The sequence below is a fragment of the Polypterus senegalus genome, chromosome 1 (genome assembly GCF_016835505.1).
Source record: "Polypterus senegalus isolate Bchr_013 chromosome 1, ASM1683550v1, whole genome shotgun sequence".
Classification (NCBI taxonomy): Eukaryota; Metazoa; Chordata; class Cladistia; order Polypteriformes; family Polypteridae; genus Polypterus; species Polypterus senegalus.
The window spans coordinates 156,870,237-157,014,415 of NC_053154.1; the positions used below are offsets into that span (position 1 = coordinate 156,870,237).

The 144,179-nt window shown below is 38.4% G+C and overlaps 4 protein-coding genes across 11 annotated transcripts; 2 read left to right on the top strand and 2 right to left on the bottom strand.

Moving 5' to 3' along the window:
* The first annotated feature begins 1,537 nt into the window (after positions 1-1,537).
* Positions 1,538-10,850, top strand: LOC120537453 (receptor-type tyrosine-protein phosphatase eta-like). Its single transcript, XM_039766440.1, has 4 exons — positions 1,538-1,793; positions 4,174-4,431; positions 7,840-8,097; positions 10,579-10,850. Exons 1-4 carry the CDS (start codon positions 1,658-1,660, stop codon positions 10,848-10,850), a joined length of 924 nt encoding a protein of 307 aa, XP_039622374.1. The 5' UTR covers positions 1,538-1,657.
* Positions 10,851-14,100: 3,250 nt separating this feature from the next.
* On the top strand, positions 14,101-65,287 carry LOC120533822 (receptor-type tyrosine-protein phosphatase eta-like). Of its 6 annotated transcripts, XR_005634632.1 has the most exons (8): positions 14,101-14,255; positions 17,659-17,916; positions 20,398-20,655; positions 39,232-39,314; positions 45,757-45,850; positions 46,435-46,482; positions 64,577-64,682; positions 64,873-64,985. XR_005634632.1 is itself a non-coding variant. In XM_039760855.1 (6 exons), the coding sequence occupies exons 1-5, from the start codon at positions 14,120-14,122 to the stop codon at positions 45,817-45,819; spliced, it is 798 nt and encodes a 265-aa protein (XP_039616789.1). In that variant the 5' UTR covers positions 14,101-14,119; the 3' UTR covers positions 45,820-45,850; positions 46,435-46,906. The 6 variants fall into 6 exon arrangements, 2 of the variants coding, with proteins under 2 accessions (XP_039616789.1, XP_039616773.1); XR_005634630.1 differs by having other exon boundaries at positions 45,757-46,482; positions 64,873-65,287; XR_005634633.1 differs by lacking the exons at positions 64,577-64,682; positions 64,873-64,985 and adding an exon at positions 47,155-47,227.
* On the bottom strand, positions 56,738-74,203 carry LOC120533810 (galactose-3-O-sulfotransferase 2-like). 3 transcript variants are annotated; one of them, XM_039760818.1, is made up of 4 exons: positions 73,966-74,203; positions 66,939-67,049; positions 64,083-64,626; positions 56,738-57,949 (listed from the first exon to the last, which is right to left on the bottom strand). In XM_039760818.1, the coding sequence occupies exons 1-4, from the start codon at positions 74,010-74,012 to the stop codon at positions 57,047-57,049; spliced, it is 1,605 nt and encodes a 534-aa protein (XP_039616752.1). In that variant the 5' UTR covers positions 74,013-74,203; the 3' UTR covers positions 56,738-57,046. The 3 variants fall into 3 exon arrangements, with proteins under 3 accessions (XP_039616752.1, XP_039616761.1, XP_039616743.1); XM_039760827.1 differs by lacking the exon at positions 66,939-67,049 and having other exon boundaries at positions 73,966-74,202; XM_039760809.1 differs by lacking the exon at positions 73,966-74,203 and having other exon boundaries at positions 66,939-67,109.
* Positions 74,204-86,447: 12,244 nt separating this feature from the next.
* On the bottom strand, positions 86,448-136,775 carry klhl6 (kelch-like family member 6). Its single transcript, XM_039760877.1, has 7 exons — positions 136,422-136,775; positions 127,969-128,134; positions 113,556-114,005; positions 109,326-109,563; positions 104,123-104,325; positions 103,502-103,715; positions 86,448-86,936 (listed from the first exon to the last, which is right to left on the bottom strand). Exons 1-7 carry the CDS (start codon positions 136,679-136,681, stop codon positions 86,635-86,637), a joined length of 1,833 nt encoding a protein of 610 aa, XP_039616811.1. The 5' UTR covers positions 136,682-136,775; the 3' UTR covers positions 86,448-86,634.
* Positions 136,776-144,179: the final 7,404 nt, after the last annotated feature.

The window sequence follows — 144,179 nt, forward strand, 5'->3', positions numbered from 1 at the left end:
GAGGTTTAGTCTTAATTTTTTTGAAATGCTTTACCTTTTGTTCCTAATATTTTTTCTTGTTTTACTTTTAATTTGCTGTCATTATATATCTACCATATGGGAGTATCACAAAATTAGATTTTGATTATTGGTGAAAAGTTATCAGGTATCTGTGAAATCAGTGACCCCTTATGATGCCTAAATGTGTAATTTCATTACTTTTTTGACAAAGAAATTTATCAAGAGCAATTATTAACTTTGACAAGCATTCCAGCCAGGAATCGTGTCAGCTCTAGCAGTTAAAAAGTGATCTACGTATGACATTAACAATTTTAAACTGCAATAACAAAGGTCTTAACCAGAGTATATTGCATGTAACAGTTACATTCGTATAAAGAGGAGAAATAGAATATAAGATCAGAGGAGTCATTGGTGAAACCAGTCAGTCATTCATTTCCCATCCTGGTATATCCTAAAACAGGGTCAGAGCCAATCCCAGCCAGTACAGGACATTAGGCAGGAACGAATTCCATGCAGGTTGCCAGCCCACCACAGGACACACACACACCATCGACAATGTAGGATTCCCAATGCACCTAACCTGCACGTCTTTCGACTGTGGGAGGAATCCCGAGCGCCCGGAGGAAACCCATACAGACATGGGGGGTACATGCAAACTCCATGCAGGGAGGACCCGGGAAGCAAACCCAGGTCTCCTTACTGCGAGGCAGTAGCACTACCACTGTGCCACCGTGCCATGGGTAAAATCTGAATTTCTGAAATTGTTGAAATAATTAAATGCGTTAGCCATGGCACATCTGAAGCACAACTTTATGTGTTCAATCATTTGTAGGTTCAGAGTTTTCAGTGTTTTTCAGAGAAGCTATAGAATGATTTTTCAACCAGGAAATACAGTATATTGACGAGAACAATTCAAGGACGTTGATGCCTGGGACATTGTTGAAGTAGAACGGGAAACATGAAGAGATAGTTATCAATTGTTTATTTGCTTGCAGACAGTCGAGACCAGTTTACTAGTGACGTCGAAAAACGATTTAAAAATAAAAATTCAGTGTAAAAAAATATCAGAATCAATAAGCAATATGATATCACTAAAATGTTGAAGTTCAATCAATTTTAGCTTCAGATTTTGCATTGTTTTTCAGATAACCTATAGGATGGCTTTTCATCCTGGCAGGACAGTAGATTGTTGTGAAAAAGTCAAGGACATTGATACCTGGGATATTTGTGAAGTATAACGGAAAAGGGGAAGAGCTAGTTATCAATTTTTTTTTTTCTTGCAGAGACTCAACATCAGTTTACTTGTGAACGAGGAAAACCAATTTTAAACATAACAATTCAGTGTAAAAAATGAATGAATAAACAACATGATTTCACCAAAATGTTGAAGTTTCCCATCCTATGAATATTTAACTTCTACTTCAGAAATTTACATTTTGCAGTTCATAGTATACTGTAACAAGTTTTATCTGTGTTCTGTACTGCAACCGGTATTGTTTATTTTAACTCATATTTTAATTTCTTTCTTGCAACAGAGCCTGGTGCAGTTAAGAATTTAAGGATTAGTAATGTCAGCACTAGCTTACTTTCTCTCAGCTGGTTACCACCAGCTGGAAACGTTGGAAGTTACAGAATTGATGTTACTGGATCCACAGTGATGAATGTGACCACAAGTTTGACATTTGCTAATCTAACTGGACTAACACCTGGAAGCATGTATACCCTCCAAGTTGTGGCCTTGGCTGAGGACAATGTGACTGAAGGAGATGGAGTGGCAATCACGGGTTTCACAAGTGAGCACACCTATCATCTGCTACCTGTAGATTTTTTGGTTAAATCTGCATTTTCCATAAAATGGTGATAATTTTCCAAATTGCTTTTTAAAATCAAACCTTTCAATTAGAAAATGGGTTAGTTCTCCTGTCCCATTGTTTTTACTGATATACAATCCTGCAGCTCCTAATGACTCTAAAACCATGCAAGCATGATGGAACTCTGATGAAAAATTACTACACTTAATGGAAGTTTTTTTCCATTTTTTGTGTAGATTTTAAGCTAAATTTAAATATAGTAGAATTTTGAAATACACACTTTAAAAAAGAAATCAAACCTTTAATGTCATTTCTTTTCACTTAGTAGGGCCTTTGTGTTTCAATCTACGTAAAATAGATAACGTCACATTTTCAGTTATTTCCAGGAAAAGGTAGAGGTTTAATAGGTAAGCCTGGTGCGACATTACATCACTTTTGCTTACTTTTGTAGCCATATTCTTATTTTACCTAATATTTAGACATCCATCCATTTTCTAGAATGTCGTAGTACTTCCTCATTACCTTTAAATTATACATTTTAGAAGAGTAAGCAGTTACTCAGTCATTCTTATATATCTTCTAGAACTTCATTTAACTATGGACAAAAAAACCACATTAGATTCCTTTTCATTTAGTGAATTAGATTCACTTTCCTCTAGTGATTCGGTGTTTGAAGAAGTGGGCTCTTGTGATGTAATGCACAAGTATCCCTCTCACAGGTGTATAATGCTTAAAACTTGAGAGAGAGAAGGGTATTGGTGAGAATACAGAAGAAAAGAAAGGGAGGGAGGCTCATCAAACATTAGACCTACTTTTGATATGTGTTGGAACTTTTGTATTGATTTTTGTGAAGTGGTTAATTTTTTATGTTTATTTATTTATTTATTTTTTATTAGCTCACACTATATGTCTATCTTACGGGAGTATTACGATACTATATTCTGAATTTTGATGAAAAGTCATGAGGTAACTGTGTAATTAGTGATCCCCTTTGAGGTACCTTGGCCGTGAAGTACAATGTACAAAAACAAATTGGAAACACAAACGTAAATTAGAAAACCCAAAAACAAATCGAATATGCAAGAGCAAATCAGAAAATGCAAAAAGAAATTGACTATACAGTAGCAAATTGGAAATGCGGAAGCAAATGAGAAAATGCAAAAACAAATTGAATGCGCAAAACCAAATCAGAAAACGCAAAGTCAGTGAGGCCTAAATGTGTAATTTCACTGCTTTAGTGACAGTTAGATTCCTCAACAGCAGTTATTAAAGCTGACAAGCATTCCAGCTATCAATATTGTCAGTTCCTGCAGTAAAAAAGTGATCTATGTATGACATTTAAATTTGTTAAACAGCAAAAAGAAAGGTCTCAAGCAGAAAATATTGCACAAAATAGTTATATTCATATAAAGAGGAGAAACAATATAGGATCAGAAGAATCATGGGTGAAATCAGTGACTGCAAAGAGTCAGGATGTCTGAAATTGTTGAAATAATTACATTTGTTAAAAATGGAACATCTGAAGCACAATTTTACATGTTTAATTATTTGTAGGTTCAGATTTTAAAGTGGTTTTCAGAAAACCTGTAGGAAGATTTTTTAACCAAGAAGGACAGTATATTGACAAGAAATATTCAAAGACATTGATGCCTGGAACATTATTGAAGTATAGCGGGAAACGGGATAACATTAAAATTTATTAAATAGCAGAAAGAATTGTCTCAAGCAGAGACAATCACAAGTAACTGTTATATTCATATAAAATGGTGAAACTGAATTTAGGATCAGAGGAATCATGGGTGAAATCAGTGAGTACTAAAAGCTAGGGTGTTTTATATAATTGAAATAGTTAAATATGGCACACCTGAAGCACAGTTTTATGAGTTTAGTCATTCTGAGGTTCAGTTTTTGCAATGTTTTTCAGACAACCAGTAGCAAGATTCTTCATCCAGGGGGAGCAGTACATTGACATGCGGATTCAAAGACATTAATGCCTTGTACATTATTTAAGTATTATAGGAAACAGAAAGAGCTAGTTGTCCATACTTTATGTGTTTGAAGACAGTTGAGAGTTTGCTAAATGAAGGAAGAAAACAAAAAAAAAAAAATAGCTCAAAACACACGTGAGAATCATTAAACAACATGATAACAGTGCAATGTTTAAGTGTTCCATCCCATTAATGTTTGACTTCTATTTCAGAAATTTATATTGAGCAATTCATAGTATTTTGTAAAAGAGAAGTTTTATCTGTGTTTTCTACATACTGTAGTTTATAGTATAATGTGACTAAATGTTTTATCTGTGTTCTCTATTGCAATCTGTATTGTTTATGTTAACCCATTTTTTATTTTTTTGTAACAGAGCCTGATGTGGTTAACAATTTGGTGATCATTAATATCACCACTAGCTCCCTTTCTCTCAGCTGGACACCATCAAATGGCAACATTGGAAGCTACATAGTTAATGTTACTGGATCCACAGTGATGAATGTGACCACAACTTCGGCATTTGCTAATCTAACTGGACTAATACCCGGAAGCATGTATACCCTCCAAGTTGTGGCCTTGGCTCAGGACAATATGACTAAAGGAGATGCAGTGGTAATCGCAGCATTCACAAGTAAGCATAGCTATCATCTAAGTACCTGTAGATTTTTAGCCATAGTGATTCCTAATCCTGAAATTTTACTCTTACAGTGTCAACAATATTTTTTGAGAGTAAACGTTAAATTTGACAAGCATTTCAGTCAGAGTTAATGTTCGTTTCAGCAATTTAATAGTACGCTAAGTATGACAATGAAAGCTTTTGCAACAGTAGAAAGAAATTTTCTGATCAGATAATCACACACATACAATTGCTATGCTCCTGAAAAGAGCATATTCAAATTCTGAGATCAAAGCAATCATAGGTGAAATTAGTGAATTCCGGAAACTTAGGTGCCTTTAAAAAGTAAAGAACAATAATTCTAGTTCAGTTATTTTTTAAATTCAGATTTTGAACTGTTGTTCTGGCAACCTGTACCAAGATTTTTCAGTATATAATATCTCTCCTTAAGTAATAACAAAGTTTCTCAACTGTACTTGTTCATTTTGACTAGCACACCATTTAGAAGGAGTGTTAAACTGCGGTTTGACTTCGGCTTAAGTATGAAATGGAGTACTTATTAAAAAGCACAAAAAGGGTCTTAAACAAAATATCACACTTATACAGTAATTGTTATTTTCATTGAAAGAGCACAAAGAGAATGTAGGAACAGGGTAGCCAAGGATAAAATCAGTGACAGAAGAAAGTCAGGGTGTCTTAAATAGGTGAAACATCTTAGAATATACAGCTTCAGCTTAATATTTTGAGTCCAATCATTTTTAACATTCAGCCTTTGAAATATCTTGCTGTCCACAAGAACCAATAGCGATCATCATGAAATAGCACCAGGTTAATAGGAAGGTTTTAAAAAACCTAAGGCCTTAGCAATTAAATAACTGCTGCGCCTAACAGGAAAAGGTAGATATTGATGGTTTGTGGGATGGCAGGCTATGCTGACGAACTGTACATAAATCTGACAGATTCTAACCACATATAAGTAAGAAATGAATGGATAAGGCACAATAAATTAAATATAAATAATAAATTATAATAAATTAAAAAGGCAACTAATAATGGGTAAAAATTAGATTTACAGTGGAATAAATAATAAACAACAAAAATCAAGCAGTAAATGAAACATAAAATCAAGTAATATAGATGACCACTGCTGTTGACATTATCAGTAGAATAAGTAAGATAAAATAAACCTAACATTGTGGGAAATTCAGCAGTGTTAATTATATTTCTATAAGGGAAGCTAACAGATTTCTAAAAGAATACCTTCTTCAGGGCAAAACATTAAAATTGAAGTGGCTAGTCTGAATGAACCAAGAAGCTTTTTGGGAAACGAGAAATTAATAATCAGTACCAGGAGTATTATTAACATAACAGAATAACCAACAGAGATTTGCATGCATAAATAAATGTACATGAATGTAAGCTCCACAGACAAGGAATTAAGTGGTTTTGTTTTCTTTGTGGACAATTTTGGTGATTGAGTTAGTAACATAATGACACTACAGGAACCATTATGTGTTACCCTTACACCATGCATTGTACATGGCCTTCATATGCTTGTATTCATAACATCACTGTCATGATCTGATTTTTGTTTTTAAGTTTTCACAGCCATTCCTTAAACATTGTTTTTTGTGTGTGCTTTAGAGACTAAGGCATATTTTTAGTTTCAGTACGTTTTTACTTATACTATAAATTAATTATGATCTCCAGCTGTGCCATTTTGTTTTTGTGCAGACACTTCCATTTTGAGGCATGATGTGTGAATTGTTGCTGTTTAATTCTGATTTTTAACTATGACTTACCTACTAGATTCATGAACTATTTCTTGAGCCACAATTTTTGTTGTACATCTTAGGCCATATTTATGAAATTCTTGTTCACCCACTTATGACCTAGACCTTTTATTATACTTTTAATCTTCTAATTTTTTGTTTCTATGAAAAGTGGCTACCACTCTGCCTAGGCAGTATAAGTACAGGAGCCCATTCATGTAGTCATTGTAGTCATCTTTAAAAGAGCATGTCTGCACTTTGTTTTTTATTTAAAATAAAAAACCTTTTTTAGGACACATAGATTACCTCTTGAGCTAATAAATATGTTTCAAGTTTTTTTTTATCTACTTAAAGACTTTGCGCTTTCTGCTTAAAAGCCTTTTGATTTTGGTCATTGTTTACTGACCATGTGAGATTTTTCATGACTTCTCTTTAGATTCAACCTTTAAAAGTGTAAAAGACTCTAAAAATAATTAAATATTTGGTACTCACTATTGTTGCACAGGTACTGGTAGAAAGGCCGAAACATGTTTAAAAAAAATACAACTAACTGGGATAAAACAGCCCCAGGAAATAGCTAAGCAATTACAATTGTCAACCAACAGTAAAGATGCAGCAGAGCAGTAAGATTGTTAGACATTGTGTTATAGCAGCAACTCCTAGTATGGTAAGCTTCTAATTTTTGATCCAATAATAATAATCATGTTGCACTATAAGCAGGTGATTGTATGCAGATTATCTAGAGAGAGCTGGGAAAGTATAGGTTAGTATGACACCATCTACACATTATTAAAATCTAAATGAACAACATGTTAATACATACACAATTGCTGTAATAAGTACTCAAGTACAAGCTTCCATTTTATATTTAAGTGTATTAGTGCTCCGAAAATGACACTGCTAGTCTCACATTCATTGACTGTAGCAAGTGAATGTTACGTATCTTTATTCAATATAAAAAACTTGCTTTTTGTATCACACTTTACAAGTAATTTGACTTTGTAAAAATGTGCTAGTCAGGGTCACAGTGGCAGTTTGCTAAGCTGGATAGACTAGGATAGATGAACGTTTTCATACCAATAAAATCTCATGAAAAGTGAAATGCTCCTACAGAAATACATTAAGCACTATTCCTCATTTTTTTAATAACTGTATTATCTTAATGAAGTTTGAGTCCAACTGTCAAAAGTGTTTTGATTTCATTTTTTTAATGCTGATACATGTCACATTTGAATAAGAATACAGGGCACTGAAATATGTGGCAGGAAGCTTGTAAGAATAACAATAAACATTAAACATAACAAAACAATAAACATAGTGGGACAAAACTAAAGGGATGAGGCAAAATGTGTAAGTCAGAAGATCAGCAAAGCAAATGAAAACCCGAAAAACAAATTCAATTGCTCAGGAAGCTAATGATCTTGTGCCCACAAGTCTTCTTTAAAAAAACAAAGTGCATAACCTAAAAATCCTTGTGTCTTGGGCTTTTTATGGCCACTGTGAAGTCACGTTTGTGTGTGCATAAACAAGTGTAATGCACATGCACGTGCAAATACATTTTAATAACATGAAATGTCCAATTCAGAGAGGCACAAAACACCAGGAGAGAAAGGGGGCACATTAACTTTAACTTTTTTGTATTTCTTTACAGAACCCAGCACAGTTAGCAATTTAAATATTGGTAACAGCAACACTACCTCCATTTTTCTTAGCTGGTCACCACCCAGTGGAAGTGCAGCCAGCTACAGAGTGGAAGTCACTGGAGTGTCTGTCACTAACATGACCACTAACTCAGCCTTTGCTACTGTGACTGGATTGACACCAGGGAGCATGTATACACTGAATGTTTTGGCCTTGGCTGGGGACAGTGTGACGCAAGGAGATCCAGTAACAATTACAACTTATACAAGTGAGTTCATCTGCTGTATTAAGTGCTACTACATCTTTGATTGTGCTATTTCACAAATACAAGGTGTAGCAGAAAAGTAATGAGACTGGCAACACTGCAAGCGATCTGGCAACGCGCGCTGTTGTCCTTGATAGAGCACGTGTATCAGTACCCTCCCATAGCTCAGTGCGAGTTTCAACTCCTTCCGTTAACTACGTGATTTTTGTGACTGCTATTGGCGAAGTTGTGTTTTTGGTTGTGCGTCACGCAAAATGGAACAGCGGAATTTGGAGCAACGTTGTGCCATTAAATTTTGTGTTAAGCTTGGAGAATCAGCAAGTGTGACGTTTGAAAAGTTAAAACAGGCCTATGGGGAACATTCTTTATCCCGAGCTCAAGTTTTTCGCTGGCACAAATCATTTTTGGAAGGCAGAAAACACGTTGAAGATGAACACCGTTCAGGGAGGCCTTCAACTTCGAAAACCAATGAAAACATCGAACGTGTGAACACTCTTGTGAGATCAGACCATCGTTTAACATTAAGAATGTTGAGTGAACAATTAAATTTGAACAGATTTACCGTTCATCAAATTTTGACTGAACATTTGCACATGCGAAGGTCTGTGCCCAAATGGTGCCGAAAAACCTCACAATTGAGCAGAAGGACAATCGAAAAAACAAGTGTCTTGATCTTCTTGACAGAATCGCTAATGAGCAAGATTTCTTTAGTCGTGTGATCACCGGTGATGAATCATGGATTTTTGAATACGATCCTGAGACCAAGAGGCAAAGTCAAGAGTGGCACACTGCAAACTCTCCTCGATCAAAGAAAGCTCAAATGAGCAAATCAAAGATCAAATCAATGCTGATATGTTTTTTTGACAAAAGGGGAACCATCCACAAAGAATTTGTTCCTCCAGGACAAACTGTCAACCAACTTTTTTATAAAGACGTCCTTGAAAGGCTCAGAAAAAGGGTCATTCGCATGAGACCAGACATTGCAGACAAATGGATGCTCCATCATGACAACACCCAATGTCACACTGCCCTCTCCATAACAGAATTTTTGACCTCAAAAGGCATTCCTGTGGTTCCCCAGCCCCCTTATTCACCTGACCTCAGTCCGTGTGACTTTTTCCTAAACTGAAAAATGTCCTCAAAGGACGTCATTTCGGGACTTTAGAAAACATCCAAAAGAGTGTAACGGACATGCTGAAGACCATACCGGTTGAAGACTTCCAGCGCTGCTACCAACAGTGGGAACAACGTACTTTGAAGGGGATAACATTGATGTTTGAAAAAAATAAAAACTTTGGTAAATAAAAAATCAGTCTCATTACTTTTCTGCCACACCTCGCAAATATACTACTTGCAAATATACCACTTGCTGCTGGTAACATTGTGTAGACTAGTGCATTTGTCTCATAGTCTGAAATAAATGGAAAGAAACTGAGGTAATATTACACATACATTTAATAATGTTATTTAGTAAAGATGTTCTTAATGTTTGGGGTGTGGTTGCACAGAGCAAGGACTCCTAGTTGGTCAGTATCTTCATTGAGTTTACATGTTTTCCTCAAGTTTCAGTGGATCAATTGTTATGAATAAGCATGACAAGCTCCATTGCACTGCACCACACACTTTTAAGAGTATTTATGCTAAACAACATGGTTAAACGTAGAAAATGTAATATAGGATTTAATATATTAAACAGTAATGTTTACTTCCAATTTAACTTGCCTGTCGTTTTTGCTGTTTTTGTATTTGATCAATCTGATATAAATGCAAATATAGTATATATAATTCTATGCATAATTGTTGTGATAAATGCTCTAGTGACTGCTTCCAAATTTTTGAACAGTTTATTCATACTTTGAAAACAAGACTTTTGATCTCAAATATGTTGGCCTGACTAAGTAAAATGTATGGTTGCTTGTTTAATTTTCTCCACTGATTTATTGTGTGACTATGGGCAAGTCACTAGGACAGTATTCACCTTGAATGTTTAACATCACTTTATGTCTTCTCAAGCAGGTTAAGGTCATAGTGACAGCCCATCTAAAGTGGACAGTCTGGTTTACTCCAAATAACTGAATACATATTTCACACCAACAAAATATTATCGTGAATGACTGATTTAACACTATTGAAATATAATGCAATATCAAAAAATATATTTTTCTATTTTTTTGATAATGTTATATTTTGTCTATGACTCCAGCTCTGCTTATAAAGATTGTTTGATTTCATGATATTGATTCTGATGCCGGCTTGATTTTATAAGACACGTAATGTAGGCAAGATACTTTGAATATCTGACAGATGGCCAACAAATGGTGTGTGAAGTTGGTTCTTATGCAGCTAAAAAATGGGCCACACTAACTTTGTTAATTTGCAATTATAAAATGCTGGAACTAAGACATTTTTGTACTGTATAGACTTTACTTTCACTGTAATCTATTTTGGTTGCCTTAACTTTAATTTCTTTATATTTTTCAACAGAACCCGGTACAGTTAGCAATTTATATGTCTCTGACATCAAAAGTACCTCCATTTCTCTCAGCTGGTCTCCCCCAGGTGGAAATGTGGCCAGCTACAAAGTGGTAGTTACTGGAGCAACAGCCACCAATGTAACAACAGCCTCAAACTTTGCTATTGTAACTGGACTAACACAAGGGAGCATGTATACACTGAAGGTTTTGGCCTTGGCTGGGGACAATGTGACACAAGGAGATGCAGTGACAATAACGGCTTATACAAGTAAGTTCTGCTAGTTATAATTACTACCCTTTTCTGACATTCAGTCTAACAAAGTGTTTCTCATTGGTTTTCCTTCTCAATCTATTTTGGTAGCAGTTGCCAGCTTGATCAGACTATATATTGTTATTGTTTGAAGGTTTAGTGGATTTTCTTTCCTAATGACAGAATTAGTGCCATCAATTTGCTGACTTTTGTCAGAACTGATGATTTTGCTTGCAATGTGGTGCATTATGGTATGATCTTAGAAGGCACATGTGTCAAGCTGGCCAAAACGTATTGAATATTGGGACCAGAATAGATTTTTCTTTGCTAAATTTGCTCATTTTACATCCACTTTGTTGAGGAAATACATTTATATTCTTATATCAGATGGTGTTTTTGCATTCTACACTTTTTACTTTTTAGTTTATGTTTAATTATATTATACTAGCAAAATACCTGCGCTTCGCAGCCGCAAAGTACTGCTTTTCAATTTTTATTAAGAAGAAAAGAAAACCTTTTTAAACTGAGGGAAAATATACCAATAATCATTTGTTAAGGATTTCTTTGTATACCAAGTTGTCAGTTTGGCACTCGGTTGTAATATGACCAAGCTGTGCGAGCTTACTCTTGAGCATGCAACGTATAGTTGGCCATGTGAAAAGCAATCTTGCCTCAAATCAATGCCAACCTTTTGTAGGGTCTGTCCCTGAGACTTATTAACTGTCATTGCGAAGTAGAGCCTTACTGGAAATTGGAGGCATTTGAATTGAAATGGGAGATCATAGGGTATAACCGGGATGCGAGGAATAAAAACTCTCTCCCCTGAGCAACTGCCAGTAAAAATAGTTGCCTCAATTAGGTTCTTTTGCAGACACGTGACCTTAAGTCTTGTGCTGTTACAAAGTTTTGGTGGCTGTAAGTTTTTCAGTAACATTATTGGTGCCCCAACCTTCAAAATTAGATTATGCTCAGGAGTGTCTGGAGGATTCAGAGTGTGGAGAATCTCTAGCGACAGCGTGTCTATTAACTTGTGGATTTTTCTGTGAGCATTTGGCGGCAGCGTCACGAAGTTGTTTCCAAGACCGCGTTAGCGGAGCTCAGTTCGAGCTAAATGAAGTGAATGAAATGAAGTGAATGGGAGGGGAGATGATGATGTGACTCCCCGACCCGCCTTAACTCTCAATCCCTCCACAAACATACAAACAGTCTCTCGGATCTCAACTCTACTTTATATAAATCAGTAAAGGAGAGGACTAAACACTAAGGAAAAAGAACGGCAAGACTGCGTCAGCTGCGGAGTTCAGCTTGGAGCGAAATGAAGTGAATGAAATGAGGTAAATGGGAGGGGAGATGATCACGTGACTCCCCCACCCGCCTTAACTTTTCATCACTCCACAAAAACAGTCTCTCGGATCCCAACTCTCCTTTATATAAATCAGGAAAGGAGAGAGGACTAAACACTAATGAAATAAGAATGTCAAGACAGCGTCAGCTGCGGAGCTCAGCTTGGAGCGAAATGAAGTGAATGAAATGGCGTCAATGGGAGGAGAGATGATCATGTGACACCCCCACCCACCTTAACTCTCCATCCCTCCACAAACACAGTTTCTTGGATGCCAATTCTCCTTTATATATATATAGATATAGTTGCAATATATGTTAAGTACATGTGAATATATTTGCACCGTTTATAAATAAGATATTCTTTCTGTTTCTTTACCTTGCTTTCTTTCTTTCCTGCTTTCTTGCATTCTTTTGTTGAACCAGCACCATCATGACTATTTTTTTTTTTCTAAGTCTGAAGTAATGTTTGAAATCATTTCAGTGCAATGAACATTGTCCAGACTATTTCCCTTTGCAACAATCCTTTCCTTTGCTATGTAATATGCCAAGTTTATTTTAACTTAGTGTTCAGACCTTTTTGAATCATTATTCGTGTCTTGAAACCTTTTACTACCACAGATTCTTTGGCACATTTGCTTGCAGCCAATACACTGTCACAGCTTGCTGCATGTCATTTGCTGTCGGTAGTGTGCTGTTAGATTTTCACATTTGAAACTCTGTGATCCTGCCATAAAATCTGTTTCATGGGCTAAATGAGGCTTGCTGCAGCAGTACTTGCATATTATCATGTCTTACTCCTTCTTCATCTTTTGGCTGCTCCCATCAGGGGTTGTCACAGCAGATCATCTTTTTCCATATCTTCCTGTCCTCTGAATCTTGCTCTGTCACACCCATCACTTACATGTCCTCTCTCACCACATCCATAAACCTTCTCTTAGGCCTTCCTCTTTTCCTATAGCCTGGCAGCTCTATCCTTAACATCCTTCTCCCAATATACCCATCATCTCTCCTCTGCACATGTCCAAACCAACCAAAAATTCGCCTCTCTGACATTGACTCCAAACTGTCCAACCTGAGCTGACCCTCTAATACAGTAATCCCTCCTCGATCGGGTTTGCTCCAAACCCCCATGATGGGTGAAACCATATGTTTGTATGGTTATTTTTATATATTTTAAGCCCTTATAAACTCTCCCACACTGTTTATAAATATTCCCTGCACAGTTATACAGCATAATCCCTTTGTATTCTCTTAGATATTAGGTAAGATTCATTGAAATTATGTATGTAAACACACTGTTTATATACAGTAAAACCTAAATATTATTTTAAAGATATAGAGTGTCTCCAATATCACATATGTTACAGCCATTATGACAGACAGGCCACTAGCAATAAATACGTACAATGTAAGAACAATTGTATACAGTAAATGTGTGTACAGTGACACTAAACGTGCGCACATGTACTAAGTACTGTAAGTAGAAAATTAATTATGGTTACTCACCAACAATGACACGATGACTTGTCCGATAACGATGATTTTAATTTTACTGCACAACAAAGGAGAGAGTTACAGCCCTTCTAAAGAAGCCTCTTCAGGCGATTGTGTAGCACCACTGTTGTTTTTAATCCGGCAGTCTTGAATCCAAATCCCTAAAGCAGATTCCATCCAGACTACTGCCTTATTACATCCACTTACAACTCGTTTTGCACCCTGGTTAAAAGGACACTGCGGCAGTAGATCTTATATTCCTTTCCTACTTTTTAAATAAAAAGAATTGTAGCCTCATTGATGGTGTAATGGCGTCCTACAGCGGTGTAGCTTTTCCCTTCCTTCAACAAATCCAAAACGTTTACCTTTTCGGCAATCATTGACGCCTTCCGTTGGCTTGGGCACGCCCAAACCGTGGGACTTCGGCAGCAATGGCTAAGTTAATGTTACTGGATCCACAGTGATGAATGTGACCACAACTTCGGCATTTGCTAATCTAACTGGACTAATACCCGGAAGCATGTATACCCTCCAAGTTGTGGCCTTGGCTCAGGACAATATGACTAAAGGAGATGCAGTGGTAATCGCAGCATTCACAAGTAAGCATAGCTATCATCTAAGTACCTGTAGATTTTTAGCCATAGTGATTCCTAATCCTGAAATTTTACTCTTACAGTGTCAACAATATTTTTGAGAGTAAGCGTTAAATTTGACAAGCATTTCAGTCAGAGTTAATGTTCGTTTCAGCAATTTAATAGTACGCTAAGTATGACAATGAAAGCTTTTGCAACAGTAGAAAGAAATTTTCTGATCAGATAATCACACACATACAATTGCTATGCTCCTGAAAAGAGCATATTCAAATTCTGAGATCAAAGCAATCATAGGTGAAATTAGTGAATTCCGGAAACTTAGGTGCCTTTAAAAAGTAAAGAACAATAATTCTAGTTCAGTTATTTTTTAAATTCAGATTTTGAACTGTTGTTCTGGCAACCTGTACCAAGATTTTTCAGTATATAATATCTCTCCTTAAGTAATAACAAAGTTTCTCAACTGTACTTGTTCATTTTGACTAGCACACCATTTAGAAGGAGTGTTAAACTGCGGTTTGACTTCGGCTTAAGTATGAAATGGAGTACTTATTAAAAAGCACAAAAAGGGTCTTAAACAAAATATCACACTTATACAGTAATTGTTATTTTCATTGAAAGAGCACAAAGAGAATGTAGGAACAGGGTAGCCAAGGATAAAATCAGTGACAGAAGAAAGTCAGGGTGTCTTAAATAGGTGAAACATCTTAGAATATACAGCTTCAGCTTAATATTTTGAGTTCAATCATTTTAACATTCAGCCTTTGAAATATCTTGCTGTCCACAAGAACCAATAGCGATCATCATGAAATAGCACCAGGTTAATAGGAAGGTTTTAAAAAACCTAAGGCCTTAGCAATTAAATAACTGCTGCGCCTAACAGGAAAAGGTAGATATTGATGGTTTGTGGGATGGCAGGCTATGCTGACGAACTGTACATAAATCTGACAGATTCTAACCACATATAAGTAAGAAATGAATGGATAAGGCACAATAAATTAAATATAAATAATAAATTATAATAAATTAAAAAGGCAACTAATAATGGGTAAAAATTAGATTTACAGTGGAATAAATAATAAACAACAAAAATCAAGCAGTAAATGAAACATAAAATCAAGTAATATAGATGACCACTGCTGTTGACATTATCAGTAGAATAAGTAAGATAAAATAAACCTAACATTGTGGGAAATTCAGCAGTGTTAATTATATTTCTATAAGGGAAGCTAACAGATTTCTAAAAGAATACCTTCTTCAGGGCAAAACATTAAAATTGAAGTGGCTAGTCTGAATGAACCAAGAAGCTTTTTGGGAAACGAGAAATTAATAATCAGTACCAGGAGTATTATTAACATAACAGAATAACCAACAGAGATTTGCATGCATAAATAAATGTACATGAATGTAAGCTCCACAGACAAGGAATTAAGTGGTTTTGTTTTCTTTGTGGACAATTTTGGTGATTGAGTTAGTAACATAATGACACTACAGGAACCATTATGTGTTACCCTTACACCATGCATTGTACATGGCCTTCATATGCTTGTATTCATAACATCACTGTCATGATCTGATTTTTGTTTTTAAGTTTTCACAGCCATTCCTTAAACATTGTTTTTTGTGTGTGCTTTAGAGACTAAGGCATATTTTTAGTTTCAGTACGTTTTACTTATACTATAAATTAATTATGATCTCCAGCTGTGCCATTTTGTTTTTGTGCAGACACTTCCATTTTGAGGCATGATGTGTGAATTGTTGCTGTTTAATTCTGATTTTTAACTATGACTTACCTACTAGATTCATGAACTATTTCTTGAGCCACAATTTTTGTTGTACATCTTAGGCCATATTTATGAAATTCTTGTTCACCCACTTATGACCTAGACCTTTTATTATACTTTTAATCTTCTAATTTTTTGTTTCTATGAAAAGTGGCTACCACTCTGCCTAGGCAGTATAAGTACAGGAGCCCATTCATGTAGTCATTGTAGTCATCTTTAAAAGAGCATGTCTGCACTTTGTTTTTTATTTAAAATAAAAAACCTTTTTTAGGACACATAGATTACCTCTTGAGCTAATAAATATGTTTCAAGTTTTTTTTTATCTACTTAAAGACTTTGCGCTTTCTGCTTAAAAGCCTTTTGATTTTGGTCATTGTTTACTGACCATGTGAGATTTTTCATGACTTCTCTTTAGATTCAACCTTTAAAAGTGTAAAAGACTCTAAAAATAATTAAATATTTGGTACTCACTATTGTTGCACAGGTACTGGTAGAAAGGCCGAAACATGTTTAAAAAAAATACAACTAACTGGGATAAAACAGCCCCAGGAAATAGCTAAGCAATTACAATTGTCAACCAACAGTAAAGATGCAGCAGAGCAGTAAGATTGTTAGACATTGTGTTATAGCAGCAACTCCTAGTATGGTAAGCTTCTAATTTTTGATCCAATAATAATAATCATGTTGCACTATAAGCAGGTGATTGTATGCAGATTATCTAGAGAGAGCTGGGAAAGTATAGGTTAGTATGACACCATCTACACATTATTAAAATCTAAATGAACAACATGTTAATACATACACAATTGCTGTAATAAGTACTCAAGTACAAGCTTCCATTTTATATTTAAGTGTATTAGTGCTCCGAAAATGACACTGCTAGTCTCACATTCATTGACTGTAGCAAGTGAATGTTACGTATCTTTATTCAATATAAAAAACTTGCTTTTTGTATCACACTTTACAAGTAATTTGACTTTGTAAAAATGTGCTAGTCAGGGTCACAGTGGCAGTTTGCTAAGCTGGATAGACTAGGATAGATGAACGTTTTCATACCAATAAAATCTCATGAAAAGTGAAATGCTCCTACAGAAATACATTAAGCACTATTCCTCATTTTTAATAACTGTATTATCTTAATGAAGTTTGAGTCCAACTGTCAAAAGTGTTTTGATTTCATTTTTTTAATGCTGATACATGTCACATTTGAATAAGAATACAGGGCACTGAAATATGTGGCAGGAAGCTTGTAAGAATAACAATAAACATTAAACATAACAAAACAATAAACATAGTGGGACAAAACTAAAGGGATGAGGCAAAATGTGTAAGTCAGAAGATCAGCAAAGCAAATGAAAACCCGAAAAACAAATTCAATTGCTCAGGAAGCTAATGATCTTGTGCCCACAAGTCTTCTTTAAAAAAACAAAGTGCATAACCTAAAAATCCTTGTGTCTTGGGCTTTTTATGGCCACTGTGAAGTCACGTTTGTGTGTGCATAAACAAGTGTAATGCACATGCACGTGCAAATACATTTTAATAACATGAAATGTCCAATTCAGAGAGGCACAAAACACCAGGAGAGAAAGGGGGCACATTAACTTTAACTTTTTTGTATTTCTTTACAGAACCCAGCACAGTTAGCAATTTAAATATTGGTAACAGCAACACTACCTCCATTTTTCTTAGCTGGTCACCACCCAGTGGAAGTGCAGCCAGCTACAGAGTGGAAGTCACTGGAGTGTCTGTCACTAACATGACCACTAACTCAGCCTTTGCTACTGTGACTGGATTGACACCAGGGAGCATGTATACACTGAATGTTTTGGCCTTGGCTGGGGACAGTGTGACGCAAGGAGATCCAGTAACAATTACAACTTATACAAGTGAGTTCATCTGCTGTATTAAGTGCTACTACATCTTTGATTGTGCTATTTCACAAATACAAGGTGTAGCAGAAAAGTAATGAGACTGGCAACACTGCAAGCGATCTGGCAACGCTGCGCTGTTGTCCTTGATAGAGCACGTGTATCAGTACCCTCCCATAGCTCAGTGCGAGTTTCAACTCCTTCCGTTAACTACGTGATTTTTGTGACTGCTATTGGCGAAGTTGTGTTTTTGGTTGTGCGTCACGCAAAATGGAACAGCGGAATTTGGAGCAACGTTGTGCCATTAAATTTTGTGTTAAGCTTGGAGAATCAGCAAGTGTGACATTTGAAAAGTTAAAACAGGCCTATGGGGAACATTCTTTATCCCGAGCTCAAGTTTTCGCTGGCACAAATCATTTTGGAAGGCAGAAAACACGTTGAAGATGAACACCGTTCAGGGAGGCCTTCAACTTCGAAAACCAATGAAAACATCGAACGTGTGAACACTCTTGTGAGATCAGACCATCGTTTAACATTAAGAATGTTGAGTGAACAATTAAATTTGAACAGATTTACCGTTCATCAAATTTTGACTGAACATTTGCACATGCGAAAGGTCTGTGCCCAAATGGTGCAGAAAAACCTCACAATTGAGCAGAAGGACAATCGAAAAAACAAGTGTCTTGATCTTCTTGACAGAATCGCTAATGAGCAAGATTTCTTTAGTCGTGTGATCACCGGTGATGAATCATGGATTTTTGAATACGATCCTGAGACCAAGAGGCAAAGTCAAGAGTGGCACACTGCAAACTCTCCTCGATCAAAGAAAGCTCAAATGAGCAAATCAAAGATCAAATCAATGCTGATATGTTTTTTTGACAAAAGGGGAACCATCCACAAAGAATTTGTTCCTCCAGGACAAACTGTCAACCAACTTTTTTATAAAGACGTCCTTGAAAGGCTCAGAAAAAGGGTCATTCGCATGAGACCAGACATTGCAGACAAATGGATGCTCCATCATGACAACACCCAATGTCACACTGCCCTCTCCATAACAGAATTTTTGACCTCAAAAGGCATTCCTGTGGTTCCCCAGCCCCCTTATTCACCTGACCTCAGTCCGTGTGACTTTTTCCTAAACTGAAAAATGTCCTCAAAGGACGTCATTTCGGGACTTTAGAAAACATCCAAAAGAGTGTAACGGACATGCTGAAGACCATACCGGTTGAAGACTTCCAGCGCTGCTACCAACAGTGGGAACAACGTACTTTGAAGGGGATAACATTGATGTTTGAAAAAAATAAAAACTTTGGTAAATAAAAAATCAGTCTCATTACTTTTCTGCCACACCTCGCAAATATACTACTTGCAAATATACCACTTGCTGCTGGTAACATTGTGTAGACTAGTGCATTTGTCTCATAGTCTGAAATAAATGGAAAGAAACTGAGGTAATATTACACATACATTTAATAATGTTATTTAGTAAAGATGTTCTTAATGTTTGGGGTGTGGTTGCACAGAGTAAGGACTCAAGTTGGTCAGTATCTTCATTGAGTTTACATGTTTTCCTCAAGTTTCAGTGGATCAATTGTTATGAATAAGCATGACAAGCTCCATTGCACTGCACCACACACTTTTAAGAGTATTTATGCTAAACAACATGGTTAAACGTAGAAAAATGTAATATAGGATTTAATATATTAAACAGTAATGTTTACTTCCAATTTAACTTGCCTGTCGTTTTTGCTGTTTTTGTATTTGATCAATCTGATATAAATGCAAATATAGTATATATAATTCTATGCATAATTGTTGTGATAAATGCTCTAGTGACTGCTTCCAAATTTTTGAACAGTTTATTCATACTTTGAAAACAAGACTTTTGATCTCAAATATGTTGGCCTGACTAAGTAAAATGTATGGTTGCTTGTTTAATTTTCTCCACTGATTTATTGTGTGACTATGGGCAAGTCACTAGGACAGTATTCACCTTGAATGTTTAACATCACTTTATGTCTTCTCAAGCAGGTTAAGGTCATAGTGACAGCCCATCTAAAGTGGACAGTCTGGTTTACTCCAAATAACTGAATACATATTTCACACCAACAAAATATTATCGTGAATGACTGATTTAACACTATTGAAATATAATGCAATATCAAAAAATATATTTTTCTATTTTTTTGATAATGTTATATTTTGTCTATGACTCCAGCTCTGCTTATAAAGATTGTTTGATTTCATGATATTGATTCTGATGCCGGCTTGATTTTATAAGACACGTAATGTAGGCAAGATACTTTGAATATCTGACAGATGGCCAACAAATGGTGTGTGAAGTTGGTTCTTATGCAGCTAAAAAATGGGCCACACTAACTTTGTTAATTTGCAATTATAAAATGCTGGAACTAAGACATTTTTGTACTGTATAGACTTTACTTTCACTGTAATCTATTTTGGTTGCCTTAACTTTAATTTCTTTATATTTTTCAACAGAACCCGGTACAGTTAGCAATTTATATGTCTCTGACATCAAAAGTACCTCCATTTCTCTCAGCTGGTCTCCCCCAGGTGGAAATGTGGCCAGCTACAAAGTGGTAGTTACTGGAGCAACAGCCACCAATGTAACAACAGCCTCAAACTTTGCTATTGTAACTGGACTAACACAAGGGAGCATGTATACACTGAAGGTTTTGGCCTTGGCTGGGGACAATGTGACACAAGGAGATGCAGTGACAATAACGGCTTATACAAGTAAGTTCTGCTAGTTATAATTACTACCCTTTTCTGACATTCAGTCTAACAAAGTGTTTCTCATTGGTTTTCCTTCTCAATCTATTTTGGTAGCAGTTGCCAGCTTGATCAGACTATATATTGTTATTGTTTGAAGGTTTAGTGGATTTTCTTTCCTAATGACAGAATTAGTGCCATCAATTTGCTGACTTTTGTCAGAACTGATGATTTTGCTTGCAATGTGGTGCATTATGGTATGATCTTAGAAGGCACATGTGTCAAGCTGGCCAAAACGTATTGAATATTGGGACCAGAATAGATTTTTCTTTGCTAAATTTGCTCATTTTACATCCACTTTGTTGAGGAAATACATTTATATTCTTATATCAGATGGTGTTTTTGCATTCTACACTTTTTACTTTTTAGTTTATGTTTAATTATATTATACTAGCAAAATACCTGCCGCAGCAAAGTACTGCTTTTCAATTTTTATTAAGAAGAAAAGAAAACCTTTTTAAACTGAGGGAAAATATACCAATAATCATTTGTTAAGGATTTCTTTGTATACCAAGTTGTCAGTTTGGCACTCCGGTTGTAATATGGCCAAGCTGTGCGAGCTTACTCTTGAGCATGCAACGTATAGTTGGCCATGTGAAGAGCAATCTTGCCTCAAATCAATGCCAACCTTTTGTAGGGTCTGTCCCTGAGACTTATTAACTGTCATTGCGAAGTAGAGCCTTACTGGAAATTGGAGGCATTTGAATTGAAATGGGAGATCATAGGGTATAACCGGGATGCGAGGAATAAAAACTCTCTCCCCTGAGCAACTGCCAGTAAAAATAGTTGCCTCAATTAGGTTCTTTTGCAGACACGTGACCTTAAGTCTTGTGCTGTTACAAAGTTTTGGTGGCTGTAAGTTTTTCAGTAACATTATTGGTGCCCCAACCTTCAAAATTAGATTATGCTCAGGAGTGTCTGGAGGATTCAGAGTGTGGAGAATCTCTAGCGACAGCGTGTCTATTAACTTGTGGATTTTTCTGTGAGCATTTGGCGGCAGCGTCACGAAGTTGTTTCCGCAAGACCACGTTAGCTGCGGAGCTCAGTTCGAGCTAAATGAAGTGAATGAAATGAAGTGAATGGGAGGGGAGATGATGATGTGACTCCCCGACCCGCCTTAACTCTCAATCCCTCCACAAACATACAAACAGTCTCTCGGATCTCAACTCTACTTTATATAAATCAGTAAAGGAGAGAGGACTAAACACTAAGGAAAAAGAACGGCAAGACTGCGTCAGCTGCGGAGTTCAGCTTGGAGCGAAATGAAGTGAATGAAATGAGGTAAATGGGAGGGGAGATGATCACGTGACTCCCCCACCCGCCTTAACTTTTCATCACTCCACAAAAACAGTCTCTCGGATCCCAACTCTCCTTTATATAAATCAGGAAAGGAGAGAGGACTAAACACTAATGAAATAAGAATGTCAAGACAGCGTCAGCTGCGGAGCTCAGCTTGGAGCGAAATGAAGTGAATGAAATGGCGTCAATGGGAGGAGAGATGATCATGTGACACCCCCACCCACCTTAACTCTCCATCCCTCCACAAACACAGTTTCTTGGATGCCAATTCTCCTTTATATATATATAGATATAGTTGCAATATATGTTAAGTACATGTGAATATATTTGCACCGTTTATAAATAAGATATTCTTTCTGTTTCTTTACCTTGCTTTCTTTCTTTCCTGCTTTCTTGCATTCTTTTGTTGAACCAGCACCATCATGACTATTTTTTTTTTTCTAAGTCTGAAGTAATGTTTGAAATCATTTCAGTGCAATGAACATTGTCCAGACTATTTCCCTTTTGCAACAATCCTTTCCTTTGCTATGTAATATGCCAAGTTTATTTTAACTTAGTGTTCAGACCTTTTTGAATCATTATTCGTGTCTTGAAACCTTTTACTACCACAGATTCTTTGGCACATTTGCTTGCAGCCAATACACTGTCACAGCTTGCTGCATGTCATTTGCTGTCGGTAGTGTGCTGTTAGATTTTCACATTTGAAACTCTGTGATCCTGCCATAAAATCTGTTTCATGGGCTAAATGAGGCTTGCTGCAGCAGTACTTGCATATTATCATGTCTTACTCCTTCTTCATCTTTTGGCTGCTCCCATCAGGGGTTGTCACAGCAGATCATCTTTTTCCATATCTTCCTGTCCTCTGAATCTTGCTCTGTCACACCCATCACTTACATGTCCTCTCTCACCACATCCATAAACCTTCTCTTAGGCCTTCCTCTTTTCCTATAGCCTGGCAGCTCTATCCTTAACATCCTTCTCCCAATATACCCATCATCTCTCCTCTGCACATGTCCAAACCAACCAAAAATTCGCCTCTCTGACATTGACTCCAAACTGTCCAACCTGAGCTGACCCTCTAATACAGTAATCCCTCCTCGATCGCGGGGGTTGCGTTCCAAACCCCCCCGCGATGGGTGAAACCATATGTTTGTATGGTTATTTTTATATATTTTAAGCCCTTATAAACTCTCCCACACTGTTTATAAATATTCCCTGCACAGTTATACAGCATAATCCCTTTGTATTCTCTTAGATATTAGGTAAGATTCATTGAAATTATGTATGTAAACACACTGTTTATATACAGTAAAACCTAAATATTATTTTAAAGATATAGAGTGTCTCCAATATCACATATGTTACAGCCATTATGACAGACAGGCCACTAGCAATAAATACGTACAATGTAAGAACAATTGTATACAGTAAATGTGTGTACAGTGACACTAAATGTACGTACATATACTAAGTACTGTAAGTAGAAAATTAATTATGGTTACTCACCAACAATGACACGATGACTTGTCCGATAACGATGATTTTAATTTTACTGCACAACAAAGGAGAGAGTTACAGCCCTTCTAAAGAAGCCTCTTCAGGCGATTGTGTAGCACCACTGTTGTTTTTAATCCGGCAGTCTTGAATCCAAATCCCTAAAGCAGATTCCATCCAGACTACTGCCTTATTACATCCACTTACAACTCGTTTTGCACCCTGGTTAAAAGGACACTGCGGCAGTAGATCTTATATTCCTTTCCTACTTTTTAAATAAAAAGAATTGTAGCCTCATTGATGGTGTAATGGCGTCCTACAGCGGTGTAGCTTTTCCCTTCCTTCAACAAATCCAAAACGTTTACCTTTTCGGCAATCATTGACGTCTTCCGTTGGCGCTTGGGCACGGCCCCTGAAGCAATAGCAGGAGCAGATCGTTTTGGAGCCATAATGAAGGACTTGACTATGCACAAAGATAAACACAAAAGAGCACAAAAGTTAACTCTTTACACAGTGAAACATGTTGATGCTGAATGTGCGAGACAAGACTTCCTGGTTAACACTGCATTCAGCACACAGAAACTTAACTGCGTGCTCTGATTGGTTAGCTTCTCAGTCATCCGCCAATAGCGTCCCTTGTATGAAATCAATTGGGCAAACCAACTGAGGAAGCATGTACAGGAAGTAAAAAGAGCCATTGTCCACAGAACCCGCGAAGCAGCGGAAAATCTGCTTTATATATTTAGTTATGCTTACATATAAAATCCGCAATAGAGTTAAGCCGCAAAAGTCGAAGCGTGATATAGCGAGGGATTACTGTATACTCATTCCTAATCCTATCCATCCTCATCATATCCAATGCAAATTGTTGCATCTTTAACTCTGCCACCGCCAGCTCTGTCTCCTGTTTTTTGGTCAGTGCCACAGTCTCTAACCCATATAACATAGCTGGTTTCACTACTGTCCTGTAGACCTTCCCTTTCATTCTTGCTGAAACCTGTCTCTCACAAATTACCCTTGATACTCTTCTCCATCCATTCTACCCTGCCTGCACTCTCTTTTTCACCAGTCTTTCACAATCCCCTTTACTCTGTGCTGTTTATCCCAAGTATTTAAACTCATTCACATTTGCCAACTCTACTCCCTGCATCCTCACTATTCCACTGACCTCCCTCTCACTTACACACTCACTTACATATATTCTGTCTTGTTCCTACTGAACTTCATTCCTCTCCTCTCTAGAACATATCTGCACCATGCCAGGGTCTCCTCAACCTGCTTCCTACTCTCGCTACAGATCACAGCATCATCAACAAACATCATAGTCCATGAGAACTCCTGTCTAATCTCATCTGTCAACTTGTCCATTACCACTGCAAATAAGAAAGGGCTCAGAGCTGATCCCTGATGTAATACCACCCCTCATTGAATGAATCTGCACTCCTACCACAGACCTCACCACTGTCACACTTCCCTCATACATATCCTATACCACTCTTACATATTTCTCTGCCACTCCCAACTTCCTTATACAATATCACATGCTTTCTAAAGGTTCGCAAGTGCAACTCCTTCTGGCCTTCTCTATACTTCTCCATCAACATCCATACTGTTGCTCATTAATCATCACCTCCCTTCTTAACCTAGCTTCCACTACTCTTTTCCATAACTTCATACTGTGTCTCATCAATTAGATCACCCTTTAGTTACTACAGTTCTCCCCATCCCCCTTATTCTTAAAAATCTGTACCAGTACACTTCTTCGCCACTTCTCAGGCATCCTCTCACTTTCCAAGATTCCATTAAACAATCTTCTTAAAAACTCCACCACCATCTCTCCTAAACACCTCCATGTTTCACAGGTATGTCATCTGGACCAACGCCCTTCCATTCCTCATCCTCTTCAAAGCTGTCCTTACTTCCTCCTTGCTAATCCATTGTACTTCCTGATTCACTATTGTCACATCATCGAGCCTTCTCCCTCTCTCATTCCCTTCATTAATCAGCCTCTCAAAGTACTCTTTCCACCTGTTCAACACACCCTCCTCGCTTGTACAGTATGTACATTTCCATCTTGACCATATCTATCACCATAACCTGCCGCACATTTTTTCCAGGTCACTCCCACTGTCTAGCTACTCTGTACAGGTCCTTTTCTCCCTCCTTAGTGTCCAACCTGTCATACAACTCATCATGCACCTTTTCTTTAGCCTTCGCCACCTCTCTCTTAACCTTATGCCTTATCTCCTTGTACTCTTGTTTACTTTTTTCATCTTCTGACTATCCCACTTCTTCTTCACCAACCTCTTCCTCTGTATAATCTCCTGTACTTCCCCTTCCACCACCAAGTTTCCTTTTCCTCCTTCCTCTGTCCAGATGTAACGCCAAGCAGCCTTCTTGCTGTCATCCTTACTACTTCTGCTGTAGTTTCCCAGCTGCCTGGTAACTCTTCACTGCCACCCAGTGCCTGGCTTACCTTCTCCCTAAAACTCAACCTTGCAGTCTTCCTTTTTCAACTTCCACTATTTGATCTTTGGCTCTGCACTCACTTTCCTCATCTTCTTGATCTCCAATGTCATCCTACAGACCACCATACTATGCTGCCTAATTACACTTTCCCGTAATCTGGATATATGAATGGATATCACACTGGTTTCACTAAAATATTGTGTAAATGTTGAGTTCGTGAGCTGGTGGTTGGACACACAAACACAGAATTCAATGGATGTTCTTCTGAGCAGGCTTTCTTTATTACAGGAGTGCTGCCTCTGTCAAACTCAACATACCCCTTGTTCCTATCCTTCCTTTATTTTTTTTCACATAACCAATCACCACACGATAAACATCTTTGTGATAGTAAAACTAGCCATAAACTTAGGAGTGTTCAAAACTTTAAAGGAACTTTGAAAATTTTTCATTATACATGTTTAATTATGCCATCCACTCAGGGTTGCACCCATCCCAGCAAGCATCATGCGCAAGGCAGGAACAATTCCTGAATGGGGCGCCAGCTCATCGAAGGGTGAAAGCAAGCACACACATACACTAGGGTCGATTTAGCATAACAAAACCCCACATCCTACATGATTTTGAAAGGAAACTGAAGCATGCTGAGTAAACCCACCAGAAAAACATACAAACTCGAGGCAGGGAGCACATGGGACCACCTTGCTGCGAGGCAGAAGTGCAACCTCCATGCCACCGCTTCTAGTTTAAGAAGCACATAGCAATTAACATGGCTCAGGGAACACTTTAATATGAAGCATTTAATGTGCTACATTAGTTATGATGGGGTTTGAGAAGTAAATTCAACATGGATTTTAAGATGAAGTTTATGACATTCTGCTTTAATGACAAAATAAACTATAAGAATAAAGTCAACATGTCAACTTTAATCATGACATAAGTATTGAGATTAAATTGGAAATGTCGAGAATAAAGTCGACATGTAGACTTTTTTTCTTCACTGTGTCCATATTTTATTTTTCTTTCTCAGTGGCCCTAATACGCTTCCATAGAATAAACAGTTCATACTTTACTCAGATTTGTATTCTGATTAAATACTCAAAATGTGTCACTTTATTTGAATATGAATACTTTTTGAATATTTTCAGGTATTGATATTGTGGAAGTTCAGCCCAGACACAGAAAGGCAAACACCAATGGTTCAAACACACACGTTTATTTATACTATTTTCAGTCTCAAATAGTCTCACCCAACACACAGTGCCCTTGTACCACACCCTTCTTCCTGGGCCTTCCAATGGTCCTTTACTGCCTCCGTCTTCCTTCCCAAGCTTTGTCTTCCCCCCGACTCCAGCCTATGACTGGAGGGAGGCGGCCTCTTTTATACCCACCTGGATGTGTTCCAGGTGCCCTCTGATGAACTTCCACCGCTCCACAATCGTCCGGGCGACCCCTGGCGGTGGCCACGGGCCCCTATAGGGTTCAGCTTCCATACTGAATTCCCATGGCCCCCATACAAGCCAGGACGGCTGCACTCTCATGGTCTGGGGTAGGCATAGTCCCTCTCTTGGTCCTTCTAGGTGTCCCGGCTGGGCACAGACCCCAGCCACCCACCACAATATATAGCCTAGTTCGCTGCCAGCAAGCGAGATGCCTGGCATTCTCTTCAGGGAACCACTGCCTGTTGCATGTAAAGATCCCATTTTCCTATGGGCAGGTGGGCTGTCATAAGATTGCCTAAGGATAAAATCATGGACTTGGGCCAGCAAACCAGATGATGGAGTATGATTCAGTACTTGCAAGAAGCGGGCTGGCCTAGTTCATAGAAATGGTATAACAGTCAGTTTCTAAGCCACTTAATCCTGATCAGGGTCATGGAGGTCTGCTGGAGGCTAACCTAGCTAACATAGGGTGCAGTAGGGGTAGGATACAGTACACACAAACACACATACCAACGACTCACTAATGCCAATTTAGGATCATCAATTTACCTAACCTATATAATAGGCCATACCTATTTGGAGATGTACTGACGTGCTGAAGTCATCTTTGCAAATGAGAGAGAAGGAGCTGAGAGGAGTTGTTTTTTTCTGTGGTGTGATAGTTACAATCTGCTCCTCTAAACTTGTGTTTAGAAGGGTTTTTTTCTTTTTTTTGCCCACACAGGAGCAAAAGCAGCTGGGTGTTTAAAGGTGCCTTCAGAAAAGTTACTTGTTATGTGTCCTTGTTCTTGTTGTTTGTATTCGAAACAGTATCGGCAAAACTGGGCAGTAAACAGCATCTGTAAATAAATAACTGCCGTGCTAGTGACTAACAGTTAATAATTAACAGAAACCGATTTCTTAGTGGGGGAAAAAAAAGACCATGGCTGACTTCAAAGCAGCAAAGGGGAATGCTTAGTTGTACGTTGGTAGGCTGCCAGTATTAAGATGCCAATCAGGCACAAGCAGCTGTAGGAGTAGACAAGACGGTTAGAAATGAACTAGCAGCAGATATTCTCTAAGCAAGTCTTTCTAGATTGAACACTTCTTAGAGACCAAAAAGTAGAGCAGTTAAGAGGGCAACAGCGTTAGAGTTCATTAATATGAAGGAGTACAAACAGTGAGTGTAGAGCTTTTATGTAAGAAAAAACAGGAATACAAAGTTAGGAGAGCAGACAGAGCAAAGTAAAGCTTCATAGAAGGCCAAACAGCAGGTAGTCGAGGGTGAGCTTAAGGGGCCAAAAGGTGTAAAATAACTGTAGCAGTTTTTTAATCTATTTTCTTTGAGTTAATTATTTTTTACTTTTATCATTTAAGTTAAAATATTTAATTTTACATTTAATTAAAAAAACTGTTAAGGCAGTTCTAGTAATCCTAACTCAAATTTTAATAATGAGGCCAGTGCAATACAAGTCCTGCTGGATGTTGAACTTTTTAGATATTGGCTTGGAGAAGCCAGTCTTCCATGAAGGCTACATCTGCAGGAGATGCCAGCTGATCCAGCACCTTGAGGTTAGGGTTGCTGAACTGGAGGTGGAGTTGGCTGGCCTGCTTTGTAGTAGAGATTGACGGTCCTGGCCTAGGTGTCCTTTAAAGAGATAATGCGCAACCCAAAGGTGGCGCAGGAAGAGATTCTAGACCAGACAAATAGAGACAGGTGGGTCACGGTTACAAAGCATAAGGTAAAGGGTGCATACTGTCTGGGGGCATCAACCTCAAAACTGAAAGTGTGAAACAATTTTCAGGTCCTTGGTGTCTCTGAAGATTCTTAGGTGATAGACAGGGATGAGGAGCCCAAACAGGCCTCCTCAAAACCAGTTCCCAGAAAAAGACAGGTAGTGATAGTTTTTTTACAGTACAGTTTTCCATGGGGACTCAGTCATTTCAGGGATTGAAGCATATGTTTTCTCCAGAGACAGAAAATCTCTCACACGGTTTGTTGCCTTCTGGGTGCACGGGTGGGAGACCTTCCTGGAAGGGTGGATAGACTCTTGGCCAGAGTGGGGAGAGGTCCAGTTGTTACTGTCCACATTGGAAAAAATTACATATCTAAGGGTATGTAGCTGTATGTATCGATATGTATCTGTATGTATCTGCAATCCAAATTTAAAGAGTTAGGTGACAGGTTGAGAGGCAAAACTGATAAGGTAGTCTTCTCTGAAGTTCTGCCTGTGCCACGCATGAGTAAGACTAAAAAGATTAGAAGGCTTAAAATGTGGCTAAAATCTTGATGCAGGGTAGAAGGATATAGGTTTATGGGGCACTGGGACTCCTTTTGGAACAGATGGAACATGTTCCACCACAATGGGTTACATCTGAACCAGATGAACACCAGTGTGTTGGGGAGGCATATGAGTAGGTCAGTCAAGGAGTGCTTAAACTAGAGAATGGGGTGGGGGGTAGTTCAGGACGGTCCAGGTTAGTAACTGTACATGGAGAAAGAAACAATAATGTAAAAATAAAAATGCATAGTAATATAAATTCTTCAGATTTTGCAAAAGTGTTTCTTCGATATTTGGGCTTTGCCATCCTGCACTTCACATCAAAATTATGTTGTTATTATTAAAACATTTTCTGTTTCAGCTGTGTGTTCAGCATTTCTTGCCTTGCATTTCCTCTGTCATTCTACATTTACACAGATTGCTGTAGACGCGAAATACACATCAATTGTATGTATTTCAAATCATATTTCAGATAAACACTTCACTGACTTCAGCTGTAAGGATTTCAGTAGGGCAATGCCTTCATCTGACTGAATGAAGGGTGGGGGGTATAGCAGGCTGGGTTCTGCTAATCCTCACATTTGCAAAACAAAAGCAAGCTAACAGCACAGTGATAAAGAGCAGCAAGCTTCTTGGTGTATATCAGGAAAATTTAGGATCAACAAAAAAAACTGTAAACTTCAGGAATTCTAGTATTAAGAAGGATACTAGAGAGTCTAAATGATGGTTAGATGGGAATATTGCTGATAAGTTGAAAGACAACCCAAACACAGTCTTTCAATATTTTAGCAGTAAAAAAACAGTCAAGGAGGAGGTGAAGTAAAGGAGAATTAAAAAATGCAGGCAGTGAAATTGTGAATACTCTAAACTCGTATTTTTCTGAGGTCTTCCAGCAGTAAAAGTGACTACTAAGGTGGTACTGAGGTGGCATTGGAAGCTATCTTTGCCTCCATTTGGGAGACAGGCATCACCCTAACTGACTGGAAAACAGGACTTGTTGTCCCTGTCTGGAAAGGGAAGGATGATCGCCTGGATTACGGCAACTACAGGGAGTTAACACTGTTCTCTGTGCCAGGTAAGGTCCTTGCTAGGTTCATCCTCAATAGGATCCTTAATTATCTGCTCACCTACCAGCGACCGGAGCAGTCTGTGTTTTCACCTAAGTCTGCTATCAACCACATCCTGGCACTTAGGGTTCTCATCAAGCGCAAATGAGAATATCAGAAGAGTTTCTTTGCAGTCTTTGTTGATTTTCATAAAGCACATTTGATCGAGCTGCCAAGCAGGACATCCTGAGACTTTGACTGGGTGTTGGGCAGATCATGGGGTTCAGCAGCTGTGAGGCATCTGTTGATGAAGAGAGATTCACTGATCTTGACTTTGCTAATGATGTTGGGATCTTTGTGGAGGCAGTGGAGGCTTTCAGGAGACTGAGCAAGAAGTCTGGGCTTACAAGTGTCCTGGATAAAAACCAAGATCCAGGCCTTTAATGACCTCTTGGATATAGCCACGAATAATGTCCATGGAGGGAATGTTGATCTTGTCAGGAGGTTTACTGAACTTTGTGGTGACATTCATGTCTCTGGTGATTCTTCCTATGCAGTCAGTGGAAGGATTGGGAGAGAGTGGAGGGTCATGAGGTCACTGGAAAGCGGTGTATGGCACTCCTGATATATCTGCAAAGGGACAAAGGTCCATGTCTTTAGAGTCCTGGTTCTTCGTGTTTTGCAGTATGATTGTGAGACATGGATGCTATTCAGTGACCTGAGACGAAGACTGGACTCTTTCGGTACTGCGTATTTTTGGAGAATCCTTGGGTACTGCTGGCTTGACTGTGTGTCGAACGAGCGGTTGCTCATTTAGCCCCAAATGAGGCACATTACCTGAATTGTGAGTAAGCATCAATTATAGCACTATAGCCATGTTGCAAAATTCCTTCAGGGTGATCCAGCTCGAAGGACCCTCATTGATGAGGACCTGAGTGACTGGACCATGGCCAAGGGAATGCCCACATAACACCTGGCTGCAGCAGATAGATGGTGGGACTTTACTGACTGTGTGCCTAAGGGAATTGCCAACCAGGATTTGGAGGTGTTTTGTTATGTGGTGGGTGTGGCAATGGACTGTACCGGTGAATGTTCCACAACCTGACCTGACTTATTTGTGGACTGGGGAAATTCTGAAGGACTGGAAATGGGCAAGTATTATTCCATTATATGAAAAATGTGCCATTAAGCTTTATGTGCATCACAGGAAAATTAATGCAAGGAATTATTAAGGATAAGATTGAGCAACACATGGCAAGTATGCTTTTTTTCTAAACAGCATGGGTTCAGAAGACAGAGGAAATGTTTTATTAACATTCTGGAATTCTATGAGGAAGCAACAAAAGGGTATGATCAAAGTGGATCATTAGATATTATTTACCTTGACTTTCAGAAAGCATTTGATAAAATGCCATATGAGAGGTTGGGCATCAAACTAAAAGAAGTAGGAGTTCAAGGTCATTTTTGTAGATGGGTGCAAAATTGGCTCAGACACAGGAAGCAGTGGATTATGGTGCATGGAACCTTATCAGAATTGGCCGATGTTAAGAGTGGTGTTCCAAAGGGGTCAGTGCCAGGGCTGCTGCTATTTTAAATATATAAATGATCTGGATAGGTGTACAAGTAGCAAGCTGGTTAAATTTGCAGATGATACCAAGATAGGTGGTTTGGCAGGTAATCTAGCATCCATTGAAACACTGCAGAAGGACTTGGACAGCATAGAGGCTTTGGCAGATTTGTGGCAGATGAAATTTCATGTCAGTAAATGTAAAGTATCGCACATATGAAGTAAAAATGTTAGGCTTAATAACACAATGGGAGGTCTAAAAATCAAGAGTACACCTTATGCAAAGGATTTAGGAGTCAGAGTTGTATTTTGCACAAACATTAGGAAGTTTTTCTTTACACAGAGAACCATTGACATTTGGAATAAGTTACCAAGTAGTGTGGTTATTGGGCGGCACTGTGGTGTGGTGGGCAGCGATGTTGCCTCGCAGTTAGGAGACTCAGGTTTGCTTCCCGGGTCCTCCCTGCGTGGAGTTTGCATGTTCTCCCCGTGTCTGCATGGGTTTCCTCCAGATGCTCCGGTTTCCTCCCATAGTCCAAAGACATGCAGGTTAGGTGCATTGGCGATCCTAAATTGTCCCTAGTGTGTGTGAGTGTGTGCCCTGTGGTAGGCTGGCTCCCTGCCTGGGGTTTGTTCATACCTTACGCCCTGTGTTGGCTGAGATTGGCTCCAGCAGACCCCCGTGAGACACTGTAGTTAGGATATAGCGGGTTGGATAATGGATGGATGGATAGTGTGGTTTATAAGTAGAATTTTAGAGACTTTCAAAACTAGACTTGATTTTTTTTTTTTTTTTTGAAGAATTAAGTGGATAGAACTGGTGTGATTTTTTGGGCTGAATAGCCTGTTCTCGTCTAGATTGTTCTAATGTTCTAAACTGCATGTTTTTGAACTGAGGGAGGAAACCAGATCACCTGGAGGAAGACGCAGGGTGAACACGCAAACTTCATGCCGGGAAGACCCATGACCCCAAAGGCAGCCACACTACCACTGCGCCACTCTAAAACGGTTTAACAAGTTAAACATATTTAAATTAAATTGTGACCTGGAAATGCACAGTCTCACATACAAATGAAGCTGTTTTCACTGTTCATCAAATACAAGGGAAAACAATATTTTTAGTAAACTTTTCTTAATAAAAGATTAATTTTAGAAAAAAAGACTGCAGCTCAGAGTGTGTTTTAGCCATTTCACATTCTTAAGTTGTTCTCCTTTTAAGAAACAAACTTAAATAAATTGTCATTAAAAAAAGCAAAGTTAGGTTGTGCATATTTCATGTGGCATACTTTAATTAAACTAACGTGCCAACTAAAAACATCACTAAAATATAAGTATTTACATATAACCTACGCATATCCTCAGGTAGTAAATCAAATCCAAACGACATGCCACTTTTCAAAAGTTATAAGATTTTTATTTTATTTTTGAGAGACCGCATTTTACGCTTCCTTTGAGCCTTTGAAGGGTTGCTTTGACCACATAATTGTCTTTTGAAACCATTTTTTAACAGAAACAAAGGGTGCATATGTAACCCCTTTTTTACATAATTCTTTAATTCTTCGCGTTTGTCGTAATAAGATAAACCCCAGATGGTGTTCTCCCCATTGTGTAACTATACCTTACCTGCTTGAATTAAATCACCGTTAAACTCCTCTTTTAACTTTATTACAAGTGTCAGGCTGCAAGTAGACTCAGGAGGCTAAAAAAGCAAACCATTCTGCATTTCATCCACATTTCATTTGTTTAAAACATCATATAATGACTTAAGTGCTACGCGTTAAAGCACAAACATCTACTGTATAAAAGAACAACAAACACTTTTGGAAAACTGGGTTGCGAGAACAAGATTTTATGAAAGAGTTTAGTGCTTGAGCGTTAAAATGCTCAAACAGTGAATGCTGGACAGAGATCAAGGATATGCAAAATGCCAGGAAGCTACAGCAGGGATGCCATTGCCTACACATCGCTTCATTATTGTGGATTTAGCGTAGTGATCGGCACAGCAAATTCAAGTTTGTTGGTTTTTTTGTAATATTTTCGATCCGCGGGTACGGAAGGGTCGAGTGTACATGCATTTTTTAAGGAGATATTATTTTACAGTATTCATTGTGATATTTAATAAACCAAACCGTATTCTTGGATACATTGAATACATTTTGGAAACGTACGACTGTATTCTGAACACATAACGCTAGTACTTGTATTCCTGTATGGCCAAACCCGTGTTTAAGTATTGTTAATTTAGCGATTCAACTCAGTATTTAAAAAGTTCCCGATCAGACAAAAGTCACTTTTTTTAGTTTGTGCTCAATGCCAAGTACGTGTTTGTTATTGTGTTTGACTTCTCAGCAGCAAATCTTTCCATTAGTTTTTTTTTTCTTTTCTGACTTCAATCGAAACACAGTTTTTCATTTACATTTATTTGCTTAGCAGACACTTTAACCCAAATCGACTTGCAAAACAGATCAACATAACTGAGTAAACTTCAGTCTTGGGGACTCTTTGGGAAACTTTTTTTTCCTCCTATATACTTCTCAGTAAAACACATGCAATGCCCTTCTTTAAAAAAGGATTAATTGGACGATCGCGTTCAGGAAATAGTATATCAATTGCAAAGGGCTGGAACAGTTCTTCATGACCATGTTTATTTTTAAAAGCTTTTCTCCCCAAAGACATTGGTTTTATATTTACTTTGCAGAAAAAGGATACCATGTTGTCTTTCAGAACCGTTCTATTTAGAGGCTTCACTCTGTGGTATAACTAGAAACCTTAAGTAAAACAATGTAATATAGTTCTCAGTCCAGCAATGTTCCTTCTTAAGAAAGGGATGAACTGGACAAACAGGTTCAGGAAATAGAGGGCTAGACAAAAAGCTGGAGTTCCAAACACAGTTCTCCATGAAAAAGTAAATCTATAACTGTAAATGCAGAATGTTTGATTTTTTTTCCATTGCCTTTTAAGCATTCTTCATGGGTGCTAAAATTTTCTGTGTGTAATTTAATGGATCCTGCCATAAAAGTTTCCTTAGTCACTGAAAGGTACTGGGCACATAATGCAAACCATAACATCATGATGGTCATACTATGAAAAATAGCTGCACAAAGGAAACAGTATCTGAGTTTTAAGTAATGAAAGACCACACAAAACACTTGTTCTTGAACAAATGGCTAATTTAAGGAAATTAGTCTGGTTTTACCCTTGACTTTGGTTTTGCCCTTTCCACTTTGCTGAACAATGCAAACAACGTGTGTTTACTGACCTTAGCAAACATCTTCAAGAATCCTTTGAATAAACCCTTAAAGAAAGACTGCCTTCAGCTCTGCCACTCATCATAAACAAACTGTCTGATAGTACACATCATTAGTCATATTCAAACAATAGAGTATCCATATAAAAGATTTTTTTTGATTGCCTGGTCACTTTTTATTTGTTGTATTTTAAATCCTAAACCATATACATGTGTGCCATACAAAGCCTCAACAAAGAATTCAGTCTGTACTTTGACACAAAATGACTCACATGATGTAGTAGTAATAAAGCCATTGTAATATGCAATCTATAATGTACTAGCACCAAAACAAAAAGGGAGCGAAAAAACAAAAAAGAGAAGAAGAATAAAAACTGTATAAAAAAATAAAATTATGCTGAAAAACCCCTTCAAAATGACCACCAAAAACTCAATTGTATTTCATTTGAGAAGTTCTAATCAGGGCAATGCAGTAGTCTGTTACCTGTCGGGCTGTTCCCTTCCTGCCACCCAGTGCTGCTGGGATAAGCTCTGGTATCCACAATTGCTCTAAGTAGGTTTGAGGTAGTATTTTCTGTTATGTTCTGAACAATAGAATAAAAGTAATAAAAACTACATTTATTGCTAGTGTTTTTGAATAGTGCTTTTACTACCAAGCAGTGTTTGCTTAGATAAGTGGCTTCTGCCTCAGAGTTTTCCTCCACTTACAATAAAAGAATAATCTATAATGCAGAGAAATGGAGTGATCTATTTGTCCTTTTTCCTTAACCCCAGCTTATACATTACAGGGTTTTTTAGAACCAGAGACAGTCCCTGCTGGTCCATTGCAAGTCCACTTGCACAACCAATTTAGTTTCCCCTTTGGGATGTGGGAGAACATTTAAGTACTTCGAGAAAACCCACGCAAAAATGGACAGAACAGGCAAATACAACAAAGATGGTGGCCAAACCAGAAATCTAACCTAGATGCCTGGAAATTTCAGATAACAGTAGGAGCTACTAACTACTGCACCACCATGTCTCTCATAGCAGTCTAATGATATTAAAATGAAAGTCTGCTTAGAATATGAATTTGTTTATGGACTTTCAAAAATCTGCACAGGGAGGTCTTAAGGTTGCAAAGATTGACTTAATTTGCCTTCATTAAGTAACAAGGTAGTGTACAATTACTAGCTGAGCTGAAGTGCTAGTGTAAAAGAAAGAAAAAGTGCTCTCTCTGGAGCTGTTCTAAATTATTACTAGCCAGAGCCCGCCATAGCATATGACGGTGTAAGAACAGGAATGGATAACGGTGAGAAAGGAATTCAGTATAACAAATGCTTAGGAAACCACCATTGCAGTATAACGAAAATAGCAAGGAGCGAAACCAATGCCAATGGTCAAGACAGTACCTTCCTGTAGCAGGCTACGGAAAACATAGACATATATAGATAGACGCCACATTCACTGTGTTGCCCAGTCGACACGATAAGTCAGCACATCCGCCCTATTGTGAGTGGTAAAAGTGCCATTTAAACAAAAACAGGTAGACGTGGAAACCGGGTTTTCTGATGAAAAAACAATAACGTTTAAAACAGTATCGTTTACATACAACAGATTTTGGCGAATCGTTTACATGCAATTATTTATATCCATTTATACACTAAATGCGTGCGTCCCCCATAGTCTTAGAGTTGGTGGGCGGGGCTCTCTGTTTTGCTCTCTTGTTTAGTTAGAGTTGGCGGCGGGCTTTGGCGTCTCTGTCTTGCTTGCCCTTAGTTAGAGTTGGTGGGCGGGGCTCTGTGAGTTGGCGATCGTGACTCTCTGTCTTGCGTGTGGTGTAAAGTCAATGTGGCTCAGAGGTGCATGTGGACTTTTGCACAGACGAAAGCGACTGAGGCTGTGTTTGGTGAGTTGTAGCGTGCCTCGAGAGCGACGCTGGACTTGGGAGGATGGTTGCAGTTGGCGTACATGGCTCTGTCGTGCGTATCCCATGACGTGGTAGGAGGGTTGGAGTTGGCGGGCGGGGCTCTGTCGAGTGTATCCCATGGTCTTGGAGTTGGTGGGCAGGGCTCTGTCTTGCTTGCGCTCAGTGTCTTGCGTGCCCTTAGTGAATTATATATATAGATGCTGTACATTTCAGAAAGTGTCCAAGTTTATTTTGAAAACCTTGTCTCTCCAAAGACATCTCTTTTGTTTCTACATTGTGGAAAAAGGATAGCATTTAGTCTTTCAGAAAACTTCTATTTAGATATTTTACTCTGTGTAACTAGAAGTCTAAAGTAAAACAATCTTGTAAACCAGTGTTGCATATTGTAAGACATAATTTAAATACTTCTAATTAGAATGTACCATACTCAGAGTTCCCAAAATAATCAATTCAGAACAATGTACCTTCTCTGTCTCCCCAAGGAGACGTGGTCGCTCTTCCAAAACCCCCTCTTAAATGATGATACAATGGGAAACAAATTAATTTCCTTTTTTACCTCCTCTTTGCTCGATCAGCTGCTGGCTTGCTGCTACTGCCGTGCCGTGTGATCTGCATCTTGCACTGCTCACTTCTCTCATATCACCTATGTCCATATATTTGATCTCTTTTCACTTTTACCTTTTCATCAATATCGCACTGAATTTTGATTCCTTTGTAATTTGTAATTATATTGTGACAACACAACGTATAACTGCCCGTGAGTGAATATCGTTTCTTCCTCTCTACAAGAAATGTGTCTGACAATAGCTTTCACACAAACGAGAAATGATTTCTCTCGCTAGATTTCACTTTCACCAAACAACAAATCTTTAAATTCTCGTGGATAATTCTTCATTGGGAAGAAACAGTACTTTTTTTTTTTCCTGATGGCAACATGAATTAGACGATCTACAAGTCTCCGACTTAAAGTTCAAATCTGAACAATATATTCGATCTCTTTTCAATTATCCGTTATTTCATTGAGCTAATAATTTCCGTTTGTTTGCACTAATGCTATCTTTACTATCCTTTTTTTGAGACTTTCAAATTTTCGCACTTCCATTTCTCTAACCTGCTCTGCATGTGCACCGTGCCAATGTCTTTGAATTCTTTACAATGTTCTACTTTATCATCTACTCTTTGTTTTATGTCTGGCCCCCAGGCATGGTTAAATCTTGGCACAAAGACTTGTCTTGCGGGGCGTGAAAGTGTCTCTCTGAGAAAATCCCAACCTTCCAAGACTTTTTTTATAATAGAGAGACATCACTCATGTGACACGTCTCTGCATGTGTTACCTTGACCTTGATACAATGGCAATAATTCTTCTAATGCCAGAATCTTTCTATAACCTTTCGATGGTATTCTATTGAGTCTTTGTTTTCACTTGTGTAAAAAAAAACAATGATATACCACTAAGAGATAGTCCACAGTTTCTGTTCAAATATTGCTGTGTAACTCATGTGTTTAAAAATTTTGAAGGGGTGAAATGCATGGAGACAATGAAATGCATGGTTAAAATCTAAAATGTAAAAACTAAACTATTCAGCTACAAGTCCGCCTTGGCAAGTGTTGAAGATTTCTGCCATGGCACTTAATGCTGTTACACAAGCTGTTCAAATAGTTATTTTGCAGTGTAGATAACAATCACATTAAGCATGAATGGCTGTAATGTTTACTCACTAATATTCTCATAACCATAAAAGCATGAAAATCTAGGGATGTGTTTATTTAATTTTTTAACACAGTGTTTTCTTTTGTTGTTGCTTCTAGCTTCGGTCACCCTTCGCTATCAGTTGTCTCTTCTTGATTCAGAAGCAGTTAATGATCAAATAAAGACTCTGATACTGAAAAAGGTTGGTAGTTTACACTCTTTACATGTGTGGCAATAATATACAATCTGTTCTGAGAGGAAACATTAATTTGTAAACAAGAATTGTGGTGCACCACATAGAAAAACTGTTCCAAAGTATATATACCAGCTTCAGTTTTTCTTTTGGTGTTTTCATGTTCTAGTTCATTTATATCAGAGAATCAGCACTTAGTGGTACATCAAGTTATGATGGCAATTCACTTTAAAAAATTGAAATCTTTTTAAGCAGAAGTTAGAAATCATGTCCTTAAAAAAATGAAAACGTGCACTTATTTTGTACTGGAAGATAAATAACTGTTTCCTTTGTGCATACATTTGTGTTGTTTTACCTACTTTTCATTTCTTGAAGTTCATGTGTAAGTGCTTCTGTGAATATCAGTTGTCCAAATAAGATTAAGTATTTTATAATATGTCAGTCAGTCAGTCATTTTCCATCCCAGCAAAATACTAACACAGGGGTCTACTGGAACCAATCCCAGTCAACACAGGGTGCAAGGCATAAACAAATTCTTGACAGGGCACCAGCCCACCGCAGGACACACACCAAGCAGACACTAGATACAATTTAGGATTGACAATACACAATCCCTGATTTCTTCAAGGTGCCTGTTGAACCTAGAACTATTGATAATGTACCAGAGGATTAGCCAGGCAAATGTGGACACACACAGTCAGAAAGGGGTTGGTGCAAAGTGTTGGAGTGCTTTTATTTAAAACATCAAATAAACAGTCCAAAGTGCAGTGCAATAGATCTTCAAGTAAATTAATAATCCATAAAATCCTGTGATTGTGGAGGTTAAAATGTCCAGTTAATAAATCCAATAAGAATGAGGCTAAAATCCCAGGCAGAATCTGCTCCAATTCCAAACCCCAGTGCCTCTTTTCTAAAAACTGACAACTCCTCTGCTTGCTCTAGACTTCCTCCAACAGGCACAGTCAATCATGACATGGCTCGGGTCCCCACTGGCAGCTCCTCAGCATTCAGTGGGGCGCCATGCCAAGCCTTGCTCTATCTTCTGTCTACTGGCACAGTATAGCCTTAATGGCCATATCACTCAGCAATAATGACCCCTACCCCTCAAGTGCTGGCCATGCACTCCTGTTGGAGCCACCTTCCCAACTGCCTGTTTCCATTCCACTCACACAAGTACCTCCTCAATTTTGCCTTTTTATTTTTGATTAATCCTCTTTTCCTTCTTACCTCCGGATTCAGCCATGCAGACTTCCTTTATAGAAACAATTCGGTTGCAAGTGTTGCCCTGCACCTGTTCCAAGATGTAAATGAAGCACCTGGCTAACCACATTTGCATGTGAATAAATGATCAACCAAGAACTCAATGAACCTCAGTCACTAATATATTTTCTCCATATTGATTAAAGAATTCAATTTAGCCAAATAAATTTAAGCTTTGAAACAATGGGTTAGAAAGATGCTTCCAAAATAAGACCAAACTTCAAAAGAAATGAAATCTGGACCTGGTGACTTCTCTTTACTCGGAGAAGCTAGGAGATTCTTTTAAGTTCTGACAATAGATAGAGCAGAATGTAGTTTAGAGATCTCTGCTTAGGAGAGCCCAAGAAGGTCCAGACCTTCGAGCAAACAATTAAAATCACAGAGATATGTTGGAATTTTCAGAGAAACGTTGAGAGTAGTACTGTACAAACATTTATTAATTTGAAAGGCTTGGATATATAGTAGTTTAATTTAGGATTCTTTCAAGAAAGCAACACTAACTGTTTTCTTCTGGGGAATGTCACTGAATATATTGATTTTGAGTCTGACACTACTTATGCTCCAAATAATTAACTTTTAAGAGCACCATTGGGAGGATATAGCAGCGGCAAAGAGGGGGTGTGAAAGAAACAAACAATTTGAAAATCAAAGAGCAACAAATGAAATGAGCATGCCACCATGATCACCACCCTACTGCAGCAGCACATGGCATTGCTGACAGGGATCTCCCCCTACAGAATCACCCTAAAAACTGCCTAAACAAAGGAGAAAAAGAAAAAAAGCATGAGCAAATCCCCCAGCACCCCATCCTATATGCCCACCCCTCTGTCTGGAGACAGAACTGAAAAATACCCCAGTCCTCCCCTGTCCTCTCCTACCCTTATACCTAGACATACCAAGTGTGAAATTAGACGCAGTATAGTGCCGAATCCTCAGACAAGGAGGCTAACCCCAAGCATCCCGGGGGAGGTATTGAGCAGTCCATGATTGCTCCCCCGGAACATGTGTAGAAGGGGCATCCCAGCCAGGTATGGGACTCGGCCACCCACCACATTGCCCCTCTCTCAGTTGCGCCCCACGAGGGCCGGTCCTCTCCAGGATAGGGAATCGGCCTCCTTGGATCCACGGGTCCGCCCTGTGGAAATATAAACAGAATGTCTGGGGGTGCTGCCCCGACGTCCCTGCCACTCGGATGTCCTCTCTGGACAACACCTCCAGACGTGGCCACATCGGCCGCAGTTGTAAAGCCGACCCCCTCCATCTCGACCCTTGCAGGAGCATAAACAGGCAGGAAACTCCTTCCCCTTCGCCCACACAGTTGAGGGCTCATGGCATTTCCACCCCTCTGCAGCATAGCCCTCGCGTGCCCTCAGACAGCCTGACGCTGCGCACTGTCAGGAGTTCCCAGTTTCTTCTTCCGGGTCCACCTCTTTCTCTAGGGTGCACTGACAGTCTGAATCCCTCTATGGGAAGAAGAGGGACCCCTCGCTGTCTGCACCCCTTTAGATGGCCGCGAGACCAGTGCTAGCAGTCGGGACAAGTTTGTTTGGCAGCCAACTTCCACCAGCTGCCTCCCTGCATGCTCCCCTGCCATGCTGTCGGTCATCGCAGCAGCGTCTCATGTAGAGGGCAGGGCAGCCTGTCAAGCAGTATTGGTCATGACTGTGGCTGCTGCACACCACCCTCCCCTTTCCTCTATGGAACAGGCTTCACTCACCTGTACCGCTATATATTGCTGGGAGGATGACGTGCTGTGTCTCTGAAGCCACTGTGTGAGGGCTCCCAACAGTGCGCCAAGCTTCTTTTCCAGACCCTCCTTCACCTCCTGCAGGACCTGAAAAACCAGGGACTGCAGAGGTAGGAGGACAGCCTCCACTTCACTTGCAGCCCAGAAGAAGTCAGTTACACTAGTCTGCGGCAGACTTGGACTCATCCCGTCTTGCGGCGACCATGAGTTACCAAGACCCTGTGCTCTCTCCACAGGTGCCTCCAGGATATCTTTGGGAGTGGTGTTGAGGTTCATCGCCAGTGTCTGGACACCAGACACATACCCTTCCCCCCTTTACCTGTCACAGGGAGGGACTCCTGCCCCTCCACCGGGAAAACCGCACCGGGGACGTCATCTGGGCTCTTGCCCCCCGACTGTTGTCCGGAGTTAAAAAGGGGACCCAGGTCAGCATCACTCCATCAGAGCTCGCTCATCTCACCATTACGCCACAGACAGGTGTCTGCAGGCCACCTACAGGGATACAGCTCCTTGGCACCTAGGAGACAGGCAGACGGAACAAAGGCACACCTCACCCAGGGTGGATCATCCCTGGGTCTGTCACCATCCTCCCTGTGGATCCTGTGTCTCTGAACGTTGTGGCTGTGCCTGGCCACCAGTTTACGAGCCTGCCCGGTCTTCTTTTTCCCGATCAAGTGCGGTGTCCCTCAGAGTTGTTGTGGGGTGTCTCTCCTGTGGCTCCCTACCGCTCGTGCAGGCGCGTACCTTGCGGTGCTGTGCTGCCTCGGGAGCACGCTCTGCGCTGTAGTGTTATGCGCGCTCTCCGCCTCGGGAGCTGTGCGTGCTTACTAGTGCTGTTCTGGCGGGCATGTGCCTCGCACTGCTGCGCACTGCTAAGCCAGGTCTTCACACAAATTTTTTATGTAGGTCCTGGCCCAAATGCATGGACTGAAATCCTGCCGACTATGCCAGTGTGAAAGTAGATGCAGTACAGCGCCCGACCTGACACAGACTCACTGCAGAGGCATGTGTAAAATGACAAGACTTTTATTTTCTTCATTTGTGGGGCACGTCTTCCTGTGAATCCCCCAGACAATACACAGCCCCAAAAGCACTTAACTCAATTGATCACAACACTCCCGTCTGGCACCACCACTCCTCCCTAGCAACCTCATCCTCTTCCTCCCGATTCTGGCCCTGAGTGGTGGTTGCCAGCATTTTTTATAGTCCACCCAGAAGTGCTCCAGGTGCTTGATTACCTGCTTCCAATTGCACTTCCGGGCGGGGCTGCAGAGTTGTCCAGGCCGGCTCAGGGACCCATACAGCACCCCCTGGCAGCCACCCGCCACACAAGACAGGAAGAACACAGCAGCCATGTCGAGAAGTCAAGCTAAAAGGAGCAGAAGTTTTAGGAACTCTCCATTACAATATGGGTTATTGAAGAATGCTGCAGCAATATTAAGAACAGAAAATTCCTCTGTAGTATATGACCTCTACAACCTGCATCAGATTGTAAAAGAAAAAACTTCTGAATGCTTGAGATGCGCAAAATTTAAAAGGAATGATTGAATGCCAAGTTCACAAACCTTTTTGACTGCAGGCTCTGTCAGTTTCCTTAATTTCGCAGTCTCAGAAGAGTTGGAAAGAATAAAAATATTGTCTCCAGAATACTATCTAGTTATCCAAGTAGTAAAGGAGCTTCATTATTAACAGTCTTGGTCTTGTGGAACTGATGCCAGCGCACACTATATGGCATTGTTCAAACACTTGTGCAAGCTTCAGGAGAAGAAGAAATATAATTGGCCATAATTATTTAAGAAATGTGAAGGTGACTTCCATTTTTAGCATTTTCCCATAAGCTAACCAAACAGACTTTGCTCCTTCCATTTATGTTATGTACCTCGGTGAATTTGGAGCATATTACAGCAGCTTGGCTCTCCACAGCATTATTCCAATTATTGTGGACAATGACTGAAGCCCGTAGTGAGCTAAATTTCTTTGTAATTTTTTTTGTTCTGCCTTGATGTCAGTAATATGTTAATGAAGCTATTCCAGGCATTCCTGGAACCTTAATCATAAAGTATCTTTTGTGGCAAGAAGCTGTTTGGAGTCATACACATTCAAAATCATGATGGCATTATAGTCAATTACTGGAACTTTTTTCACCACCAACAACAACAACATTCATTTATATAACTATATAGCATATTTTCATGCAAACAATGTAGCTCAAAGGTCTTTACAACATGAAATAAAAAGGAAGTTAATATGAAACATAAAAAACAAAATTAGGCAATAATATTATACAGTATATAACAAAGAAAAAGGTAAGGTCAGATGACCAGGAGAACAGAAAAAAAAAAAAAAACTCCAGTTAGGCTGGAGAAAAAAAATCTGCAGGGGTTCCAAGGCCAAAAGACTGCCTAGTTCCCACTGGGCATTCTACCTAACACAGATGTTCTAAATCATCCACATGGTTTTCAGGCTTCAAATTGAAAAGTTTGATGATGATGGTCATGTAGACATCTGGGACACTCACCATTAAATCCATAAATGTCAGTGGAATCATGGTACCTTGATCATGTGGTGGTGGCTCAGATCACCACCACAGAAGAACCGGAAAAGACAGAAGAGAATGGTACAGATTAGTACAAAATTGCAGAACCCAGGGAAAATGCTAATTCAATGCCCATATAGACTAATAGAGATAGAAACTAAAATGTAGCTACAAAAAGCCATTTTAATGTTTTTTAAATTGTTCTACAGTGTTATTTGGTGAATTTCTATTGGTAAAGTATTCTAAAGAATATCAGACTGATCAACTCTTAGTGGAATCTTCTTATCTAGGGTGCCATCTGGATAATATGCTGTAAGTAAAATGTACTAATATAACTTGAGATGGCAAAGTGGGAGAATAGAATAAAATGGAGCAAAAAGTTTAAAAAAAAAACAAGCAATCCAAGAGAGCAATTCTACCTTGCATCCATCAGTGCCAGAGGTTATGTGATCCCTATAAAAGAAGATTTATAGATTTCAAAATAAGAAAGAATAATTTACCATTTAGGAGAAAAAATGTGTAAATTTAACACAGAATAGCAAAAGAAAATGTGGCATTTAGGGAAACTAAAAGAACTGTGTACATTTTAGTGAAAATAAAAGAAATATAAAAACCTATTGTTTGGTTTCAATATACAGTATACAGTAGTATATAGATCTTTTTGTGATACGACATTTGTTTAGATTTCTTTGTCTGAAGAGACTTTTGAGTTTATAAGACATGTAATCCCTGCCACTCAAGAAATAAAGTACTGCTATAATGGTTGTACGTTTATATTTTATTTCCAGATTACCTGTTCCAAATACCTTGTGCTAAATTGAGCAGAATTCTTTTAGAGCATTTAATTATTTGAAAGTGTATGTATTCATATGTGTGTATAAATATATACAATTCTCTTTTTCTTGCAGTTAAGCAGTCTTCTTCAGAACCAGCTGCCACCAAATTCCTTCTCAATATCTTTTAAAGGATGAAGGGACTGTATATTAAAACAGCATCAACCAAGTGACGTTATTCTTGTTATACAACTTGAAACATATGACACATTATGTATTCAATTTTAAATAACATTGTATAATAGTGTTTATTTTCTTACTTTTTAAAAGAAGTGTATAATTCCATTATTATTGTAAATAATTATATGTAAATGAATGTCTGAGCTTGATTGCAATAGTAAAAAGTTCTTATGGTTCCATAACTGTTTGAATTTGCCTGGCATTGTTCAAAGGCATTTATCTTCTAATAAGGCAAGACACAATACTTAATGATCAGCTTCATTCTACTTTGCAGGATTAATTTTAAGTTAGGAAAAGCACCTTCCAGCATGAAAAAATATCATATCTCAATAGCAAGTGAGGTCAACAAATAATTTGACAAATTTATGCTCTGATTTTCGCAGTGTCCAGATAGAAAATCAGTTACAAAGGCATGAGGCAACAACGAGGCTTGTACCTCACCTGATGAAGTTAGATGTTAGACGTGTGGTGGACACAACACCAAGGCACACTTTTCTGGGTCATTCATGTTTACTTTCTGCATTAGTTCTGTATACAGGATTAACTTTATATCAACTTTTGGTCATTTATCAGGTGAAGATGAAAAAATATCCAGGAAAGGCACTGCAGAAAGTGATCATGGTAGTTATTTTTAATAATTATTTCTACTTGACTTTTTATTTAGTTTTATTAACTAAATATATTGAGGTTTATACAACATTAAACAAAATCATGTTGTTTTAAGTAAGTTTTTTTACTTTAAGCAAAAAAAATGTCAAAGCTTCATCAGGAGGATGTTGTGATTCATCACCATTTTACCTCAGCAATCAAGACTGTGAAGGGCAATGCACTAGAGAAACCTTGCACTTAATATATTATTTTATATAAAATGTTTTTTACCTAAGAAAATGGATGTGTTATTAATTATATTAATATTACAAGAGAGTGACCTTAGCGTTATACTTTTTGTCTTATTTTGTTACAAGTTGGCCAGTCTAAAAATATTGACATTTTGTTAATAGTAAACATGACCTACTTTAATAAAATGGCATTATTTTCAAAGCAATATATTGTCATTATTTCTGTTTTGTGGATCATACTAATTTTGTACTCTTCAAGTACATAGTTGGGTGCCACTACATGAAATGGAATATTTGGATTCATCCAGTTACGAATTGAAATTTTGATATACCTAGAATGTTTAGGTTGCAATTAATCTAAAAATCTAATGATGCATTGTAGTGAAAGTTTGGTTTTCATAAAATGAGATTAGACCAAATTCAAATACTTATTTAGTAAACCTTAATGTTTCAGACTTTTTCAGCTTGGTTATATTACCTGCGGTGGGTTGGCACCCTGCCCAGGATTGGTTCCTGCCTTGTGCCCTGTGTTGGCTGGGATTGGATCCAGCAGACCCCCGTGACCCAGTGTTCGGATTCAGCGGGTTGGAAAATGGTTGGTTGGTTATATTAATTTCAATCAAAAAATGTATTTGACTTGAATGAACCCAGTTAAACTATATGTTTCCAAATGAACTACATTTAAGTTAAACTGACTGTACATTTTTTACAGTGATGGTTCACATTCAAACCTGTTTTGTGTTTAAGTTATATGTTATATATCATTTTGACTATTAATGTTTAAAACTCTCTCATTTGCTATGATCTCCAGGGGGTCTAGAGTGTGTACCATAACTGAGCCTGCCCTTTTAATTAGCTTGTTGATTCGGTGGGCCTCTCTTGAAGTGATGTTACCACCCCAGCATGTCACAATGTAGAAAAATCACATTAATCACCACAGAGTTGTAGAAGATGTAAATGATGTCACTTCCAACATTAAAGGAATGCAGTCTCCTAAAGAAAAAGAGTGAGCTCTTGGCCTTTCTTATATAGGTCTCACTGTGTTCGGAGATCAGCTCAACCTGCCATTAATGAGGACTCCCCATTACTTGTAGAGGTGGACCACTAATACATCCCCTTCATAAATAAAAGATCAGACATAGAGGTTCTTTGGTGTGGCAAAAATTAAGTTCTTTGGGTTTGCTGATGTTAAGATGCAGACAAGTCTCTTTGCATCAATAACCAAAATTCATCAAATGAATCCTGCACTCTGTCCCTCCCTTATTAATGTACCCCATAATTGAATAATCATCTGAGAGTATCTTTAAGTGACATGACTTTGGTGGTATTGAATGCACTGGTGAAATCAAAAAACACAATTCTCACAGTGCTGCCAGCTTTTTCCATTTGAGCATAAGCCTTTTGGAGAAGATAGACAATTGTAACCTCCACTTTAATCTTTGTCTAATAGGCAAACTTCAGTGGGTCTGGGTGGTCTACCACAAGAGGACTCCTATAGTCCAGGACCAGTCTCTCAAAGGTCTTCATGATGTTAAACCTAAGTGCCACTGGTCTGCAGGCATTAGGTGAGTAGACACCGGCCTGCTTTGGAACAGGAACAATGAAGTTTGTTTTCCACAGCACTGCCACTTTCTGAAGCCTTAAGAACAGACTGAACAGGTGACAGCAGACACCACAAAGTTGTTTAGCGCAGGCCTTAAGAACTCGAAGACTGACTCCATCTGGTCCTGCAGCTTTTCCTGTGTGTAACTTCCTCATTGTTTCCTTACTTCAGTTATAAATATTCCGCACTGATAGTCAGAGGTGGACTTGTCATTGGCCATTCCAGTGGTAGTAGTCGTTGATGTAGTAAGAATGATTTGGTGAGACTGGACATTGGAAGAAGGTGGCAGTAGGAGGAAAAATCTATTCAAATCTGGTTCAGAGCCTTAACTTTGTCTATATCCCCTTCTGGCACCTGAGCCCTGGATTGCTTGAGTCCAGTAATTATACCCAGTCCATTCCAGACTTCCTTCATGTTATTCTGGAAGTTTGAACCTGTACTGTAATACCGTTTTCTTACTAAACTGGTTTGTGATGGCACACAATGATTACTAAATGATTACACTTATTACTAACTGATTAGTTACACATCCCAGGTTGTAGTATTCCCAGTTAGAGGTTTACTCATTCAGGGATTGTTTTTGCATGCTTGTTGCTGCCAATGCAGTAAAAGTGCCCATATGTTTGCATTTCCTTTCTAAGGAACCATAGTGTGAGGAGAACACATTTTCTATTTTGATAGGATTTATGCTTCTTCCAACATGACAGTCTTTTGCTCCCTAAATACAGAGCCTGGTCCTTACTTATCACCTATAGACAACTTTTTGTGAACCAGCCAAAGTCGCTACTCTTAGTGACATCCCAGTGAAGGTATGAACTAAGGTCAAGGCTCACTCACAAATGTCAAGTGACCCTGAGCAGTACTTACCTCTGTATCCATATTTTTTTTATTCTGGAAATATTTCCAAGTCTTGAAAATGGTGATTGTGTTATTTATGGATGATTGGTGCGCCGTCACACTTTAAAAATAGAAGTTAGGCACCAGCTTTTCTATGTTCCACTGTTGACCAGTTACAAAATAACCATCAATAGAAACTTATATTATAAGAGATGGCCGGCAGCTCAACCCGGCTGGGACGCCCCTGCGATGGAAGGATGGGGGAAGGCAGATTTTGAAGGACACTGCCTCCCCAAAAACGCTATATGGCAGCTCCCCTGGAGTGTAACGGTTCCCGGATTCTCTCAGGGCATCTTGGGACTTGGAGTTCAGTTGCTCAGCCTATTTCCTTTTTAGGGTGCAATATAGCTCCCTAATTGGAATAAGTTCTTTTATAAATGCGGCGTTTTAAGTAACCGAAAAATATAGAGATGTGATATTAAAAGGTGATATCCCTCCCATAGTGATACGGCGGTAAAAATCACATAAGAGAAAATAATTTAGCTTTCTTTACTGATGATTTACGCGGCATTACAGACGGGAAGCCATAACAGCAAGACAATACCTTCATCATGTCTGACTTCTAGCAGCATGTGTATGGTTACCATGGAATTTGTAACTTGCTTAACAAACACATTTGTAGTTAATACATGTAATCTAGAGAGCTCTTCAGATGTGAAGTTGAACTTGAATTTGGACATTATTGCCAGGTAACAAAGTTGCTTGTGTTTTCTGTTAGTGTTACATCCATACACATAACAAAAGTTACAGCACAATATACAATACATGACACTATCACAGCATTATGTACAGTAAGTAGCATGTGAATAATAGTATATTGTGCAAAAACACACATGTATCAACCAATTTAACAATGCAGAACAATGTAAACCAGTAACATAGAGGAAAATCTATAAATGAAAGATAACTTAGGTCAGAGAGATGCTTGGAAATTAACAGAGTGTAATAACAGACACACAAAACATTCAACCAATGGAATTGCTTATATGTATAAATTTAGACATCAGAAGGTTTGACTTATATTCTTTCTTACAGTTTCTTAATATGAACCCAGCCTGAAGAATCTCTGACCTGTTTATTGTTGAATGTTTGGTTTTCTTACAAGGCAGCACACCGTTTCTCAAATGTTTGGATACAAGGCCCTAACACATCCATTAATTCAAGTGAATTCTGTTGAAACAAACTCAGTATTCTAAGGCTGGTGGCACACTCCATGACTTTTAGTCATAAAGCTTGTCAAAGTTAATGACAGCAGTTGCTGGATCTCATTGCAATTTTCAGCACAGTTTCAAATCTTCAAAGTATCGGAAACTCTCTGAACTTTAATAGTCAATTCATGTGCTTCCTAACAACGCCAGTGCCTGCCCCACACCAGGGGCCTCATGTATAACTCTATGCGTAGAACTCGCACTATAACATGGCGTAAGCACAAAAGCCGAAATGTGCTTACGCACAGAAAAATCCATATGCAGGAATCTGTGTGTACTCCAACTTCCACGTTCTTCCGCTACATAAATCCCGATCAGCGTGAAAAGTAACGCCGCACGCGCATTTTGTAACGCCCCAAATCCTCCCAGAATTACGCCTCTTTGAATATGCAAATCAATATAAATCGCCCTTAAGCTCAGCCTTCTGTGAAAAGACAATGGGAAAAGCACGGGGGGAAACATAAGAATTTCAGCGAATACCAAGTGGAGGCAAAGGAAAAACATACTATTTGTTCAAATAAACCATGGTATAATCAACAAAAGGACATAGCGTGTTAGAGAAACTTGAAAGCTCACGTTCACAAAATCGCACAGTGCCAGAAATAAAAAAGAAGTCACATATCAAAGTCGCCGTGAAAAGGCGAGTTGTAGCTCACTGTCTGAGTGTCATATGAAAGCTTATTACGGTACAGAGAAAAAAAGGCACACAGTGGGGAAAAAGCACGAAATGTCAACTTCAATCTCAACATTTCCACTTTAATCACGTAGTTTATTTTGTCACTAAAGTCATCTTAAAATCGTTTAATTAACCAGTCTCTCAAATGACATCGTAATTAAAGTTGCACGTTAAATGCTTTGTTTTGTATTTGATCATCTACTCGTATGTGCTCTATGTGTGTGAATCACTACTTGCTTCTTAAACCGGCTCTCTTCCTCCAACTGGACACAGAATCCATTACATTCGTGATATTACAGCTCTCTGAATAACTAAAATACTGAGATGTATACGTGATATCATTTTTATGATGATAGGAGTTAAAGCACGTTATTAAACATGTGTTTCACTTCAATGAAATAATTTATTGCAGCAGTACTCCGGGGCGGCTCTAGGCTTGTGGTGGCACTGGGCAGAGGAAGAATCGGTGGCTCCTTCGTCCGTCAGTGTCAGTAAGGTAGCTTATGCACAGTGGATGGCCACGTCCGTTGCAGACACTGCATAGCCGCCTTGTGCTCATGACACAAGCTTTTAAGTTTTGCCTAAATTTGTCGCTGCGTTTTTAGCTGAGTTGTTATTTTCTCTTTCTGTTTTATATTCAATATATATTGGCGTAGCCGCCACTGCAGTCCTTGCTTTTCTTTCCCCAAATACCCAATCAGAATTGGGGAGCGCCGATTCTTCAAAACGTTTAAGGAACATTGAAATATCTTGTAGTACATGTTTAATTATTCTATCCTTCACGACACTCCCAGTGAAGAATATAGATTATTTAAATGAAGTTAAAGTTTTATCTGTATAATTTAATAAACATATTTTGCTGCATTTCACCTTAAAAATGATATCGTCATCATATGTAAATACGCGCTTTATAAAGTGGCTCAGGTTGTGCGATATTATAACTGTGGTGCAAGTTTACAGTGAGATAATTGTACTTATAAGTACAAACAGTTCTACAAGGAGCAATTAATTGAGTGCATTTAAAGTTCTTGGGATGAAACTGTTTCTGAACCGCGAGGTCCGTACAGGAAAGGCTTTGAAACGTTTTGCAGTGGCTGAGACAGCGTGTCCTTGAAGCTGTATACCGATAATTCTCTTTCCGATCAGCTGCTGCTGTGATTCATACTCAGATACAGTGATATAAATACTCCGAGTGGTGCAGTGAGAGTAATATGGAAAAAGGTGATCCGCTGTGGTAACCCTAACGGGTGCAGCTGAAAGAAGAAAAAAAAGGTGCAGTGAGAGTAACAACGCTAAAGCAGTTATGGTATTTGGAATACTATGGCTATTCCCTGGACCATTATATCGTTACAAGTTAATCACAATCAGATGCGTTACACTAATAAACAATATGCGGTTAGTTTCAGTGTATTTATAAAAAAGGAAAATAAGAAGTAACTACACAGGAACAGTAGCACTGCTTTGACGCTGGGTGCTGCCAGTTTGCAAAACCGAGCGGAGAACTTGCATACGACAAGGTATGAGGTACCGTGGAAAAGTGCGTGGCTTTACGCCAAGTGTAGGTTTTATACATCGCGATTTGAACGTGGAAAAGTTCTTACGCAACATTTCTGTACGTACGCACCGTTTATACATGAGGCCCCAGGTATGCTGAGTTCAGCTGCAGCCTCAGCCCTTCTTTTTCCTTTTTCCATTCTGTCATGGTACACATTGGATACATGAGCTTGTCTCATGTATGCATGATTTCAAAGCACCTAGCTTTCTTCTTTCCTTGTGTGCACAATGTAGCAGCCTTATTTATGGCTGACTGTGTATTGGTTGGTATCTCTCGCACACACTGGGGTCCACTAATGTAACTTTTGTTGTGGTGTGTCCCAGACCTCTGACTGACATGAATGGCAGTCAAGTTGTGTAAATGAAGGATACAAGTTAAAAAGTTCTGTAAATGTCACAAGTGTTACTGGCTTAAATGTGCTACAGACCAGAACAGTTCTGACAATATATTCCACATTCACACCTTCATAGAGACCAGCAGGCCTCTCTGCTCACAATTTCATTAAGAAATAAGGTCATTTTAATAAAATGTCATATAACTAAGTTCAGGGGCCTAATGTATAATACTTGCTTACACCTGGAAATATGTGTAAGCCATTTCTTACTCAAAAGATGGGATATATAAAATTTTAACTTAGCATGGAAATTGACTTATAGTTCCAACCATTTGTAAGTCCTACGCAAACTTTTTCGATGCTAGCATTTTCACAACTGTAGGCAGGAGGATAATGAAGTGAACAGAAAATCTAAATTATTTAGACATTTCAGGAATGTGTCAGTCACATTTCACTGTTCTTTAACAAATTATATCAAAGTTAATTAGCAAGTTTGCTCAATGTAGCTGTCTTTGGTGATGATAAAAACCTTTAATTGATATGCTTAATGTCAATGCTTTTGGTGTGTAGCTCTTTTGTCTTTAAAAAGAGTGTGCTGTATATATTGTACAACATAGCTGGCAATAGCAGTGTTAGCTCTTTTGGAGGATATCGCCAATGACTATATAAAGCACATTTTCAGAGATCACAATGTTTTTGGGTTCATGATGACGATGACTGGCTTATAAGCCAAGTCAGGCTTCCTCAATTCATACTCTTGGAGTAGTGTACTGAATCAGAGCCTACATTACAGAGACCATCATGGAGAAATCATGCAAACATTGTTCCCTTACTAGGAACTTAACATGCAGTAGGCTATTTGGCGATGGGTGCTTTTCAGCATGAACTGTCTGATCGGTCAGGAATCTCGCAGTCAGCCTAAGCTGTGTCATGTCATCTGTATGGGATGGCACACTTAAGATGCTCACCAGGCACATCCATTATCCTTACCATCATGATCAAAAACTAATTTGCAACAATTGCTGATATTCCTAATGGAACTGGTGCATTTCACTACACACATTTTGTGATAAAGGCACCATCACAGAATGCATTTACTTTTGTAAACAGAAACCACTTCCATTCAATTAATTAAATTAATATGTAATGCTCAAATATGTCTGAATAACACTGTTGTGAATCTCAGTCCACAATTGCTTTATTTTATCAAACAGCAATGTGTGAAGCAGACTTCAGGGTCATGCTGTGTGCGATGGTTGACTTCATGGTAAGTAGGCCTAATCGATAGGATTGCAATTAAGTTTAGTACATTACAGGCAACTTGCATTATCTTTTTTTCATGTGATAGTTGGTACACCACATGAGAGGAGATGTCATGATAGGCACTCCAGCCCACAATAAGTGACAGAAAAAACCATTGGTTCATTAAAAGGTAGATGGTGGTGTTTGAATATGTCGGATGGCTCACTGCTCTACAGCCCACCAGAGTTTTTCCTCATTGTGATGGCTTGTGAGGTACTGCACAACCTAGTGCTGTAACATGGATAGCCTTAAAACATCAGCACAATGATAATTCAACAATGACATTTGCTTGGAATAATGATTTTATTTTATTACAAGTTCAATAGGAATGTATCTGAATATCAACCTGCGTTCATTCACACAGTGTACTGCCGGTGCTCAGGCCGATTCATGATGGCACATTGCTATTGCTCTCTACAGTCTTGTTTTTTCTTTTGTGACACCTGCAGAGATAGCAGCAAAAAATATTTTTGCAGATCTTTGCTTCAGTGAGTAATACTGTACCTCAAGTTCACATTCACTTAATTTTCATTTTCTACCTTTTTGTCCTTTGTTCTTCCATGGTTAATAATAAAGATGGTTCTTAGAAACATGGGCAAATTGGCATGGTGATCATACATATTCAAAATACGCATTTTTATGGCAGACATTGTTTCTGACAGGCAATGATGAGGAATGGCTAAAAGCATGTGCATGATTTAATATTTTATAAAGGAACGTGGGCTAGCACATAGTGTAGGGCCCTAAAATATTTTAAGATGCAATTTTTTGTTTTTTTTTGGATGACATACAGTAGATAATGTACAGAAATTAAAATTATTCACATTAAGACCAAATTGTGGATTTGTTACAGATTGCAGATTACAGATTGCTGTTTGTGATCCATGGAAAATTGTAAAAAAAAACTGAAAGAAAAAAATTAAATCACACATCAAAATATTCAAGTGGAAAATCTTTACTGAGTAATACTGTATAGTTCGTTGAGAACAAATTGATGTAATAACGGTCAATGGAAACCACAATCATTCATCAATCAAGCCCATTGATGGCTTGATTCAACATCACATTGAAATCAAAGTCAAAAACTGAAATCACAGGCTGACCCAACTTGTGTGAATTTCATCACAGCAACTCAGTATGGCCATCATATGTGTCTTGAGAGCAATGCAGCTTGCAGCAGTTGCCATTGTAACCTTGGCTGATGTTTGTGGTGGTGGGGAGTAGTGTCTGGGTTCATCACCCACTGGTAATTGTACTGTGTTGGGTGGTTAATAGCCACCAACTTTGCCTTGTCTTTTCAGAGCCGTGAATAGAAAACCTTTGCTAAACTTGCTGAGGACATTTCTTGTTTCTGAGTTGATCTCTTTGGTTCTTGACTACTGACCTCAATTTTTCTCTTACTCTTTGGCTTGCTGTTTTGGTATCTCTCTCCTGGTTTGTCCTTTAAAAATCTTCTTGGTTTCCCAGCATTACATTTGATTCAAGAGGGGACGGAAGTATAAAATTGTCTTTAGGGAGTTGCTCTGTGTACCCTAAACTAGAAAGAGAAGAATGGCAGGCAGCACCACATTTAAGAAAAGCAGTCTTCTCCATCTTCATTAGGTTGCTGCAAATGGAGGGAATATAGGGACCCCAGCTGCTCATTTTGGAGGCAAGATAACTTGAGCAATCCATCATGATTCTGGACCTGTAAGTTAATAATGCAACTTCAGGGGGTATAGGTTTAACTGGGAACATTTAGATGAAGCTCTGGGAAAAATTGATCCAGGACATTCAGGTCCCTAAAGTAACATTTGGGTGAGGTTTAAAGATCACTCTATAACATAGTCTAGGCTGGTAGGACTGAAAGAGAAGTTGGGACAAGAGATTGATATTCTTTATGATCTTATATTGTTGATCTTTAATCAAAATGTGGCAATTTTGCGCTACAATTAGACACTTACTGATTTTTAAAGTAAGTCTGGGATTGTAGTAATTCATAGACTTAATGCCGTAAACAACTTTTGTGCGTTTTTTTGAATCCTAGTTTAACTGTGTATTTCATAATGCAAGTACACATAAGCAATCATAATAATATATAGTATAGAATTTTTCCTCTAAATAATATCATGTAGGGCAGCATGGTGGCGCAGTGGGTAGTGCTGCTGCCACGCAGTAAGGAGACCTGAGTTCGCTTTCTGGGTGGGTTTCCTGCGTGGGTTTCCTCCCACAGTCCAAATACATGTAGGTCAGGTGCATTGGCGATCCTAAATTGCCCCTAGTGTGTGTGCCCTGCAGTGGGCTGGTGCCCTGCCCAGGGTTTGTTTCCTGCCTTGCGCCCTGTGTTGGCTGGGATTGGCTCCAGCAGACCCTCGTGACCCTGTAGTTAGGATATAACGGATTGGATAATGAATGGATGGATGGATAATATCATGTTCCTTTAACTATGACATTTGTTTTGAAGGGCCAGACAAACAATAAAATATTGTGTTCAGCATTCTTTATTCATCAAGCCTGCTTGTTTCACCTTAAGGCCACAGAGGCTGGAGCCAGGCCTGCCAACACAATGCGAGAGCCACATCCAGACATGGTGCCATTCGATCACACCCAGAAATTTACAGTCATCTTTGGGATGTGAGTGACATATTGGAACAATCAGAGAAAAGTCCACACAGACAGGCAGTGTCTCAGTATGTTTCAGTCTTGAAGATAACATACAGTATGATGTAACCATCTTGTGTAATTTTATCCTTATAGTTTATATTAATGTCTTCAAAAGCTTTAGCGTAGGCTTATTGTGAAGACCTTGGACTGTCTGGATTCCTGTTTTGCCTCTCAAAAGATCTAAATCCTCTCCATTTCTTGGAATAAGTCTTCCAATTTTCTTTTCGATTTAGAGGTGTGGACTTTTTAATCTGGTTGGGAAACAGCTTGTCATAAAGCAGTTTGGTGTATTGAAGCTCTGGTGTAATAAGTTTTTGACACCACTGTTTTGTCATGTTGTCTAGATGTAAATTAAGATTATATCCTTGAATTACAGAATTCCCATACTGTAAAGGTTTCAGAGACTCATCTTTGATTTTAGATGGATCTACAGAATTCCTTTCTTTAAGGCACATCTTCATGAGCCGGTTTCTTTTGCTTCTAAGCTCTTTAACTTCTTTATTCATCTTTTTTCTACCAACTGTCTTGTCAATTGTCCTCCAAAATGTGCTGTTAAAGTATAAGTAGAGCTTCCAATCCCAAGAATTCCACTCTTTTATTTTCTGTTCAGTCTGCAATGAGACTTTTGTTTTTGTTTTATTGTTTCGACTGTTAAGTTTGAAGGATACTACATCATCCAGGCTCCAACACAGAGCGTTTTTCAACAATATCATTGACTCATCAAAATATTCTGAAATCAGTATTAGATCAAAGGTTCTCTCTATGAATGCAATGGTCTTATTGATACGTGTCTCATTATTCTCATCATTGTTATTGAAGCCAAAGTCAAATGTCAGTAGATTCCTTGCATAGCTGTTTTCCTGTAATGACTCATTATAGTATTTCTGGGGATCCTGGAGAAACTCATCCAGTGTTTCAGCACTGTAAAAAGCTGGGATTTGTTTATAATATGAAAATGTGGATTCCATCATTGTGACAGGATTCCGTAGAATAGAGAAGTAGAAAGAATCTGAAGGTGTTATCCTTTTGACCTGTGAACCCAAAAGAATATTTTAAAGTTCTGGAGTTCATTTTTTTTTAAATAACACTCAATTTATTAAATTCAAATAGAGATAACTAATTTCTATTTTTGATGTTACATACTGTACATCATTACTATGATGTCAGGTTTTATTCCACTAATACTCTAACACAGGGATTTCCAAACTCAGTCATGGGGACCCCCTGTGGGTGCAGGTTTTTGTTCCAACCAGATTCCTAATCAGTGACAACAACTGATAACACTGATCTCATTGAATTAGCTGTTATTTTTTTTCCTCTTGAATTATTCTACAATCAGAAAAGCACCGCAGCATGATTTGTACATTTGTAAGACGTTTAGAAAAATTTCTGCATTTGCTATTGATTTAAATGCTTAACTCTGTTTTGTTGATTTCATTATTTTTTGTCCTTTCTCTGCGCAGTTTGCTCCCTTCATTGTGTCTTAATAATGACAACCAGCACAGCAGACAGCCAGGCAAACAATGCTGAATTAGGAAAGGCTGCAACTACTTTAGTGTCAGCCCCACTAATTAGTAAATAATGAATTAATTAAACAATTAGAACACCTGGAAAAGTAGAATGAAAATCAAGATGAAAATGTTAAAAAGAAAGAAAAACACATTTTTCCCATATAACTGCTGTCACAGGTGGCTGGGGGGGTGCGACCCGGCTGGGACGCCCCTGAGGTCCGGAGGAGGCCTTACGCCTCCCCCAGACCATGTGAGGGTGACCACCCTGGTGGCTATGGGGACCACGGGTACAGAACTTTGAAGCTCAATCCTGTAGGGGCCCATGGTCACCGCCAGGGGGCGCCCCAATGCCTATGGAGCCCTGGACCTCAGAACTTCCACCACACCCGGAAGTGTCGGGAGGTACCTAAGGCACATCTGGGTGGTTATAAAAGGGGCCGCCTCCGTCCGTTCGGGGCTTGAGTCGGGTGAAAGAAGGATGAGGTCTTGGAGGAGAGGAGTGGAGGTGGCCTGAAGAGAAAGAGGCATTGAGTGTGAGGCCTGGACTTTGGGGGAGTTTTGGGGATTGTGTGCTGCACTATATATAATTATGTATAATAAACGTGTGTGGGTGTTTGAACCATTGGTGTCTGCCTGCCTGTGTCCGGGTCACGTTCCATACTGCTTAGTACATTTTAATAATTCTTTTTTTTACTTACCAAACTTAGTTTTCTAATTTCTATATTGTTCCCAGAACACAGAATTTGGGAAATAACACCTCACTTAACTAGCCCTGGAGTCCAATTAAAACCTGAAGCTGGTTGGAATAAAAACCTGCAGCCACAGTGGGTCCCCAGGACCGACTCTGGGAATCCCTGCTCCAACACTCTGTGGCCAGCTACTACAAGAAGCACTACATGTAAAATTGAGAATGGTGAAGCAATGTCTCATGTGGCTCATAGCTTCAAAGTCCTAGGCTCACATCCTAGCTTAGTAAATGTTTGTGTTTAATTTGTATGCTTACTCATTTTGGTGTATTGTGTTCTTTTGTCTGTACTGTTTTCCCTATTTACTCCAACTCTTTTTACTTAGATTTTTCACATTTGTGATATTATTTTAGGAGTTGGTTAATGCCAGGAAAGCAGTAAAAAAATCACCAATATAAATCATTCAGCCCTTCATTTAATGAAGCCACTTAATCCAGCAGGTCAATGTCTTTTATAGCTGGCCATCATGACTTTGAATGTAAAGTAGCATACGACTGATATGCCTTGCAGAACAGAATATTGAAACAACTAACACACAAATCACATCAAATCAAAACACAATCACAAATGAAAACATGCAGAATCATTTCTAGAATCCTGAGAGACAGATAGCTGCTGAAAGATAAGTTTCATTAGTGGTTGGAGATTGATGAACGGGTAAGCCACCCTATCTGGTCTTAATCTTCTGTAGACCCAGGCAGGCTACAGGGTTTGTTCAGTTTTTATTTTTTGTATATCTTACTTTGTGTTTTCCATTTAATCAGCTCTTCTTTGTGTTTTCTTTATTTAACAATCTTCATTTTTTGCATGTGCTGCTCTTATTAGCAATATTCTGGGTGTGTGGGTCACTACAATGACACCCCTTCTTTGTAACATTACCCAGACATCATTCACAGTGACCGTGTGACTGAAGCTTTCTGCAAGAATGGCTTTATAAAGATAAAGCAAGATGTGTTCATTTCATATAAACCTTTTAAAATGTAGTATATACTTTTTTCAAGATGAAAGCCTGGTGGGGGTGTGGAAAATGGGAAGATGGAAAAGCCCATTAGGTCATGAGTGATGTTGTTCAATGCTTGCTTAGCCCAGCTTTTTTAAACCTCACTGCTGGTTCATGAATTTATGGCTTCATATGATTATTTGAAAATTGTGTCACGTATATTTAAAGAGGATGTTCATTCCTCCGTAGCACTATTTAATCATGCAGCAATAACAGGTTCCTATTTAGATTTTAACTTTTCCGAACTGGAGCACTTTAAGTTTGTCTTGTTTTGAATTATTAAAAAAAAGTTGTTTTTTTTTTGTGTAAAATTCATAGCAGAGTTTGAATGTATTAAAACTGTAGATTTTTTAAGAGGGCGGCATGGTGGTGCAGCGGTAGCACTGCTGCCTCACAGTTAGGAGACCCATGTTCACTTCCCAGGTCCTCCCTGCATGGAGTTTGCATGTTCTCCCCATGTTTGCGTGGGTTTCCTCCCTCAGTCCAAAGACATGCAGGTTAGGTGCATTAGAGATTCTAATTTGTCCTTGGTGGGTGTGTGTGTGTGTGCCCTGTGGTGGGCTGGCACCCTGCCTGGGGTTTGTTTCCTGCCTTGTGCCCTGTGTTGGCTGGGATTGGCTCCAGCAGATCCTCGTGAACCTGTAGTTAGGATATAGCGGGTTGGATGATGGATGGATTTTTTAAGATAAAAATATACTAAATATACTGTATAATACAAACTTAAAAATAAGTAATATATAATCTAATAATAAATATAATACAATATAAAAAGTCAATACTGAAACTTGAATTTAAATACTGTATACTACTGTATGGTGACACACCGAAATAAATAATAAATTTCAAAATATTTTACATATTTACATCTTATGTTTTATCATGAAATAAAAAATCTCAACTTTTCAGTGGATTATTAACAATAAGAATATGACTTTTTTAATTTCTATACATTTGCTTAAAACACAAAAAGCACATATTGTCATTGGTATGTCTGTCTGTCTGTGTTTGATGAAAACACTCAGCTGCAAGTGGGCTGCTGATGCTGAAAGTTGGTATGGTTATTCTTCAACACGAATTAATAGGAATATTCCCTTTTTATTTCCATATTTAGAACAAAGCATGTTACACAATTGTTTTAGATTTCTAAAACTCTTGTTGGAAACATACAGATACATTTTCAAAATTGTCTATTATAAACAATAGAAACACAAATGAAAAACTTCCTGTTTGCTCAATGAATTATCCATTCACTTTTTCAAACATACCTTGAGACAAGTTATTTCAGCTTCTACATTTTGTTCTTTTATATGCCTAACAGCCATTCTGATGGCAAACAAATCCATAACACAACAGTTTCAAATGCCAATAGAGTCTTACACAAGGCCAGGAGCTTGTCCATACATGGGCAGATGTCAATACACATTTTTAACTCTACATTGGATGCTTGGATGCTTCTTTGAAAATTTACAAGTTTAAAAAATATGAACTATAATTAACCACTGTGGAAGAATATCTGCTCAATTTATGTTGTATTTATGTGGTTATATATATCTACTAGGGGGTTTGCCCCCTGCTCACCTCGCTTGTCACCACCCATTAGGGCCTGTGCTTAGTGCCAGCCACTTCACATCTCTGCCGCTCACATTGTGAACGCACCCCAAGGAGATGCGGTCACTCCTCTGAAACCCTCTCTTAAACGGTGATACAATGGGAAACAAATACAGTTTTTTTTTTACCTCCTCTTTGTTCGATCAGCTGTTGGCTTGCTGCTGCTGCCATGCCGCATGATCTGCATCTCGTGCGGCGCTTCGAACATTTAAAAGCCTGAACAGCAGCTGTCCTACTCTTTGTCTTTTATTTTTGGCCCCGGGCGTGGTTAAATCTCTTGGCACAAAGTCTCGTCTTGTAGGATGTGAGTTCTTGATATTTTTTAGTTTATAATTTAAAATTAGAATAAGAATCTGAAAATCTAACAACATCACATTAAAGTTTAATAAATTCTGAAAAGAATGATACCAAACATATATATGTAGGTTTTAAAATAAGCCTGATTTAAAGCATGACAAAAACGTGACATAAAAAGTCAAATAAAATCATTGCACTTTTAGGCTTAGGATTTTATATATAGAGAGTAGATCCAGGGTTTCCATTCTGTTCTGTTAACTTTAAATCCTATTACTAAATGTTGTTGTTTAACAATAAGTAGTGAACTGGGTTTCATGTATATTAAATAGTTTCATCCTAGTTATTTTCTTACATTTTAACCAAATCTGTATCTTTACAGTAACAGAATATTTTGGAGTTTCAAGGACAGGTGCTTAGTGACAAAACAATTAATGATTTCTGTAGCAATAAAATATAAGCAATAATAAATGTTTCTTTACTAAGGACCAACAGACATGATCTACAGTAACTCTTGTTGTTATGAAGTAAGTAGGTTGACATTGGTCGATTGAATAGCAAGTGTGTGTGGGATTTCCAAGTTATAAAAAAACTGGAGACTGCTTTAACTGGTATTCAGAATTTTAATATAAAACTAAAGACCTCCTTTTGTTAAATTAAAATATTGTGGCTTATTTTCCTCCATACCACAGTCACTCAATTATCACCTTTTTACAATATTGCTAGATCAGTTATCAATTTTTATATTACTTGAGATGAAATCTGCTCTCTATGAAAGAAATTTCCACCACTACATTTCTATTTGGGGTCAGTTTTTAACCACATGATATTGTAAATGATACTGAAAACATGTAAATAATGTGCTGTGTTAATACATGTAAGGACATTCTATTATCATTCCTACAATATTTATGAAAATCACTCATTAATTTAAATAAACAAAAATGTGATTAAGTAATTAAAGAAAAAATTGTAATGCTAACTTTCAAAACAGTTAACAAAATACCTAAATATTATATAGCATTCATCCATCCATTTTCTAACCCGCTGAATCTGAAAACAGGGTCACGGGGGGTCTGCTGGAGCCAATCCCAGGGCACAAGGCAGGAACCAATCCTGGGCAGGGTGCCAACCCACCGCAGGACACACACAAACACACCAAGCACACACTAGGGCCAATTTAGAATCACCAATCCACCTAACTTGCATGTCTTTGGATTGTGGGAGGAAACCAATGCAGACACGGGGAGAACATGCAAACTCCACGGAGGGAAGACCCGGGAAGCGAACCCAGGTCTCCTAACTGCGAGGCAGCAGTGTTACCACTGCGCCGCCCTCATCCGTTATTCAGCCCGCTATATCCTAACTACAGGGTCACGGGGGTCTGCTGGAGCCAATCCCAGCCAACACAGGGTGCAAGGCAGGAAACAAACCTCAGGCAGGGCACCAGCTCACTGCAGGGCACACACACACAACCCAAGCACAAATTAGAATCACCATTGCACCTAACCTGCATGTATTTAGACTGTGGGAGAAAACTGGAGTATCCGGAGGAAACCCACACAGACACGGGGAGAACATGCAAACTCCAAGCAGGGAGGACTCAGGAAGTGAACCCGCATCTCCTAACTGCGAGGCAGAAGTGCTACCCACTGTGCCACAGTGTTGCCTTCTTTTCTGCCTCTAATGTTATATACTATATATCCATCCATCCATCCATCCATTTTCTAACCCGCTGAATCCGAATACAGGGTCACGGGGGTCTGCTGGAGCCAATTCCAGCCAACACAGGGCACAAGGCAGGAACCAATCCCAGGCAGGGTGCCAACCCACCGCAGTATACTATATATACCTGTATATATTTTTAACATGTTCATTTTTGATGACTCACTATTGTAAAATCTCCAGAATGGTGTCTTCCATTTTGTGTATCAGTTCTCCAGTTTCTAATTTGGCTTGAACTTATTCAAACATAAGGATGACTTCTAATAATATCCTTACTCACCTCTGGCAAATGAAACCTCATATGATTGCATATTATGTCGTACTTTGTAGTGGTATTTGATGTGAATCCTTTAACAAATGAAGCTGTAAAATACAGTGGATAAACAAGCTGGTTATTTTGGTCATATGGAAGAGCAAATGTTAGGTTTCTGGTGTCCCCAAAGCGATACAAAATGTTAAGAAGTGTGCTGCTGGCTGTTTTATGTGTCTTGAGAAACACAATGTGGGTTTTTGGCAAACAGTGGAAGTCTCTTCCTCCAGTTGCTCCAGATGCTGAATGACTTTGGCCAATACCACTTCTACCCACAAAATCATTTTTTTCCACAGAAAGTGAAACTGCCTTCTTGATAAGCACATTAGTTGATTTCTCAGCATTCTGTGGGTTTGTGGTCTGCTGAGGATAATCCAAAAATGTTTTTTGTTTATAAACATTTTGATTCCTGGCCAGTGGCTGATTGAAGTCATGCTTAACATTTTCATTGTTTTCTTTTTCAGAGATTTTCTTATAATCTGCCGATTTTCTAGTATTGAAAGGTTTTGCCACCCTGCATATGCAAAAGGGAAAAAGTAAAAGTTACATTCTTGCTGGAAAAAAAGGAAAGTAAGTTAGTGAAAAAAAAAATATTGGTCTATGTAACATACACCCTGAAACATAATATCTCTATATTTCATACTAGGTTGAGGGCTCCATTTCAGTCTACTGTGATGAAGTAATAGCCCTTCTATGTTCACAGAATTCTTTCATAATTAATGAAATTTCAATGGTGAATCTTTTTTTTTTTTTTTTGCAGGTGGACCCAACTATCAAAAGGGCAATGATAATGGTTTGTTGAAATCATTTACCAAATAAAATGCAATAGAGTAATAATGAATGAAACTTTTATTGCCCCTAAAATTTGTTTTACATGTAATTGCACAACTGTAAAAAGTGAAGCTTAATAAAATTAGGTTGTGAGAGTTTTAGAAGTTTTTTAGGGTGGCAAACAAAGAATATTGCTCCCCAAAGGTTATTCCATAGCCAAACCTGCTATCTCTTTCCTCGGCCTAACTTCATCTGCTGCCCATCCGCGCTATCTTCTACGGCTCCTTCTACGAAGTTCTAGGTCTTCTTATCTGCCTTATATACTGTTCTGACTCACGCTGCAAGTGCTGCCTGACACTGCTTATTTAGGGTCAGAGGTAACAACAGCTGCACTCACTTTTCCAAACTATGTAAACGGATCCAAGTCAGGATCCTTCTGGAGGATTACTGGTGGCCACATACCTATGCCAAGAGATTTTAGTATCAGAGAAGGTCCTCTGAAGTATTTGCAGATTAAGTGCTCTGTAGTCACACCCTGCATTGCACTCTCTACACAAGAATACACTGAGCCATGGTTTTGCACATGGAGAAGAAGTCTGTAAATTAGTTGATAATATACTTGCTAAAACCATGAACACTGCAGGGTTTACTGTGCTTTTAGTTGTATCCATCCCGGAATGCCCTTTCTCCCTTAGGATGTGTTTCTTGAGGCAGAATTTTCTAGAAACAATACTATCCCTTTTGTACCCATAGCTTAAAATAATTACAAAAGAGAAATATGGTACAAAAAGAGAAATATGTATTTAACTTACTTCAAAAGATAACAATTATTCCCAGAATATAATGCATAATCCTATATATATACATATTCGGGCTGGAAGGAAGAAAAGGGACATCTCTGCCAAATGGGATAATGCTGACACACAGATCTCCCATCCAGCAGCAAGGAATGGCAGTGGCATAGTGAGGCACTTCTGATGCCATGCTGGATCCTCTTCATTATAAACACTCACATAATATTCATAGAATTCATGTCAGATATGGGCGACTATAAGAAGAACTGGCTGGTTATTAATACCTTCACAGACTCTGCGTTTTTTAACCATATTGCTCAAGCAGACATCAGCATCTTTAAAATAACCTGCTTGTGTCCTTCACATGATTTCTACCTAACCTGACTTACAGCTGTCATTTGTCAATCTCCCTGGCGGCCTCTCTCTCTCAGCTGCATTGCATGGCTTTTTGAAATAAATGTCATAAATTACGTTTGGCACAAATGAACTTCTTGCTATGGTTAGGCAAAATTCTGGAAATGTTCAGGAACTTTGCCAAACTTGATAAAATGCATTGAAATCAATGGGGAAGGAGGAGCTGAACTGGTTTTGAGTAAATTATAATGGTGATGGTCTTTAAAGTGTCCCTCAGGGCTAAGTAATGATCTGTCAGCTATGTTACAGAGATAATTGTGGATAAAAATATGACCCGAGTTGTTAGGCTAAAATGCTAACCACTACACCATAGTGCCTCAAACAACAAAATACGTACAAACATAACCACAAACAAAATACAATAAATAAACACAAACTAGCAATTAGAAAGTCAGTATCCCAATCTTCAGGGTACAGATTAGCCATGCCCCAAAGTAACAGTGTGAGACTGACTAGTTCCATTGTTTGAAGTTATGGGTCCGCACTGCTTTTGTTTCCAATATTTTTGTGCAGATGCTTTGCACTGTTTACTTCCATTAAGGAAATAGAAACACCTTGTAAAAAGTACTACAACTTTTCTTTTTATCATCATTTTACAGATTCTCATGTGTTTCTTGACTCTGGGAGGGGGAGTGCTTGTTTTGATCAAAGCTGTGCCACATGGCTAATTGCGCATTTAATATACCTATTGAAAGTTTAGTAGAAAATAAGCACAATATAATGTTGTTAAAGTTCATACTTATACAGCATTATATTTTTATTCCTTTTAAATATGCCTAATCAATACCAACACCCATCCCTTCATCCACATATTTTAACATTTATTTGACATAAATGAAAAAGGTACCAGCTGTGTTGGGTTATTCCAACTATTTGAAGAGCTACCCAAAGGACTGTAACTGCTATTGCAATCATCCACAGATGCCACAAGCATCTAGAAAGAGGTGTCTTCAAGCACCTACAAAAAAACAGACAACTTAGTCTATCAAAACTACTTACAAAAGATAATGGCATTTTTAATTACCTGCTTTATATCTAAAACAAAAGGAAAAATGAGGCCCAGGACCACAGCTTGCAGTAGAATCGTTTGGGCTGCCAGGCAGCTATCAATGGTGTCACGAGTTTGTCCTGTGAAAAATGGCAAAGGTTTTTGAGAAACAAGATGCAAAGTGAATATGACCAGCTTGTCAACATTCCAACAGAGGACATGCTTCATCAAGCAAGGAGCCAGCAAAACAAAACATCAACTGGAAGGGGTGGTTTTTCCTGACAACTGAATGTGAGTGGAATGTGAGAGTGGACCTTGATCAACAGCTGAAATTCCAATGTGAGCCACAACTTCTTATGTTCAGATATCATCCTTCACCTCTGCCAGGGCAGTAGTCAAGGTCAACCAGGTTGGAAGGAAGGTATGGAGGCAGCCTTTGAGAGGAAGAAGGAAAAGTATAGTAAGTTGTCCACGGCATATGCAGACACAGGATGGAAGGCATCTACATATCCAGTAGAGGTTGGCCACAGACACTTTGTTGGAAAATCCACCCAACAATTGCTGAAGGCACTTGGAATAACTTGGTCCAGACAGAGGAAGACACTAAAGGAGGCAGAGCATGGGACGGCTGCCCACCACCTGGAGATGTGGGTGTGCTGTTTCATGTTTCTATGTATATACAGTATTTTCACCACAAATATGTGGTTTGTTGACACTCTTTAAGCAGAAGCTTGGTATTAGGATTGCTGCCATCATGCACATGCAGAACATATCTTGAGGCACTAGATAATGACACTGTGATTTCAAAATGAAAGATTATTTGAGGAAATGTAAAATAATAAAGTTAGAATTAAAAACCAAGCAGGTTTTTCCACAAATATGTTTTGTTACCAAAGCTGCCTTTCATCACTAGTTTGGTTAGAGCTATTTTGTCTAGGGAAGTATTGAGTTAAAGAATTATGATTCAGAAGATAAGATGTACTTGAATTTCAAGGTTAAAGCTGAATGTTGTGTGATCAACACTAGAAGCTGTCAAAGTAAAAATCTTAAACTAAATTGTTATTGTTAGTAAACAGGAACAACAAACTATGAAGCAACCCCAGATACAGTAAATTTTCTCCTTTAATTGAATCCAAGTAATAAAAATTAACAACAAGTGGAGTAGACACCAAGGCACAGAAGATTGAATCCTGAATGTGGCTACTTCAGTGTCCCACCCACTAGTGCAGTTACTATTAAATTATAGGAACATCTGGAAAAGTGCAATGTCAATCATAATTATAATGATGAAAACCAAGATAAAAAACACCAAATTATGTATCTTTATGCAACATGCACAAATTACTACATTACAATAGAGTTTCTAAATTCCTGGTATCAAGCCTTTTATCATTCTGTGTCATTCCCCCCCATTCACTATGCTCATTGTTAGTTGCTATTGTTAGGATCCAATCAAGGAAGCAAAGGACACAGAAAAGGGTGAATTAATATAAAAATTACAAAAGAGAGTTAAGATGCTAATACTAAAATACCAATGTTTCTTAATGTTTCATAAAAGTCAATCTCAAACTACTATGCTTTTCTGAATGCAGAATAAGAGAATAAAAAAGACCAGCTAACGAAACAATGAAATCCATTACAGGTAAAAATGATTCACTGATTGTGAATTTGTTTGGAACAGAAACCTGCAGTCAGGTTGGGCCCAAAGGATTGACCTTCAAGACTATTTAAATTTCGTTGTTCCTTTGTAAAAGTGACAGTGACAATAAAGATCTATCTATCTATTGCTCTAGTGCTTTTGTCCCTTTATCAGGAATGTTTTTAGTTTTGCTTTGGAAAATGTGAACATAAGAACCATATTTCTTTCATTGTTATCTAATTTCTCTCAGATCAATGTTTTTCAATCTTTCCAGTGTCATGACCCACTTTTTCCCATGCAAGTGTCTTTGCAACCCACCAATAGGCATTAGAGCGTGGCCTTCAGACCACAATTAATTGAGTGGGATTATCAGAGTGGGAGGATTGTGCACGATCATAGGAGCAGTAAACATCTTTGTGACCTACCGGCGACAGCACACAACTCAACTCAGTGGTTGAGAAACAAATGAAAGAGCAAAATTTTCTGTCTGTGCACCCTCTTTGGCAAATAATACATTAATGGGAAGATCATTAGTTACATTTATAGAATAATCCAGGACCAGCATTGGCCTTTAAAGAAACTTTATGTATGATTTCCATTCATATCAAAATGCAAGCCAACAAATACTCTGATCAATCATCAATGAATGAAGACAGGGAGAATTTTTGTCTTTGGATACAAGATAAGAGGGACTGATAGCATGAGTTTAAGCTTAATTGCTCCCCCACAAGCTGCTCCAATGTAATATACATTCAGATCTCTGGACTTTGAAAGGCGATTCCCACCTTGCCCTCTGAAATCATTTACATTTACATATGCATCTGCTTACTTTGAATGTAGATGCATCACCACCTCCCAGCCAATCTACAAAATTCTTTACATATACATTCACTTCTGTGGACTTCAAATGGGATCCCTAAGTGTTTAAGGGGCCTTCAAAACATCATACCATCAGTTGTTTTCATTTCAGTCACAAGAGAAAACAAAAGTAACACCATTCAGTTCATCACATGGACCTCCTAAATATGCAGTAAGTAAACATTATTGCTGTTTGTAATATGTGTTAGAATATTATTGCCTGCCAAACAACTTAAAATTGTAAACATCTAATAATGACAATCATAATGATATTTGCTTAAATGTAGAATTATTCCTACTGATTATTCAATTCAAAAGAATACACTTTCTTGTAAAATTATGTTTTGCAATGGCGATTAACAAAATCCAAGTCACTAGGAAAAACAAGAACTGATCTACAGCAGGTATGTTTTACTCATGGACAATTGTGGGTAGCATGTTCAAGAGTAAGCAGCTCCAGTGATCTAATAATATTACTAGTTCTTATTATTTGACTGGTGTCTTTTTTTCAAAGTGGCTTAAAACATTTGAGATACAATTGGTTACATTTCTTTTGCTTTTGGAAAACAGGCAGGTGAAGTGACTTGCTCATGGTCACAAAGTGGCAGTAGTAAGATTTGATCTCACAGCCTCAAGGTTTGATGTACATAGCTTCAACCATTATACCACTCTACCTGCCAATAATAATTAGCCTTTGATTAAAAGCCCTACAAATATTGCATACAGAAATGTACTTCATAACCTGGAACATCTAATACATGTCAATAACTCTTGACACTATAACTGAGGCCCATTGTCTTATTAAATTTCCCAGGAAAAGCAGGGTAACACAGCTAGTGGTTTGTAATGTCCTACAAATTTTCAGGCAAGATTCTTTGTATGTCCTTAAATTCAGTGTTCAGGCTTTTGTGCTAAATAGAACAGATAAGCATTATCAAAAATAAACATCCTGGAAAGGAAATATTTCTAACTTTAACTAATAGATTTCAACTAGATCACATTCATTAACATCTGTGCCATTACAAATATTTACATAGGCAAAGAATAAAAAAATCAGAGAGCAGACATACTCCGTGTCTGGCCTGAATTTAACTATTCTGAGGGTTTCTGGAGTTGTGGTTTTTGTAACAAGGAAGGGCATAATCACACCCTCACACTTCACTGTGAGGCACATTCACACACTAATTAAGAGCTAATGTAGTTCACCATTGCTGAAACATGCAACCTGCTGGGAAAAAAATTATTATCAACATTATCATTTTCATTCGTCTGTTCCTGGTAAGGGCTATGGTGGCAACATGCTGAGATGGGCTGATCTGGGGTAACTTCCTGCATCCCTTCTTGGAGAATACCCAGAAGTTTCCAGGATTACTAACAGATACAATACCCACTGTAGGTATCCTAAACACATGCTAAAACCATCTCAATTGGCTCCACTTGACCTAGGAAGCAGCAGATCTATTCCACCTTCCTCCTGTATATGCAGAGTTCTTCATACTGTTATGAACAGTAAGCCTATCAACCCTACACAGGAACTTTATTTCTGATGCTCGTACAAACAATTTTGTTCTTTCATTCTCTACTCAGTGCTACATGAACAGATTTATCCACTGATTCAGTTTTTACTTCACCTAAGAGCAATGATTGTACAAAGAGGAATGGGCAAAACTGACCAAGGATAGGTGTGCCAAGCTTGTGGCATCATATTCAAAAAGACTTGAGGCTGTAATTGCTGCCAAAGGTGCATTGACAAAGTATTGAGCAAAGGCTGTGAATACTTATGTACTTGTGATTTCTCAGTTTTTTTTATTTTAATAAATTTGCAAAAACCTCAAGTAAACTTTTTTCACATTGTCATTATGGGGTGTTGTGTGTAGAATTCTGAGGAAAAAAATGAATTTAATCCATTTTGGAATAAGGCTGTAACATAACAAAGTGTGGAAAAAGTGATGCGCTGTGAATACTTTCCGGATGCACTGTAAGTATAATTGATACCTTTAAGAGCCTATTTTTAAAGAATTTTATTAACCATATATACATTGTCGGAGATGGCTGGGGTGGAGACCCAGCCAGGACGCCTAGGAGGACCGGAGGAGGGCTTGCGCCTTTCCCAGACCATGTGGGGGCAACCGCCCTGTTTGCTTTGGGAGCTTGGAAACTCAACCCTGTAGGGGCCCGTGGTCACTGCCAGGGGGCGCCCCAATGCCTAGAGAGCCCTGGACCTCAGCACTTCCGCCACACAAGGGCATGTCGGCGGAAGGTAACTGGAAAACACCTGGAGCACATCCGGGTGGATATAAAAGGGGCCACCTCCCTCCATACGATGGCTGTAGTCGGGTGGAAGAAGGACGAAGTCTTGAAGGAGAGGAGTGGAGGCGGACCTGAGAGAAAGGCATTGGACTGTGAGGCCTGGACTTAAAGGGGTGATCGGTGCTGCAGCACTGGGTTGTGCTCACTTTATTGTATATAAATAGTGTAATTAAACGTGTGTTGGTGCAAAACATCATGTCTACCTGTCTGTGTCTGGACTGTACCCCACAACATATAAAACATATAATATACTAGGCGACTCCGCCCCCTGCTCGCTTCACTCGCCCACCCCCGGGTTTGGTTTACTGGATGTACAATTTAAAGAGATTGTTATTTTAATGGGAATTGCTGCATATGCATTATTTTCACTTTTACTTTAAAACACTTGTTAAAACAATAGTTGTCCTTTATTTCTGGCCCCGATCATAGTTAAATCTCTTTCTCACAGGACATATAACACTGCTCGCATTGTGGGTATGGCTGAACGCATGCTAAGGAGATGCAGTCGGATCATCTGATGTCTTTCTACGGCTGCTGCTGGTGAGCTGTGTGTTCTGCTTGTCTCTTGTTGTTGTTTTAAGAGCTGGGAGCACATGAATTGTGTCTGCAAAATGCATTCCAACAACTGCTAGGTTAGATGTCCTTGAACTTGTTTTAAATGTTGTCTCAATGTCTTATCTCGCGTGATGTTAAAGTGTCTCTCACGGGATGTCAGATTATCTTCCGAGAAGATCACGTCTTGTCTCCCTCCCAAGATTTTTTTTATAATAGAGTAGAGAGATGTGTGTGCGCATACAGTGTATATATATATATAGTGAGTACCATAATGGATAGACTGCCGACTGCTGTCTGGACGCGAATGGAGGGTGATTTCTCACCCAGCTGGGATGTCATAAGGTCAGAAAATGGATGGCAGGGCAAGGAATTGCCCTCCATTTCAGTCCAGATGCCAGTTCATCCCTTAGGGTACTCACAATATATATACTGTATACAGTATACACACATACACTGTATATATGACTGTAAAAACAGGGCCTTTCACTCTTCTTATTCTGCCCCTCATATCTATGCTTCTTTAAATTAACAGATGTTTGAAGAAATCCAGTCTGAAAGAAGTCTCAGTATTGCACAGTTTGAACATAGTTCATTGTTTCTGACTACTATAAATGTAACAAATGTGGCTGTGCTCAGCAACCCACCTTTACCCCTAGATTAAGTTAAGCCAGCCATCCATTTTGTGGACCTTCATAGGTATGCATCAAAGTGGAAGGCATTCATCAAACCTGAACTTGTCCATTACTGGTTACCTTAACACACAAACCCACTGTCATTCATGCTTGACTGCTTATACATTTGAATAACTTTAATATACACAACTTTATAATGCGGCAGATACTGTGCTGGGAGATCTATTATGATGGGAAACTACAGGGCTAACCTCCTGGCCACCAGGCTTTCCATGTTAGTGAAATGACATAATTAGATAAGAACCCTTTTTAGAAAATGATCTGAGAAGTCAAGTAAGTTGTAAAATAAGACCTTTTATTGCCTGAAGAAGGGGCTGAGCTGCCTAGAAAGCTTGCATATTGTAATCTTTTTAGTTAGCTAACAAAAGGTGTCATTTTATTTGACTTCTCACAACATTCATAATGACTAACACAGTACAACACCCCAGTACTATAGAACATAATCTGTAATATAATAACTATTAATGTTATTTCCAATTTATAAAAGTATATTATTGTTAATACAGCTCTGTAACTAATAAGATAACGTTTTAAAAACATTTCGGGTTACAGGATGCAGAGGCCGCTTTGGCAGCACTGAATCTCAGGCAGATTATGTATCAGTCCTAGAGAGAGTGTTAGTCCATCACAGAACTTCAGAAAATTTCAGATATAATTAAATACCAAATTAATACAATACACTGCCATCCAAAACAAGCATTTTGTTCACATAAAGATAAAAATGAGAAAAAGAAAAAAAAATATACTATAAAAAGTATTGCAATGGCTAAAAACATGCCAAAAATGTGAGATTACAGACTGTATTACAAACTAATCAGTATAATGAACTTACATGGCAACTGATTGAGTACTCCTCCAGAGATGCACATTTTCCTTCATGCCTTTCCTTTATTAAAGACTCTTCTGACTCTTCTGTGTAAAAGAATGCAGCCTGGTAAAGTCACCGAGGCAAGAGATTACAAAAGTCCACGTCATGCAGTTCCCTACTGTTATGCCCCTCCTTTCATCATGAGTAGCATTTGCTTTCTCCAGAAGAATAAGGAACTCTGGGACAGTGGGCAGTCACAAATTAGTTTAGTGAAGACTCAAGAAGACATAGAAGTGAAGTGATAAGATTAACTGAAGCCCACAGCTGATATTACAGGGAAGAGTGGCTTTTTGGTTTCCAGTGTGTTTTGGAGCAGAACAGCTTCCTTGCATTTCAAATAAACAGATAGCAACAGATGAGAAATAAAAGCAAAATTATCATAACCTAGCAAAATACACTCACCTAAAGAATTATTAGGAACCCTGTTCAATTTCTCATTAATGCAATTATCTAATCAACCAATCACATGGCAGTTGCTTCAATGCATTTAGGGGTGTGGTCCTGGTCAAGACAATCTCCTGAACTACAAACTGAATGTCAGAATGGGAAAGAAAGGTGATTTAAGCAGTTTTGAGCGTGGCATGGTTGTTGGTGCCAGACGGGCCGGTCTGAGTATTTCACAATCTGCTCAGTTACTGGGATTTTCACGCACAACCATTTCTAGGGTTTACAAAGAATGGTGTGAAAAGGGAAAAACATCCAGTATGCGGCAGTCCTGTGGGCGAAAATGCCTTGTTGATGCTAGAGGTCAGAGGAGAATGGGTCGACTGATTCAAGCTGATAGAAGAGCAACTTTGACTGAAATAACCACTCGTTACAACCGAGGTATGCAGCAAAGCATTTGTGAAGCCACAACACGCACACCCTTGAGGCGGATGGGCTACAACAGCAGAAGACCCCACCGGGTACCACTCATCTCCACTACAAATAGGAAAAAGAGGCTACAATTTGCACGAGCTCACCAAAATTGGACAGTTGAAGACTGGAAAAATGTTGCCTGGTCTGATGAGTCTCGATTTCTGTTGAGACATTCAAATGGTAGAGTCAGAATTTGGCGTAAACAGAATGAGAACATGGATCAATCATGCCTTGTTACCACTGTGCAGGCTGGTGGTGGTGGTGGTGTAATGGTGTGGGGGATGTTTTCTTGGCACACTTTAGGCCCCTTAGTGCCAATTGGGCATCGTTTAAATGCCACGGGCTACCTGAGCATTGTTTCTGACCATGTCCATCCCTTCATGACCACCATGTACCCATCCTCTGATGGCTACTTCCAGCAGGATAATGTACCATGTCACAAAGCTCGAATCATTTCAAATTGGTTTCTTAAACATGACAATGAGTTCACTGTACTAAAATGGCCCCCACAGTCACCAGATCTCAACCCAATAGAGCATCTTTGGGATGTGGTGGAACGGGAGCTTCGTGCCCTGGATGTGCATCCCACAAATCTCCATCAACTGCAAGATGCTGTCCTTTCAATATGGGCCAACATTTCTAAAGAATGCTTTCAGCGCCTTGTTGAATCAATGCCACATAGAATTAAGGCAGTTCTGAAGGCGAAAGGGGGTCAAACACCGTATTAGTATGGTGTTCCTAATAATACTTTAGGTGAGTGTACACCTAAATATTGGTACTGGAGCTAAGGAAATGTACTCATTATAATAAAAAAGGCTATACAGCACCAAAAGAATACTATCCCTTCAGATCTATACAGTATTTCACAATGCTGTGAATATGAATTCACTTGTGTTTATTGCTTTGTTGCTTTATTGCTTTAATTGTGTGAAAAAGTTGACACATAACTATATACAGTACAAAAAGTGAATAACAAAGGTCTAAACAAATTTTAAAATTTCAGGGTTTATTTTTAAGCTTTGAATACTTTTTATTATAATTTTATAAATACACTTTTATAACTTTTGTTAATTATAATATTAATTTAAAAAATAAATGATCCACTTCTTTTTTGACATGCTGGTTACAAGACCTCATTAATGTTAAAGGTCTGCCTTGATTTGTTTTCATATCAACAAAAGCTATGATTTCAATAAAGATGGCGTCTGAAATGACAGACAGAATAGAAAAGAACAAGAAGAATGGTAGGGAAAGCTGGATGTACAGTACCTCTCAGCATGTTAATTTTCTCCTACAGCTATGGGAGATACCATCAAAACAAAAAAGTATAGGACTTGTGCAACAAGTTCTTGCTCTTTCTTCATCTGCCGTGCTTCGTTTCTCTCTGTCATGCTCTATCTTCACACCAACTGCTCATAATCACCAACTCCAGCTTTATGTGTGTTTTTCTGCATTCCTCTCCATTGTCCTGCTTGTGACATGTGCTTTATGCCAAAAATCCCTTCGGCATTAGTTTCATTTTATCATCAATATTTATCCAGTGTCTGGGAAGCCCACTGCAATGGCAGAAAAACAAGTGCTCTGAGCAGTAGTAGACATCTAATAAAGTTCCATCTATCTTTTAAAGTTCTATTTATGTGCAATGCACAACTACGACTAGACATTACCATACATATACTTTGAAGAGTTGTCATGGTTAGTGGAACAGAAAAAGTGAGAACCACACTGTGAGCTGTACAGATTCTACCAATTCCAGTATGTAAGCAGTGTGCCTTCCTGCAAAGGGCAACAGGAAGAGTATACAGTATGGAAAGGAGAAATCTGCAGCCTGTATGGAAACGTGTACTGTTTGTAAAAGATACTAGAGGGTGTGTGACACAACAGTAGCCAGACATTTTTTACTTGAGACAGAGAGAGAGAGAGAGAGAGGTCAAGGAGGCATAGCAAGAGCTATAAATCCTTAGAGCCAAAATGTGGGAATGTATGGTCATTTACTGGTGAGTTTGGTGAAGGTTGCTCATTCAAGGCTGAGCTCAGAAAGGGCTGAGAGAAAACCAGTACCCTCTTACCCATCCACTAGGGGTAAGCAATGCATCCCTCCCTATACGATATGGAAAGACAACAGACTGCCTGCAATGCCAAGCCTTTTAAGGGTAAAATTGGCTCTGGGGTGAAGGGACCCTGGAGACACCAAGTTAAATTCGAATATTCTCTCTGCATGACTAAAGTAAAGCAGCTCACCAGGCATTGGGGAGAGATGCTGGAGTCTAGGCAGAAAGAAAAAATATATGAGATGAGAATGTGAATGCTTTACGTAGTATTTTCAGTTGGGCAAGCAGGTATGTGGGAAGATAAGAATGTTAACAACACTCTTTTTTAAGATGCTGCATGTAACACTTTGCATATAGTGAGCATATAGTGCTATGGATATCCTAGTCTTTTTTTTCCCTACATCAGCTGGTGGTTACTATTCACAGCTTAATCATACTAGTAGATACAAGGTAAAAATAAGATTTTTAATGACTGGGCAGTGAACAAATAGTGGCAGCTGAAGGGTGAGTATTAAATACTTGTACAGGGTGAGTTCAAAGTCAATACTAGTCATGGTTCCTGTCAATGACAGGTAATAGAATAATTTAAAAATATTTGCTACCTCTTGTCATACGCGTACCTTCAGCGCCTTTTCTCTTTATTTGTGTATATCTGAACCTCCCTGCTTCTCAGAGTCTGTCATTATTTGTGAGATGCCTTCCTTGCCTCCTGTTCACTTTTATACTCCCTGTTTTTGAAGACGACACACTCAGCATGTCTCCTATACCCTGTCTCCTCCTCAGGTGTCTAACACTCATAAATTCTCTTACTGCTTACCTTTTCACCATTCATTGCATTTCAACTGATTCAATTTGAAAAGCAATGTTAATAAAGTCTGTGGTGGGTTGGCACCCTGCCCAGGATTGGTTCCTGCCTTGTGCCCTGTGTTGGCTGGGATTGGCTCCAGCAGACCCCCGTGACCCTATTCAGTGGGTTGGAAAATGGATGGATGGATGTTAATAAAGTTGATTGTCTACCAGGAATATGGGTAATAATTTTTGCTGCAAGGATCAGTCCTTATTCCTCTACTAGTTTCTTTATATGGGCTTGTGAAAAAAAAAGTGGATGTGCAATAATGTTCTTAAACCTAACAACTAAAAAATGGAAATTCTACTACCTTGGTATAGTGTAAAATCAGGGATTGGATGGGAAAATTAATTTAGCTGTAAATTCAAAAATGCAGTGGGGAGAGTTCTATTCCAAAAAGTGAGTATCTAAGCATATAACACCAGTATTAGCTACATTTCAATGGCTTCCAGCATTTTTTAGGATTGTTGTTAAATGTCTCTTGATTGTACTGTATATACAGTATGGTAAGTCATGCTATGGTGATAATTTTTTGTTGTTGTGTTCAACTATTTGTTGTGCTTTTGTTTAGTTTAAAAAGTTATACAGGGACACTTATCTTGAGCATTACAAGGCTGTGTAGATATGAAAACTACAGACTAAACAGCAAGGCAGCTGTGCAGGATCATGCATTCGAGGCAGTGCAGGTGGGAGATCCTGGAGACTTCACTAGTACGGTGTCCATTTTAGGACATCCTCCTCTGTACAGAGAGGTCAGTTCCGTGCCATATGCAATCATCAGATTCAAATGTTAACAGTTCCCACACACACTTAAAGGACCATCTTTGCAACATGTGTATAAGGTGTGAATCCTGAAGTCCAAATATCAAATAAACACTTTTACAATAAGTACAAGTATAACAAAACAAGTGCGCTTTTATTCAAGAATATAACCAAAGAAAAAAGAAAGCAGGTTACGGTAAGCGGTTGAAGCGACAGCTTGTGTATTGCAATGCTAAGAACTGCTGACTCCCAATCAAGAGGTTCTGGGTTCGATGCTGGCAGCTTCTCAAGTTTACTGATTTGAGTAGAGAGCTGCTATAATTGTTAATATTATACAACAAAAACATACATTTGATTTGCGTCTGTAACAGGTGCTGTAAATTTATTGTGCTTGTCAAAGTTAGCGTTTTTTTAATTTCAGTTTTATTTTCTCAGTCGCGTTCACGCTCTCCCTGATCTGACACTGCTGTTTTCAAATAAAGATGCGCTATAACAGATGTGAACTCAGATCGGAGAAAGAGAACAGAAGCCTTCCCCACAAGAAACGTCCACTCTCATATATATCAACAATGCAGCTGCACCAGGCATAAAGGCGAAAGATGGCACCGTTTGGATACAGGACGAAGTCCGGCGTCATCCTGCCAATCACCTGTCCTTGAAAGAAACAGCTGTTCAGCTGAGTATGGTGATCTGGTACTCCATACAGAAGTCCAGTAGCTGAGTAGGGGTAAGATATTGTAACATTTTTTTGACTTCTGAAGGAAACCAAGGCTTTTTTGGAATCAGTTGGAGTGGCTGCATGACCTTGCTTTCCTGACAGACACATGTCACAGATAAACTGAATAATGTAAACCAACAGTTACAAGATAAGGACAACAATATATGAAATATGATGATCATAATCATCATTTGAAGCATTTTTGTGAAAGTCACTGAACCTGTCTGGAAACTCTTGCCCCAACTTGTATTCAATTTTTTTATGAGCAAGTAAAACATCAAAGATTGCAACACTTCCCCTCTGTTGGAAAGATATTGGAATGTTATGCAGGGAAACCTGATATTTTGACGTACAGAAACGTTGGCAGATCTGGTACAAGTAGGGCAGGGGTTTCCAGTGACTTTGAGAAACCTGCTTTGCATTCTTTGCCTGCCTTTTCATCGAGGTCATAGCAGTAGAAATACAGTATGCGACATTTCAGAGCAGATGGTATAGAGCAGGGGTCCTCAATCACAGTCCTGGGGGGCCACAGTGGCTGCACGTTTTTTGTTCTAACCCACTTGCTTAATTAGAAAGCAATTCTTGCCAATAATTTAATTTCATGGCCCGTTAGTGCTTTAACTCTGCTATGTCAGGTCATTCTCATATCCTAGATTTTCTTCCAAATATCACCCAAAGGATATGATGCCTACAATGCATGAGTAATTCTCAGTCATATACTTTTTTCTCTTCACTTTCCTTCCAAGTATTTAATTAAACCCAATAGTATATGATAAATACACACAGGTAAAAATGGTAACAAGCTAAATGGAGAAATGCTGGTCTATTTTGTCATTTGCATGTTATTGCTAATTAGAAGCTATTAAAAACCAAGAATACAGCTGTTTTAGACTAAAATAAGCAATATGGGTTCAAAATCTTAGTGAGCAAGACAACTAAAGTGAAGCAGAATTGTTACTTGAGCAATAAGTGCTTCTTATTAAGAAACTGCAAAAACCTGCAGCCACTGCGGCCCTCCAGGATGGTGATTGAGGACCCCTGGTATAGAGGGATATATTTACTGTATAGCACTGATGATTAGTATGTATTTGAAAAGAATCATGAGCACATAAAAAGACAAGTATTATATTTTATTGAGCACTTGCACTGTAAACGTTAAATTATGTACAGTAGCTGTGTAAGCTAGGGACCACCAATAATAATAATAAGTCAAAGGTCAGGTATGCAGAGAAGGGTTGGGGGAGAAAAATCCCCTCTTCCAGATGGGGAATGTAAAGTTTAGGTTGGAAATATTGATGGCAAACACAGGACCAGTACCAGTATGTTGAGAGATAACAACTGTAATAGAAGTAAGATTTGCCCATCACTGGGCGCTCATTGCACTTGATTTGAGTCCATGTGTGCATCATGCAATAAAGCCTGATTCTGCTGCTATTTCTGAGACTCCATGTGGCTAACTTTGAAGACTGGGTGTCACACTCTCACCGCAACAATAGCTGAACTGTTCAATATCAATCTTGTGGAGAAAGAGATGGAGATTCTAAATCTCCAAAAGTAATTCCCAGCTAAAATGTTAACAACATTCACAACATTTATGGAGCTTGGAAGAGCCAAAAAATCTGAGAATCTACACCAAGCAGCCCTGAAAGCATTTGCTTTATTTGGCTGTACATACCTTTGTGAAGTAGTCTATTCTGATAGGAAAGTTGAGAAATCTAAATTCAGAATGAGGAGCACACATAAACATTTAAACAACTCTTTAAGAATGAGGTGGATGTACCCCAGGATGCTCTCCTCTTGTGGACCTGTTGAAGTACTGGCCATCTCACTAGCTGTAGTGTTTTTAGTTTTTCTTTTTTTTATTGATTTAAGGTGTTGTTTGAGCTTAACTGAAAATTTATTTATTTATTTTATTAATTTTATTACAATCCATACAAAGCAATCGAGTTTTTACAAAAAGAAAAATTGAGTTAAGAACAGATCGATCCCCACCCCTGAGAGAGAGAGCAAGCCAAGTCTTAACTGAAAATTTAAACAAGGATATGGAAAATCGCATTTGACATGATTGTCATGTGGATGTAAGAATTTTTTAGTACAAGATATGAATTTGAAGAATGTTTATACAAAAAAAGCTTCATTCACCTAGTTTAGATTGAGATGTTTGATATGCTTGATCAGAAATGTGAGCCATTTAAAGGTACAATTCTCATTTATTTTTAGCCTTAACTTATTGTCCTGACTCACACAATTCAACATTTTGCCAAAATGACAAATATGTTTACTAATTTTACTGTTTTGAACTGTTTCTAGAAATAAATCACTTTGCATGTTAATACAAAAAAGTGTCTTCTTTTAGCTGATCTGGATTTGAAGTTTTTTTTTTTCTGATATGAGAAGCATTTAATACAACAGATGAATAAATATAAAATGTAGGTAGTTCACGGCCACTTTCTTTTTTTCAAAGTAGTGTTTGAATGAATAAAAGGTTGTAGACCACTGGAACAGGGCTAGCTGAACATTTCCATTTTGGCCACACATTCATTTGTTTTCAGTCTGCAAAAATATTGCCTCACAGTGAGCACAATGCTGATCACAATTCCTAAAGTAGCACTCCTCAACAAACATTAAAATAAGGATCTGAAAGCAATGTGTGCTTATGGGTGGAAGTTGTGAGCATTTGACAATCTCTTGATTTTTTGGCATATGTTTCTGTGTAGTTGTCATTCTTGCATTGTGTATCATGGAAAGGGCTGGCGTCACCATTAAGGAGCTGTTCACTAAGGTCAGTTCGTGCAGGCACTTGTCTCCATTTGTCACGCGAGTATTTTGTTTCACATAGTTGACGCTCAGCAGATGGTGCTTCTGTTTTTGTTGTTCTTGGTATCAGTGGCCACAGCAATGCACCTCACATTCAGCTGATGTTGCTTTTGTTCTTTTTCTTCCTGCCATGTTACCATCTTAAGCAGTTTGCCTTATAAGAAAGATATAAACTGTGATAACTTTGGGGAGGTTGCTAGGACCCCACTTTCTTGCTTCAGCAGCATGTATTACTTCATAGTCTTTCGATGAAGACCAAGATCAATGTTCTAGCTCCAGTGGTTTGTGTGTAATCATGTGACAGATGGACACAACCCTTAGCATTTTATATATATATCTACTGTATAAAAAACAATTAGGTCTCTGTGCCCAGTACGTCTGAGCTATTTGATTGGTCAGTTTGACTCTGGTGTGATTGGTCAGCTTGGCTTTGGTGATACGACAAAAGAGGAAATGTGAATGGGAGATGCATGAGGAGCAGTAAAGGCTTATGAAGCAGAGAGTTGCCTTCAGAGACAAGAAGCATGAAACTGAACAGGTGGTGAGAAGGGTATCTCGAAAATAATGACAGATTCTGAGAAGCAGGCTTTATGGGAACGTGTTCGAGAGTACCCCTACTGCAAAATTTAAACACTAAAATACGTAATGATTAACACTAGAAGTCCCAGAGAGCATCCATTTGGCTTTTCTACCTATAAAACCCGCAGGACAGCCGATGGGCTGGAAGGCTTTTAGCTGATATCCTTAATCACCTGTGAACAGATGCTTTTATTATGCAAACAAGGTGGGGCCATGCTGAGCCACTAAAAGGAAACTTGTGTTTCACTTCGCCATCTTAGGGAGAAATCAACACACATGGGTTTTTTTTCTTTGTTGCTGAGATTTATTGATAAAATAAAAAAACAAACCAACCATTTGTACACATATTTACAAATAATAATAAAAAGTGAGTGAGTACATTTCAGCAATCACTCACAATCCTGGCACTGCCATGGTATCTCTAGTCTGCATTTACCACATGTGTATCAGTGAACACATCGCACAGTGGCATGATTGTTCTTGCATTTGTGTTTGACCTGACAAATGGCTCTTTTTCCAGGGCTAGGTGTGGAGGGTTGTGTCTGAAGCAACTGTTCTTTTCTTGACGCCTTCCCAGCCATATGAAAGTTAGCCAACTCTCTTGCAAGCTCCACCAGGAAGTCCACCCGTCTTTCCTGCATCCCGGTGCATGCTTGATACAGCACATGTGCATTCATTGCTGCCATGTCAATCATGTTATAGAACACGGCAACTGGCCAGCGCCCTGTTCCTGTGCGGACAGTGTACTCCCGCACCATCTGGCCCATCACATCCACGCCACACTTTGTGGTGTTGTAAAAGGTGACAGTGTTTGGCTTCCTTTTGGTGGTATTATCAGTCTGAACCACGCTGTGCATGCTGCTAAGAATATAAACGGTCTTCTTCCGTTTGGCCGCATACGCCGTCAGCGTGGCAGCAGTGGTTGAAAACACCTAAGAAATAAGATAAATTGTTATTTTCATAGCACTTTTGCACACAATGACACACTTGGAGGTGTTGATTCTAAAAATTAGAAACACATAAACATAGAACCACAAAAGACCTGCAACATACCTGAGTGGTGAATTCATTCCGATCTGTGTGTCTAGCGGATTGAGGAATTTCCCGGCGAATCTTGTTGACTGTGCCGAGGATGGTGGTTTTCCGTCTAAGAAGTTTTTGCACAAGTGACAGCGATGTGAAGAAATTGTCTGTGGTAACATTTCTGCCCTTGTCTAGGAATGGTTCCATCAGCCTCATCACTACATTTTCAGACAGTCGTTCCCCACTGGGACGATTGGGGTCCTTGCCAAGATATGGGAGGACATTGCAAATGTACTTGGATTTTAGGTCGCAAGCCACCCAAAACTTGATTCCAAACTTGTCAGATTTAGTTGCAATATACTGCAGGAAACAGCACCGAGTCTTTGATGGGAAAAGCTGTTCGTCAACGGTGATATGTAGACCAGGGTTGTAGGACGTGATGCAGTTGGTGACAAATGATCCCCACAAAATGGAAATTGCATCGAACTTACCAGTCTTTGCTCGATCACTGCGGGTGGACCTGTCATCAAAGTGTAGGTGTCGCATGATGTCTTGGAAGCGGTTTCGCGGCATAGTTCCAATGATGTGTGGGTTTCCCAGGTTTGCTGACCAGCAGTCACGTAATGATGGAACCTTAGTAAGCCCCCGCAAGATGACAATTGCAATAAATGCCATTAGTTCGAGATACTTTTCCTGGCCTTAGCCGATGGCTCTCCATCTGCGGTGTACGCTTCTATTGGGGTGAAAGGGAGACAGGTCCCCACTTGTTCTTCATGCCACACTGTGCCATCTTTCGCTGTCTCTGTGAGGTCAGTCCCCAAACAAGCCTCTTGGCTAAAGGAGGGTTAGAAAAGTCTGGGACTTCTAGTGAAATGAAATATCTTCCTAAATAAAATTTATACAACTAGGGTTAGGGTTACTAGCTAACCCTAACCCTGCACACACAAAAAATGTAAACTGTAAAAAAGGTAGAGTGGATATTTTGTGTCACTCTGCTCTGCTCTTTTAGTATTTTTCACTTACTTGTTTGAAATGAAATAGGAAATAATATGAAATGAAATATCTTCCTAAATAAAAAGATACAACTAGGGTTAGGGTTAGGGTTACTCGCTATCTGCATTTTCTTTCCTTGGAGAGGAGGTTCGTACACCACAGAATTCTTGAGGGCACTGAAGTAGTAGGCTATGTGCAGTGAGATTTTATCCACCTCAGCACAAAAGGAAGTTCTCTGCTTTTATCAGCCCTCCCTCCCTCCCCCACACAAACAAACAGGCCACCAACAACCATTAACCCCCCTCCCCCACTCCCCTGCAGATTGCTCAGGTAATGACCTAATTTACACATGAATTGATGCTAATGTTAGCCAAAAGAGTAGCCAAGTTAGCAGCCTCTTGGCTAAAGGAGGGTTAGAAAAGTCTGGGACTTCTAGTGTTAAAACATCCAATTACGTATGATTGGAAAGAAGAGCCGTCCTATTCGGAATTTGAGTGGCAATTTTTTTTTTTTATTTCAGTAGTCAGATCATTTGATCTGAGGCCATATGTTTGGCCACTTGGCTAAAAAGGGGTGCTGATCTCATGAGATCTTGACATCTAGTAGACAGATCCATGTTCAAGTCACAGTGGAGGCAGCACCTCTAGAGCCAGCGGGGCAGACAACAATAATGCAGGAAACTGCTAAAAAGGAGGCTTACTACGAGTGTCTCTAGATGTGACTGGTGGGATGGAGGTGACAGCTGGCCAAATCAAAGACTCATGTGGGCATAAAATCAGACTTCGAAGATCTTCTGAATATAAAAGAATGCACTGCAGGAATTGTCCATCTTGGTTATTTAAAAGTTGATTAGCACATGCAAGTAAGAATTTTAACTGTACCCTGTACAGTTTGACAATATTGACCCAAAGGCCTTATTAAGGGTACCATTTCATTCATCATTTTTGTTTATTTTTGGTGACAGTTTCTGATTTTCTTGACCACAAAAATGCAATATAAGTTTGCAATGGGAATTCTAACATTTTTGCCTTTGGGACACATTTAATGCTTCTAGTCAAGCCGATATTGTTAAGAATGATAATTTTCAAATCATAAAGTAAGCAAAAACAATGCAATGCAGAGATGAAACAAACTAGATATTTCAAAAAAACACAGTTTATTTATGTAATTGTTTTTGATAGAAAACTCAACTTTTGTTCTCTATACTGTTTCATGCTTACTTATTATCAGTCATTATTACTTTACATTGTAGTTTCAATGCGTTAGTCTAAATGGTGAATGGCTACATGTGAGTGTTGTGGGTCTGTGGGTGTCCTGTGAAGGACTAGGTCCTCATCCAACGTTATTTTTTAACTTGTGTCCTCTGCAGCTGGCATAGGCCATAACAAAACTTCACACTGAGCTATTTAAGCTCGAAAATGTTATGTTTTTTTCATGAAATTGACTCTTCAGCTTCCTTCTTTTCAGATGGTATGGTTACTCAGTGAGCTTGCAGATTCAGAAAACTGAGTCCTGTCCCTAGCCTGGTCACTGTTAATGTGTTCTCTGTGTGTTTGTGTTGCCTTTCCACAGATATTCTTGTTTCTACAAATATCCAAAAGTGCTCAAACTGGCATCTCTAATTCGGTCCAGTATCAATATTATTGCTACTGAGATAGGTTGTGAGTATCTGACCCTGCACTGGAGCAGGCTGATTTACAAGATTTAGATTAAATTTCGTACTGTAGATATAGATTTTGAATGTGACTTGGAGCCATTAGGGTGAACATTCATATACTATTTAAAAAATGAAGCATAGTTTTTAAATGTCTGTATATTGTACTGAAATGTATAACATTATAACAGCTTACAATTTGACAGTAAAAACAGTAGACTAGAAGAAAGCAAGCCATTGTTCCTCATTTTCTTCTCAGCTTCTGTCATTTATTGCTCCCAAATGCTGAGTGATTCCACCAACAGCAAATTAGTTAATTTATGTTTTTAAATCAGACGGAAATTGCGCCTGGCACCATCCTCCGTACATGCGAGTAGGATTTCCTAACCGTGACACTCCCATGATGAGACACCCCTCTAGGCAGGACACATTCTTCAGTCAGCTTCTGGGATTCTGCATCCCAACAAAGTACAGTGGCAATGACTTCATTTTTCTCATCACGACCTCCAGTGATAAAAATCTTGTTGTTGCAGGCAGCGATCCCACAGCTGGCTCTCTCATGGGCAAGCCTGGTGACCAAACTCCATGAATCAAACCTGGGGTTGTATGAGTACAGTGCTTTCATTGCACCACCTGCAAAAAAAAAAAAATACACAAACACATATCACCACTTTCACCAAAAATAAACTAAAATTATGAGATGATGGGATAATGGTTTGGTGGTTAGTGGTTGCCCCTTTGTTCTGTCTACATGGATTTAGCATGTTTTCAACATTTCTTTGTATGTTCTTCCCAGCTGCTACACTTTTCTCCCATATCTCCAAAGACATGGTAGTTAGGTTAACTGGTGCTACAAGTGTGGGTATATGCATGTCTGGGCCCTGTAACTAACTGGCACCTTGACCAAGACTGACTCCTACTTTGCGTTCAGTGTTTCTTCAACAGGCTCTGGCTCCACATAACCCTAAACTGGATTAAACTAGATTTGAGAAAAGCAGTATAAATGGCTAGCTCTAAATACTAGAACCTCTCAGAAGAGCTAAAGCCAGGGGCAGATGTTTTAATTTAAAATATGGCTGCATTCCTTTAATTTCAAATAACAGCCATAGAAACACATATATCAACAACTTATTGCTATCAATCATTCTGTACCATTCGGAAACTGCTACCTCTTTAATCATTATACATAATATCCTAAACGTTTCAAACTTAATTAACAAATATAGGGTCACAAAGGCTTGAGGCCTTCCTGCCAGCATCACATACAAACTGTGACAGGGAGTGAAAGTCCACTGCTTACTGAGAAAAGGTCAATTTACAATTGCCACTAAATCTGGTACAGATATCTTTGGGATGTGAGTTGTGGCCTGCAGAGAGCGCTCCTGCTCCCCAAACCTAGCACAGTCAGACACGAGGCACAAGTCCAGCACAACACAGGCTTTTATTTATGTGGGAAACGCTTCCCAAGCCATTTCCCAAAACACCAATGCACATAGCTCAGTACAATAAAAGCACTCAGCACTCAGCACTTTGTTTTCTTATTATTTTCTCCATCTCCATCTCCATCTCTCCCTCCACCTCCACTCCTCCTCCAGCAAGCTTTGTCCTCCACCTATGACTGAATCTAAGAATGAATGCAGCTGGCTTCTTTTATGCTGCACCTAGGAGTATTTCTGGTGACCCATTAGTTTGGTCCAGAAGCACTTCCGGATGAGGCAGAAGTCCGATGAAATAGGGCTCCGCAGCACCCATAGCATCTCCTGGCAATACCCTAGGAACCCAACAGGCTGAGCCCCCAAAGTCCAACTCTCAGTGTGTCCTGTGGTGTCACTGCAACCCAAGGGGGCTGCCGTCTAGCAGTCTGGGGGAGATAATACACTATGCCTGCTCTTTACCTTCGTCCTTCCAGTTAATAGGCCTGCCAGCCAGGTAAGGGCCCTGGCCATCCGGCACAGGGTGTTGGGGTTTAAGTCTGGGCCACTAGATCCATTAGGCAGCAGTACTTATCAAGTATAAATACTGTATTGTACCATTTCATTAAGTAAAAAAAATAAAAAGTGTTTCTTCTCAGATATGCTAACAAAATTAAAGCTCTTGAAGCTATTCGTGAAAATGGCACTAAATATACAGAGGAGCTTAAAAATTGGACAAAAACAATTTTTCAGTTGCATTTGTTTATTTTTTTTTTTCAATGTTTTGTAAATTGGCTGTCTTTCAAGACTAAGTACTTGATTATTTGTTTTCTTCACTTTGTTGTTCTCTCAGATTGGTCTTCTGGCTGTAGTTTTGGATTAAATCCATAAGGCTGTTGGTCCTGTCCTCTCTTCAAGTTATTTAAGCTGTCTGTTTTTCAATTGTACAAAAATTCTATAAACTATAGTTATGTATTTACAAAGTAAATGAAATAAAAGGTGCTTGTTTCTAAAAGGTCAAAGGGTCATTTGACTCTTTCTTAGAGCTTGCATAATGTAAACAAAAAGTACTCCACCGATAAAAAATTAACTCTTGGAAGCAAAGTAAATCTCTAGAGAATTTAGATCTTAAAGCAGTGGCCTGAACAGAAATCACTTTCAGTGGCTTTTGAATAATCTCCAATTACAATCAGGGCAAGCAGCTAAACAAAGTAATGACCAACACACATGCCGCCATGATCTCTTGGAATTCTTAGTTATTCAGTCAGCTTTGGCTATAACTTACATTAGTTATTAACTACAGGTATTTTGTAAGATAATTGCTATTGTCTCTGAATTAATCATGTTCAACATTTCCAGACCAATGTCAAGGTTAGTTTGACATGAATTTATTTTTTAGATGCAGAACTAAATCATGTGCATACAACAATTAGATAGATAGATAGATAGATAGATAGATGCTCCAATGAATCTGATGATAGAAAAGAGATTAAATCATTCTTAGAAACACAGCAAAAAGAACAGTGTGCTTAAATACTAGGCTGAACTGCAATAGACAGTTGGTCTTTAACAGTTTGTACATGTTGTGTGTTAAGCAGGTCATCCACATGAAGTTCAGTATGTTTGGGACCAGCAAGTACTTCGATGGGAGACCATTCAGGAAAAGCTTGGGTTGTTGCTGGAAGATGACACCAGGGGGCACTTACACTGTGCTCTGAATGTGGATCCCAATGCCCCAGTGCAGTGACATGGACACTTTGCTGTAAAAAAGACACCATCCATCAGATGAGACATAAAACTGACGTCTTGACTCTCTGTGGTCATAAAGATTGCTAGGTATCTTTCAAAAAGAGCTGGGTGTATCTCAATGTCCCGGCTAAATTGTCTACCACGGCCTAGTAATTCTGACCCTTTAATCTTCCCCTTTCTCTAAATGGCTATCTTTCTCGCCTCTTCACCACCTAATATCTATGTGTGGTGAGTGTACTGGTTCAAAAATGGCTGTCATCATATCATCCAGGTGGTACAAACTGGTAGTGATTGAAGTGGCTCCCCACTCACTACATAAAGCACTATAAGTAGCAAAAAAAAGTGCTACATAAATGTAATTAATTATTACTACAAGAGTGGCTGCCTAACAACAAGCTGATTGCAAGGTGATTATCTGCATTATACATTTACCAGCTAGCTTATTCAAGATGCATCCCTTATCCACTGCATGTTTTGTGCTCAGAATTTCTTGCCCGTGAGTAGTATAATGTCAGGCGGCTTCTGTCAAAATTTAATCCAAATTTGATTGATGAGATTAAACCCCGCCCCTTTTTAATCGAAGACCGGAAGTCCCGCCCCTCACTCACCGGATGTTTTGTTGACCTTTGATGACCTTTCAGGAAGTCCCCTCCCCACATCCATCTCCTGTTTTGTTGACCTTTGATGACCTTTATCCGGGTCCATTGATGACAGGAAGTCCCTCCCCAACCACCTGTTGTTTGTTGACCTTTAGCCCTGCCATCTGTTTTTCCCAGGAAACTGTCAAGGGCAATTTGATGGATGCCCCCCCCCTCCTTGAACCCCCCACCACCACCCAGCCCCCCTTGAACCCATCACCACCCCACAACCATTTCCCAGCCCCCCTCTTCCAAAGACAAGTTCAGGCATGTTCCTATCCATACCCAGACAGCAGCACATGATGTCTGGCCCCCCTTCTTCCGAGGACATACACACACATGCTCCGGTCGGACCGATCTAACTTGTCGCCATTCCTGCCAATATTGCTTTAGGTAAGAATCCTTGTATCTATGTAACAATTATTTTTAAAATATCTATCTAATCGTTGCTATATCATTTGTAAACCCCCTTGTATTTTATCAAAGCCAAAACAGCCTTTCCTTCCCATCTCAGTGAAAATCCTTTCACAGAACAACAAATGACATCCAACTCACAGACTTGACATGTCAGGACACCTCTGCGCAAACGGCTTTTAGCAACCCCTGCGTGCCTGCGAGCTGGTCAGTCCCAAAAGCTCTACGAGGCCCCGAACAGATACGTAGCTGTAAGCTGCAACCTGTATGCCCCTGGAGCGCTGCTAAGTCATATGCTCGGAGCGCTGACACAGGTTTAGTCAGACCCTACTGACGCTGTGAAGCGCAACTGCCTTAACAAAGTGCTGTGCTTTGAAAACCCATTACCCCTCCCTCCTGGCCATCTCTGCGCAGATTCAGTCCAGGCGTGCGCAGGCTTGTGAACAGCTGAGCGTAATACCCCACTTCTTCCATTCCCAAGACGCATGGGTCTTTAAAAGTTAAAGGCTTTCATGATAACGTGTAAAACCCGAGATAACTAGTTCGCTATAAGACCTTTAAAAATCACACAGTTAAATAAGATGCAGCAGTTCCCTTATAAATCACGTTGGAGACATCTAAATGCTAAATGAATTAATATATTTATAATTTGTATTTAAATCGATCTAAAGCCATCCCTTGTTCTAACCCTGTTAATCCTCCCCTCATGAAGAAACGCGTTTAGTTTTTTCTAAAAGTTTGAATGCCTTAATCAGATCGGATATCTCAGGCTAGAGAAAGGAACTTTAAAATACTCTTTGTCAAAACAGGTTTTTCCAAAGCCCTCACCCTCACCTCCAAACCTAACCCCACCTCCGGCCGTCTGGAGTTGATAGGGGTCGCTGGTGATTCGGTATCGAATCACCCTTACGCTCTTAGGACTGGGGTCAGGCCGTTGATGACCCTTAACCTCGTGGCCGAAAGGTGAAAAAGGTCTTATGGAAATGCGTGCAGATGATTAAACAAATCTACTGAGTTACAATGGAATCTATTAAACAAATTCTGGACTTTTCATCACCCATCCAAAGGTGTTGTTTTTAAACACCGGACAACAGACTTTACACGGATGTCCGGCCAAAATGATGGCAAAACACCTGATATTACAGATCACAGGGGCACATTCCAAAAAACACAGCTTTTTTGGGTATATAAAAGTGTTCAGACCGGTCCATTACTCAGCATGCCGTTAATACTGAAAGAGGACACCGAATCTCGTCGGAAACATCAAGGATCACGGTATGGCATATTTTTGATTATTATATGCGCCAAACAAGTATGTTTTTAGAAAACGGCTGGATGAACCCTTATATTTTATCCTTACTATGAATAAATTCCAAGTTTATTCTCAAGTGCGTGCGTGCGCGCACTCGTGTGTAGGCGCATGAGCGAGCGCATGTGTGCGTATAATATAAGATGTAGCATTTATATCCATCTATCTGCGTGTACGACGATTAATGTACAAATTCACAGGACTGAAGCAAACAATATTGGCTTTTTCATACCGAAAAGGGCTTTACAATCAAGTAGTTTTTGTCTCGGCGTCTGAAAATTCAAACAGAGCCTCTTCTCTGAGAATACTCAGGCATGGTTTAAAAGCGCAGGCCGGTTGTGTGTGTGTGTGTGTGTGTGTATCAGCTCTGGCGTAGTAAGAGGTCGGTATAGCGAATGCTTAATAGACATAAGGCAACTGTGTTTTCATTCATTTCGCTAAATGAAAAGTAATTATTTTAATACGGAATAGTAGCCCCCAAAGGCCGGGTGATTTTAGATGTGCGAGTAATATAATTATTTTTAAAAGTAATCCCACACTGCACAAGAGAGACAGATTCCACGTGTGTTTTAGGATTTGCTGCGGTCAGTGATGACTTAAATTTTTTCCTTAGCTCATTTCTATAACATAGGAGCCTTTTGACAAAGGAAAACTCTGTACACTTGTGCATTTAAACGGAGATTTAAGAAAGCAGGTTTCTACCTTAGACAGATTACTCACCTTAACCCAGTTTTGTACGTGCATGTAAAAGCACTCACTGTTGTTACACTAGCACAAAATTGATATTTTCTGTCTACTCAAAAACTAAAATTATTTCTATTAACACAGGTGATAACTGGAAAGCATTTTCACTATTTTTAATTAAAAGTTAAACAGAAAAGCTCAATTATGATTTTTGTTTTGTCATGCTAGGGTCCTAGGGTGACACTTGTGCCCTTTATACTCTCTTATGTAGACCTTAACACATATTCTTATCAAAATAGTTCATCACTTCCCAATTCCTGTAACTTCAGGTAATTACACAGAGCTCCATAACAGGCAAGAGAAAAGTATTATAGGTCAGATACACAGAGCCATAAAACAAAAGCACTGAACGCCACACAACCTGGTATTGCTAGATGTATTTTGTTACCTGGAGAAAAAAAACGAAACATTTTTAGTAGCCACGTAAAATGACCAGTTGCTTTAACATGAAAATAAAACATCTTTAGAAAATAAAGCATCTAAAAGCATCTTTGTAAAGGACCGATTTTAAAACATAAGAAAAATCCTTGTTTCCAAAAGAGTTCTGCCCATTTTTCCAGCAGTTTTCTTGACTGATCTCATTTTAAATGATAATAGCCAGTATAAAGTCCTAAAGGAACTGGGTAGGAACTGGAGACATCTGATATCTTCTAGCATATCTTTTTTGCGAACAGAGTTTTCATAACAGTTTTAATCGAGCCCTTAACGTTTTTTGAAAGTAGACCACTATTACCAATATGTCCTTTTTTAAAATTAATGATATACCATAGATGCATATTTTATTATAATTACTTAACTTTTATCAACTTTTATCTAACTCAATATTTATTTTTCTAGTATCAGAATGTAGTTCAAGTTATTTTGTTTTCGGTTCAATAGATGTATTTTTCATATTTGATTCTTTGTTTTTCACATCTTTGCCCCTTTTTGTTACTTGCCCCTAGGGGCCATCCCACAGTTTGAGAACTACGGTTGTAGGGGATTATTTGTAAAACGCTCTGTGGCACTTCAAGCTAAATTAGATTTCCTTGGTTATTCAGCCGTTCATCGGTGTTCCATTTTGTTATAAATTGTATTTAGTCTCTCTTTATTTACTAAACATTTTATATTTTGAATAGAAAACAGTTATTTTGTTCAGGCTTTAATTTAAAACCGCATTTTCATCAACAGGCTATAATCACTTTGGTACTTAGGATGCTTTGTATAATACAAAGTTTTAGAAATTCTGTTAATGCTTGGTAATAGCCTTCCATTTTACATCAGTTATGAACCCCTGAAAATAAGAATGGTTATAGTAGGTTATAGGAGCCTGTACACTACAGGGCCAATGATTAGGCTTATACTGGACACGTTAGGCAAATCAGGATGGAAATTTTTAGTAAATAGTTACATAATATTATATGTTTTTTACAAGGATTAAAATTTTACTAAAACTTTGTGGTTTATTCTTTCTTTTAGTTAGTCCAGGTTACATAGGACAGCTATCATTGAAAACTGCTTTTCCCTCTGTTTGTGAAAAAGCACCCTTGGTTTTGGTAGCATTCAGGGTGAAGGGAATGTAAGTTTAAACTGTGATTCCAAGAGTCAACAAGTGTCTGCAAACGTCTTGAATACGAGTCAAAGGACCAGGGTTTGTGCAGGGATCATAGTCGGGGCAGAGTTAAGCTAGACATTATTATTCCAAAATGTAACATTGACTTGCTCATATCACAAATATAAGATAGTAAAACTAAAATTTACAAATACTAAGTCACAGAGGAGATTAAAAACATAATTAAGACCGGATCAACAAGGGATCACCCCAAAATCACAGCACACTACAACAGAACCTACGTTTCTGAGGTATATTATCAGCTAAACTGTCATCTGTTTACCAGTTCCACGGGGTTGCAAAGAGTTAGGGAAAAACGTTATTTAACATCTGCTAGTATGAGGCTAATTAACATTAGCCGGTTATTGTTAGAATCTTATCTGGAACTAAAAGTCAGGTTTGTGTTCCTCCTGATTCAGGAAGAACATTAAATATTGGAGTTTAGAATATGAACTAGACTGGTAAGGACATTTATGCCTAAATAAATAAATAAAGTTAATTATGAAATAAATAATTACATGAAAAAGTGGATTTATAAAGGAGTTATTACAATTTGAAAAACTGCTGTGATGTATAAAAAACATTGATAGGTGACAAAACCAGCACGAAAAGAAACCTTTTGAAATAAATAAGCTTTTTTGACATGCGTAGTCTGGAATAGTCTGAATATGTCTTAAAGAGTTCATTTTTTAATAAAACAAAAGGCAAATTAAAAATAATAAATAGTAAACCGAATAAAACACAGAAGTATCATTTAATGATATCAATTAGTGTTAAGTATTATCAAGCACCGGGATCTATTTATAAGGATTATTTAATTTAGTTATAAACAAAATGATTGGTTGCATTTTGCTTTGAAATTAACAATAGTTTGATAGAGCTTTAAGAATTAGAATGCAAGACAAACCTATACACTTAATAACAAATATTGATGCAATAGGAGTATCTCGGATCTCTGTTTTATTTTAACCTTTTGACAGGGAAGTATACCACCTATATTGAAAATGAACAGCGCCGACATGCTAACTAAATAGATATAATCGAAGATGTTTTAGAATATGGACCTGGGCACTAACCCATGAATCTGACAAACTAAAGGGTCTTCACTTAATTGTCGAACTTCCTGTGGGTGCTATGGATCTCGTAATGGAGAGTGCAAAAGATTCTAGAATCTTTACTCTGTAATGGTCCATATGACGGAGATCTAGCGCCTGTGTCCACAGTGTTAACCAGTCATAGGACATGATGTTCAAAATTCACCTAGGGTTTTTCAGAAGAGATAGGACAAGTGCGCGTGTGTTCTGTATTCTCTTTTCTGTATTAACTATTCACAATGACCATACTCCCGAGACCTTAGGTTTTTATGCAGAAGTACATTTCACAGACCGAATAAGAGACATCCATCAAAATGTTCTTGACACAAAGGAGGCCCAATCAGGCCGGTGGGGTGGGAGTCTCTTTTCAAAGAGTCTTTGCCCCCAAGCGGCCTGGATTTGTCGGGCTATAAAAAACTTTTTCAACGACCCTCCATCCTTGACGGTGAAAGAAATTAGGGTTAGAATTTAAAAATCAAATGGTACTTTATTGGTCATTTTCAAAAACAATATTAAAATTGAAAGAGGTTTTACCAACCACTTCAAAACATATTACAACTAAACAGCGTGATTAAAAGCAGACAAAAAATACTGGTGATCTCACTGGTACATTCAGTTCAGACACTTCATCTGATTTTCCAGGACGTATACCCATAAAACCTTAAAGGTCCATCAGACCTATTAGGTCCATAAAATGGCGTTTAGAGAAAGTCTCAGCTATTTCAGGTATTTTTGAGTAAGAGTCAGCGTCCATGTTATGAAAGGCTTGTACAATCAACTCATGAATAGAATGTTCATTTTTCCAATCATCGACAGCACTTTGTACAAAGGCGTGAATCTGGTGAAAAGTAGAAAGATGTTGAAGCAGCACAGAGTCTTTATGACTAGGCTCCTGAGCCACGGTTTGTGGAAAACAGACAGCGCTGTTGCTGAGCGGTCAGTGTCAAACAGACACGTAGGCGTGTCTGGCTGGGTTGGTCTATTAAACATCCCTGCCCGGTACTTTTAGGTGCCTATGCGTTATTATATCCGGCAGAGCGTAATCAAACTCTTGAACAGCTTTGAGCCTTTCAAATGTCTCAATCAGGGTCCGTCAGTTTGTTCAAGGGCCATGACTGCACAATCCCATCCTTGGGTGATATGTTCCAAATGGCTGGCGCCTGTATCAGGTCATCCATGGCCTGAATGGCTATCTCCTCACCCTCTGCTAGGAGCCCTGGAACATCATTAGCAGATACAAAAATGTCAGGTACTGTGCGGTTCTCCAGGAAACGATCCGACCAATACATATCACCATGGGTAGGTACCTGAGGCTCAGGATCCTAGATCTGGTCAGTTCAAGGCATAAGAAGGTCTGGCCAAGAAGATTGGTCTGGAGGTTAGCTGTTAGTCGTAGAGTACTCGGAGTCGGGCACGATAGCCTCAGGTCAAAACAGGCCATCGTAGGTGGCCGTCTGGTCCTTAGACCATCATGCCTGATCAGGAGCATAGCCTGAGAGATGTTGATTGTTAACCGTTCAATACAACGTTGTTGAAAAAGCTTTTTATAGCCCAACAAATCCAGGCCGCTTGGGGCAAGACTCTTTGAAAAGAGACTCCCACCCCACCGGCCTGATTGGGCCTCCTTTGTGTCAAGAACATTTTGATGGATGTCTCTTATTCGGGTCTGTGAAATGTACTTCTGCATAAAAAAACCTAAGGTCTCGGGAGTATGGTCATTGTGAATAGTTAATACAGAAAAGAGAATACAGAACACACACGCACTTGTCCTATCTCTTCTGAAAAACCCTAGGTGAATTTTGAACATCATGTCCTATGACTGGTTAACACTGTGGACACAGGCGCTAGATCTCCGTCATATGGACCATTACAGAGTAAAGATTCTAGAATCTTTTGCACTCTCCATTACGAGATCCATAGCACCCACAGGAAGTTCGACAATTAAGTGAAGACCCTTTAGTTTGTCAGATTCATGGGTTAGTGCCCAGGTCCATATTCTAAAACATCTTCGATTATATCTATTTAGTTAGCATGTCGGCTGTTCATTTTCAATATAGGTGGTATACTTCCCTGTCAAAAGGTTAAAATAAAACAGAGATCCGAGATACTCCTATTGCATCAATATTTGTTATTAAGTGTATAGGTTTGTCTTGCATTCTAATTCTTAAAGCTATCAAACTATTGTTAATTTCAAAGCAAAATGCAACCAATCATTTTGTTTATAACTAAATTAAATAATCCTTATAAATAGATCCCGGTGCTTGATAATACTTAACACTAATTGATATCATTAAATGATACTTCTGTGTTTTATTCGGTTTACTATTTATTATTTTTAATTTGCCTTTTTAAGTTTTATTAAAAAATGAACTCTTTAAGACATATTCAGACTATTCCAGACTACGCATGTCAAAAAAGCTTATTTATTTCAAAAGGTTTCTTTTCGTGCTGGTTTTGTCACCTATCAATGTTTTTATACATCACAGCAGTTTTCAAATTGTAATAACTCCTTTATAAATCCACTTTTCATGTAATTATTTATTTCATAATTAACTTTATTTATTTATTTAGGCATAAATGTCCTTACCAGTCTAGTTCATATTCTAAACTCCAATATTTAATGTTCTTCCTGAATCAGGAGGAACACAAACCTGACTTTTAGTTCCAGATAAGATTCTAACAATAACCGGCTAATGTTAATCAGCCTCATACTAGCAGATGTTAAATAACGTTTTTCCCTAACTCTTTGCAACCCGTGGAACTGGTAAACAGATGACAGTTTAGCTGATAATATACCTCAGAAACGTAGGTTCTGTTGTAGTGTGCTGTGATTTTGGGGTGATCCCTTGTTGATCCGGTCTTAATTATGTTTTTAATCTCCTCTGTGACTTAGTATTTGTAAATTTTAGTTTTACTATCTTATATTTGTGATATGGGCGAGTCAATGTTACATTTTGGAATAATAATGTCTAGCTTAACTCTGCCCCTGACTATGATCCCTGCACAAACCCTGGTCCTTTGACTCGTATTCAAGACGTTTGCAGACACTTGTTGACTCTTGGAATCACAGTTTAAACTTACATTCCCTTCACCCTGAATGCTACCAAAAACAAGGGTGCTTTTTCACAAACAGAGGGAAAAGCAGTTTTCAATGATAGCTGTCCTATGTAACCTGGACTAACTAAAAGAAAGAATAAACCACAAAGTTTTAGTAAAATTTTAATCCTTGTAAAACACATATAATATTATGTAACTATTTACTAAAAAAAATTTCCATCCTGATTTGCCTAACGTGTCCAGTATAAGCCTAATCATGGCCCTGTAGTGTACAGGCTCCTATAACCTACTATAACCATTCTTATTTTCAGGGGTTCATAACTGATGTAAAATGGAAGGCTATTACCAAGCATTAACAGAATTTCTAAAACTTTGTATTATACAAAGCATCCTAAGTACCAAAGTGATTATAGCCTGTTGATGAAAATGCGGTTTTAAATTAAAGCCTGAACAAATAACTGTTTTCTATTCAAAATATAAAATGTTTAGTAAATAAAGAGAGACTAAATACAATTTATAACAAAATGGAACACCGATGAACGGCTGAATAACCAAGGAAATCTAATTTAGCTTGAAGTGCCACAGAGTGTTTTACAAATAATCCCCTACAACCGTAGTTCTCAAACTGTGGGATGGCCCCTAGGGGCTAAGTAACAAAAAGGGGCTAAAGATGTGAAAAACAAAGAATCAAATATGAAAAATACATCTATTGAACCGAAAACAAAATAACTTGAACTACATTCTGATACTAGAAAAATAAATATTGAGTTAGATAAAAGTTGATAAAAGTTAAGTAATTATAATAAAATATGCATCTATGGTATATCATTAATTTTAAAAAAGGACATATTGGTAATAGTGGTCTACTTTCAAAAAACGTTCGGGTGCTCGATTAAAACTGTTATGAAAACTCTGTTCGCAAAAAAGATATGGTAGAAGATATCAGGTGTCTCCAGTTCCTACCCAGTTCCTTTAGGACTTTTATACTGGCTATTATCATTTAAAATGAGATCAGTCAAGAAAACTGCTGGAAAAATGGGCAGAACTCTTTTGGAAACAAGGATTTTTCTTATGTTTTAAAATCGGTCCTTTACAAAGATGCTTTTAGATGCTTTATTTTCTAAAGATGTTTTATTTTCATGTTAAAGCAACTGGTCATTTTACGTGACTACTAAAAATGTTTCTTTTTTTTTTCCCAGGTAACAAAATACATCTAGCAATACCAGGTTGTGTGGTGTTCAGTGCTTTTGTTTTATGGCTCTGTGTATCTGACCTATAATACTTTTCTCTTGCCTGTTATGGAGCTCTGTCTAATTACCTGAAGTTACAGGAATTGGGAAGTGATGAACTATTTTGGTAAGAATATGTGTTAAGGTCTACATAAGAGAGTATAAAGGGAAAAGTGTCACCCTAGGACCCTAGCATGACAAAACAAAAATCATAATTGGGCTTTTCTGTTTTTAACTTTTTAATTAAAAATAGTGAAAATGTTTTCCAGTTATCACCTGTGTTAATAGAAATAATTGTAGTTTTTTGAGTAGACAGAAAATATATCAATTTTGTGCTAGTGTAACAACAGTGAGTGCTTTTACATGCACGTCCAAAACTGGGATAAGGTGAGTAATCTGTCTAAGGTAGAAACCTGCTTTCTTTAAATCTCCGTTTAAATGCACAAGTGTATTTACAGAGTTTTCCTTTGTCAAAAGGCTCCTATGTTATAGAAATGAGCTAAGGAAAAATTAAAATCATCACTGACCGCAGCAAATCCTAAAACACACGTGGAATCTGTCTCTCTTGTGCAGTGTGGGATTACTTTTAAAAATAATTATATTACTCGCACATCTAAAATCACCCGGCCTTTGGGGGCTACTATTCCGTATTAAAATAATTACTTTTCATTTAGCGAAATGAATGAAAACACAGTTGCCTTATGTCTATTAAGCATTCGCTATACCGACCTCTTACTACGCCAGAGCTGATACACACACACACACACACACACACACACAACCGGCCTGCGCTTTTAAACCATGCCTGAGTATTCTCAGAGAAGAGGCTCTGTTTGAATTTTCAGACGCCGAGACAAAAACTACTTGATTGTAAAGCCCTTTTCGGTATGAAAAAGCCAATATTGTTTGCTTCAGTCCTGTGAATTTGTACATTAATCGTCGTACACGCAGATAGATGGATATAAATGCTACATCTTATATTATACGCACACATGCGCTCGCTCATGCGCCTACACACGAGTGCGCGCACGCACGCACTTGAGAATAAACTTGGAATTTATTCATAGTAAGGATAAAATATAAGGGTTCATCCAGCCGTTTTCTAAAAACATACTTGTTTGGCGCATATAATAATCAAAAATATGCCATACCGTGATCCTTGATGTTTCCGACGAGATTCGTGTCCTCTTTCAGTATTAACGGCATGCTGAGTAATGGACCGTCTGAACACTTTTATATACCCAAAAAAGCTGTGTTTTTTGGAATGTGCCCTGTGATCTGTAATATCAGGTGTTTTGCCATCATTTTGGCCGGACATCCGTGTAAAGTCTGTTGTCCGGTGTTTAAAAACAACACCTTTGGATGGGTGATGAAAAGTCCAGAATTTGTTTAATAGATTCCATTGTAACTCAGTAGATTTGTTTAATCATCTGCACGCATTTCCATAAGACCTTTTTCACCTTTCGGCCACGAGGTTAAGGGTCATCAACGGCCTGACCCCAGTCCTAAGAGCGTAAGGGTGATTCGATACCGAATCACCAGCGACCCCTATCAACTCCAGACGGCCGGAGGTGGGGTTAGGTTTGGAGGTGAGGGTGAGGGCTTTGGAAAAACCTGTTTTGACAAAGAGTATTTTAAAGTTCCTTTCTCTAGCCTGAGATATCCGATCTGATTAAGGCATTCAAACTTTTAGAAAAAACTAAACGCGTTTCTTCATGAGGGGAGGATTAACAGGGTTAGAACAAGGGATGGCTTTAGATCGATTTAAATACAAATTATAAATATATTAATTCATTTAGCATTTAGATGTCTCCAACGTGATTTATAAGGGAACTGCTGCATCTTATTTAACTGTGTGATTTTTAAAGGTCTTATAGCGAACTAGTTATCTCGGGTTTTACACGTTATCATGAAAGCCTTTAACTTTTAAAGACCCATGCGTCTTGGGAATGGAAGAAGTGGGGTATTACGCTCAGCTGTTCACAAGCCTGCGCACGCCTGGACTGAATCTGCGCAGAGATGGCCAGGAGGGAGGGGTAATGGGTTTTCAAAGCACAGCACTTTGTTAAGGCAGTTGCGCTTCACAGCGTCAGTAGGGTCTGACTAAACCTGTGTCAGCGCTCCGAGCATATGACTTAGCAGCGCTCCAGGGGCATACAGGTTGCAGCTTACAGCTACGTATCTGTTCGGGGCCTCGTAGAGCTTTTGGGACTGACCAGCTCGCAGGCACGCGCAGGGGTTGCTAAAAGCCGTTTGCGCAGAGGTGTCCTGACATGTCAAGTCTGTGAGTTGGATGTCATTTGTTGTTCTGTGAAAGGATTTTCACTGAGATGGGAAGGAAAGGCTGTTTTGGCTTTGATAAAATACAAGGGGGTTTACAAATGATATAGCAACGATTAGATAGATATTTTAAAAATAATTGTTACATAGATACAAGGATTCTTACCTAAAGCAATATTGGCAGGAATGGCGACAAGTTAGATCGGTCCGACCGGAGCATGTGTGTGTATGTCCTCGGAAGAAGGGGGGCCAGACATCATGTGCTGCTGTCTGGGTATGGATAGGAACATGCCTGAACTTGTCTTTGGAAGAGGGGGGCTGGGAAATGGTTGTGGGGTGGTGATGGGTTCAAGGGGGGCTGGGTGGTGGTGGGGGTTCAAGGAGGGTGGGGGCATCCATCAAATTGCCCTTGACAGTTTCCTGGGGAAAACAGATGGCTGGGCTAAAGGTCAACAAACAACAGGTGGTTGGGGGAGGGGACTTCCTGTCATCAATCAACAGGGACCCGGATAAAGGTCATCAAAGGTCAACAAAACAGGAGGTGGATGTGGGGAGGGGACTTCCTGAAAGGTCATCAAAGGTCAACAAAACATCCGGTGAGTGAGGGGCGGGACTTCCGGTCTTCGATTAAAAAGGGGCGGGGTTTAATCTCATCAATCAAATTTGGATTAAATTTTGACAGAAGCCGCCTGACATTATACTACTCCCGTGGCTTCTTAAAACCTGTTAAACTTCAATTATATTTAGAAAGAAGCATGATTGCCTAAGGAAGTGTTTTTAAGCGGGAGATCATAACTAAACAAAGGAAAATGTCTGATCAAACACAGAGTGTATTTAATATTCAAGTGCAAAAAGTCATGCAAAACAGGAGAAAGCTTTGTTTAACTAGCTGCTGTTATGCAGAGTAAAGTCATACATGGTGATATAATACATTTGCTTATCAACTTGAAAGTACATTAAGGTCAGTTGGTTAATTGAGTCTTGCAGAAAGAAAATTGTGTGATCCAGTAAGACGAATCAACAAATATAGCAGGGTCTAGTCAGCTACTTGTATTTATGAAATATTACTTTGATAAGAAATAATGTAAAATGATGGTTGGGGGACACCAATCTGAGAAAGGCATATCTAACTGACCAATTTGAAACAAGATCCTGTAACTAATATATGATATTTATTTGTCTTCTACAGCAAGCAGTCATGTTCTTCCTGCATTGAGTGTCATGTATGCCTGTGGCAATATGTAGCTTGTGAAGTGGAAAGTGATTTGTTTAGGTTTGAACTTGACAGTTTCTGTGTTTTGGTTTAATTTGTAATATCACTCTTGTTTGCTTGATATATGTTTTTCATCCCATTAAATTATTTTCCTTACTTATGTTTTTCTTTAACCAACAGAGGCAGGAGTATGGGGGCACAGAACTCTTTTTGCCTAGGGGCGTCTGATTAGGTTAATCTGGTCATGACCTGGGGGGAAGTAATAATGAAAGTGGGTAAGAAATTACTCCAATGTGAAAGCAGGCTGGAAGATGTTGAGAAGGAACCTAATTAAGATTATAAAGATAAATGATTGAGGTAAGGGACTGGATTAAATTAAATGTGGTTGAGTCTACTGTATAATGATTCAGAATATAAAATTAAAACAATCCCGAGAAATGAAGTCCATAAATTGTTAGGATTACTAACCTGCAACATAAATGTGTTCTTTAAAGGTGACTGCATTAATGCACTTTGCCTCAACTGGCATTGGCGATTTGAAACTCCATTCGTTAGTAGATGGGTCAAAACACTGAGTTTTATCTGTGGAGAGTTTCCCATTTGGTCCACCTCCAATTACATAAAGCTTCTCATTGTAGGCTGATGCCGCGAAGGAGCTCACGTTTAGCATGAGGGGTGCTGCCTATCAGAAATATGAAAAATCCAAGTTAGGTTCAGGCACAATAACTGAAAGTTACAGGAACTTTTACAAATGAATACTACAACCATATTTTATTAATTAAGCAGAATGCATTGATATCAAGTTCTTATTACACACTGCCACTAAAACTGTAAATTGTTCCTAAAACTTTTTCTGTTCATCCAAAGAAACAAGAGTAACTAATTTTTTTATTGAGTGTTCCAGATTATTGTATTTGGCTTTAGTTTGCTTCTGTTTTCCAAGCACAATGTACCGTAATGTCAGTAGAAAGATACAATAAGTGCTTTACATATTTCAGAACTTAAATGTACCAATTTAAGACATGTTCATTTTTTATTTTACTGGACAACAATATCTTAGTATTGAACATGGATTGATAAAAAAATAACCTGTGTCCAGCAGTTATGAAAGGAATCATAAGCTTCCACACTGTTCTGTCGCTGGATTCCATCGAAACCACCAATAACGTACACCTTTCCTCCCAGCACAGCCATTTTGTGTCTCCACCTGCCATTGTTCAGATATTCTAATTGGATCCACTTGTTCAAGGAAGGATTGTACTTCCAGGCATCATGTTGTGTCTCTTTACCTCCTATTTGAAGAAACAAATCAGAAATACACAAGACCCATGAAGATGAATGAAGATGACTTCGTCCTGTTGTTTTTTGAAAGGTCTCAGTTTATATAGTATGAATAAATTATAATATAAATTTGTCTCAGTCTATATAGTAACATAGATAGATAGAACCTTATTTGTCCCCAGGGGAAAAGTTGGAAACTGTTTAAATGAAAAGTACCTGAAGTAATGAATCACTTAGGAACAGGGATCATAATAAGAAGAAGCTTCATACAGGCTTTCAATATGTAAGAATATACAGTATACTAAACAAATACTTTGAAACATTACAACAGGAAATTATCCTGAGACCCATTCAAGGTGACTTTTGCCCTGTGCCCAGTGATGCTGGGAAAGGAAGTAAACAGTGGCACAGCATTGGACTAAATGGGTTGAAGATTTTTTTTTATATAATTCTAGGTATTTAAGCAACACTTATAACAGGAGATAAAAATAAAGACATGTAAAGCATACAGTTAATTATTTACCAGGACCCTTTGACAAAATCCTGAAAGATGCCCTAAGAATGTGGATTCCTAAAACTAATAAGCTGGAAATGTATTAATAATATGATCATAAAATAAAGTGCATTTTTGAAAAGAACAAAATACAGGAATTCACATGAACATAGGGAAGTATAACTAAGGATTCGACAGAATTAGTAAATTTACAGTAGACTCAACATATTACCAAGCTGTTGCTGAACACTCTGCCAGCCATGACTATACTTTACCTTCTTCTGAGGTCTCATGACTAACCCCTGTTGTAAGCAGGGTGGGTTCTTTGGGTAGAGGACTCAGCAGTGCTGATGGCATAACTTAACATTGGATTCAGCTTGGTGATTCTAGCAGGTATAGATAAAGAAGCCATTGAAAGAAAGAAGAGTTGAGGTCAATAGTCAGATCTGTAAAAAACAAACAACGTAAAGGAGCCAACAAGTACTGGGTAAAAAACATAAGCCAAAGGTTGGAATGCAGAGCCGGAAATCAAAGACAGACAACACACATTAGGAATGCAGTTAAAATTAAACCAAAGTTCAATAACATTAAAGACCTTAGGGTATGAATAATATTTTTGAACAGAAACTATTTTATGAGAAACAATGATTACTAAACCGTCATTCACATGAATGTCAGGGCTTTCAGTTTGAAGGTTAATTAAGTATGTAATACACCTGCAAACATTATGTGATTGGTCCATAGCTAAGGTTGCCTAGCAACTCCAAAACAGTGCTACTTGTAAAAGCATAAGGTAAGTAATGGGCGTGGCCACAAGCAAACAACAAAAACGAGGTTTGAAAGAAGAGGAGGTTCTAAAGTTGCCGAAAGGTGTAATATGGAATAAACTAAACGTTAGGAGGAAAACTGGTTTTGAAAATTGTTAAAACCAGAATGTCTACTTAGTGAAACATGCAAAAACAGAGCATATTATTGGAAATAAATGAATACCCTGAACTTTCTGAATATCCAGAAATGCATAAAATTGTATATTTTAAAATGACTGAGAAATAGTTAATGAATGTAATACATTTTTCACTACTGTTTTCACAGAAGAAGAAATAAACTGGACTCTTCAAATGGAAATAAAAGTAAGTTCCATGTTTAAGGACCTTAAATTGGAAGAGGCAGTCAATTAGTCATCATTATCATTCCAAACAATTGTTTTCTCACTCTCTCTGTCAGAGGTCTAACTAGAACAGTGACCTTGTCTATTCTTACACACAAAACAGCGTTTCAGAAATGTCATTATTCCTTTTGGATACAGTGATAGCAGTATGGCTGAGACTGAAACAGTCTTCAAAAACACACAGCAAAAATCTATAAAAATATAAATTTATTTGTACCTAGCAAGTAGCTTAACTGGGAAAAGAAAGTCAAAAAGGGGGGTTATCAAATGAGAAAATATATATTTCACCAATGTTTTCAAGAAAAGTATCAGACGGAATTAAAATCTCAATTTATTAAGCTAGAAGAGGGAAACGAATGTCATAAACTGGGCACATTTAAGAAGTATAAAGCCACCAGCCTGCCTAGGCGTAATGATATTATTTCTAAACCATTAATTATGATATTCAGAATATAGATTAATTATAGTGCAATGAAATCTAAAGCTGAATCTAAAGGTCAAAGAAAACTACATAGCACTCTTAAATTCAATTAGATGTCCTGGTTAGAGTGGCAGTGCCTACACCAGCAGCACTGAACACAAGGCAACAAAACATCTCTGGAGATGGCACCAGTCCATCAATGGGACCTCTCATGCACACACTCAGGCTAGGGCCAATTTGGAATTATCAGTCAACGTAACCAATATCTGGGCTGTGGAACTTAAAACCCATAAAGACACAGAAGGAACATGCAAACTCCAGGTGGTCAAACATGAGACATGGGATTCTAATCCAGGGCAGTAGATCTGTAAAGTGGTAGTACTGACAACTGGGCTACCAAGCTGACCCCGAAAAAAAAAAAAACTACTATAATGCCCTCAACCTTTCATCCATAATCCAACCCAATACCCTAATACCAGGTCACAGGGGTCTGCTGGAGCCAATCCCAGCCAACACAGGGCGAAAGGCAGGAAACAGGTCGCCAGCCCACCACAGGGCACACACACGACAAGGACAATTTAGAATCACCAATGCACCTAACCTGCTTTAGACTGTGGGAGGAAACCAGAGTACCCAGAGGAAACCCACACAGACACAGGGAGAACATGAAAACTCCATGCAGGGAGGACCCGGGAAGCGAACCCAGGTCTCCTTACTGTGAGGCAGCAGCACTACCACTGCACCCACCGTGTCACCCATCAACCTTTCAATCATTTTATTTACTTTATTGTGAAGGATTGGAGCACACTGAAGTTGTCAGTAACCACAAATTATGTGATGGAGGCCAAAGAAATAAATGAAAACATCCTTGAAGACAAAAATAAAGAACTTTATTACAACAATAAAGAACACAAATGAAGGACTAAATGTATGAATCAATACAATTTATAAATTGTAAATAAAATGAATAGCCTTCAAATAAAGAGCTTTAGTAGAAGAGCAAACACTACCAGTTTAGTTTGTAGCAGGGGCACCAGCAGTGTCCCACTCACAAACTTCTCACTTCACTTCTGAAACTAGAGAAAGTAGCACATTAAGAGAAGACATTTTGGGATGTGGGAGAAAAACCCATGCAAACAACAAACATAGATAGCAAAGTTTAGATAGACATTCATGCTAGACATCACCAAAAATGCCACAAACATGAAAAAAGCTCATGTTCTCATGCTGAATAACTCATATTTTAGACTGACCAGTTGTATGCTCACAACATACCAAACACGTGTATTTTTACTACAGATTTGTTAAGTAAAATATGTCCAGAAAATGCTCTTGTGAATGAAAATGGAATTTACTCAAATGCAAATGAGCATTGCAATGCAAGAAATGGCTAGTTACCAGCTAATGTAGTGCCATTTTGCTGAAGCTCTTTCATTGGATGAAATCTTCCTAACCTATACATTTCTTTTGTATATATCACCATGTTCTTTTAAAGGAGTGCGAAATATGATGTATGATGACACCAGTCTCTCCATTCATATGTAGCTTTCCCTACCTCAGAGTATTTAGCTGTATAACTTGGTTGGCAGAAAATTAAACGAAGGGTGAAAACTTGGGTTGAGCCCAGTCTCTGGGCTGATTAATATATTCAAGCAGACATCAGCTGCTAAACATTTTAGCATATTGCATATCAGTTTTTCAAACACAAACCCCTCTTTTGTTACAAAAGGCTCCAATTTTCCTTAATTAAAACATCATTTTTCACTACAGTACAGGGTCCATAATACGTTATTAGAAGGACTTGATGGTTTTTAATTGGTGGCTGACAATTCCCCACATCAGTCAATTCCCACATTCCCAACTCCCACAATTACAATTCCCCACATAGCAATCTCCACATTGCAATTCCCCACATTAATTCCCCACTTGTACAACTCCCACATTGGGATAATATTTATTATAACCATAGACTAATGTACTATATAAGACAGTCCATATAATGATACCCTCCGTTTATAATCTAGATTTTATTTAAAAACGCTACTTTAACTATGTATACATTATCCAAGCATGCATTTTTATATACAATTTGCCTTTAAAAAATCTTAAACAGGTAAGTTGAATTCTATTATTTTTCAATCTTTCTTAAAACATGCTAAAAACGTAACATTTTTGAAAAATCTGTTTTTGAATTACCAAAATTAAAGTTCTCAAAAATAATAGACTTTTACTTATGGTGTAAAAATAAAAACACGAAATAAATCAAATAAAATTCTTCTCGCCTTACAACGTATCTCGTGCTCAGCGTCAGCGCACCAGACCACAGCCAAAAAGGAAGAAGTATTGAGGCTGTCCAAGGGTATGCCAATCAACAGGATAAGATTAAGTATTTGAGAAAATTGGCCAACATGCAGTTTCCAAAGTAACCTTTGTGTTTAGTAGTTTCTGTGTACTTTAGTCATTCTTGTCAATTATTAATAGTTTTTGTACTGTACATTTAGTTTAATGATTTTTCTTTTATTAGATAAACCTGTACAGTGGAATTATTAGCAAATGGAATAGGACCTTATCTAATTCATTATTTTGTACCAAGCATATTTTGTATTAAACTCATTTGTTCATTTGTGTATATCAGTTACTTGTATTTTGTAATCAGTAATGCATTTCAATAAATTGTCATGAAATAAAACTTTTGGAGATTAATTACTACTATTTGCATTTTAGAATTCCTTCATTATATTATTAATTCAGTGCACTCCATATTATCCCAATGTGGGGAGTTGTGGAAGTGGGGAATTGCAATGTGGGAATTGTGATGGGGAATTGTAATTGTGGGGAGTTGGGAATGTGGGAATTGACTAAGGTGGGGAGTTGTCATGGAACCATTATTAATTATCATAATGAAGTTAGAGCTTTTGCTTGTGTTTACCTGATAAGTAAACTTCATTTCTGAATGTGATACAAGCAAATTCTATCCATTTTCTATTCTCGGTATCTGCCTCCATTTCAGTAATTGGTAACTTTGCTACTTCCAGTCGGCTGCGTCTCAGTGGATCGAAGCAGGTCACATCTGATACAAATTTTTCATCTTTTGTACAGCCACCTATTATTGTAAAGACCTCTGACTGGAACTCTTGCACCCGGGGCTTTGTACGTTCAGAAATAATCTGAAATAAGAAAAGAGAAAGCTGTAATAAAATTTAAGAGAATATGAAAAGTAAAGATGAAATGTTCTGAGGTTTGAAGCAGATTTTTTAATAATATTTAAACAGAAAGTCAATAAGAAAAATCATGATGTTGATTAAAATGAGTAAGTTTTTGTGTAACTTTTTATGTAACTTTAACAAGACAAAAAAAAATGTTAGAAGAAAGGTTACTGATGCTTAAGAAAAGCAGAGGTTTTCTCCAGGAAAATGGCCACTACAGCACATCAAATGTCATTTGTTAAATTGTGGCACTACAACTATCTCTGCATGATATTGAAAAATCTTTGTCTGACCTTTACACAAACAGACACAGTTTAGGCATGTTTTTTTAAAAATAATTACTTTAATGCTTTTAGACATATTGGGAGCATGGCTGTTACATGTAAAGGCAAATTTACATTCCGTGATACAGTAGCTCAGACCCATCTGAAACATCTCAAAACGTAAATTAAGATATCTAAAAATTAATTATAGATACATAAAAATACGCCTATTTCAAAAAATCTGAAATTCTGTAGTATATTGAGATATCACCAATACATTTTGAGGTATCTATTAATTAATTTTGAGATATTGTAAAATAACTAAAGAGAACTTCTGTTCATTTGAAGATATCTTGAAAGGAATTGGTGATATCATGAATTGTTTGTGAAAGTTTTAAAAATGCACAGGAAGCTATTAGAAGATATTTTTAAATGTTTTCAATATATCTTAAAATTTCTCTCAGATTTATCTTCATATTGGCCGGCATTTGAAATATCGAGAATGCATTTTGAATATTTCGGAAGTTGTAAGTTCAAATCTCACTTTTGATTTTGTGAGGACCTGACCAAGTCACATGATCTGCATCTGCTCCAACTGGGAAAAAAAGAAATGTAACCAATTATATCTCAAATGTTTTATGTCAATGGCATCTGCTAATAAGATAATAATTAATAAAAAATAATTAGTAAAATCTTACTTTTTTTCTTTTTAACCAAACAAAATTAATGAGTCAAATTAGAAAAATGATGTATTAAAACACAACAAACTGTAGAAAGATTTTTATAACAAACTAGCTGAAATTACCTGCCCTTGAGCATCATGAAAACTCATAAAGTCAAAATGAAAACAAAATGATGAGTTTTACATCAATTATCAGTAAAAAAAAAAATAAATGACTTCAACTATTAGGATGTAGCAGTGCCTCCCATACTGCCTTATTGTATGTCTGAATGCTAGGCTAAGTTAACTACTTCAGAAGCTCAGGGTGCTGAACAAACCTGAAGAGAGAATGACCTGTAGACTGGACAATGAGGAGACTCAAATGGAATAGGAGATAATTTTAAAGAAGATGAGGTGTAAAAGGCTGACGTTTTTTCAGACACTGGAGACAGATTCATTCACTGCATTTAATAATTGAACAGCCTGATAGCCAGAGTAACACCAGGAGACCAGTGCTGCTGATCCAGAGTTTGTGCAAGAATATACAAACATGGAGGAGGCCAAATATTGATGTTTGCTGGAGACATGTCTCCAAAGATAGTCTACAGTATGGTGACCATTTTAGGACATCATCATTTTTCACTTTTTCTTAATCATCAAATATCAGTATTACTCTGTGTCATGTATCAGAGGTCATTTAAAACCTTGCATATCATGAAACATCACTGTTACTTGGTATCAGGTATCGGTAGTCACTGTACTGGAGTAGTGGGCCACTGACTGGCTGAAGATCAGTCTTTACATACTGGAAGCTGACTACTTCTGTTCCATTGTCTTTAACTGTTATTTACATACAATGGTATCAAACCACATTCCATTGACTGCAATGACCCTTTGTGGTTTTTTAGTTGTACTTTGTATCTTATATGTCTTGTGTTTGTACATTAGGTATGCTTGCCTAGTTTATTTTTTGTATTCACTTTGCTATTGCTTCAATGCAATTGACATTTATGTACAGTCACTCTGGGAGTGCTAACTAGTCATTGCCTAAAGTGGAACACAAATTTCCCCTTGGGATTAATAAAGTATCTATCTATCTATCTATCTATCTATCTATCTATCTATCTATCTATCTATCTATCTAAAACAGAGCAGTGAATTGTAGGGTCCTAATATTTTACATGTAAAGTCAATATCTTAAATGCTGTTTTGGGGACTGGTACTATTATTCACTGCAACCCCAATAAAATGAAACTCCTCCAACTTCTTGAGCTTGATAAGTGTGTCATTTTTCAAAGATTACATCTATTCTTTTTTTAGGTAAACATGCACTAGTTTTGCACATGTACACATTTTGGTCACTCTTCTACAAGATGAAAGGAGACAGTCTATGAAAACTGTTTTGCAACTTTTGTAGCTAGGTCTTGACTGGTTGCTATTACTTGTACAGTATTTTGTCTTGGCCACTCAGGAACACTGACATTTTAGTTTTCTTAAGTCTTTCTTTTCTTAAATGGGTTGGATGATGAATGGATGGTTGGAAGTCAATTTAATGTCCCATTTTGATGTCAGTCTTAGTCATTTGCATTCTGGAGTATGAATCTATTTGTAAGTCCTAGGTGTTCTTGACATTCTACCATTTTACCATTTTTTTCTGCTCATTCCTCCACTGATATTGCTCTTCTGTTTCCACAAGACTTCCATGCTCTAAAACAGAGATATTTCACCATGCCATAATACTAACATATTCATGCTCTTCAACAGAGGATTGTGTTATCTGGACAATGTATGCTACTTGGCTTCCATCTCTTAGCAATTAAGCCAAACATGCAAGTTTTGGTCTCCTTGAACAGTAGGATCTTCTTCCACTTGGCCACCAGGATATCTTCTGGCAAAAAATATTTGTTTACATCTAATGTTTCTTTATTCATCATTGACCTTTGTTTTGTCTTAAAGTCAATTCATCTAATGTTTTGCTGACATTCCTGACTATTGGTTGAGATACTGGGGTGGTTTTAAAAGATGACCTATTTGACACAGATTCAAATTGTGTCACATTTTCTTAGTTTCATTATAATGGGTTTTGTTGTGGTTAACAAGATTTTTCAATGCTTTGTAAATTTGAATGCCCTTTACTCAGTGGATTCTCATTTCCTGCGGTACTAGTCAACATTTGAAAAATTGGAGTAATAGATAAACGTAACTTGAATTCATTGGAAAAAGTGTAACTAAATAAAACTGTAGTTCAACTGATTATGAGGCATCTGGCTGCACCAGAACATATTATGAGTATAACAGATATGTTACCTTGTATTTATACTATTGAATTATTGAATAACGCACATCCGGAAAATGCTCTTGTGATCAAAAATGGAATGTGTTCAAACGTGAATGAGCATCTGAATGGAAGGAACCACCAGCTACATAGTGCCATTTACTGCAGCTTTAATTTCTGTATTTAATGCTTTTCATTGGATAACAGCTAAGTTGTGGAAACATTTCCAAATCCTAATTTGTTCATTTCTCAGAAATATACCTATTTTATATATCACCGTGTACTGACATACGGTCATGCCAGTCACTCAGTTCATGTGCAGCTTGCCCTAACTCTAACCATTTAGGTGTGTAGATTATCAGTGGCAGAAAATAAAATGGAGGGAAAAAACTCGAGGTGAGCCCAGTCACTGTGCTGATTAACAGGTTCAAACAGGCATAAGTTGTTTGAGGGTTTTCTATTTTAAAACTTTAAATATATATTTTTTTTTATTATTATTCCATTGGACTTGCTTATGTCCAGCTTGCTTGGGTATCTTTTCTCGTTTTTTAATTTAAGATTTTAAAACTCTAAAAATTTAATCTAATGACTCTGAACTGGATTTAGTGGGTGTGATAGTGGAGAAATGGATGGTGGAATAGAAATATATAGGAAAAACAGTAACAGAAAAAGTGATATTGAATTCACGTTATTTCTCAAATGGCAACTCACTTTCATTCCATAATTTCAGGCATATTATTATAAAAAGTCTTACTTCATTTCCAGAAAGATGATATTTCCTTGCTTCCTGCAGGAGAGGAAACGCATCAGGACACTTGCGAATCACTTCATCCCCTTCTACTTTTTCGACAAAATACCATGGGTCCAGCAGTGGCAACCGTACATTTCTCAAGATCTTTGACAATAGTGGCAGTCTCTCATGTTCTTGTGAACGAACCCAGCTCATCACTGCCTCATAAACTTGCTCCTCCTCAGTCACACACAAATCATCACTTTTTAAGATCTCACAAAAGATATCACATGGGATATCAAGAAGTTCTCTATAGGTTACCACCTGAAGAAAGTTCTGGATTATGTAGGTTTGCACTTGTGTTTTTAGAGCAAGCAGGGAATAATCATCAGCCAGTCTTAGAATCCCCACACAGTTTTCTGGTAGCATGGCTTCAGTGAGGAAATTAGCACAGGCATCTACGATTCGTAAGAACTGAAAAGACCAAAAAAAAAAAAGTCAATCTAAATATTGCACTTTCAAGGTATTAATGTCAGTTTATCATTCTTCAACTCTTCATCCTATGCATTAAAGTAAAGTTTATGTGTTCATTCACCCTGTACAAATGGAAATGGCTTGTCTAGAAGGAGTGACTTAAAATACACTTTGGCCTATCTTTTCAACCATGGATCTGCTGGAGGAAATTGTGACTGCAGCTTTTACTCTAACACATTTTCTGATAAAACATCTTCTGCCTTTAATCAACATCTTCTTCATTTAATACATTCATTTGTTATTCTCCATACCTGTTTATCTAATTCAGAGTCATAGACGTTATAGAAAGCAAGACAAAAATAAGTGCTGGATGGTTCACTAGTCCACTTTAGGAGACACTCATATGCACACATTCACACTTATTCTTGCAGGATCAGTTTAACATAACACTTGTCTTTGGGATATGTAAGGGAAAATGGACAAGCACAGCCACAAAGGCTTCCAGCTTCTTATTAACTGAAAACAAAATTTTGGAGCAATGCACCAGCCACGCTACGTCATATGTATTGGAAGTTCTGTGCAACCCTTATGGTTTAATATTTTTGCAGTACCTCTCAGCAGAGGGGATAACCTTTCTATATACAAGGAAAATCTATTGTGCTATCCTATGTTATAGTGGTCCCCGAGTCCAGTGCTGAGGGAAACTCATGGCTTCAAGCTTTTATTCCAACCAACTTCACATTCAATGCCTCATTTTCTCTTTTAATCAATCTTATGGTTTAGACATCTGACCTACAAAAATTTCTAAGTAATTCATTAATATTTGTTAACACAGTTTTAAATGCATACTGTTTATACCAGTGGGCACTCCCGCTCCCAAAACACCCAACACACACAGGCTCAGATACAAGTCGCACTCAACAAGAGGATTTTTATTCATGTGAAATGCTTCTCCCAAGCACAATCACAGCCCCAAAGCGGCACACAATAATAAAGCACTTTGCAACCCTTTGTTTTCTCTTCTGCTCTCTACCACTGCCTCCTCTGCTCCTCACACAAGTTTCATCTCCTTCCTCCAGACTCTGGCTCCTTGAGTTGTCTCAGGTAGCCCCTTTAATCCAATCCCCGGGAATGCTTCTTGTGATATGAAGCTGCAGCTCTGAGCCACTTCTGGGTGAGGTTGGAACCCTACGGAGTAGGAAATCCCAAATCTCGCAGCTCCCGCTAGCAGACCCCAAGGGGCAAAACAAGGCTGGCCCAGGACTACAATACCCAGCATGCCTTGTGGGCACTCAAATGGCGATCCCAGCCTCAGTTGGCTGCCATCTAACATCCTGGGGAGACAAAGCCCTGTATAAGCTGTCTCCCCCTGTCCTTCCAGGTTGAGGGAGTCACATTACGTTTCTTTTGCTGTTTGTTTTTTATTGATTTGAACGTTTTTGTGGAGTTTGCTCCTTTATTTTTATCCTGATTCCTTATAGCATTCAATTTTGACAGCATTTGGATGCCATTAAAGGAGCAGACTTTATAGAAAATGGCAAAGGAAACTTAAGCATAGCAAGTTTTGGCAAAAATACAAAAGTTGTATAATTTCTTACAATAAGAGAATAAAAAAGGACAGCTGATAAAAAAAATGAGATTAAGTAAATGTAAGAATGAACCTGATTGAGAAATTAACACTCAACTGGAGGAGTAAGGAGAGAAAGTGTTTCATGATTTTGTGCTTGGTGGATTAAGGATGCATTGTTTGAACCTGTGACTGTATTGAGCGTTTTTGGGTCTAGGATTTGGGGCTCGGTGGTGCCCCCTACTATTTAAAATTAATTGCGAAATCCTAATTTATCTCTCATAACTCAGTAGGCAAGCAATGTCTTATACTGTCTTGAACTGGAGAAAATGAAATCCTCTCTCTGATTTCCATTCAAATTTTTTTTTAGAATTTGTAATAAGTTCATTAATGATATTGTAAAATAGCTTGTCATTTTTTCCTAAATTATTTTTGTTGTTTCCACGTATTTGGGGAACAACACTGGACATTTTGTGTCATATGGCTATCTGATGTTGGTACCAGAAAGAAGCTGTGTATATGCTTTTTTAAGTTGATAGAATTTTTTAAAGATACTGTACTGCTGTATTGTTTATGCAAGCATATCTTTGACTAAACTGTCTGTTATTATATTTGCTTTGTTCTTTTTTAATAAAGAGAAACCAACACTCTGTTTTGCTTCTCTGTATGGATTTGTACAGACAGGTATCTTCTTTTTAAGTCTTTGGGCCCACTAAAGTTTTATAATAGTTTTGTGCTTAGATGAGGACGAGGGTGCTTTCTATCTGTGGTTTCCTTTCTCACATTTGGGTCAGAGATAACTGCATGGTTGAAGCAACACCAAATAGTCATGATTTAGAGTATATCCCAGGTAATAGATCAGGCAACATTTTAGATAGGTGGTGGAGGCTTTCTGGTGTCAAGAACCTCATAAACCTAATTTCCATCCTAACTTTGACCACGAGTTAGAACCATGAACAACTATGACAGAGTTTTCTGCTGCCATGTGTTTCAGTCTGATTTACGGTTGTGTCCTTTGCTGTTTAAAGCTTACCTTCCACACTTACAAGGATGGAAAGGGAAATGCGACTGACTAGTTTTGTCCTTTTCAGCGAAATATGAGGCCACACAGTCAAAACACGGTGTCTGTAATATGCTTTTGTATTCATAAGAATTACTTATGAACACTTTGAAATTATTAATTTTTTTGTCCTCCAGACTCTATAGTACAAGAACACTACCACATATGATATGCCATTTGACTTCCTGTGATGTCTAGTTATGCAAGGGTTTAAGCTTTTTGGGGTTTCCTCCTATTTTTGCCCATCTAGACGTGAAAAAGCCTTATTTTTAGGCTCTTTTGGGGCCATATTTTGTGTAGGAAATTACACCCTTATGATACATAGTAAATAAAAAGGTGTTCTTTGGGAATAATGATTAGAAGGACGTGAAGTCGTGCAAGCCACATCAACTGACTCCAGGAGTTCACCCCCTAATGAGATACTGTACGAGGGTCAAAGTTACTTCTTTTCACAAAACTTTGAAAAATTGAGGATTAGCAATAAAGGAATGGGGAATGTTGTTTTAGGGTATTTTGAGTTTGCTGATATATTATTTTTGAATATGATTCTTTATTGGTGGTCATAGCCATCTAAAAAACCACTCCCAGAAGATTAACAGTGACAAATTTCAAACATAAGTATGTAGGATATTGTTTTAGACTATCTTAAAGTCCATGATTACAATTGCGTTTTTTCATTTTTGACCCTTTATTAGGTATCCTGTTTTCCAAATACTAAAATACCAAATCTAGTCCTGCATGGACCACTGACAGAGGGTGAAAAATGTCACAATTTTTCATTGGGTTGGCAAATGGATGGATGGATATTTAAATTGAGCCACACTTTTTAAATATTTCCCATATTTGATGCAGAAGAAAATCATTACATATCTTATGAGCACCTTAATTTAGGGAGGCTTACAATAATTCAGACATTTTCTATACTGTTTTCAGCATGGGAAATTTTTTTTTACATTTTTCCATTTGCACATGCATATTAACACAGCACTTCACTGACAAATCACATGCAGTCCCTACTGTCTAAATTTACATTTATGCAATATTGTGAACAATCTCCTTGATTATCAATAGAGGAAGCATAATATAAGAACCTAAACTGAACAGTAATGACATAATGTTGACTAGAATGTTTTCCTGTTCCCTCCTTCCACGCTTTTTGCCCTTAAACTTTACTATCAATATCTGTTGACAAATACACTGAATTTCATTAGTCACAAAGGGAAATAAAAAGTAAAGCTTACTATTCACATATGGCTCTAGGATTTAATCAGGTTCATGCCAACCAAACCAGATTGCTCGCTCAATGCTACTCAACCTATACTATGGAGTCCCAGCGATTTGGTTAGCTGGTATTGCTTGCTAGTGGTGATGAACTGTAAATATGGGGATGTACACCCAGATGAGCAGATGAAAATGGAAACCATGATGAGCAGATGAAAAGGAAGCCAATTCACCACCCATACACATGCTGCTACTTGAACAAAATAAATTCACTGAATTCTAATTTTCAATTTTTGCAACTTCTCCTTTGAACTCTCCTCTCCTACAACATCACAATATGCATTGTGTTATTTGTGTTCAAGAAAACACTTCTTCCGAGTAAGAAATCCGTGTGTTGTCTATTTAATAACACCATCAACAAAAAATAAATAAATAAACAAGTAAATACTGTTAGGCAGCATTCATATGTAATGATTGTTTGGATGTATTTGAAGAAGTGAAAATTGATATTGACTTGTGTTGCAAACATCTGTTTTATTCTCCAGGGAATAGAAGGGCTGTAGAAATGGCATACATTATTTGTGATATAAAGAAACAGGCTTAGATGTCAGAATGCTCAAAGTTGACTTTATTCACTATAAAATAAGACAATACTATGTATGTGTAAGGTTTTTTAACCATTCTGCCAGTACTTTCAGGTACTTTCTGTATTTACAAGTGTTGTGCATTGCTGAGTACAGATACAGTAAATCATGGTTTGAGTCCCAACCTGACCATTGTCTTTGTGGAGTTAGCACATCAACTACATGGCCATGTGTGTATGTTTTTTATTTTCCTAAAAACTTCAGATTTCCTCCCAGATTAAGTATTGGCAAAAGTGCTTGACAATGCCCTGGAGTGGACTGGCACCTTGGCATGCCCAGAATATTTTACATCTAAATTTTAAATTATCATCTCAAGCTTCGGGTTTGTTGACAGAATGATCAAATGTTTACTGTATATGCAAATCATTGTAGCAACAATCATAATCAGTACTTACTACGTCAATGTGGTTAAATGGATGGATGGATGGATTTTCTTTTTTTGACTCTAGTTTGCATAATGCTTATGGTTGTACTTGCACCTTTTAAATAAATGAATATTCTTCCGAGTGTTTTCTGACTTTCTATTTAACTTTCTCAGTAATTATGATTTACTGTTTTTGGAATTAGGGTGTGGGCTTTCCTTTCAGTTTATTAAATTTCCTTTATTGGCAATGCTTTAATATTTTTTAATTTTGTTATTTGTTTTTCCTGTTGTTTGCTTGAGTTCTTATTAAGAAGTATTTGCTCCTGTTTGTAGTGTTGCCTAATTATCCAAATAGTTCTTGCTTTATTATTGTAATAATTAATGTATTATTTAAATATTTACTGATAGTCTGTTTTTGGGGAGAGGTTTAATATTTTTCCTTCCTACTAGGATTACTTATAAGAAACTCACAAGGTGTTCAGGAGAGATCAGAGGTCAAAACGCTGAAAGCAAGGATTTGAAATCAAAAACACAACAAAGTTAAAACCAAAAATGAATCCATACTCAAAAGATCTCACTAAAAAGTTGGTGTCACAATCTGGCTTATGAGTGTATTTCTTTCTAACTTTTCCTGGGCCTTTAAAAATGATACAAATATGGTATTTTGGGATTTCTGAGGTGGTTAGATTCATCTTTTGCTTTGTTGTGGTTTTAAAATGGTCACAAACAATTCACTTTCACCTGTGGTGCCATCTTGTTTTCCTTCTGGACACCAGCGTGTTGGAGACTTGTTGGCAGGACATGAGGCCCTGGTGCTGGTCAATGGTTCCCATAGGTTGTTGGTCATCATGTAACCAGAATAATGTTTTAAAAAGCTGGTGTCACTCATTTCGTGAGTTTTTTTAAATTACACGTTATGACATTTTTTCTGCCTTCTTATTACAATTCATGTTTCATGTTTCTTGGCTCTAGTTAAATGTTCTCTTCCTGCCTTATGACTTATCACTCTGTTCTCTGACCACAATTTTCTACCCTTCCTGAGGTTTACGTTTTAATTGTTGGCTTCCAAATTCCGACTTTGTGTGGATTCCGATGTCTTTGTGCCATCTCCTAATTCTGTTTTCTCTCTAAACTGCTGTCGCCTCGTGCAATCAGCACAGTTTGTTCCTTTGACTAGGTAACGGAACAGAAGGTATGCTCTAAAATAAGATGGCTGCCATGATGTCACACATTCACAAGCATAAAAGGCACAGTCACAGTGATACCTGGTGTCATAGAAAGTAATTATCAAAATGAAGGTATGAATAATCATCACTTAATGCCAAAATAGTAAAATACAATAAATGTCAAGAATAAACTTAAGAGGATAAAGCAGTATGGTCCCAGATTAAACATTGACGCTTACCTTGAATACACATGGAAATAAAGGCATGTTATCTTCTACTAGGAAAAGCTCAATTCAAACATTATATAGCCATCATTTTTTTAAAAAGATTTGACACAAGGTCTCTTTCAAATGTAAATAATGTCAAGTACAGTAATCCCTCGCTATATCGCGCTTTGACTTTCGCGGTTTCACTCTATCGCGGATTTTAAATGTAAGCACATCTAAACATATATCACAGATTTTTCACTGGTTCGCCGCTTTCTGCGGACAATGGGTCTTTTAATTTAGGTTACATGCTTCCTCAGTTTGATTGCCCAGTTGATTTCATACAAGGGACGCTATTGGCGGATGGCTTAGAAGCTACCCAATCAGAGCATGTATTGCATATTAACTAAAACTCCTCAATGCTATAAGATATGCTTCCCGCGCTGTGCTTGTTTGCTTCTCTCTATCTTTCTCGCTCTCTCTGCCTTACGGAGGGGGTGTGAGCAGAGGGGCTGTTTGCACAGAGGACACGGACGCTCTTCTACAAAATGCCGCTTTATCGCGGTGCTTCTGTATACTTAAAAGCATGTATTGATTTTTTGATTGTTTGCTTTTCTTTGCGAGCGCTCTCTCTGACATTCTCTGCTCCTGACGCGCTCCTTTATGTCGGCGCTCCTTTGAAGATAAGATATGTTTGCTTTCTTTTAATTGTGAGAAAGAACTGTCATCTCTGTCTTGTAATGGAGCACAGTTTAAACGTTTGACTAAAGGGTGTTATTTCATGTCTAGAGGGCTCTAATAATGTTAACAGGGTGGGAGAGTTTATAAGGGCTTAAAATATATAATAACCACACAAACATATGGTTTCTACTTCGCGGATTTTCACCTATCGCGGGGGTCTGGAACGCAACCCCCGCGATCGAGGAGGGATTACTGTATATATTATCTGGTATAATTAAATACTTTTTGGATGTTTTAGATGAGGAGCTAAGAACTCAACAATAGCCAAAAACTCCTATTATTGTGATTCTTTTAGACTGGAGATTCTTTTAATTGATGATGATATGTATTGTACTTTTGCTCAAATAGTTGATAAACTATCCAAAACCATTACCCAGCACTAATGAACTTAGATTCAAACACTCTCTAGTCCAATATGTAATGACTAAATTGACGCCGTTATTGTCTAAATGAAATTTGTTGCACTAAATTGCTGTATGTTGCATTATTTGTCAATATATGATGTTGTGTGGCATTTTGCACAAATGCCAAATCCTTTTATATTTATTCCCTATGATTCATTTTCTTTGATATTTTTATTGTTACTGCGACAACAAATATAAATTAGAGTTTTAACCTAATAGTTATATATAACAAATAATATCTGAACCTCAAGCACTAAAATTATCAGGTCTACTGACTCTGAAAAAGACAGAAATGTTTTTTATGAAGAAGACCTGTTAGATACACATAGTCAGAGAGCAGGCGCCAAGGTCAGCACCAGAAATCAAGATTATCTTTCATTAGGTTAGATTGCTAAACAAAATAAATCAAAAGATAGTAAGCAATCATAAACAAGGAAGTTGTAAAATAAAGAAGTTAATCTCTATATGATGTTATGAGTATGGCCATTCAGCAATGTCAAAAAGGACATTAATGGAAGTGATCATGATGGTGTTTGTCACAGAAGTCAGTGAAATCAGGTGTCCATCTCTTTCATTTACAGTCAAAAAGCCACTGATCCACTAGCCTTGATCTGACTCTGCTCACTTCTCCTCTATCTGTAACATTGTTCCAATCTCTGGATAAAAGGTTTACTGTGGTTTTGTATTCTCATCTAGTGACTGGCTGAAAGTGGGACTGCACAGCATTTTAACTGTACCACATTGCAGATGGTGTTCTTGTACACCTTCTTGACCAGTCACTATTCACTTCAGCAATAAACCCTTTCCGTAGTTTAGGGCTACTGTGACTTTGTGTTTTATATTTACAATAAGTTATTAATTTCTTGATGTGGTTATAAGTAGTTCATTTGTTTAAATGTAAAAGCTTCAGATATAACAGTTAAGACTGCTACAGCAACAGGGTTAGCTAATGCAGTGGTTCAACTCTTGTGTTAAAGCACTCTCAGTGCCACCACATTAGGCACACCTTTCTAGTGCCAGGTAGGACCCTCCTCTTACCTCCATTATTATTTGAGGCATACATTCATAATTTTGCCAGAAATTTCCATTAGGGAGTTTGGTTGATGCTGATTCAATAGCATTATGTAGTTCATGCAGTTTTCTAGCCACATATTCCATCTTATCTCAAGGGTGTTTTATTGAACTGAGATATATATGGGCCATGTTAACTGTTGTAGTAAACCGAAGTCACTCCCATATTGAGGAACCACGTTGAGATGATAATTGGTTTATAATATGGTATATTATCACGCTAAATAAATGCATTTGAAAACGGTTGGGCTATTGCCATAAAGAAATGCATATGGTCAGCAACAACGTTAAGGCATGCTTGGTAATCAAATGAAAGAAAATTAGTGTTTAAAGACCTAAAGTGTACCAAGAAAGCATTCACTAATCTGTACTACTGGCACAAGGCAGTTGGAGCTGTAGATTCGGGATGTTCATTCAAACATCTGACCCCATAATCTGTATAATCTAGCAGAAATCAGGTTTTGCCAGACCAAGCAAAACATTTCCAGTCTTTCTTTTTCTTTTCTTGATCATGTGCCCACTACACCCTAACTTTATTGACAGGAGTGGATCCTAATAAACTTCTGCTACAGTCTATTTCAATGTGCATTCAGAAATACCCATCTGCACATCACTTTTGAAAGAGCTGATATTTGAGTGCTTGTGGCATTTCTGTTAGCTTGAATGGGGCTGGTCATTTTTCTCTGACCTCTGACATTGCCAAGGTGTTTTCTCCTACATAACTTTCACTTGCAGGGTATTTTGTGTTTATTACACTGTTCGTTGTAAACTCCACAGGCTGTAGAGGGCACCTGTTGAGGCTGGAACTATCACGGCTAGCACCAACAATCATGCCATGTTACAGCGTCTCTTAGATCACAACTTGCTTATTGTAATATTTAGTTGAAACCTCTTTTCCATATCAAGACTCCTCTGGGCACAATGCAGAATTTTACAAGAACTTTGTGTTCTCTCTGTTTCTTCTTTGTAGTTCCTAGTTTTAGATAAACATTTTTTAATTAATATTGTTAAGATGTGATCTGGCATCTAGCTTTTCACTAGGAATTTAAAAATTGATAGCACTGCTACCTCACAGTTAGGAGACCTGAGTTAGCTTCCCCGGTCCTCCCTGCGTGGAGTTTGCATGTTCTCCGCCTGTCTGCGTGGGTTTCCTCCGGGTGCTCAGGTTTCCTTCCTCAGTCCAAAGACATGTATGTGAAGTACATTGGCAATTCTAATTTGTCCCTAGTGTGTGCTTGGTGTGTGGGTGTGCGTGTGTGTGGGTGCGCCCTGTGGTGGGCTGGCGCCCTGCCCGGGGTTTGTTTTCTGCCTTGCGCCCTGTGTTGGCTGGGATTGGCTCCAGCAGATCCCCGCGACCCTGTAGTTAGGATATAGCGGGTTGGATAATGGGATGGATGGATATGTTACTGTTATTGCAAACCTGAGCGCTGGCTCATCTCAACTACTCCTAACAATACCTAACAACATATTGCAAGAGGCCCTAAAAAATATAAAGTGGGGTAAATTAAATAGTCTAATATTCAGCTGGTAGAACTATGATCACTAACAAGCTCTTTTATAGCCACATGATTGTCCATTTGGACGAGCAGGCAATTTTCATTAACTAGCAAGTGTTCCTAATAAACTGGCCACTGAGTATTTATACAAAACTCAACTGGGAGAAGTGGAGGATAAAAGAGAGAGAGAGAGAGAGAGATGGAAAAGAATTGTGTGTGTAATAACAAAGAAATATTTTGTAGGGTATCTGTACAAAAAAAACATTTTATTTGCACTTGGACTTTCATCTGTGAGGTCACTGGTTTGGGGTGTTGCAACAACCCTACTGGGTACACTGTTTAACTCCAGCTTAAGAAGCACATTATATATACTGGGAATGCAAAAAATAAATCAAGAATCATTAAAGGGCTAACCAAAAATGTTTGCAACACATTCTACACTTCAGTCAGAATTAACAGGAAATGTCTGCAGTTTATTCTGTGGTTAAGTAGAAATATCCTGCTCACTGCTGCATCGCCATGGAGCAATCAGCTTCCTAACAGAGTCTGTTAGCAAATATTAAATATACCAAGTAAAGACTTGTTTTTCACAAAATATTTGAAGCGAGGAGGTATCAAAATACTTGGGGGGGACCCAAGTACAGCAGGTAACACCTCAGCACCAAACTGGAACAGTGTGAGGTTTTTTTGGTGGCTGGAGTGCCAATCCTGCCCTCAACTTCTATGTTTTCCCTGTAAATTGGGCAGGGCTGGATGCAGATTAACATCATACCTGGGAAAAAGCAATTTCAGGTTAAGGGCCATGCTCAAGGGCGTAGCAGAGTAGAGTCAATTCTGGTGTTTATGGGATTCAAACCGACAACCTTCCAATTGCCAGTGCAAATCCCTAGCCTCAGAGCCAACACTCTGCTCATACTTTAAGTCAAACCAGTCAATATTAATTAAAAACGATTAGTAGTAGGGGTGCACATACATGTGCAAAAGAAATATCAGAAATGCAATTTAAAACATATTTGAATCCATTAGGTAGACATGGATGGAAAGAAAACAGAATTAACCTCTGAAAAAAATAATGCATGTGCTGGGGGAATAACAAACAGGGTAGTTTCAAAGGTGGAAATCAAAAGCTTCATTATGATGTAAATTCCTTCTTTCTATCATAACATACTGTAGATGAAACTGTCCAAACATTTGACTAATACAGAGGCAGTGACTATATTAAATGAATGTGGAAGTCCAAGGATGAGGTCAGGCTGCTGTCACAGGCCTTTTCCATCTGCTCTTAAGCCTTGTCATTTAGCTAGAACAAACAGACTTGAGGAACCCAAGGAAAATAAGAAGAAAAGGGATAGATGTGACAACTCCAAATGCAGCTAAACATTATGTAACCACTAGGGAGCACCACTGAAGCCCAAACCACAGACACAGCAATACCCAATGCAATTCCAGGTTTGAATAAATGTTTTTTATTCGACTTCCACATACAATCGACAGCAAAATATACCATTCAAAATTCATTCTTCTACTTCAAAAACACCAACTGCCTCCCAAATCTGACTCAATTTAAGTGAGGCAGCAGACTTTCTTTTAAGCTAAATCTGGGAACTTCTGGTCCTCTGTACAGAATGTCTTGAGAATTTCCAGGTCGTGTGAAAACCTGCACAGCCCTTCTCCAGCAATGCCCTATGGCAGTCCCCAAAGGGCTACATTTCCAGACTCTAACTCCCATGGTGCCCTGCACATGTCCTAATTGGGTTTAGCCCTGAGAAATACTGCCACCTCTCATCTGGGGAAATAAATTGCTCTCAGAAAGCCTGTTCGCCCAGTCCATCCAGTATTGTCTCCTGGCCGTGTCTCGATCCTTCCTTTATCCCGGCCAGGATGCTTAATTTTCCTTCCTTGCTGACACCTACAATTATAATAACCTCTGTGGTATTAAAATTGCTCTTTACCAGTTAATTGGGCTCATCTCCAAATTTAATTTAACCATTTAACCTAACAGAAGCAGGAGCATCATGCCACTATTGAAGAAAAGAATTACAGGAACAAACAGACATAAAAGTACTGAGTCTACAAACAAAAGCAAAGACTGGCAGCACAAAGAAATTCACAATCTGACAGACTGAAGAACGAACTTAAGTGAAAACAAGACTTGCTTCAATAAGTAAACTAAGTTCACATGTAGGTGTCATGGCACCCATTGTTTAGCAGTCAAACAATGAAATGGTCATTAACAGCACATCAGAAGTTTAGAATAACAAGCTCTAGTGTTAGTAAGCTATGATAAAGCAATATGTCTTCAGCCTTGTTGATGTCATGTTTCTTAACAATTTGTTAACAAAGTTTAGGAGAAAGGATCTAATGACATTACCATCTAGTGCTATTTTGAATATCCTTTTAATTTTGTATACAAGATCATCCACTTTAAACAGTGACCCCCTAGCTTTTACTAGTTAAAAACTACAGAGTGCCAATGGTGGCAATTTGTGGGGAGGCACTGTAGGAGTATTCACGCATCCTAGAGATGTTCTGGATCATATCTGGACAGGATGCCAAGCGGCTCAGTAGGTGGGCTGAGCCACATCCTGTAAAGGAGACCAAGGAGCATCAAGGAGTTGAAAGAGGCCATACTCCAAACAAGAAGCTAACTGCCACCAGAAGAGAAGGCAGCAGTTAGTCCTTCTGGGCACTTAGGAGCAGCAGTAGGCTTCTTCTGTGCTCAGGCTACAAGAATGAGTGCTTCTCCCTTTAAAGAGACAGGTACATACCTCCCAAGAAGTAAGGGATAATCCAGAATCAATTGCCAATTGGTTGGGCATGACCTGGAAGTGCTCTCAAACCACCGTTTTGTTTTAAAGAACCTGTGGTCCCAAAGCCAAGTCAGATAGAAACTGGGTTTGGAGCAGTGGCAAAGGCTTGTCTGATGTAGAAGAGAAGGTGGAGGAGGAGAAGATGGTGGTAGTCCAGGACAGTGCACAAATTAAGAGGTAAGATGGATGTACGATGGTGCAGGGGGCAAGGCTTGGCTAAGTATAGTATTGTACTTTTCACCCTTTGTTAGTTTACTCTACTTGGCTTCAACATATTTTGGTTTTGCTTTGAGGAGCAACCCTGCTGTTGATAAAAGCAAAATTCAAAGACCTTTATAATAGATCGCTGGTATCAAACTCATATCTTCGACACATGCACACGCTGCAAACTGTCATTCATATCACATTCTTAATTGATTAGTGCTGCTAATGGGACCAACTTCTTTAATGCTCAATTTACAGTAAGTGACATACTTTGTAAAGATTTAGAAAACGTAATTGTAGCAAACAATAATGAGATGCAAAAGGAGCCAAGAAACGTTCTGCTAAGATGACCAGTTTGCACCAACATGTACATCATGTAATATTATATAAAAAGTCTGACAAATATTAATCTGCTTTGGACCACAAAATACATTGATGGTACTCTCAGAAAAAAAGAATATAAGCAGTTTTCAAAATGGCTGGTGTGGAAAAATGAGGGCCCTGAGAGGCCATTAAATTAAATAATGTGTTTTATTCACAGCAAGATCTGGCTTCTAATTAAGTAATTGTAGCACAAATTGTGGCCCTCCAGGAATACAATTGTCTTTGGCTTGCTCATTCTTGTATGGCTTCTGGTTAAGGAAAAAAAATCCAAATAAGAGCTAGTGAACCTTAAAAAGGAAGTTAATTAAAATAAAAAATTTCATTAGCAGCAGTAGTTGGTTGCAATTAATAATGTTTATGGAACCAAAATCCCGCCAGGATCCGAATTTTGAACATCATGGTTATTAAAATGATCTAATTTTCCAGCTATTGTATGTCATCTAAGAAAATAAGTTGAAAGATGGTTTGTAAGACAGAAGAAAGACCCTCATTCTTGCATCTTAATGTACCTTCTTATGTAAAACAATACAATATACGTAATGTACACCTTGAATGTTACTTTAGACAACATTTAGCTGTGAGAAGAGAGTGAGAACAGAAATTTTAAGGCAAAAGGTACGCTCACCTGGAAAAGACTAGCGGCTTCAAGTATTTTCTGCACATTGTACTTGGTGAGGAGCACTCTGCTGGTGTATGTGTAATCTATCAGTATCTTCATTGTCTCTGAATCCACACCCTTAATCACAATTTTGTCTTCATTTTTCTCTTTCAGATTGTTGCAAAACATGGCCCTGAAGACAAATATAATAGTAGGGATTACTTAATGTTTATATAACCATATGACAGTTTGAGGATTATTTCTCTTAGATTTTTTCAATTTATTTTTTGAAGTGGCATGTTCCTTTATATTGTTATACTCCTGTCCTGGCAGCATTGATCTTAAGTCATGCACAGAGAGCTAACACATTCCACTGCACATATAACACGTGCGCCTACACCCACTCAGTCTGGGACAAATCAGAGCAATTAGTAAACCAAATATAGACATCCTTGGTATTTGGAAAGAAAGCAGAGCAAAGCCAGAAACTTGAATCTCTGTAGCTGCAAAGCTGTAACGCAAAAACAAACCCGTATATATCTCCCTCCAACAGATCCTGACAAATACCAACTATGATGTTGCAAAAACTGATTTAACAAATTAAAATAAGCAAACAGCAATGACTTGACTTAACTGTTTTCTACAAAGTTGATCAGACACTTACATCTGCTGAGAAAAATTCTGGACCAGCCTTCCTTGTACTTCCTTGTCCCACCCTGAGAACTCAGTTTATCAGGATTTTGGGGTTACTGGTTATGTTTTAAATTCTGGTGCAGACCATCATAAGACCCTTATTTAAAATTCAGGTCTCAAAATAAACTGAAGAACACCAGCTTTTAGCTTGGAATGTTGGTTTCTAGTCATTCATGTCCTCAATATGCTCCTTTTATATATACTGTAACATTTTTAAATGTGTTTTGGACTTCTTAATAATAACCTACTATTCTGTATAGCATCGATTTCACAATGGACCCTGCATCAGTGATTGTGGAGGTGAATTAGATTTCTGCTTTGGCCATTTTTGGCCATTGCAAAACCCCTTTATATTTTCATTTTCTGTTTTCTAGGTTTCCATCATTCTCTGTGGTTGTTCCACCTCTTTCTCTTAAGTCTTGGTTTTGTTATGTTCCATTTCTCAGTTGTTCATATTTAGCATTTTATACTTTAGAGACATTCGTTGTGGGGTATTTTGAATTTTTCACAGTCTTTTAAAAATGTGTTTTAGGTTACATTTTGAACATGTGGTTCATGGTTTATTTTATAAATGTAGTTCTCTGGGTTTTGTGTTTACTCACCCTCTGTCCTTTGTAGGTTTTACCTTTTAGTGTTCTTGTCTAATTATTTAATTCCTCTTGTTTTTACTTCCTTACATTTCCTGAGGCTGCTAATTACTTTTGCTTTTATGTTTAATTTGAATTGTTTTTTGCAATAACACATCATTTTATTTCTAATTCATTATATTTACTGCGGTGGGTTGGCACCCTGCCCAGGATTGGTTCCTGCCTTGTGCCCTGTGTTGGCTGGGATTGGCTCCAGCAGACCCCTGTGACCCTGTGTTCAGATTCAGCGGGTTGGAAAATGGATGGATGGATGGATGTTATGTTTATTAGTCACTTAAAGGACTAGTAGTTGTTTCCCATGTTCTTAATTCAGTTTTAACAGAGAGATTTATCTCTTTGTAGTTTGTACTTCAGTTCCTAGTTCTAAAGTTTTTTTTTTCAGAGAGGAAATCGAAAGTCAGCTCTTGAATGAACAAAAATGAAATAGCTTCAAGGAAATGCTGCAAATAATGTAGCACAACAGTCCTGAAAGAAACAAATACACATTTTTACATGATCAGCTGGTTTCTAAGAATGTATTTTTAAGTCCAAAGCTGAGAGAGGACTCTTGCAATAAACTTACCTTTTACTCTTTAAGAGGAGTATGCAAAGAATTATTATTATTATTATTATTTGCTGTGGTGGGCTGGCGCCCTGCCCGAGGTTTGTTTCATGCCTTGCGCCCTGTGTTGTCTAGGATTGGCTCCAGCAGACCCCTGTGACCCTGTAGTTAGGATATAGCAGGTTGTATAATGGATGGATTATTACTATTATTTGTGAATATTAAGGACAAACACTTTAGTTTGTAGCAAGAGCCATGTATACTATTGGCCTGTTGTTAGTCTGTCCACTCCTTAAACGTATACCTGAGAAAATTGATGTTGCTTTGCCTCTTGTTGGGTATCTGCAGGGCAGCATGCATGACGGAGATTTAAACTGGAAAGGCATGAGGAGAGACAGCGACACCTGCAGGTGAAGCAAAGAGCAACATCACACCAAGCACAGGAAACCTGAAACTAGAGCCACCTACTGGAAGTTGTTTTTTTTTCCCCACATGAGACGTGGCTCAGAAGATGAACCATTTTATTAATTATTTTCTCTTGAGCACCCTAGTTTTCCTGGTAGACCAGAATGTTTATATTATTTGTGCCGGCTTGCAGGAAATTTCTTCCTGCTTCCCTACTCATACTGAACAGTAAGAACTGTAAAAGCAGACTGTTATTTTGATGCGAAACAAGGTTAATAATGGCGATTGCATTATGCACCCTAATTTGTTTATTTCAATATCTGTTGTTGGGGTGTGGGACGGTGGTATTGATGTTAAGTCATTTTTTTTTGTTTGTAAAGTTATTAAACTAGGATGAATGTTGGTCACTGAACTCCGAACAGATTTGTATTGAGTATTGCTGTCAGTGCGATAGCAGTATTCTGATCAGATGGCTGTGTGGGACTCCCCAGGGTAGCGGAATAAGATTATTTCATTATATCAGGGCTTAATGAAAAATAATGAGACTGTCCCTGTTTCTCTTTCATGGAGGTAGACATGGAAATGCTGTGCAGGTATCTGTGAACGACATAGGTTGACATGTGTGACTATACCTACAGTATTTTTCAACTTTTGGTCATAGAAATAGGAGGACCTCGTTTGTGTCGCCATGGTGGTTGAAGAAGACGTTCCTATGAGAGTGCAACAGAGGTGTGTGATTGAATTTTGTGTCAGGCTTGGGAAGAGTGCTAATGAAGTAACAACTGAAAATAAAAACAACTACGTAGAAAGAAGTTCTCCTCAGATGATGAAGTGAAAAACGCCACGGCTGCATCTCTGAATAGAATGTCACAAACAGTCTGTAACTTGTCTTTGAATCTTTTGAAATGTTAAAAACGTATCATGTGAAGGACATTACCTCGAAAAAGAAAAAAAATTCTGAGCCTGTGGAGTCATCCAATTTCGAAAAATAAAAATAAGTCTCAGTACTTTTCTATCAAACCTTGTATATAATTAACAATTTTGGGGGGTTCTGTAATTTAGAAGATGACAGGTAGAGAACACCTATAGTTTTGTAGAAGCGGGACTAAACGAGTCTTTCAAAATACAAGACACTATACTTCATATGAGAAAATGATCTGATTTGTACTGTCTACACATGTAACTTCTTCTGTGCAAATGTTACACCCTACTGTTGTGGGGAGAGGGTTAAAAAGACAGCAAAAAATCAAAGGGGGAAAAACATAGTATAAAACGCACCAAGTAAAAAATGAAGACAAAAATGTCAAATGGTTCCTGACTGCCTGTCTTACTTATGTTTCTTCCTTTTATATTTTATGTCAATATATTTAGGTTATTCACTTCTTGATAGACAAGCAGAGAAGTTTGAAAGCACTATCTTGTCTTATTTAGAGGTATATCTGAAAGCTCCATTTCTCATTTTAGATGTATGTTCATTTTTTACCACAGCATTAATTTGTAGAATGTATGTCTCGATGTGTGAAAGCACACAGCAGACTTGTGAATACAATGTGCATTTTGCAAAATGTCTCATCAGTAACAATACCCCCATGACACAATCAAAACTGTCACTTTACAGTGTAAAAAACAGTAGTCTTTCTTTTGTATAATTGACTCGTTTTACTTTTATCCAGTTATGTTTTTACAAGAATGCAGAAGTTCTTTACATTTAATATCACACCTGTACTTTAGTCATTCTCAAGGTAAGCACTTATTTGTATGCAGTGGTGCATTACACTGCATACACTGCATACATTGCTTGATTTCTCCCACTTCCTGGAACTTCCTGATGGTTCTGAGGCTAGGAATTTGCACTGGCAATCGAAATGTTGCTGGTTCGAATCCTGTAAACGCCAGAAGTGACTCTACTTTGTTGGGCCCTTGAGCAAGGCCCTTAACTTGCAATTGCTCTACCCTGGGTATGATGTTAATCTTCATCCATGTAGGCCCTCCAAACAGCAGGGGTTGGTGGCAGAATTGACCACCATAAAAAAACCTAACACTGTTCCATTCCACCAGAACTAGTGTGGTGCTGAGGTGTCACCCATCACATGACTGCATTTGGGTCCTAATATGGGATCCTGAGTTGGTTCGTCATGTGGTGGGTGTAGCAATGCACTGTATCAGCATGTGCTCCTAACCTCTCTATCTCTCCTCTGGAGCTCAAAACCATGCCAGTAGGGGAAGTGAAAATGGACAGCATTCTAAAGACATTGATGAAGCTCTGATTTCTTTTTCCAGGGAAATCTGCACTTTTCAAGCACAAGCAAATGTCTATTAGCTAAATGACTTACCACCCTAGCCACTAGCCAATATATTCTCAAAGCCTCTAGTCTCACAGTTTGGGCAAGTTGCCATTGATCTTCCACATTTTTTCAGAGAACATAATGTCTTTTCTTAGCATGGACTTAACTTTGAATTATATATGCAATGCTGAGAGGATTTATTCTTCCTTAATTTCTGTGGGTTTAATGTAGTAATCTAAATGTATTCTGCACTGCTGAGATTTAATGTACTGTAGTTGGCTGCTGATGTGATAATTGCACACTGTCGATCAAAAAATGGTTATTGACTTAATTAAACTAACATCTTATTTGAACTGCAGTAGTGTCTTTCTTCACTTTTATTGCTAAGTTTAACTCTTGGGTCAACGTAGACAGAATAAGGAAAAAGAGCTTAAAAAAAGATATGAGCATCTTTAGAAATGGGAACGTTCTGAACGCTTATTGATGGTTTGTGTGCTAACTTCTTCTTTCGGGTGCTCCCGTTAGGGGTCGCCACAGCAGATCATCTTTTTCCATAACTTCCTGTCTTCTGCATCTTGTTCTGTTACACCCATCACCTGCATGTCCTCTCTCACCACATTCATAAATCTTCTCTTGGGCCTTCCTCTTTTTCTCTTGCCTGACAGCTCTATCCTTAGCATTCTTCTCCTAATATACTCAGCATCTCTCCTCTGCACATGTCAAAACCAACGCAATCTCGCCTCTCTGACTCTGTCTCTCGACCGTCTAACATAAGCTGAACCTCTCATAGTCCTTTATTACCCTAACCTGCTGCACATCTTTCCCAGCTCAGTCCCTCTGTCTAGCCAATCAGTACAGGTCCTTTTCTCCCTCATTAGTGTCCAAACTCTCATACAACTCATCATATGCTTTTTAATTAGCCTTTGCCACCTCTCTCTTCACCTTGCCTTTTATCTCCTTGTACTCTTGTCTACTTTCTGCATCTCTCTGACTATCCCACTTTTTCTTTGCCATCCTCTTCCTCTGTATACTCTCCTGTATTTCCTTATTCCACCACCAGGTTTCCTTTTGCTCCTTCCACTTAGCTGACCCGCTAATGTGCTCATTTCTAATCCTATCCATCCTCATCACCCCCAATGCAAATCTCAGCATCTTTAACTCTGCCACCTCCAGCTCTGTCTCCTGCTTTCTGGTCAGTGCCACCGTCTCCAACCCATATAATATAGCTGGTCTCACTACCATCCTGTAGACCTTCCTTGTAACTCTTGCTGATATCCGTCTGTCACAAATCACTCCTGACACTCTTCTCCACCCATTCCACCCTGTCTGCACTCTCTTTTTTACCTCTCTTCCACAATCCCCATTACTCTGTACTGTTGATCCCAAGTATTTAAACTCATCCACCTTCCCCAACTCTACTCCTTGCATCCTCACCATTCCACTGACCGCCCTCTCATTTACACACATGTATTCTCTCTTGTTCCTACTGACCTTCATTCCTCTCCTCTCTAGAGCATATCTCCACCTCTCCAGGGTCTCCTTAACCTGCTCACTACTATCGCTACAGATAACAATGTCATCAGCAAACATCATAGTCCATGGAAACTCCTGTCTAATCTTGTTTGTCAACCTGTCCATCACCATTGCAAATAAGAAAGGGCTCAGAGCCAATCCTTGATGTAATCCCACCTCCACATTGAATGCATCCGTCACTCCTACCGCAGACCTCACCACAGTTGCACTTCCCTCATACATATCCTGTACAACTCTTACATACTTTTCTGCCACTCCCGACTTCCTCATACAATACCACAACTCCTCTCGAGGCACCCTGTCATATGCTTTCTCCAGGTCCACAAAGACGCAATGCAACTCCTTCTGGCCTTCTCTATACTTCTCCATCAACACCCTCAGAGCAAACATCACATCTGTGGTGCTCTTTCTTGGCATGAAACCATACTGCTGCTCACTAACCATCACCTCACTTCTTAGCCTAGCTTCTACTACTCTTTCTCATAACTTCATGTTGTGGCTCATCAATTTTATCCCCATGTAGTTACTATAGTCCTGCACATCCCCCTTATTCTTAAATATCGGCACCAGTACACTTCTTCTCCGCTCCTCAGGCATCCTCTCACTTTCCAAGATTCCATTAAACAATCTGGTGAAAAACTCCACTGCCATCTCTCCTAAACACCTCTATGCTTCCACAGGTATGCCATCTGGACCAACGGCTTTCCATTCTTCATCCTCTCCATAGCCGTCCTTATTTCCTCCTTGGTAATCCGTTTCACTTCCTGATTCACTATCTCCACATCATCCAACCTCTTCTCTCTCTCATTCTTTTCATTCATAAGCTTTTCAAAGTACTCTTTCCATCTGCTCAACACACTCTCCTCGCTTGTGAGTGCATTTCCATCTTTATCCTTTATTACCCTAACCTGCTGCACATCTTTCCCAGCTCGGTCTCTCTGTCTAGCCAATCAGTACAGGTCCTTTTCTCCCTCATTAGTGTCCAATCTCTCATACAACTCAACATACGCTTTTTATTTAGCCTTCGCCACCTCTCTCTTCACCTTGCGCCTTATCGCCTTATACACTTGTATACTTTCTGCATCTCTCTGACTATCCCACTTCTTCTTTGCCATCCTCTTCCTCTGTATACTCTCCTGTATATCCTCATTCCACCGCCAGGTTTCCTTTTCCTCCTTCCTCTGTCCAGATGTCACACCAAGCACCCTTCTTGCTGTCACCCTTACTACATCTGCTGTAGTTTCCCAACTGTCTGTTAATTCTTCACTGCCACCCAGTGCCTGGCTCACCTTCTCCCTAAACTCAACCTTGCAGTCTTCCTTTTTCAACTTCCACCATTTGATCCTTGGCCTGCCCTCACTCACTTCCTCTTCTTGATCTCCAACGTCATCCTACTGACCATCATCCTATGCTGTTTAACTACACTTTCTCCTGCTTCTACTTTGCAGCCTTCAATCTCCTTCATATTGACTCTTCTGCATAGTATGTAATCTACCTGTGTGCCTTTTCCTCCACTCTTGTACGTCACCCTATGTTCCTCCCTCTTTTTAAAATATGTATTCACTACAGCCATGTCCATCCTTTTGGCAAAATCCACCATCCTCTGACCTTCATTCCTCTCCTTGACATCATACCTACCCATCACCTACTTGTCTCCACTGTTCCCTTGGAAATCCACTCCAATCACCACTTTCTGTCACTTGGATACACTGTTTATCACTCCAAAAATCTTCTTTCTCATCCATTGCACACCCAACTTGCGGTGCATATGCACTAACAACATTCATCATCACACCTCTAATTTCCAACTTCATAATCATTACTCTGTCTGACACTCTTTTCACCTCCAAAACACTCTTCACATACTGTTCCTTCAGAATAACCTTTACTCCATTTCTCCTCCTATCCACACAATGATAGAACAATTTGAATCCACCTATGCTCCACCTGGCCTTACTGCCCTTCCATTTAGTCTCTTGCATGCATAATATATAAACCTTCCTTCTATCCATCATATTGGCTAACTCTCTCCCCTTGCCGGTCATACTGTCAACATTCAAAGTTCCTACCCTCAGTTCCACTCTCTTTACCTTCCTCCTCTCCTCCTGCCTCCGGACACATCTCCCCCCCTCTTCGGCCAACAGCAGCCCAATTTCCACCAGCACTCTGTTGCCTAACAGTACTGGTGGCGGTCGTTGTTAACCCGGGGCTCGACCGATCCAGTATGGAAATTTGTATTGTTGTCCGCATATTGATTTGGCAAAATTTTAATCCAGATGCCTTTCCTGACTTAACCCTCCCCATTGTGTGGAAGCAGATGTCTACTCTAGTTTATATAAGTAGGTTTGCATGAATAAAATTGATGGTATTTCTCACCTGAAATAATTACTTGCAGCTGCTAAGACCACTCTGTGACAAGGAAATTCCCTGCCTTCAACATACAGCGTTACGTCTGTTAGAGAATTTTCCAGTCTGAGATTATCCATTGCAGTTTGCAGCTGGAAGGAGAAGCCAGTGTCATCAAATTTTGTGTTGTCATCGTTAGAAAGCTCCACCATGTCGATCATTTCTCTGGGTGCACCATTGCTCTGAGAGATCACAGGCGTATCTGTGCTATTTTCTAAAGCCCCCTCCATAATGTGTTGCTCTGCCTAGCAAGACCATTAACGGCACATAACATATTACATTGGTTTCCTTCTGGTGTTTTTTGCTGTTTCTTTTCCTATGAAGTCAGATACCAGTGGCTGTGTGCATTTCCTGTTGAATTATACATTCTTATCTAGAACTAGCAGGTGCAAAAACAGGAAGTTATTCACTTTCACAGTATCAATAAAGTGTAGTAGCCTATGTAAGGCATTTGTGTTGTTTCATTAAGAATATTAAAGCAAATTAAATTTTAAATACCGTTGGTTTATGTGACAAGTAAATTGAGAGAATATCTGCTTGTACTTCACATATTGAACACCTCTATAGCTGCCTTAGCTAATTAAACCTAACGTGATCAGGGTTTTGTCATTGAAGCACATTTTAGTTGGTTTTAAATTTGAAAAGTAGATTCAATATGAACCAGGAAGAACAGGACAGATGTTTTTATCCTCATGCACAGTTGTGGTTCTGGACCTTCTTCTTCTTTTTCAATCCTGGTTAGATCTAGTTTGTCCTCTCCTCTCAAGGCAGTACTGGACACTTTATATAAAATCTTCCATATCTTGGCAATCTGTCACATGGAATAACTTTTTTTCACAGGACAACAAGAGAGTAATGTTTCTTCAGAAAGTTGTTTCGTTTTGCCCAACTTTAAATTCCAGTATAACTTTATTAATAGAACAGTCTTCAGCTGTGCTCACACAAATACAAAAGTTTCTCTAATCACCAATTTACATTTAAAATTGATTAATTAAGTATGAGCTAAGAGAGTTTTCCATTAGAACACTTGAGTAATGGCTGCTGAACATAGAGTCTTCCTGTCATATGTGAATAATAAATTATAAATCATTCATTTCAAGCAGTAAAAACATAAAAAATTGTGTATGTACAATTTAAACTAGAACCTCATCTTACATTATAACTGAATACTAACCCTCACCTATTCTGTTTCTTTTCTCGGTACCCAAATGTGGTGGCAATTGGTGCCACGGCCCACCTGCCAAGTTGTTTGCCTGCCTATGGTAAAGTCATCCCTGATGGAGGATCACAGGAATCATGGGAAAGAGGGGTCCTTTCATCAGAGCAACGTTTTAGCCGTGGCATGGCCAAATGGGGAGGCAGCTAGATGGATGAGGTCTCCAGGACTCTAGAAATATCCAAACCTAATTATGTCATATCATCTACTGTTAAACCGTACTTCTAAAATTTTTATTATTATGCTGTATTAAGGAATTGTTCTGTTCTGTGTATTGTATTGTATTGACCCCCTACTTTTGACACCCACTGCACGCCCAACCTACCTGGAAAGGGGTCTCTCTTTGAACTGCCTTTCCCGAGGTTTCTTCCATTTATCCCTACAAGGTTTTTTTTGGGAGTTTTTCCTTGTCTTCTCAGAGAGTCAAGGCTGGGGGGCTGTCAAAAGGCAGGGCCTGTTAAAGCCCATTGCGGCACTTCCTGTGTGATTTTGGGCTATACAAAAATAAACTGTATTGTATATTGTATTGTACATGAATTAAGCTTAACACAAACTCAGGTTTAACACAAACTCAAGATGAGACATGAAGCAGGAAAACAATTCAAAAGCCTAAAGAGTCCCAATCTTCGGTGCTATTTTTTGCGCTAATGCCTGTGTGCTTTTCTTTGTATATTGAAATAAATGGAACATAATATGATTCTGCCAGGAGGAACGCGTTGTGTACTCCAACATTGTCTCATTTATCAAGGCACGTGGCAATGCATGAAGAAATGGGATCCATTCTTCCTGTACTACCTCTGTGTTAAATAAATGTGTGTATTGTGTCCTATAAAACATGACACATTGTGAAACAAAGTTCAATTGAAGGATAAGGTCTGTAGACTTCAGTGTGGAATTCTCAAATTAGTACTTCTGTACACATGCTCCTTATATTTTAATATATTGATGTACTTCATATACACAGAGTACATATTGCTGTGTATGGGTAAAACCAAAACCGCATGACCTCTCATATCAATATGCATGGATGAGGTTTTTGTGTCCAAATGGCAGACTATGGGTCGGATTTATAAAACTTGTGTGCACACAAAAAGAGCCCCTAAATGTATGACGCAAAAGTTGGGATTTATAAAAGAAAACTTGATGGGAAATCTTACGTACATTTACAGCAACTCTGACCTACGTGTATGAAACATTTCAGAGACAATACTGCATAATTCAGAGTCAGTGCTGCGTATTTGCACTAAAGAACATTTTTGGGTTTTTATAAGCTTATGTAGGTTATCTGTTGTCACTTCTCAGGTTAATGGCAGACAGGTCAGGATTATCTCAGCCAAGCATCACTCCATCATGCCCAATGTGCGGGAAACCATTAACCGACCATCGAGATGCTGTATTCAGTTTTGTTATAGTGTGGGTGTATATGCATAAAACACAAAATATTTTGCCAACATACAAAAGGAAATTTGCAGCACTGTGAAGTTTTCCTAACATAATCAGATCAATTGACTGCACTCGAATTGCAATCAAGTCAACTAGTGAGAATGAAGCTGCTTTTATTAACTGTAAGCAGTTACATTCCATTAATGCACAAGCCTTCTGTGATACCAAAATGAGACTAAAAAACATGGTGGCTCAGAGACCTGGGTTAATCTGTGATTCATTTATTTAGAGGTAAAATAGCTTTGGCAGATGGTGCTGTATTGCTTGCTTGTTGGTAAGGTAACCGGCTGAACCAATTAGTGCTTTAAATGGCGCTTATTATAGTCCTATTCCTTATTACAGCAATCACGTCATTATCTGTGCCAGGTAATAGTGGATACCCACTCAAATGCTCGTGTCTTCAACCCCCAGAACACAGTGGAGAAGAACTATAATGCCACACATGATCTTGCATGCTCAGTTGTGGAGCACACTATAGGACTCCAGGGGCCTCATAGATAATGGCGTGCATAGAATTCACATTCTAACATGGCGTACGCACAAAAGCAGAAATGTGCTTACGCACAAAAAATCCAGATGCATAAATCTGTGAGAACGCCAAATTTCATTTTCTTCCGCTACATAAATCCCGATAAGCGTGAAAAGTAACGCATGCGCATGTGTCAGCTGTTCCGCCCCGTCTCCTCCCAGAATTACGCCACTTATATATGCAAATCAATATAAATAGTCCTTAAGCTCAGTGTTCTGTGAAAAGGCAATGGCAAAAGCACAGAGGGAAATAGAAGAGTTTCAGTGAATACCAAGTGTAGGCAATGAAAAACGTACTAACGTACTAACAACAAAAGAAAGTTGATTGAGTGACATAGAGTGTCTGAGAAATTTTAAAGCTCAAGTTCATAAAGTCACACAGTGTCATATGAAAGCTTATTAGGGTAAAGAGAAAAAAAAATAGGCACACAGTGGGAAAAAAGCACAAAATGTCAACTTTAATCTCGAAATTTCACTTTAATCACATAGTTTATTTTATCATTAAAGTAGAACATCATAAACTTCATCTTAAAATCGTTTAATTTACTAGTTTCTCAAATCCCATCATAACTAAAGTAGCACATTAAATGCTTTGTTTTGTATTTGATCTTCTATGTGCTCTATGTGTGTGAATCACTACATGCTTCTTCTTAAACAGGCTTACTGTCCTCCGACAGGACACAGAATCCATTACATTCATAATATTACAGCTCTCTGAATAATTAAAATGCTAAGATGTATATGTGATATCATTTTCATGATGATAGGAATTAAAGCATGTTATTAAACATGGGATCATGGTGTCACAGTGATTGTTCATGCCTCATGCAAGATGCTTGCTGCGCCATCTGCTACCTTCGATGAAATAATTTATTGCAGCAGTGCTGTCTCTTTCAAATGTACAAACCCCCAATTCCTGTTCTTCCTTTTCTTTCTTCAAATACCCAATCACCACACAATCAGCTCTGTAATAGACGATAAGCCATCTTTAAGCTTTGAACGCTGATTCTTCAAAACATTTAAGGAAGATTGAAATATCTTCATAGAACATGTTAAATTATTCTATCCATCCAGTGTCGTGCCAGTTCCAGCAAGAATACAGGGCAAGGCAGGGACAATTCGTGAACGGAGCGCCAGCTCCTAGCTAGCGCTGCGACACTGTGTCCTCACATGTATGTTTATTAACAATATAGATTATTTAAATTAAGTTAAAGTTTTATTTTGCTGCATTTTATCTTAAAAATGCTATCATCATCATATGTAAATGCGTGCTTTATAAAGTGCCTTAGGTTGTGCAATATTATAACTGTAGTGCAAGTTTACAGTGAGATGATTGTACTTATAAGTACAGACAGTTCTACAAGGATCACTTGATGGACTGATTGAATGCGTTTATAGTTCTTGAGGTGAAACTGTTTCTGAACCACGAGTAAAGGTTCTGAAGTGTTTGCCATATGAGAGCAGTTAAAATAGGCAGCATGGCTGAGGCAGCATGTGCTTGATGCTGTATACCAATAATTCTCTTTCCGATCAGCTGCTGCTGTGATTCACACTCAGATATAGTGATATAAATACTCCGAGTGGTGCAGTGAGAGTAATATGGAAAAAGATGATCCGCTGTGGCAACCCTTAACAGGAGCAGCTGAAAGAAGAAGAAGGAGCAGTGAGTAACAACGTTAAAGCAGCTATTGTATTTAGAATAGTTTGTCCTATCTGTGGACCATTATATTGTTACAGGTTAATTACAATCAGATGCATTAAACTAATAAACAATATGCGGTTAATTTCAGTGTATTTATAAAGTTGTGCCAGGGATGTGGATCTAAAAAAGAAAGGAAAACCACACTGGAATAGTAGCACTGCTTTGACACTGGGTGCCACCAGTCTGCAAAACCCAGCACAGAATTTACGTACACCAGGGTATGAGCTACCATGAAAATGTGCATGGCTTTACACCAAGTTTAGGTTTTATACATCGCGATTTGAGTGTGGAAACGGTTGTACGTAATATTTTTGTGTGTATGCACCTTTTATACATGAAGCCCCAGGTGAATTAAGTTCTGCAGCATCGTGACTGCATATGTACCAGGTTGATTAGCGTAGTCCATATGTGATTGTTTCCTGGTAGGAACTGGGTGAGGTTCTAGTCACATTTACATACACACCTTTACAAGATGATTATGACTTATTACCCTAATGGTGTAGAAATATGCATACACCACGTCTTATAATTCAGTTTTTTTTGGGTGTGTGCGCATTTTCCAAATTTTTGGTGAACACATACTTTCACACTCAAATCCAAGGTAAATTTTATAAATAAGACCACAAGTTAGGCAGACATTTTTTAAAGGTTTTGCTTTTTAAAGACCACACGTGACTCAAGGATGCAGGTAAACTAGGAGATGAGGGAGACTTTCTGATAATCTTTTAGTAGTCCTAGGACAGGATAGGATTTAATCACCATGCAGACATCAAAAAAAAAATAAAAGACTAAATGGAAGAGCACAGAAGCAAGACATTCAGGGCAGAGCTTGCCATGTTGGATATTTCAGGCAGAAAGCTTTATTTTCTGTTTTCTTTTCTTTTTAAACTTAGTAGTCTCTCTCTTTGATCACCACTACTTTGTTGTTTGTTATAAATAAAACCTTTTTGATAATGGTAGGCTTTCCTCACCATATTGTCATAAAAGAAGACTCAGAAACTGCCAAGGAGATGGGAAAACGGTGATGTACCCTTATATTTCTTTTATGAAACTAACAAAAGTGTCATTGGTTACATTTTTAAAAGACTCTCTTACTCTGTCTCAGACAGATGCCCCTTTTTGAGACACATCCTGGTCATTTTCACAGATGTCAAAAAATTCAGGAATTCCTGTTGCACGTGGTCAATGGTTTATCTTCTGATGACTCTTAGTATACCTGAGATAGATGCCATTTTTCAGTCACTTCCTGGGTCATTTGCATGGATAACAAAACATTAAGATTTCTTTTTTGTGACTTTCACATGGAGTTAAGCCAGTCTGAGTTTATTTCTTTTGCTAGGCTGAGAACAGGGACATCCATAAAACTTCCTGCTGGTGACACAGTACCCTTATGTACAGTATATCACTAGACTAATGAAATTCTGATGAATACCCATGTAACAATATTTACTTTGTCATCTTTCATATTGGAAGTGGTGTACACCTTCTGTTGAGAAATACAGCACAGCAAATGAAAAAATTCTTAAGTAAATATTCTGCCTGGAATTTGTAAAAAGTAATCGTCTCACTAAAAGTATCCATCCATCCATCCATTATCCAACCCGCTATATCATAACTACAGGGTGACGGGGGTCTGCTGGGGCCAATCCCAGGCAACATAGGGGGCAAGGCAGGAAACAAGTCCCTGGAAGTACGCCATGCAGGGTGCACACACACACACACACACACGCACACACACTCACACACCATGCACACACCAGGGACAATTTAGGATCGCCAATGCACCTAACCTGCATGTCTTTGGACTGTGAGAAGAAACTGGAGCACCCAGAAGAAACCCACGCAGACACGGGGACAACATGCAAAATCCACGCAGGGAGGACCCGGGAAGCGAACCTGGGTCTCCTAACTGTGAGGTAGCAGCGCTACCCACTGCGCCATCACTAAAAGTTTTCTTGGGGAAAAGTTAATGCTTAAAAATTCAGACAGCAAATGGCTAAAGTCACATGTACAGGACACATGATGTAAAAAAGGTGACCTCCAAAGAGCATAAATCCTTTAAAATGAGAATGAGAACAATAGAAGTAGGAGCATTCATGGAATAGCCACAGGAATCCAGAGAAGCACTAGGAAGGCATACAAATCCACTTAAAAGAGGAAGGCAGAATGTATCCTTTGAAATGTTATGTGTAGATAAGAACTTAAGTGGGGACATTCCATATTGATACCGTATTACTACAGGAATTTTTATTTTTGCAAGGGTGAGTCAAAAAAATATATGCAAAGTTCTCATATCCATTTTTCATCTGGACTACAGCAATGGAGTATCTGCCATTTGTGTGAACGTGAGGACGTTCTTTTATAAAATGTATGAACAGCAACAACGGTGAATAATAACAGTTTTAAGAAAATAACAGAACTTGACACAACAGAAATTTACAAGGTCAAAGCAAATCATCAGCAGGTACAGTAATGATTAGGAAATTAAAGAACTGCAATAAGTTGTAAAGCAAAAGAACCCACATTGTGGGCTGAAGACATCTTGCTTTAGTATCATTCCATATTGTTTCTTATTATCTGTGTTTGCCCTTTGCAATGAGTGACATCACTCACCAAATGGGGAATTCATTATTAGATAATTAAAACCAGAGCAATATCACACAATAGTATACTGCTCCATCCTGGGTATAGCGTTAATCTGCATCCAACCCTGCAAGCAGGTCCTTCAACTTAGAGGGGAAATTTGGGGGTTTGTGGCAGGATTGGCACTCCAACAACTGTAAAAAAAAACCTCACACTATTCCACTGTGGTGCTGGGGTGTCACCTGCTGCACTCGAC

Coding starts and splice junctions, on each gene's coding strand:
- LOC120537453 (XM_039766440.1), top strand. CDS start 1,658: ATGAATGTGACCACAAGTTTGACATTTGCTAATCTAACTGGACTAACA. Junction 4,432..7,839: donor GGTAATCGCAGCATTCACAA/GTAAGCATAGCT, acceptor ATTTCTTTACAG/AACCCAGCACAGTTAGCAAT. Junction 8,098..10,578: donor AACAATTACAACTTATACAA/GTGAGTTCATCT, acceptor ATTTTTCAACAG/AACCCGGTACAGTTAGCAAT.
- LOC120533822 (XM_039760839.1), top strand. CDS start 14,120: ATGAATGTGACCACAACTTCGGCATTTGCTAATCTAACTGGACTAATA. Junction 20,656..39,231: donor GACAATAACGGCTTATACAA/GTAAGTTCTGCT, acceptor TGTTGCTTCTAG/CTTCGGTCACCCTTCGCTAT. Junction 39,315..45,756: donor AGACTCTGATACTGAAAAAG/GTTGGTAGTTTA, acceptor TTTTTCTTGCAG/TTAAGCAGTCTTCTTCAGAA.
- LOC120533810 (XM_039760809.1), bottom strand. CDS start 67,105: ATGCCATTATCTTTTGTAAGTAGTTTTGATAGACTAAGTTGTCTGTTT. Junction 64,627..66,938: donor GGAATAACCCAACACAGCTG/GTACCTTTTTCA, acceptor TTGCATATGCAG/GGTGGCAAAACCTTTCAATA. Junction 57,950..64,082: donor TGAGGTTTCATTTGCCAGAG/GTGAGTAAGGAT, acceptor TTGGGTTCACAG/GTCAAAAGGATAACACCTTC.
- klhl6 (XM_039760877.1), bottom strand. CDS start 136,681: ATGGAGGGGGCTTTAGAAAATAGCACAGATACGCCTGTGATCTCTCAG. Junction 128,135..136,421: donor GCTGCAAGTAATTATTTCAG/GTGAGAAATACC, acceptor ATTTGTCTTCAG/GGCCATGTTTTGCAACAATC. Junction 103,716..104,122: donor TTCATAACTGCTGGACACAG/GTTATTTTTTTA, acceptor TATTTCTGATAG/GCAGCACCCCTCATGCTAAA.